At 41.6% G+C, this 137,118-nt stretch overlaps 1 protein-coding gene, 1 long non-coding RNA gene and 1 other non-coding gene across 4 annotated transcripts; 1 reads left to right on the top strand and 2 right to left on the bottom strand.

Moving 5' to 3' along the window:
- Positions 1 to 8,350: 8,350 nt before the first annotated feature.
- Positions 8,351 to 10,103, bottom strand: LOC122453799. Its single transcript, XR_006273177.1, has 3 exons — positions 9,975 to 10,103; positions 9,291 to 9,421; positions 8,351 to 9,184 (listed from the first exon to the last, which is right to left on the bottom strand). It is a non-coding gene; the product is annotated as an uncharacterized LOC122453799 (long non-coding RNA).
- Positions 10,104 to 37,167: 27,064 nt separating this feature from the next.
- On the top strand, positions 37,168 to 121,494 carry ITGA6 (integrin subunit alpha 6). Of its 2 annotated transcripts, XM_043487654.1 has the most exons (26): positions 37,168 to 37,543; positions 76,716 to 76,840; positions 78,191 to 78,270; positions 79,940 to 80,195; positions 81,797 to 81,928; positions 85,063 to 85,273; positions 85,969 to 86,162; positions 86,981 to 87,069; positions 87,774 to 87,892; positions 93,009 to 93,107; positions 93,390 to 93,451; positions 98,475 to 98,635; positions 98,809 to 98,952; positions 101,352 to 101,467; positions 101,590 to 101,779; positions 101,874 to 101,957; positions 102,054 to 102,133; positions 102,288 to 102,365; positions 102,453 to 102,555; positions 103,932 to 104,105; positions 105,759 to 105,857; positions 105,953 to 106,063; positions 106,160 to 106,258; positions 114,511 to 114,636; positions 117,009 to 117,138; positions 119,328 to 119,496. In XM_043487654.1, the coding sequence occupies exons 1-25, from the start codon at positions 37,362 to 37,364 to the stop codon at positions 117,114 to 117,116; spliced, it is 3,222 nt and encodes a 1,073-aa protein (XP_043343589.1). In that variant the 5' UTR covers positions 37,168 to 37,361; the 3' UTR covers positions 117,117 to 117,138; positions 119,328 to 119,496. The 2 variants fall into 2 exon arrangements, with proteins under 2 accessions (XP_043343589.1, XP_043343588.1); XM_043487653.1 differs by lacking the exon at positions 117,009 to 117,138 and having other exon boundaries at positions 119,328 to 121,494.
- A 5,913-nt stretch (positions 121,495 to 127,407) lies between these two features.
- Positions 127,408 to 127,510, bottom strand: LOC122454064. Its single transcript, XR_006273284.1, has one exon. It is a non-coding gene; the product is annotated as a U6 spliceosomal RNA (small nuclear RNA).
- Between the last annotated feature and the right edge of the window lie 9,608 nt (positions 127,511 to 137,118).

Here is a 137,118-nt window from a genome sequence, read left to right on the forward strand (position 1 = left end):
TAAATTTCATAAGTCTCATAAACTTCATAATTTTCATAAATTTCATAAATTTTATAATTTTCATAAATTTCAAATTTTTCATAAATTTCAAAATTTTCATAAATTTCATAATTCAATATTTCATGAATTTTCATTAAATTCAATTTTCATGAAATTACAAAATTCATAATTTTCAGAGAACTAGAAGAAATAATTTCACAATTTGTATGGAAATACATATTCATAATTCATAATTTTGAATTCATAATTTTCATAAACTCCATAAATTTCATAAATTTCAAATTCATAATTTTCATAAATTTCTTAAATTTCATAATTCATAATTTCATGAATTTTCATAAAATTCATAATTTTCATGAAATTACAAAATTCATAATTTTCAGAGAAGTAGAACAAATAATTTCACAATTTGCATGGAAATACAAAAAATCTCAAATAGCCAAAGCAATCTTGAGAAAGAAGAATGGAACTGGAAGAAGCTATTTGCCTGACTTCAGACTATACTACAAAGCTACAGTCATCAAGACAGTATGGTACTGGCACAAAGACAGAAATATAGATCAATGGAACAAAATAGAAAGCCCAGAGAAAAATCCACGTACCTATGGACACCTTATGTTTGACAAAGGAGACAAGAATATACAGTGGAGAAAAGACAATCTCTTTAATAAGTGGTGCTGGGAAAACTGGTCAACCACTTGGAAAAGAATGAAACTAGAACACTTTCTAACACCATTCACAAAAATAAACTCAAAATGGATTAAAGATCTAAATGTAAGACCAGAAACTATAAAACTAGAGGAAAACATAGGCAAAACACTCTCTGACATAAATCACAACAGGATCCTCTATGACCCACCTCCCAGAGTAATGGAAATAAAAGCAAAAATAAACAAATGGGACCTAATTAAACTTAAAAGCTTTTGCACAACAAAGGAAACTATATGCAAGGTGAAAAGACAACCTTCAGAATGGGAGAAAATAATTGCAAACAAAGCAATGGACAAAGGATTAATCTCAAAAATATACAAGCAGCTCATGCAACTCAATTTCAGAAAAATAAGCGACCCAATCAAAAAATGGGCCAAAGAACTAAACAGACATTTCTCCAAAGAAGACACAGAGATGGCTAACAAACACATGAAAAGATGCTAAACATCACTCATGATCAGAGAAATGCAAATCAAAACCACAATGAGGTACCATCTCACGCTGGTCAGAATGGCTGCTATCAAAAAGTCTACAAACAATGAATGCTGGAGAGGGTGCAGAGAAAAGGGAACCCTCTTACACTGTTGGTGGGAATGCAAACTAGTACAGCCACTATGGAGAACAGTGTGGAGATTCCTTACAAAACTGGAAATAGAACTGCCATGCGACCCAGCAATCCCACTGCTGGGCATAAACACCTAGGAAACCAGAATTGAAAGAGACATGTGTACCCCAGTGTTCATCACAGCACTGTTTACAATATCCAGGACATGGAAGTAACCTAGATGTCCATCGGCAGATGAATAGATAAGAAAGCTGTGATACATACACACAATGGAATATTACTCAGGTATTAAAAAGAATGCATTTGAATCAGTTCTAATGAGGTGGATGAAACTGGAGCCTATTGTACAGAGTGAAGTAAGTCAGAAAGAAAAACACCAATACAGTATATTAATGCATATATATGGAATTTAAAAAGATGGTAACAATGACCCTATATGTGAGACAGCAAAAGAGACACAGATGTGAAGAACAGTTTTTTGGACTCTGTGGGAGAAGGCTAGGGTGAGATGATTTGAGAGAATAGCATTGAAACATGTATATTATCATATGTGAAATAGATCACCAGTCCAGGTTTGATGCATGAGACAGGGTGTTCAGGGCTGGTTCACTGGGATGACCCTGAGGAATGCGATGGGGAGGGAGGTGGGAGGGGGGTTCAGGATGGGGAACACATGTACACCCATGGCTGATTCATGTCAATGTATGGCAAAACCCACTACAATGTTGTAAAGTATTTAGCCTCCAATTAAAATAAATAAATAAATTTAAAAAAAATTATGGTGCTCTCTCTCCAGTTTGCTAAGATGTCTTTGGTACCAAACTGTAGTCCAGCCTATGACATTTTAGGTTAAAGTCTAGTCTTTGATTTGTAGGAAATGTTCTATCCTCTTTTCTTCACATCGAACATAGTCAAAGGGGATCTCCAGGTGGTAAGAATTTGCAAATGCCAGCAATTTCTTCCCTTTGTGCAGTGTTGAGCATCGTGATGGGTGCCAGTAAGGGAACTTCGGGCTTGTCAAGATCAAAGAGCTCAGTTCAGAGTCTTTCAGGAGCACTTTCTAATGAAGAAACCATCAGGTCCTACACTGCTTATTATGGTCTCCAAATTGTTGATTGTGACAAAGCAAGTTTTGTGTACAGGAAACAACCGCTTCCCTTCTCCCTTAGGAGAACCTAAAAATATTTGATCTTAGATAAGAAGCCATAAATAATTAGATAAACAATTACTCAGCCTTTGCCTTTTTTCTTTTAATCCTATAATGGTACTTTAGCAAAAACATCAAATACCACTCTTCCTCTTCAGTTTTCACAGTGGATAAAAATAGGAAGAGAATTCAAATATTATAAGTACTTGGTCTTTAAGACTTTCATTAGTTGTGAGAAGACGCTGTTATGGATGCATTGCTGACTCCTGATTTGCTAACCCTGCATGATTAGACAACTGAATGCAAATTTTCCCTAGGCAGAGAATAAGACCATTTTTACAGTATGCCATTGGGAACATAAATTTCCAAATATATGAAGTGCTTAGGTTAAAATGATGCTTTTAGATGTAAACCCTAGCTCTGATATTTAGTTTTAATTATCTAAACTTTAACTTCTTCCAAGCCATGAAGAAGTTAAAAGCCAGGTCACTCTCTAAACAGAGGTTGGGCTTTCTAATATACTGTAATCTTTAATGGGAAGAAAAGTATTGGCAAGGCTCCATACATGTTAAGCTGAATTATCCTATATAGCTTTCTAGGGGAAGTCAGGAATAAAAATATGACCTGTCAATGTGGACAATAAATATTTGCCATGTACTTAGTGATAGATTAGGCATTTACTATTTGGAAATGTTCTTGAAAAGAAAGTAGAAGTCATTTGACCATGGAGAATATGACCAATCCATTAACAAGTGAAAAGAATTTCCAGTATTTGAAGTTACTTGAAACAATTGATTTAATATTTAACATTAGTATTGTATACATTTTAATATTTTATAGCCATGACAATACCTGCTTGTGATTTGAATGGTAAAATATTGGGTAACGTGCCCTGCCTAGTAAAGCCTATTTCATGAAAAGTATCAAGTCGGAAGCTTCGTTTAATGCTCTAAAGTAGTTGTGTAATTGTACCTTTTATTTTATTAAGCCTGCTTGTGGTAGTAGAGTTGATTGCACAAACCCCTCCTCTGTGCCTTCCTGTGATGCTTTTGTCATTCATCTATTCACTCTATTTAAATCATTCATTATTCATTCATTCTACTTAACACTTGTTGAGCACCTACAGCTGCCAAGCTACTCAGTAAGGTGCAAGGACACAAAGTGAGTAGGACTGGGTCTTCACTCTTCAGGAATAAAAAACAATTGGAACCAGAGTGTGAACAGAGTGCAGAGGAACAGTGGGTCTTGGGTCTTGACAGGGGCCTGGTCTACATAGTCCTACTTGATGCAGGATTTACCACGAAACACAGATGAGAGGGTATCATGAAAGAGTCCTGCCCTGGGCATTAGGAAACAGGTCTGCTGGCTCCATGTCCAGCTGCTTAACTAGATTTGTGACCCTGAGCAATTCACTTCAACTCCCGGAGTTTTTAACCTGCAAAACAGAAACAATAATAGTGCTTCATTCATCACACAGAATGGTGGTTTAAAGGTTCAAATAAGCTAATGTATATAATTGTATTATATAATATTATTTGCATTATATATACATATGTAATATTATTTACATTGCATAATTATATATACTTACACACACACACACACACACACACATATATATATCTTTCCTACATGGGGACTACATATTATTATAACCACCTCTCTTCCATAATAAAAAAGGGGGATAAAGAATTTGAAGAGGACTCAGAAGAGGTGGCTAAGAAGGTAAAAAAAGAATAAAATGGGAAACTTGAGACAGTTGTGCAGCAAACACAGGAGGGGTTCCAGGTGTTTCCTATATTTACCAAGGCCAAACAAGAAGAAATGGATTTAAATTGCAGCGTGAGGGGTTTAGGTTAGAAATAAGGATGATTTGATTTTCTCTAAAGAGCTGTTAAAATACTAAAATGACCAGTGAAAGAAGGTTCTGCTGCTTCTCCTCTGGGAGTTTTTAAAAATAGAAAGAAGACAGCCATCTTACATTGGGTCAGTGGTCAGTGCAGAGGATCCAAGCAGAGTTCAGGTACAAGGAATGTCCAGGTGATGCTTGGAACATGTACAACTTTATAGTATTCCTCTGGAGGAGAACCAGAATGTGGAGAAGTACATGAGGGCCCCAGTTAGCTTCTGGACGAAGTGGATTGAAAAGCTGCGTGGAGTGCTGCACAGGCCTCGCGGACACTGGGTTAACCTAAGTCACCAAATTATAGCTCTCACCTTACTGGAGTGTATTTCAGGGACTCCTGGTATGTGGCTGGCAGGAAACCAGGTACATTGGGACCTAAAGACCATACTTAACTTGGCTATTTTCCAGACTCTATAAAGTGACTAAAATGAAACAGAACCTTTAAAATAGCCAGGTACAGACCTAGACCAGGCAGAAAGCAAAAGACAGTGCATATGACCAGCCCCAATGTACTTCAGAGAAGCCAATTGTGCTATTGAAGATCTTCTGAAATGTTCTTGAACCCATATTATGATTAAACTTGGCTTTCATCCCCCAAAGAAATGAGAGCCTGCAAACGAGCTGTGACCTATGCTAGGTTTGCCCCTCTGGCTGTGGGTTTGTCTTGCCATTCCTTCCTTGGCTATGCGAGGACAGGTTCAGCACCAGATGATGACCCAGTGGGTCCTCTATTCTCCAGGTATGTTATTTCTCATTCCTGAAATGGCACTGTTCTTTCTAAAACTTATTTTCACTCAGATTATACCATAGCTTGGTGCTATAGGGATGCTTTTTTCTACCTCTCATGGTTAGAGTCTGCCTCCGTATTTGTGCAGCCACCAGGGAAAATGGCAGAAGTCGGAGGGAGTTTCTGTTGCAACTGTCTATTTTTAGTGGCTCATAAACTTCCCAATATTCCTTTGCCTGAAGCTACACATGCTTGGTGTCAGCCCAAAGGGAAGTTATCTTGGAAAGTTTGAGCAAAATTCTCTCCATTGCTGCTTAGGCTGGGTAAGGGAGAGAGAGAGAGAGAAAAAAAAAAGAGCTTTTGGAACATCAGATCAGTAACTTTGGGGATGATGTGGAACTGGCCACTGGAATTCTGCATGGTCCATCCTCCCCCAGCCCCCATTAGAAGTGGAGCTGCTGGACTGAACACATGGGGTGCCCTTTCACAGGCTGCTTCTTGTCAGAGGAAAGTGGCCACACCATTGCCCCTGACTTAAGGGCAAATACTAGGGCAGTCAATAGGCTGCACTGTGGAATTAAAGAAAAAACTAGATCAGAACTCAGGAGACTCCCAATTTGCCTCTTACTATGAATAGCTGTGGGGTCTTGGACATATCCAGTCCCTCCCTGAAGTTCAGTTGTCTCCTCTATAAGATGAAGTAGTTAGGCCAGCTCTTAGTGCTAAGTGCCCTCTGGAATAAGTGGATAGAAATATATTTCTGTTTGGGATAAAAGTACTCAAATAATTGTGGGGAAATTATCTTCATCCTTTAGGGGCATTGCTCGTAAGAAACCATTGAGACCAAAGGTAGGCTTTTCCTGTAAGGAGAATAAAAATCCAGGGCTCTAGAATACAAATATATAGAGGATTTCTTGTTTGTTGAGGGTGGAGATATAGGAAAGATATTAACAAAAATGAAGTGATGATTTTTTTATATGGTCATTCTATGTAGTTTCCCAGAAGTAAAGCTATTTATCCGTCAACGCAGATGAAAGCCAAGGTCAACTCCCTTTGCTCAAAAAATATGAAAACATTCATTTGTTTATTTATTCATCTATTTATTTCTTCAACTAATATTTACTGAATGCCCACTAATTTTTACCCTTTCCTCTTGGAGCGGGAAAGGAAATGGATAGGGGGAGGGAAAGGTAAGGGGGGAAATCTGGCTGACCTTCAAGTCACAGAAGGTGGGCTTGAGGCCTCTGGAGTGCACTGAACATGAGAATGGTGTCCTCCAGGGGGGCTTAACGCGTCACTGAGCAAACAGAGTGACCAAATGCCTGAACTGTATGTTTGTGCTTCCTACGGGCTTCGGGGTTTCAGAGGCAAACCCCCCTTGCTGACTGGCCGAGATGAAGCCGGGGCTTTGCACTCAGAAGCATGGGCAGGATGCCATCACACCTACATCAACCTTCTCGCTTCCTTGCTCCGTCATCCATTCCCATGGGAAGCTCTGAGTTCCCACATGTCCTTGCCCAGGAAGGTCAGCGTGGACACATCTGTGTGTGTCGTGGGGTGGGACTGATAAGCGCCAGCTGCTGGATCCTATTTGGCCCAGAGTGCCACATCCTCTTCCATATCAGCTACTGCAACAAAACCACAGATCCCAGTCTGCTGATCAGAGCCGGCTTTTAAGGAGAAAGAGACATAGCACAAGGAGCTTGATTGATTTTCTTACCAACCGGGTAAGACCAGGTATTGGTACTGCTGCTGGCAGGAGCGGCAGAGGGGAAATGATGACATCTTTTTTCTGAGGCTTTGACATAAAACCAAGAGAAAGGAATACCTATATTCTCACTAACCTGAGAAACTGATAGCAGGGCATAGAGAAGTCCTTCTCAAGCTTTAACGTGCATACAAGTCACCTGGGGATCTTGCTAGAAGGCAGGTTCCAAGTCAGCAGGTCTGAGATGGGGCCTGAGAATTTGCATGAGTAACGAAGCTCATGGGTGATGGCTACATGGCTGGTCCATGGACCACACTTTGAACAGCAAGGCTTTATTTTAGTCTCCCCAGCACTCCTCCTCAGAGGGAGCCACATGAACATGAACCAAGCTAGACCAATGATAATATCTCAACACAGGTCAAAGGGTAGCACACGAGCCAATCAAGAGTTTTGCCTTTTTTAAAAATTGAAGTTTGGGGATTCAATATAGACCCAAGGAAAGGAAGCCCTATCCTCTCTATTTGCTAAAGCATGAGTCGGAGCTTCTACTGGCGATGAGTCCCACCTCGCAGAGGCAGTGCCCTGAGAAGATGCAGCAGACAGGTGGGAAAGTGAGCAGGGGAGCAGAAATCTGTGTTCAGTGTCCTGGTTCCAGCTGTGCCTATGGGCAGCTCCTCCAGGCCTTTCCTGTGGTTTCCTCGGTGAGCCTGCAAATTACCCTCTGTTGCTTAAACCAGTGGTTCTCCAGCTGGCTGCACGTTGGAATCTGATGTTGGGCACCTCACCTGGGATGGAACTTGGGCAAAGGTCATTTCTAAAGGTCCCCAAGTGATTCTGATGTGCTGCCAGGATGGAGACCCAGTGTTTTGTTTTGTTTTTTAACTTTTTAAAATTATAGTTGATTTACATTATTGTGTTAATTTCTGTTGTACAACACAGTGATTCAGTGATACATATAGATTCTTCATATATATGTACACACATCAGTTCAGTCGCTCAGTCGTGTCTGACTCTTTGCGACCCCATGAACCACAGCACGCCAGGCCTCGCTGTCCATCATCAGCTCCCGGAGTTTACCCAAACTCATGTCCATTGAGTCGGTGATGCCATCTAACCATCTCATCCTCTGTACACACACACACATATGTATATATTCTTTTTCATTATGGTTTATCACATATTGAGTATAGTTCTCTGTATTGTACAATAGGACCTCATTGTTATCCACTCTGTATATAATAGTTTGCATCTGTTAGCCCCAAACTCCCACTCCGTCTTTCTGCTATCCCCACATCCCCCTTGACATCCACAAATATGTTCTCTATGAGACCCACTCTCTTAATAGTCATTCAAGTAGTGTATGTGTCTGTAGCACCTGAGAGAGTCCTAAACTGGGTTCTTAGGAACCACTGAACCCGAAGAGTCAGACTGAGCAAGAGGGTTGGGATAGACTCCTGGGAGGACAGCATCTACAGAGGGCCTGAAGAAAGGGAGACTTAGGACGACTCTCCATCCTCCGGTGATCTCTCTGCTTCCTAAGCATTCTGAGTGCCATGGGATACCATCTCTGAATTATGTGTACTACTGAGTCTTGTTTTGGTCTTTGAATCCAAGGGGTTAGCCCTCATTCCAGATTGTATGCTCCTCTAGGGCAGGGGTTGCATCTCATGCCTCCTTCATTTCTTTCAAAACACCAGTCACTGTACATGTACTTGGTAACATTCCCAAATACAAGGTGATAAATGGATATCCCAGCATGTGCCATAAATGGCTGGCCACATCTTTCAAACCCAAGTCTCCCTGACTTCCTCCTTGATTGTGAAGAATTCCTAAGGCAGTTCACCATGTTCTCAGCCTATGTGTTGGAGGCAGGCAGGAGAAGTGCTTATTTTATAGTCCAGACCCACATCTTAGCCCAGAGTGGCTGGAACGTGCCAGAAGTGGGAGATCAAGGGGTTGGCGAACTCTCTTGCCACTTCAGGTTCAACAACTTGTTCTCTTGAAATAGAAAGAGCTGCTCGGTTTGTGGGTTGTTTTTTTTTCCCCCTAAGTTCAGATCCTTTTCTCAGAAATGCAGTTGCCTGTGGGAAACTGACACTCCCTAATGAGCCCTTAACAGCTGTCAGCCCCACAGCAATAGTAATTATTCTGCGGGCCTCTTGCTAAATTCCAGCGATGGTCTCTGCCAGAACTGGGGTGCACATGCGCACTGGAAGTGGTGGGAGATCCCTGAGCTCTTCGGGTGGGATCCTCTCCCTTCCCTGGGGAGGATTTGGCCTGGGCAGCTTCCAGGCAAACCTTCTGTAATGGAGGTGAGGAGGCCAGGGAGTGTATGCAAGGTTCTCAGGCTGAGCCTTAAGGCTGTTCTCCCAGAAGCAAAAAATCTGAGGCGCAGTCAGAGACTGAGCGATGACCCCAGCCTTGCCAAGAAAAAAAAAAAAAAAGAAGGTACATGAAACTTGTTAACATATAGAAAACCTTTCACAAATTAAACTCTCTCATTCTTTCTCCTTCAGTATTTTGTACCTTTTGACCGAAGCCCTCAGTGAGGAGTCCAGGACTAGGCTGTGGTCTTCTAGGTCTTCTACCACCAACTTCCTGTGGGACAATTCAGCTGATTGGCCTGGGCCTCAGATTTCTTACATCTGGATATCCACCTGTTCTAGCAACAAGATTTTACAATTACGCAGAATGTTCATTGGATAAGGTATGGACGGTCAACAGTTCTCAAATCATGTGTGGGAAAATAATTACAATTATTGGCAAGAATAGGAAGGGGGCTATTTCCAAGTGACTTGAATTGTTTGGGTGTCAGTTATTTATTTCATGGAGCCAAGGCCAAAATAAAGAGCTAACTGGGGAGGACTTGCAGCTCCCTGGTTGTTGCCTTAGTGTTTTAAATGGATGCTCTGTGGCTTAGTGAGCTAGAAAGTTCATTTTTCTAACTCATTTGAGAGTTCCCTCTGTGCTCTATTTCTCTCTCCCTTCTCCTTTCCCCAGTTTTTACCAGAACACCTGGGAAAGGCACGGGGGCGGGGATGTCCTAGATGGGTCAGCTGCTGCCCACAGCACATGCTGTAAGGGCTTTAAGCAAACAGTGCAGGATGCCTATCCAGAGGGCTGCCCCTCCCAGGCCATTCCATAGAGCTGGAGTCCAGCCAGTCCTTCCCAGCTGGCTCCGAAATCCGATGCTTCAGTGATTGATCTCACCATCTGACTCCAAGAGCCTTGCATGCTGGGGTGAGAGGGACATCTCTCAAGAGTGTGTTAATCCACACTTCCTGATGAGGTTTCCGAGCGCCAACTTCAGTTTTTTTCTCACTTGGTTGTAGATCTTTCTCTTGATCATCTGAAAACATCATTTGGTGTTACAAAGTGAGTTTTGTACTCTTTTATTCCCCTAGAATGTGAAGAATACAGAATCTGTGGTTTGGATCCTTCATGCCCATTTTGTATGTTCCTCTCTGTTGCCACATATCAGAAGGAACTATAATTGTTTGTGGTGGTGGTGTTTAGTCGCTAAGATGTGTCCGACTCTTTTGCCACCCCATGGACTGTAGCCCACCAGGCTCCTCTGTCCATGGGATTTCCCAGGCAAGAATACTGGAGTGGGTTGCCATTTCCTTATCCAGGGGATCTTCCTGACTCAGGGATCCAACCTGCATCTCCTGCATTGGCAGACAGATTCTTTACCATTGAGCCACCTGGGAAGCCCAATTGTTGTGTGTGTCTTCATTTAACAATGATCTCTTCATAGATGAAAGCTGGGCTATATTTATTCCCGTTGATTCAGCAGCTAGCAACATGAGGTTCTTAGAACACAGTAGGTGTTAACTAAATGTTTTTGAATGACTGCTTTGCATGAACTACATGAGGGCATTATGATGATTTCCAGGAAGAGTGGAGACCATCCATCAAAAGTCAAAAGTCAAAATGTAAAAAACTGCATGGGGTTTTAGGGTATCAGTAGGGGAAATAACATTTGACTCTTGAGTTCAGAGCCTGAGATAACTTTTCATGTCAGTATAATCCAACTACTGGTTAAATTGTTTTTTTCATAAATGACTCCAAAATCTTTTAAGATAACATGAAATCCCATGAGGCCTTAAACATGTAGATATAAAGAGACTGTATCTTCATTTATCCATTCATAAGTTTTTGTCAAATGAATGAATGAGTCTCTTTTAATAAACAGAAGATACACAAATTCCCTTTAATTTTCTTTGAACTCCATTATTTAAAAAAAAAAAATCTTACCTTTAAATGAGATAATATACACAAACCTACTATGATGTGTGGCACATAAATGTCAGCTATTTTGGTTATTTTATTGTGGATAATCAAGTGTCATGCTTCCCCATTCAGTACAAATCACAGCTAATGCCAAGAACTTCCCCACCCTTATGTTTTATTAAAAGCAAGTTAAAAATAACTTTTGGAAAATTCTGTAGCTAAATATACAGAATAATTTCTTATATCTGAAGCACTTTCTGTTTTGTAGCCCTTTTTTCTTTAGGAACACTTTGATATAGCAAGGCAACAAATATTACCTTCAATTTGTAGATTAAAAAAATGGATGGTTTAGAAGAATTTGGCTAGATCTCAGGTCCCAATCTCTCTCCAGGGGCCTCTGAGTTGGTAGCTTATTGATGTGGTTCAGTTGCTAAGTCACATCTAACTCTTTGTGACCCCATGAACTGTAGCAAGCCAGGCTTCACTATATCCCAAAGTTTGCTCAAATTCATGTTCATTGAGTCAGTGATGCCATCCAACCATCTCATCCTCTGTTCTGCCTCATTCCCTTTGCTTTGCATGGAACCTGGTGAGGACAATTCTGTTCATGGAGTTCTTGGCCCCAGAGGCTCCTAGAAAATGGGGCTGGAGTAAAGGACTGAGAAGAGAGGAGAAATGGAGGGAATTATGGAATTTCATTACTTACTGGTGTCTGCAAAACTCCTGAGAGGTTTTGGCTAATCCCATCAGGGAACTAGAGAGGGTCATCACTGCTCAAGAGGGTCTAGTGTTTTATTGGGTCATGCAGGGATCTTTCATTGTGGCCCCAGGGCTTACTTGTCCCAAGGCATGTGAGAGTCCCTGGTGGCTCAGATGGTAAAGACTCCGCCTGCAATGCAGGAGACCTGGGTTCAGTCCCTGGGTCAGAAAGATCCCCTGCAGAAGGAAACACCAAACCACTCCGGTACTCTTGCCTGGAGAATTCCATGGACAGAAGAGCCTGGCAGGCTACAGTCCATGAGGTTGCAAAGAGTTGGACCTGACTGAGAGACTCTCTCTCTCTCTCTCTTTCACACACACACACACACACACACACACACACACACGGGATCCCAGTTTCCTGACCAGGTATGGAACCCATGTCCCCTGCATTGCAAGGCAGATTCCCAAACACTGGACCACCAGGGAAGTCCCTGGTGTTGTTTTTAATAATCCTGGTGAGCGAGGTCTTCTCACAGGACACACAGTCTCCTCACCCTCCACCCAAGCCTTCTCCGTATCTCAGCAGTGAGACTGGGCTCCACCCTTGGTGCCAGCCCCCATAGGTGCAGAGGGAACCTCCCTCTCTCCATAGGAGGCCCAGTGTGTAGGTGCAGTTTCTGACTTCACATGATCCTGTTGTCCCCAAATATGGGCACATGAGTCACACCCATTTTGAGGACAATTTTGCCATTTGGGACAGGAAGACAGATAGGAGATGACAAAGCTTACAAGATGCACAGAACCCCCATCTCTGGAGCAAGGCTGGAGTTAGAGGGAGGTGAGTGAGGCTGAGTCACTCAAGTGCAGGGTCTGATCTCATCTTTATTTAAAATGTGGATATTTTGTTTATCCTGGATTTTTTTTTTTTTGCATTAAAATTATAATTGCCTTGATTACTGGCTTCTTTGCCCCTGACCCTCCTTACATTTTGACTGAGTCAGTAGTATTTAAATCACCAGGACTGTCAGACTGGTTAGATGTTGAACTGTCTTCTTGAGGCTCTCAGAGCATGTCAAGGCCCTGGTACTTCCATCATATCACAGAGCACCTTGTCACCTGAGTTAACACAGAGGCGTAACCATGCCCGGCGCAGGGTGGGAACTTGACAAGTACAGCTTCCCCTTCTTCCACTTGAGTGTGGAAGCATCTCAAAGCCTGAGCAATAACTAACACGCTTCAAGTGAATGTGGTAGTTGAGCATGTCTGTGATCTATTCTCCACTGAAACGGAAGGGTTGTCTTTACTTCGGAGGGAAGGAAGCTGTCTGCTTCTTCCTTTGAGCCCCCACAGCACTTTGTTTTCCCTAAATGACAGCTCTGACTGCTCGTGTTCACATGTCTGTCTCTCTAGATTGTGCTTCTCTCTATGTGTGGATGCTGTTTCCTCCCAGCACCCAGCACAGTGCTGGCCCTGGACCTGCTCAATAAGTGTTTGTGGAGTGAAGGCATCAATTGGCCGTGTTTCTGTATTTGTATTACTGTTCTCCAGTTTGTAGGTCACCCACCTGACGGGTATGGGATTTGATTTTATCATGATTGTGCCCCTCCTAATGTCTCTCTGAAGCTTCTTTTTCTTTGGATGTGTGGTACCTGTTTTTGGTGGGTTCCAGTGTTCTGTTGATGGTCGTTCAACAGCTAGTTGCAATTTTGGTGCTCTCACAGGAGGAGATGAGTGTACATCCTTCTACTCTGCCATCCTGAACTGGGAAAAAAAAAAAAATTAGGTCATGTTTCTGACTCAGAAATTTTTGAGTAAATTTTGTATAAATTTTTGGTTCCAGAAATTCTATAATAAACCAGAACTGAGGGCTTTCTGTGAATGCTCTCTCTGGCTCTCACTTTCAGTATTGCCATTTGGGAGAGTTCAGTATATGTAGGATCTAGCCATTTAGGGATGTTCTTAGGAACTGTCCAGAATGCCTGTCACTGAAGATTATTATTTTAGCAACTGAAAATTTTTTTGGGTTAATCGGAAACTTTTCAGTTGCAAGCAACAGACTCCCGTTGAAATGAGCTTAAACGGGAATTAGTGCAAATAACAGGGCTGCAGAGTCTGAAATGATGTAATTAAAACCCCATCTCTCATTGGTGAAGATGGTTTTCAGCATCTCAAGGTTCACATGCAACCTGCTTTCAACTTCCAGTGAGGAAGAGCTCCTTCCATTGAACTCCACCAGGAAAGTGCTGGCAGAGACCCAGCCAGGCAGTCTCTGCCATGCTGAGATCATGTGCTCTAGATCACATGCTCACCAAAGAACCTATCCTTGGGGCCCAAGGGATGGGCTACCATGGACAGGCTTGGGTCATATTCCCACACCTGTGGCTAAGGGCAGGCCAGACGATCAGGTCCATGTGAACTGCATGGCCTGGGAGGCGATGGGGATGGGTCTGGGCTGGCAGAAGCAACAGATGCTTGCTATACTTGTTACACTGGGTATACTCATTTTCCATTTATTTTTCCATGTTTGCATTCAGTCTTATTATCTTATCTTGAAGTTGTGAATTCAATTATAATTGGATCCTTTTTAAGGTTTGGTGTTTACCTTTTTCTTTTTCGCTTTGGTAAATGTTTTCAGGCCTTCCCTGAGGTAGCCTGTTTTCTTGTTTCCCACTCTCCATCCTTGGTCTGCCTCCCTTTATTTACCAATATCTCCCCCATTTTAGTCCTCAGCTCAGGGTTGGTCTTCATTATCCAGGGTGTATCTTGGGCTTCTGGTTATAAACAGCAGTACCGTGTGTGTGTTTTGTTTCCAGTCCTGATTATCTTCAAATGTCACTTCTGATGTCTTCTAGATGGTTTCTATCTCATTTCACAGAGCCTGCTTCTGATAAGCCCCCGGGGATGCTCACCGAGACTGTGTGGTGAAGTTACGCCCCTTCGCCTGCATATGCAGCGTGCTCTCACTCCACCAAGCATTCGTGCTGTCATCTCTGTCTGAAATGACCTTGCCTGGCTAATTTCTACTTGTCCTTCAAGTGTCTAAGCAGGCATCACTTCCTTCAGGGAGCCCCCTATCCATCCAGACTGGGCTAGGGACAAAGTTCTCTCCTCATCAGCTGGTATAGCCATTTATGGAGCCAATAGTTTATGACTGGAGTCAGTTCAGATTGGTCAGTTATATATCTTCAATCCCCCTATTATATCATGTATTATGCTGTTCTGTATTCATCTATTTATCTTGCTCTTCTGGTAGATAGTGAGCAACTTGAAAACCAGGACTGTCTTTTAACTCTATTCCTAGTGTTGGGGACAAACCAGGCCCTTTGATAAATTTCTGGAGAATGACCCAACCCCTCCACCAAGGGTCTCTTAAGCTCTGCCTTAGGTCCCCACTATCCTCAGGGCTCACACTTGTTATAGCATCACTGCTATTTGTTGATGCATCTCATTTCCCCTGAGACATTGTAAAGCTCCTGGGCTAACCAACTATGTCTTCATTCAAATTTGTTATCTGCCACTTAGTCTGCCACCTGCCATATATCAGTTCAGTTCAGTCGCTCAGTCATGTCTGACTCTGCAACCTCATGAATTGCAGCACGCCAGGCCTCCCTGTCCATCACCAATAGGTGCTAAATAAGCATAGAAAAAATATTTTAAACTCTAAAAAGTTTCAAAGTGGCAGTTTATTACACATCCTTTTGTTTTTATATCTACTGAAGTTCTTGGCTAGTTTCATATGAAGTGAACCATGTGATTTTTGTCAGCACTTGGTTTGGATGTTCCTTAGATACCTTAGATACTAGATGCTCTCAGATACCAGACTATTGAGTAGCATGACTAGACTTCAGTTCCTTTTGATATTATGATGACAACAAACTCTGAGAGACAGTGAGCACAGTCTGGACATTCTGTGTATCCCATGTCCTGAAATGTGTCTTTATTAGGCATCTTGCAGATGGGACTTAAGTCTTTGAACTGGATTCCAAGACCTCAGGCTGGTACTGGATATAAACGGACTGGAGTTTTTATCCAAAACTGAAGGTGGGGTGGGATCATGTCCACGTAGGTAGGAGAACAAGAACTGGTTTGCAAGTAGAGAATCCAAAGGGAGCAGAAGCTAGAGAGACCCCGGAAAGGAGGTACTGGAAAGACTTCAGAGGCAATGAAATGCAGCAAGGACCTCGTCTCTGCAAATCTACAGTTGGGTCTGTGGGTGGAGAGGGATTGTTTGGGGGCCATGGGTGAGCTCTGAAAGAGCCAGAAGAAGTTGACCTCTTGGTTTTATGCAGCAGCAAGCTTGAAGGCCACCACAAACATACCATGTATGTCAGAGGACATGGTATAGATGGAATGATGAGCTTACCCTGAATTGGTCTTAGCCTGGCAGCCTTTGGGGCACGATGCAGTGGAGGAAAGATGGGTTTGTTGTTCTCTTCTGTGTTCTGAGCAGTCCAGTCTCTGACAGCCAAAAACTCTTCCTTGTCCCAGAATGAGGCTGAACTAGCTTACATAAATATGATAAATAATGTGTCAGAAGGGTCCAGAAAAGGAGCTCAGACCCAGCCCTGGTTAGCCAGCCCGTGATTCACACTGGCTCAATAGCTGTGGGCTCACAGCCTGTGCTGGATAAATGAAGGAAGACTGGGATGAAATTCCAGGGAAGAGAAGATGGGAAAGCTTGATTCTGCATTTTTATAATATCCATCATGGGGAGCAGGATTAGATATGGAGAAAACAGACTCGATCCACTTTCCTCTCGGGAAGGAGACACTTTATTTCTTAGCCAGCTTACGTCAGAGTAATAGAAGAGAATTGATAAAAACAATGTCTTTATTTCCTATGTATATTTCTTTGTTCCAAAAAGAGCTCTAATGTGTTTTCATGTTAGGTTCAAAGAGATTGTCCTGGAAAATCTCAGCTCTTTTGGAAGGGCAACTGGGATGTGAAAGCCCTTCTGCTAAATCTTCACCCTGTTAAGCTGAGCTCTCTGGCTCAGGTGGTTTTTAATTAAAGCAATTTATATTCAAAGAATGTGCACGCATGCAGGCTCACACAAAATCAATGAAGTCAAGAGAGGAAAAACAACTGATGTAACCGAGGAGTACTTACAAAGAAGGGCAAAAGAAATTTTTTTTGGTTTAATTTCTGTTTAAAGTATTTGTACACATTGCTTTATTTCAGCCAAAACCTAAGTGTGTTGCACACTGTTTACTATTCTCCCCCTCCCTCACTGTTCTCCCTTACAATGGAAGGCTGAGTTCATCCTGGATTCTGCATGGCTTCTTGTTTTTCTTACATTTAAGAAAGCACACAGTTTGGGTGCTTAGTAGAGTACATGGAATAATTTGCTGCTGTTCTCTTTCCACCAGCTCAGTGGGACTGAGGTATTAATAAGCCCTTAAACAAGCTGCACAGTTTTGTCATTTCCATGAGGTTTGCTGGCATGTGAATATATCCCCACATTCTTTTCTGAAATACATAAATGTAATCAAATAGTTGCTTTGGTTCTTTTCTGGAGGCAGAAGGAGAAAAATGTCAAACTCTCATTGTTCAGTGTTTCTAACAGACCCCTTTTGTATAGCTGCTGACTTTCCAGCACAAAGTTCCAAACTGCAGATAATGGCTTAAAAGGCTATCTGAGCCCATTCTGTTATGTAGATGAAAGGAAGTCTTTACAATTAATCTATGGCATCTCTGAATAAAAAAGAAGGGCACTCATCCAAGTCATTTCCTTGGGCCAAGGCAGTGAGTGAACAGAACGAAAATGCCAAATTCTGCTGCTTGAAACCAAAGTTTGACATGGCACAGGGGCAGCCAATAGCAACCAGATTTTTGCTTCTGACCTGTCACTGTTTGGAAATCTGAAACAATGTGTTGTTATTCAATGTTATCAGTAAATTTAATATAAGGCATCTGACTAAAGAAAGTGTAGCATAAATATTTAGAACCTGTTACATTGCTGGTTACAATATCTTATGAGACTTACATATTTAAAAGGAGATGAAATAATTCCAATTTAAAAATTAGAAGATTATCTTAGAAGTTCCCTGGTGGGCCAGTGGTTAGGACTCAGCACTTCACTTCTGTGGCTCAGGTTCAGCCCCTGGTCAGGGAACTAAGATCCTGTAAGCTGCATGACATGGCCAAAATAAATAATTCAGAAGACTGTCTAAAAAGCAAGGGAAGCAACTTAAAACCTATGTTTGTCAAATTGGAATGAACATACTTGAAAATATGAAGGACATGTCATCCTAGAAAATAAATCTTATAATAAAATTGTGTCTCCAGATTGTATATTACAACAAATACAATATTAAGGAATCAAATGAAAGTCATGATAGAATAAGAGATTTTTAAAAATTTCAGTTAATAACATCAGTTAAAATGATATCTGCCATTCAGGGCATTTGGGTGAAATGATTTAGGATTACTCAGTATTCAGAACTAATAAGCATTTAGGGGGATCAGCTATAAATAATTATGCAGATCAATACTCTTCTGTATGCAGGCAATTAATGGAAAATGTAATAAAAAAACAGATCCCATTCACAATAAGACATACACAAAATATATAATACATGAGAATCAAAATATTCTAGACCTATATTTAGGAAAAAAACCTATTTCTTTTTGACATATGGAAAGGAGGATTTGAATACAAGGAGAAACATGTTCTAGATTTCTACCACTAAAGACACAATATGATTAATCAGTCAGTCTTCTCAGTTAAGCTTTGATTACTAACACATTCCTAATGAAAAATGCCAATGAAATTTTAGGGAGAACTTGACAAAAATGTTCTTTTTAGTTTTTACGATTGGGATTCCATCCATTGATCCTTATATTTGTTGTCCAATCAGTTTAGTACATTGCCTTGTATACAATGTGTGTACAGTGTTGTATATAGCTCTATTTAGTACTGGGTCTCTTGGAGGCACAAATGCAGATGTTGAACTCTAGACAGTATTTGGTTATAAGGTGGTCATCCCAATGGTGCAGAACATTTTTATATTATTTTTCTTAGATCATAATCTTAGGAAAAACCCCAAATCAAAAAATTCTTTCAGAACTTGTGAGTCTCAGTTTGAGAAATATTGCCCAAATGTATTTCAAGTTGTAATTGATTTTTTTTTTTTAAATCCAGGATAACAGAAGGCATTGGGCAATCTTTTGTGATTGCCGCAATAAGATTCTGTGACCATTGATCCATATTTTCAACACCCATCTTGGGCTTGAATCAGCTGTCCTCCTTTGGAGATGGGCAGTGAGAACCCTGTTCTGCAGATGAACAAAGTCAGGCAACGAACAGCACTGCAAGGCCACAGAGACCATCGTGGTGAAATTTAGATTAGAGGTCAGAGTTGTGTCCAATTGAGAGGAAAAATGAAGGGTAATCACACAGATTGCTCAGCCTTGGCAGGCACTGACAGTCACTTAAGCTGTACCCATCGCCTTCTGCCTAGAAAGGACTCATTGGTATCTTAAACCACAGTGCACAGAGCCTCATCTAGTGCTTCTGCTAAATACACACTCCCTGGGTCTCATGCCCTTGTGTCCTATTCGGTTACAAGGGACTGAATGAAAGCTAATTGCTTGTCTGAGACCTAGTTACAGGTCCCGAGTTTAACAGGAGCTACTAGTCCTTCCCAAGTACAGACGTTCCTTCTTGAGCAGCTGCCAGGAGCTCGGCGGCTTGGGAGCCCTTCAGATAAACAGCACCTGAGGTTATGTTGCCTCAATCACAGCGTGTATGGGCACAACCCTCAGGTATTTGGGCTTGGACTTGCCTTACAGTCAGACTGAAGAGAATGTTTCTTCAAATCAGGCCAAGTTATAACCAACTCTCCAACCAACTCAGGGTAACATCACCCTAGCCATGCGTGCTAAAATTTTGCCCATTTGCTTTATCATTGCTTCTCTCTCTCGAAATCTCTCTCTCCATTTTTGTACACATATTATTTTTTTTTCTGAAGCATTTGAGGGTAAGTTGGTGACGATTTCCATAATGTTTATTGTTGTGTCCTCAGTCACTCAGTCATGTCCGACTCTTTGCAACCCCATGAACTGTAGCCTACCAGGCTCCTCTGTCCATGGGATTCTCCAGGCAAGAATCCTGGAGTGGGTTGCCCTCCTCCAGGGGATCTTCCCGACCCAGGGGTTGAGTCCACGTCTCTTACATCTCCTGCATTGGCAGGTGGGTTCTTCTTTACCATTCTCGCCACTTAGGAAGTCACCCTAGCCATAGATACTCTTTTCACCAAAAGAAATCAGCAGAGGTCATAGAACATCAGAGAGACTGTGCCAAGTAGATTCCCAACGAGTGTTAAAGAAGATACCATTTAGTATAAAATAGAGCTTTCTTCTGTGGAAACCTATCTGCAATTCAGCAGAATAGTATTAGAAAATAATTTCAGTTCCACAGTTCTTATTCTTAATTCTCATAAGAGCTGGAGTCCTATTGTTAAATCACCAGATGTGACTTATTTTCATGTTTGGGGTATCCTTCTGAAGCTTGTCACAGCAAGGCAGGTTGCCCTCTTCCATATTACATTATTTTGTTTGTCTTTAGTATCCCACAGTAGGCTTAATACATTAATTAGAGGGATTTGACCTATGATCTTTAATAAGGAGCTTCTTAAGTTAGTCAAAGTTTGAAAGACAAATATTTATAAACATGTTCCTACATGTTTAAAAGGGAGGATGTAAACCAAACTGTTAACAATGATTGTCTCAGGGGAGTGGTATTGGACAGGGTGGAAAATGTCACTTTCTGTTTCTTACATTTCTATTGTCTAAGTGTCTTTGTTTAATAATGACTCATGTTTTAACTTTTTAAAAACATTGTTTTTATTTAGCATAACTTCATTCAGTTGTGAAAAATTAAACTGGCTTCACACTCATGCCAGGAACAAGTATGATTCAAGGTGTATTGGAGTAAGTTGATTTGAATTGACTGACTTTAGGAGGAACTGATATATCCCAGGGTAGAGTCTCTTCTGTGAACAGGAGGGTTGCTTTCACTCGGTGTTTTTCTAATCTAAACCTCGGGATTAGAAGTAGTATGAAACCAAGAAGACTGCAAGCCCTTGTGTGGATCCTGGGTGGCAGTGACTGGTGGTCACCATGTCCTGTTGAAAGTAGACAGGACCCAGCCCCAGCAGAACATGATATCAGGACAGAGTCACAGAACCTCCTCAGCCTCTACCACTTTAGGATTTCTGGGCAAATAGAACCTCCATGGTTGTGTTCTACTACACGACCTGCTGAATTCTAGTGTGTTGGGTTGTTTTTGAAAGAAGAATATGTCACTGATCTGGTCTGCTGGGAAAAATACTTGGTGAGATTTGGGGGACTCCTGATCCCATCCTGTGCTGCCCCTAATCCTTTATGGGCCTCAGTTTTGCCCCACACACATGAGAAGATTGAATTTTACATGCTGCCCAAGGTATATTTTTGCATAAAAACGTCATGGCCTCCATAGTGGTCCGTACACCAAGAATTCTGAGTAGTAAGTACCACATAGTTCCTCTCTCATCCTTTTCTATTTTAAGCCCAACTTTTTTTTTTTTTTTTTTGGCTGTGTTGGGTCTTTGTTGCTGTGCAGGCTTTTCTCTAGTTGTGGCAAGAAGGGGTTACTCTTCATTGTTGCAGGGATTCTCATCACAGTGGTTTCTGTTGTTGCAGAATACAGGCATTAGGCAAACGGGCTCAGGAGCTGTGGCTCATGGGCTCTAGGGCAGGAGGGCCCAGCAGTTGTACTCCACTGGCTTAGTTGCTCCATAGCATGTGCAACCTTATGGGACTAGGAGTTGAACCCACATCTCCTGCATTGGCAGGTGCATTCCTAAACACTGGACCACCAGGGAAGTCCCTAAACCCAACTTTAACAAACACAGCAACTCGGTCAGATATGTCTGTTATGTATCTTATGGAGGATGTCATATCAGTCAGAGGAAAGCCAGTCGAATCTGCTTTGTAGGAGTGGCAATGGCAGAACTGAGACCAGTGGTGTGCCAAGGTTTCTCATGCAACACACACGGATTTGAGGTTAGGATGTAGCCCTCCGTACTCCAGCCTGGAGACAAGGCTGCCTTCAAGTCTCTCTTCAATGGCACAGTTTCTTAGAAATAGGGACCGTATCTCCCATTTTCTTTCAAGCTCCAAGAATAGGGATATATGTAGCACAGTCAGGGCAAGGTGGCACCATAATTGACATTCTTCTGGCCAAGGCATTCCCACCCTGGTGGGGGCCACTCTCAGATGGGTTCCTGAAGTGAGTTGGTGAATCAGTCTTGGCCTGTCCCTTGTGGTGTTTGAGCTGTCCCCAAGGAGCTCTTATGGAGAGTGGGGGAGGAATACTGCATTCAGAGTGAGTGCCTGAAACTCTTGGCTATTCTATTTGTCATGCTCAACTTGGGTCACTTCTAAACAAGCATGGCATTTGATGATGACAACCCTATTAAACTCTATATTGTACAAAATAACAGAGGCCAGAGTGACCTTCGGAAGTATCTGATAGGTGAATGCTAACTTGACCACTTCCTCAGATGTGCATTCACATTTATTTCTTCTTCTTCCTCTATTTTTCTTCTGTACTCTTTCTATTTCTTCCTTCTTGTCTGACTCACAGCTTCCCATGGTACTCATGGATAGACATTATGTGTTTCTGTTGGCAGCTCAGATTCAAAGATGCTACTGAGCTCTATTTGTCAACCATCCATGACTTCCAGGTATTTTCTAAATTTCTTATTGAACATCTCTAGGACTAGACAGTCTTTGGCCTGCTTCTGTAACTGGCCAACAGACTCTTCTCTTGTGTTCATTAGAAAAGCTCTGACTGAAGGTCATTTCTGTTTCTATAAGACATAACTGACTGAAAACCTTCCACATTCCTTAAAACAATAAAAAGTCACTCTTAGCTTTCTTTTCTCTAAGCCAAACATCCCCAATTTCTTGTTACTTCTCTTGTAAGTCATACTTTAATGATCTTAATTATTCTTGGAACACTTTCTAGGATCTCTGTATCTCTTTCTTTTCTTAAAGGGTGCTAAAATGACCATGTATACTAAGAAAAATTTGATTAAAATAAAGCAAAAAGGTTTTTTTAAACCTACCTCTTTAAAAATCACAATTTATATAATACATTCCTTTTCATTTAGACCTAATCATTGGATTTTTAAACAATGGTTTCACAGAGGTAAATTATACTTAATTATGCATAATTCTTCTTATCAGTACTTCCATAACCTAGTTTAAAGTAGAAGGATTTTCTCTAAAAGCAAACTACTTTTCACCCATATGCTTTTCAGATTAGGTTTTTCTGTTTGCAAGGAACAAAGACTATCTTGAGTTATGTAAGTCCACGGGGTGTGTCCAAGTGCCTGCAGACCCCAGTGGAGCCTGAGAGCCACCAGCAAGTACAGCAGCCCAAAGCACAGCCACTATCTTGTCTGCTTCTCATGTTCATCCATGTATACGTCCTCTCTCCCTTTTATTTCTGCCTCCTCCTCCCCTCTAAACTGACTGCCTTGCCGTGCTCACTGAGTCTGCTTCCATGTGCAAGTAGCTTTGACTTGCTGATGACATGGCCACAGCGGTCCTTTCTTTCCTTACATCACAACTTTTCACTTTGAGATACTGTTGCCACTGGGTCATTCTGTATGCCAAAGCAAATTCCCAGGAGTGGGAATCTGATAAGCCCAGCTCATCTTTTCACTCCAGCCTGTGGACTCACTGTGACCCAAGGGTGACCCGACACCCTGGATCAGGTGCTCACCCACGTCTAGTCATCTGTGCTGAGCATGGGAGCTGGTAATTCAAGGAGCACAGTGGGGAGTAGATGATTTGGCACTGTGATTGATAAACATCTTGGCACATCTGGCACATCTAAACTGAATGGTTCTTATAGAACTACTTCCCCCATTTTCTGAGAGTTACTTTGAATTTCTATTGTTTTCCCTGATATTAATTTCACTAAAATCATTATCATATAAAAATTGAGGGCATATATTCTAACTTTTTTCTACCAAATACTGATATACAATGAAATAGATTCTAAGAATGAACCCCATGAGACTTTCTCTATACCATCACAGGTGGACACTGTTCCACTGAACACTACTACATTCTGAGTTCTATCTGTAAGCACCTACTCTAACTCAGACCAAAATAAAATCAGAAGATAACACTTTTTCTTGATTGATAAATTGTCATGTTACTGGTCGAGTATGTGGGTCATGCATGCTGGCTTTGGAGCCAGCCCACCTGGGATTAAAATCTGGCTCCAACACTTCTGATTTATGTAACCTGGGGGATTTATGTGACCCTGCTGCTCATGACTTTTCTCATGTATTAAATGGGATTACTGAGGATATTAATGATACAGGTTTTTGCAAAGATTAAATGAATGAATCAATGAAAATGTTTGCTGGAAATGGTACCTACTACAGGGCAAACATCCCATGAAGTTTAGTTATTACTGTCACAACTAGTTCCATAAACTTTGTTGAATACTAACTGTGTAGCTTAAGCTAGTTTTAGGTGGGAGTCTGTGAATTTTACAACTCTGGTGGTCTTAAGAAAATGCACATAGACTTCTTATCACTTTTACTAGTTTATGAGCCTGTAATTTTATTATAGAGAGAAATTAGACTGATTGGTTATGCAAAGCTTTTTACAGAATCATCTGTCATCTTCATACATATTATTTCATGAATTTTCTGTTACGAATCTTTTCAAATGCCTGGGATCAAATTGAGAGCAATTGCAGATTTTTTGTTGCCTTCCAGAATAGTAGGTATGTAATTTATTCCAATTTAAATTTCCTTATTTTAATATGAAGTGTTTTACAAAACTAATTCTTTGAATCCTATAGAGACACTGCTCTGTGCATTCCCCACCCCCCTGCCCGCCTTGTATTACCTCTGGGTATAGTAACTTGAAGCTGAGAGTATATTGGTGTGAAAGTCTACACTGAAATAGACACGAGTCACTCTTGAATCCAAGTTCATGAACTGTGAGAAGCCTAATAAGCAAAGAAATGCTGTATTGCTCGTGTTAATCTTGAGCTAAGCTGTACAAGTTCTGCTCCAAGGTTCTGTCACAGTAAATACACTCGTCTTGTTAAATACACATACCAGGCTCACTGCCTCTAAACAGGGAGCCTCTTCTAACCTCATGGTAAACATTTTGATTAGTGAGAAGTGTTTTCACATCTGCTTGTTTCAAGCCTAAGTGTTTTTCTCCTTCTCACAGAAAAATGGGGATAAGGCAATTTCCCCCCATTCATTTCCATTGCAGTTTCAGCTAGTATGTAAATACAAGGCTTGGAGGAGCAGAAAATGTCTTAAATTAACACAGTGCTTAAACTGCATTGCCCAGTGCTGGGGAGTGATGGGAAATTGGCATTCCTGATGGAGCTGTGGTGAATATTCATTTTTCCATCTGGAAACGAAGCATATGCCATTTAGCAGACTGAAAACTGGTGTGACTTTGGCCCTATAACTACATAAACTTTACAATCGTGAGAGTGTAATGCACATTACAAAATGAATGTGTTGCTGTAAAAGTATACAGACAAGAAATAGAACTGAATTGGTTGCTGACACTAATTAAGTCCATTTTTCAGAGGTAACCACCACATTAAGAACACTCATGGATGGGGATTCAGGACTCCACTTTGATCACTATTCTGAGGGGCCAGAGGAACTTGGAGACCTTCTCTGCTCATTTCTCCACAGGATTCCAGTTTCTATAAGAATTGCCAGGATCTTCTTAGAAATATAGAATATTGAGGAAATGGAAAGAAATTGAGTCAGTCAATGACATAGCTTATGCCATAAATAAAATCCTGTAGTTAGACCTTGGATTGAAAACCTCCTGGGGACTGACAGCTCGTTCCTCTGTTAGAACTGCTCTCTGGAAATTAATGGGCTTGGCTTTGCATCTCCAACTGTTCTGCACAAATGAACCAAACTGGGAATCAGTTGGAGTCACTGAAGCTTAACACAACTCCAGCTATTGTTTACATGGCTCCCATGAAACCCCTGATGCCAAACTGATTAGATTTACAGTTCATTCGATAAGCTTGTCTGCTCATGGCACATAAGGCAGTGAACCTTTTCACAAAATGAAACTAGAGCTGGAGAGAGAGAGAAAAAACAAAGCCTTTAATGAAGAGGGAGGCTGAGAGACTTTGGTGGGAGAGCTTTTAAGTTTCTAGGAGGCCTCCTTTGTGCTGAGACTCTTCTGCTTGGTGTTGGAATGACACTCTGCAATTTGCCCTCCTGCTTAACAGAAAGCCTCTGCTGCCATTTGCAAATTCATTGTGATGATGGATATGTATAATGCTGATGAGAACTGTAAAAGACTCTTTAAGATGAAGTGGGTCAGGGAGCATCATGTGGATCAGTGGAAGCCACCTCCAACCACACAATGGCAGACAGAGCTGCTTTTTGTTCTTCCCTTCTCCCCATACTAGAGGCTGTGAGAACCATAGAAAGCCCACTGTATTTGCAAATGCTTTGGACCTATTATTGAGTGATTGGGAATTAGTCATGGAGCCATGAAATCATCACTCCCAAATTCTTTCTAATCACCTTTTCAGCAAGTATAACTGATCTCATTTCTCTAAGCGCATGACTCAGTAGGTTAGTCAACCACATCCTGGCACTGTGGACTTGCTTCCACTGAGAAAGATGGCAGAGGACGGGTCAGCTGTGTGGAAGTTAATTCCCACCTTCAGAGGAATCCCACACAGGAACTTTATACTACATCTGTTTAGATTATCTATTGCTTCATCACAAACCACCCTGAAACATAGTGGCCTGAAATAATCATCACTTTATTAAGATCTATGCGTCTGGAACTCAGGTAGGGCTTGGCTGGGTGATTCTTCTGTTTCATATGGTCTCAGTAGGGATTACTTGGTTTCCAGCTGGTGGCTGGATAGGTTTGTACGGCCAAAGATAGTTGTAGGGCCCACTCCCACACCTGGCACTTTGGCACAGATGGGTAAAAAGCTGAGCTCAATCAGCTACCCCTCCTCTGCCCTGCTCCAGGTTCTTTTCTGGCTGTTCCATCATGGAAGGTGGACTTCTTACATGGTGGCTCAGGGTCCAAGAATGAGTGTTTCAACAGTCCCAGGAATGAATGAGCTATATGGTTCATTATGCTTTAGCCTGGAAAGTCCCAGAATGTCATATCTGCTTTCTTGACCAATTTTTACTGGTCAAAAAAGTAACAGAGGCCAATTCAGATCCAAGGGTAAGTGAAATAGACCCCACCTGTCAATGAGAGGAATGTAAAAAATTTCTATGGTCATCTCAAGTTTGCCTCAAACACTTTCTTGTGATGGTATAGAAAGAATTCAGTATTATAAGTCATTTCTCAAATCCCTTACTCAGTAAGGGGGAAAAAGTAAAGGAAAATTCTTAAGAAACTCTTACACACATACTGAGTATTAGTAAACCCTCATATTCATTGAGTGCTTAATAATATTCAGTAACAATTAAGACATCTGTTCAATGAAATATATGACTGAGAGTAACTGCACAGATTTCAAGTAGATAGCACTTGGCTGACAATTTTACTATCAACCTTGAATATATCACAGAGAACTGATAAAACAATATAGCCTGTATGTATTAAACTGGGACTTACACATTGGATGCCTTTTCCTGTTGTTTGCCTTGTAGTCTTTTATCTTATTGCTATAACCATATTCCCTCACGCACTGCCCATGTCTCCAGAATTCTACACAAACTGTAATTGCGCCTTGAAACCATATCATATCATCTCTACAGATGCAAACAGAATCCATTTCCTTCAGTGTTTTAATTTTCATCACAGTAAATAATATCACATCTGTAGCACTGCTTCAAGTTCAGAAACCTCAGCTGTGTCTGCTAGGATACTCCATGCATGCTTGTCTCAGAAACCTTTTCCTGAGAAGGCCTAGCTGGCATTAAGCATCCTCCCATGTAGGCGTGTCCAGGTGTCATGGGAAGAGGCAGGGGGCAGAGCTGGCCCAGTTATGTACTGTTGTATACTATTGGGTGGATCAGGTGGTGGAGGAGGAGGTTACAGAAAGCTATCACCTGAATCTTTCCTACTTCGTGCCACCATGTCTTTCCTTTGTTTGGTGACTAAAGGACAAGTTAGACTGAAGGTGATAACATTGTTAGCATTTTGGGACAGTAAACCAAAGAGTGAAACAAACGTAGTTTCCAATTATGGGAACCTAGCCTTTTTAGAATGTGGCTGCTTTCTTTGTTCAAAGGAGTTCTGGATTTGCAGCCATCATGTTCTCCTCTCTAGTCCACCCTCCTCCTCTCCCCTCTCCCTCCAGTCTCCCCCAAATCTTTTGCTAAGAATGTCCACTTCAGATTGGGCAACCACTTTCACTTTTTCTAGCTGTCTTAGAATTGTTGGCAGGATTATAGTATTAAAGAGCTTGAGTCTAAAATGGCACCTTGTTAAGTGGCTGACTTGATGCAGGGGTTTTCTATTTCCGTGAGAATTACTGATCTTTAGAGGAATCTGGGTGGGGAGTATATGCCCTTTGAATAATGTGCATTATTGGGTATGCTCCTTTTTAAGTTCCTAATACAAGTATGACACGCTTTCTTGAAAACCCCTCCAACTTCAAAGAAGTCTTCTGGCATAAAAGTTATGATTGGTAAAAACCCTTAGGTACCCTGGTTGTGGCTTAGTTGCTAAGTCATGTCTGATTCTTGCGACCCCATGGACTGTAGCCTGCCTGGCTCCATTGTCCATGGGATTCTCCAGGCAAGAATACTGGAGTGGGTTGCCATTTCCTTCTCCAGGGGATCTTCCCAACCCAGGAATTGAACCCAGGTCTGCATTGTAGGCAGATTCTTTACCAACTGAGTTACAAGTCAGTCATTTTTTAATGACTTCCATGTTACAGGCTTAGTTATTGGTACTGAGGATACAAAGATGAATAAAGCATGGAACCTACTGTGAAGGAACTAACAGTTTAATAGATAGTTGTATAAGCAGATAAATCATAATATTACTCAATATAAAGTAGAAGAGAGGTATATGCCGTGTGTTGATAGAGTCTGAAAAGGGAATGCCTGGGCAGATGGATAGGTTGTCTACTTAATGCTACTGTTCTCTTTGAATATTTATCCTAAGTGGCTGATGACTGGAGTGTATATATATATATATATATACATGTGTGTATATATATATGTATATATATACATATGTGTATATATATATAATTTTCAATTAACATTTGAAAATATTTCAACTTTGGATATATATATAATATTTATATATAATAATATATATTATATATAAAATATATATAATATAAATATATATATATATTTAAAAATATACATAACCCTGAAACTATTTTTCCTGCATTTGAATCATTTAAAAAATACAGATTGAAAACTGTTTATAACCCCTAAAGACATTGCTAGATGACTGCGGTCAACACATAAAGAAAGTCTCAGAGAAATAGATGTACGAATTTTGGTTATTTACAGAGTGTAAATTAGGAAATTCTAATAGGCCTTCAAAATCAAAGAATTGACTGTCTCCCATACTCTCTTACCTCCTTCTCAACCAATGTGGCATTTACCTGAAGGTTTCTGTAACCAACAGCAACTAGGGTTGGGTTGCTACTTGGGGAAAGTAAACTCTTTCTGGAGCAATGGGGTGGAGACTCTATTTCCCACTAGGATCCAAGGCTGAAAAATTCACCGTGGCTCATTGCACTTGGTAGAGCACAAATCCCCCTGGTTAGCCTTTCTGTGCTTCCATCCTCCTGTGAGCAGCAGGAATAAGTAGCATGTGTTCATGTATGGACACCCCAACCTATCTGATAAAGTGTGACTGCTAGTCTTTTCCTGCCAGAGAACAGCTTTGATTGAGATTATGTTTCATGAGCTGCTACAATTCCTTGTTTGAGAGGCAGGAAATTTGGTCTCAGTGGACTATTCGTCAGCCAAGGCTGAAAAAAGGTATGAAGGTGTGGTCTCAGTTATGAAGTCAGAAGTCGGGATATCCTGAGTCTTAATTTGGTGGAGATCCTGACATTCTCTCTTACGAAAAGTCCCTGCTTAGATGTCTCCAGTCATGAAATAGAACAATGCCTTTTGTTTTGTGGAGATGCATTGATCTTCACAGGTTTTGAAAACGAAATGTGGTCTAAGTATCAGTGAGTCCACTTTTCTGTCTTTCACCAGGGAGTATCTGGAAATATATATAATACAGGACTGGTTAGCCTCTTAGTTTGTATAATGCAGGACTGGTTAGCCTTAGTTTGAATCATGTGATCTGGGACAGCAAAGCTATTGTTATAGAAACATTCTTGGCTGTTAGGTGGTCTGAATTTCTGCATACTTTTTCTCATTTCCTTGTTATTTGTTCTGTATAGTGGTTCTTTTCTTTTTTTTGTATTTGTTCTTTATTCTTAGGGCAGAATGTATTGTATTGCCTTCAAGTGTGTTGTTGAATGTAGTAAGTACTAAATTATCTGTGTGCAAATAGCTTGCTTTCCAGATTCAGACATTTTGAAGAAATTGTGAAGTTCAGGATCTGATTTCCCTATGAAGTGTCTGATGATTCTTTTTAAGTGGTAGAAGCTGCTTTAATATTAGCAGCAAGATAGGTTTGATAAGATAAAGCTAAAACAAAATAACAATGATTTTTATGTTGGCTGTAACTTTTGATAATCCTTAGCACTAACTTCCCCTGGTCAATCAGATTGTGGAAATAAGAAGATAAGGATATGTTTGGAAATGTCCAGCTTTCATCTCTTTCTACTACCAGGATTCCCGGCTGGCTAGAGAAAGTCCTCTGAACTTTTTCTCTTTCAAACTTACGATATTAAGTTTAGAACCCACTGTTGCTCCTTCAAAGACTGGAAGGAGATGGAAGTGGTCCAGAGTCAGGGTTAAGCACAAACTTGCTTCCATCCAAACCTCAGGCACTGAGAAACTATGATATGACAGAGATTATTTGCTAAACTATGATAAGAAGGAATGGCTTATCCTGACTACTTACATCAAGTGAATGTGGGGTGCAGGTGACCTCATTCACATGCCTCCTCTTCCTATGTATCTCTGACCTGAAGCCCTCTCTTTTTCTACATTCTAGTATATTTTCTTCTTCATTTTCACAGCTACTATTCTATTCAGCCCCTATTTAATAGCAGACATTGTGCTCTCACAATGTCTCATACATGTAATCTCATTTAATTCTTACAACAATCTGGTGAAGTAAGATTTCTGGCCATTTTACAGATTAGAAAATTGAGTCCTAGTGAAGTAGAGGGACCTGCTTTAGGCCCTCTCCTGGGAAGTGGGTGAGGCTAAGCTGGTTCTCTTGAGTGCTTGCTTTGACCTGAATTAATACACTCCAGAGAACACTGGGTTAAGTTCTAACTCAGAATCAGCTTCTTTTTTTTCTTCCCAGTGAAGATATTTTTATAGAAAGCAAGAAAAAATTTTAAAAATGTCTCCTGTAAGTTCAGCCTGTCAAGACTGCATTTGTGTGGCAGGAGATACACACAGCTTCATGTTTGTTTCTGATGATGGTAGGGATGGAAAGCCAAATTTTCCAGTGGGGGTTTCACCTCAGTGTTGGGAGCTCAATTTTAAATTTAACTTGATTCATTTAAAGTCTGAGTTTATTTCTGGCTGGCTAGCAAAATGTGGCTTCTGGGCTTAGAAAAATTCCCTCAAAACAAATTTGAAAAAAGAATCCCACCTAAAGTGGCAACGTGAAATACTGTACAACATTTAATGAGTTAATAATAAGGGAATGAAAAACATTCAACTTAAATTTACTTTAAAATAGATCTGGTGAACTTAAGGGTCTATTGATGGATGAATGGATAAAGAAAATGTGATATATATTTCATACATATATACATCACAATGGAATATTAACCAGTTGTAAAAAAGAAAGAAATGCTGCTGTTTGAGACAACATGGATGGACTTTGAGGGCACTGTGCTAAGTGAAATAAATCAAAGACAAATACTGTAGGATGTCACTTATATGTGGAACCTGAAAAAAAAAAAAAAAAAAACTCAGAGAAACAAAGAACAGATTGAAGATTACCAGAGGTGGGTGGTGAGGGAAATGGTGAAAGTGGTCAAAAGAAACAAACTTCCAGTTCATAAGATAAATATGTTGTGAGGTTGTAATACACAGCATGGTGACAATAGTTAACTATACTGTATTGGATACTGAAAGTTGCTAAGATAATAAATCTTTAAGCTCTCCTCACAAGGAAAAAAAATTATAACTCTGTAAGGTGATGCATGTTAACTAAACTTACTGTGATCATTTCATATACACATATACTAAATCATTATATTGTATACCTTAAATGTATACAATGTTCTATGCCAACTGTATCTTAATAAAACTGGAAAAATGAATAAAATGGATCTGGGTGTTAAAATAGAGTTGGCAATTTGGATTCTCTTGATCCTAACCAAAGGCAGATTGGCTCCTATAAAATGTGCTGTGACATAGAGCAAAAAAAAAGCCCAAATGAAAAGCATTAAGGTTCAGTGTAGAAGGAAAACCCCTGAACACATATATAGAGACAAAGCAATTGAGGAAAAACTTTTTCTTTTCCTGAAACAAAAAATAATCTAGCACTGAACAGCTTAAATCCAAGTTCAGAACAGTTCACAATATATATATATATATTTATACTTATAAGTATAATTTATATTTTAAATAAATATAAATTATATATTTATATATAACATATTTTCGTGTATAATGTACAATATATATTATATATTTATAAATATATAATAAACATATATTTATTATATTTATATGTAAATAAATATAAATTATATATTAAATATAAACTAGTTTTCAAAACTAAAGATATACCACGGGTCAGTGCCTAACTTGTAAAAGCCAAATTTGTAAAGCTTGTACATGAGTGAAAGTTCTGGTTTGGACACAACACTCTTTTTCTAATATTTATTTTTATTTATTTATTTGGCTGCACTGGATCTTGTGGCATACTAACTTTATTCATCCCCAAGGCAAGGCACTACTTTACCAACAAAAGTCTGTCTAGTCAAAGCTATGGTTTTTCCACTAGTCATGTATGGATGTGAGAGTTGGACTATAAAGAAAGCTGAGCGCTGAAGAATTGATGCTTTTGAACTGTGGTGTTGGAGAAGACTCTTGAGAGTCCCTTGGCCTGCAAGGAGATCCAACCAGTCAATCCTAAAGGAGATCAGTCCCTGAATATTCATTGGAAGGACTGATGCTAAAGCTGAAACTCAAATACTTTGACCACCTGATGCGAAAAGCTGACTCATTGGAAAAGACCTGATGCTGGGAAAGATTGAAGGCAGGAGGAAAAGGGGACGACAGAGGATGAGAGAGTTGGATGGCATCACCAATGTGATGGACATGAGTCTGAGCAAACTCTGGGAGTTGGTGATGGACAGGGAGGCCTGGCGTGCTGCAGTCCACGGGGTCACAAAGAGTCAGACACGACTGAGTGACTGAACTGAACTGAAGGTGAGGTGACTCTGTGTTGGGGGAGGGATGCCATCATCTCTACTTTGTAGCTGGGGAAGCTGAAGTGGAGAGAGATTCAATGATTTGTTTAAGGTCACCTGACTGGTGTGGAGCAGAGATGGGATTTGAAGGACTTGGGTTCCACAGAGCACATGCTAATCACTCTGACAAATGGCCTTCATTAAAGGGCTGCAGGGAATATGTGAAGCTGTTGATATAGAACACAACCACAGAAGAATAAAGAGATATTTTAATAGTTTCCATGTTGTCTAAATGCAGCAAATATGATATCCTTGCTATTGGTGATGATGAAGTCAATAGAACAGAGAACCTGAGAGCAAAACTGATTAAAGTAGGTCCCAGGAAATGTAAAATATATCAGGCATGATGTGAGTTCCTCAGAACCTACAAGGGTAACCCATAGTTTAAAATTATTGCAAGCTCCTCCACCAAAAGTGGGATATAGAACAATACAATTTCTTGTGTAAAGTGTATTGGTAAAATACAAGAATTCAAAAGCTGTCAACTGAGCAAATGCCTCTATTCATTGCTTTCACTGTTTAGTTAAAGTCTTCAGTTTGTAAAATTTCTTCTATGGTATCATCACAAAAGGCCTATGACACAATTTTGTCATAACTGGATTTGTGCCCTCTGGATTTCTTATCCATAAGTGTGTGTGTGTATGTATGTGTGTGCACATACACATACACATACACACATGCCATCTGATGGTCAGCATACCTTTATTATCAAGCTATCTTTCTCCCTTTGGTTCCAGACAAGTTTCTTTTTTCAGATTCTTTCTTTTTCCTTATAACTGTGTACCTCCCTCCTCAGATCTTTCCTTCATAATTTCTAGATTTCTTGATTCTTTCATTCCTTTGGCCCAATAGGCTGACAGTGTCCTCAGCAGATCCTGAAGGACTTCTAAGTTTCCCTTTTCTAAGACACTTCTTATTTCACTCTTACCTCTATTTACCACAGGATTGACAACTAATTCACAAAACACGATTGTTACAGTTAATCAAGAAGAAGGGTCAATCTTCAAAGGGATTATTATTAAGGGCCCAAGTTTGACTCAACTTCAAGTATGTTTGGCATCACAGCCAGAGGTAGGTGGAAGGCAATAGTCATATGTGATGGACATGTGGAACACTCCAGAACAAGACTCTCATCCTTTTTTTCCTTTATCCCTCACTTCTCCTACACAAGAATTATTCATTAGTAGCACAATATTTTTGGCTTCCCAGGTGGCTCAGTAGTAAAGAATTGCCTGCAGTGCAGGAGATGCAGGAGATGTGGGTTCGATCTCTAGGTTGGGAAGATCCTCTGGAGAAGGGAATGGCAACCCACTCCAGTATTCTTGCCTGGAACACTCCATGGACAGAGGAGCCTGGAGGGCTGCAATCCATGGATCACAGAATCAGACATGATTGAGCAACCGGGCACACAGCACTATATTTAAATTTAACATTATATAAAATTTCAATTTGAGCTCAGTTGATATTTGCGATCAACTAGCTAACTCTGGCTATTCAAACATCATCCACTAAATGTATCTTGGGGAGGAAGCAAGATTATTCTTGGAAGCAGGGTGTGATATTTGGTATAGTTAACAGCTGTTATGACATGGGCACACCCAATTAGAAGATGCCCTTGTAGTGCCAGGCAGGGCTTAAGGGCTCAAACCTATTCGTTGCTGAATTGTGGGAAAGTTGGCAGGTCACAGGAAAGTGGCCAGGGTGGGGCCGATTGAATTTGGGGAGCTCAGGGCATAGCTTTTATCTACCAGTTCAGGAGTATTTCAGCAACCATTACAGCCCCATCAGTGGCTCCTGCTGAGTACCAGCCTGCACCAAGGTTGTGCTCTAGCTATAATAGCTGGGACCTCTGGAATAGTATGTGTTTAACATGAAAAAGAAAGGTTAATTTGCATGAAAAATCATATTGCAGGTGTTTCTTAGCTTGCTAGATTATAATCTGCAATAGTTTCTCAATCTTATCACGGTTACCACGTACCGGTTAAGCCAGTACGACCTTCAAGACTGTCTACTGAATTTGACTATATTTGACTGAAGGTATTGATTGGAAGAAGAATTGATGCTTTTGAATTGTGGTGCTGAAGAAGACTCTTGAGAGTCCCTTGGACTGCAAGGAGATCAAACCGGTTGATCCTAAAGGAAATCAACCATGAATATTCATTGGAAGGATTGTTGCTGAAGCTGAAGCTCCAATGCTTTGGCCATCTGATGCAAAGAGCTGACTCACTGGAAAAGACCCTAATGCTGGGAAAGATTGAGGGCAGGAGGAGAAGTGGGCAGAAGGGGATGAGATGGTTAGATAGCATCACTGACTCAATGGACATGAATCTGAGCAAACTCTGGGAGATAGTGGAGGACAGAGGAGCCTGGTGTGCTATAGTCCATGGGGTCCCAAAGAGTTCGACACAACTTAACAACCGAACAACAACTGATTGGGAGAGAAGTGGGACATACCCCACTTGTGGCAGCTGTTACCACCTGTGGACCCTTGTCATATTCAGGTGGCTTTTCTGTGTGGTACAGGCTGCTCCTTTGATACAAATACCCCTTGAGGCCACATGGCACGTGATCCTGCCGCCTTCTCCCCACATGCATATTCAGAGCTCCAACTCTTCCCTGGGACTGACTCAGCTTCTATTTCCAAAGTAGGGATGTAAGATCAAGGCAGGCTCCCCAAGGCATTCCAGGAATCTTTGGGCTAGCACTTTCGGCAGACTGCTGAAGGCCATGGACCCCTGTACAGAACAAGGTTTTTAAATGCATAAAATAAAATACATAGGTATATAAAGGAAACCAATGCTAAATATTAGGAAGGAAATAACTAAATATTAGTTAAAGGATTAGTGAAAATAAAAATGTAAATTTTGTTGTCATCCAAATTCAGAGTAACCTGAATTCTCTCTCCTCCTGTGTTAAGAACCCCGGCAGGATAAAGTCACCCCAGGGGTCAACACCTCACTAGAGGCCCCACCCCTTGTGCTGGAGGCTGGAGCCTTTAGGCCACCCACGCTGATCTCAGAGCAGTCTCTAGGCAGGGAAATTCTCCTCCCAACTAGTTCTGGGAATTTGGGACGGGAAGGAAGGGCTCCTGAGCGCCTGGGTGCCACTTTAAATAACTCTTCCTTCACTGAAGAGGACCTTCTCAGCCTGGGAATACCTGGAAATCAAGTTTTAAGTTGCCTACACCAGTGTGACTTTTCTCACAAACTCTCCTTTCCACCTGGACGCAGATCCCTGGAGGCACTGGGGCAAGGCTGAGCTTCAGTTTTCTCATCTGCAAAAAGAAAATACCCACCTCATAGGATTGGTAGGAGCATGAAATGAGATAATAGCTGTGCGTTGTCAATTGCACAGCCCTCTTAAAATCTGTGCGGTTATCTTTTTTTGACGTTAGGTCTTGAGGACCGAGGACAATTTAAACAGCTCCAGTCCCCAAGTACCGGGCCCGCGTTAAGCGCTTCATAAACACTTGTGGAATGAATGAACGCAGCCTTTGCACGTGGGTCGGCGAGCACCAGGGGCTCCCGGCCATTAAGGCGGGCGCATCACCACCGCTTGTTTTTAGAACAGGTAGTAAACGCCTTTCCGGCTCTGTGCCGAACGGCAACCACAATTCAAGCGCTTTACTCCAGGAGGACCCGCAGGCTGGGACTGCCGGGCCCGCAGCTCGCCTCCGGGTCTCCCCCGCGGCTCCCCGACCAGGTGTGGGGGTGGCGGGGGCGGCGCGGAAGGGCAGCGCCGGGTCGCACCGCAGCCGGGCTGGCAGCAAAGGTGCCGGCGGCGGGCTCGCGAGGAGGGGCCAGGGGGTGGGGAGGGCCGGGGCGGGGCCGGCGTCCTCGTCACTTGATAAAACGCCTGCGAGTCTCCAGAGAACAACGGGCTCATTCAGTGGTCGGGAGCTGCCCGCGAGGGGGAGCGGCCGGGCGGAGAGCGCGACTCGTCCCGGGGGTGGGGCCGGGCGCGGCGGCGAGAGGAGACCGAGGTGGCCGCGGCGGCAGCGGCGCTGTAGCCCCGAACCCGGCCCGAAGCGCAGGGCGGCCGCGCAGTTTCCCGCTCCCCTCCCGGTGCGCCGGCCCATGGCGGCCGCGGGGCGGCTGTGGCTGCTTTACCTGTCGGTGGGGCTCCTGCCGCTGCTCGGCACCGCCTTCAACTTGGACACCCGCGAGGACAATGTGATCGAGAAAACCGGGGACTCCGGGAGCCTCTTCGGCTTCTCGCTGGCGATGCACTGGCAGCTGCAGCCTGAGGACAAGCGGCTGTGAGTTCCCGACTCTGCCCACCCCACCCGGGCCCCGGCCCACGCGCGAACCCGGTCGAAGGCGCTCCGCGTTCCCGCCGGCCGGCCCTGCCGGGTCCGGCACTCCGCAGGCTCCTGGGGGAGCGGGGCCCGGCGCCCCGCGCGCTCCCCTCCGGCCCCGCCTGGCGCGGCGCCTTCCCCAATTCAGCCCCGGAAAGAACCCGGGGGCCGACTCTGCACACCGCGGCCCCGGTGCCAGGCGGGGCTGTCCTCAGACCCGGGAGAGTTTACTTTTTTTTTTTTTTTTAAAAACAAAGTGCTTTCCGGCGATCCTTCCCTCCGGGCATGTTTGCTGGGAACCCGGCAGGTGGCACGCTTTGCTGAGCTTCACGTGTGTGTTGAGCGGGGGGTGACTTGGGGTGGAGGGGGGTCGCTGTTTTGCTGCGGTGAGATGACTGAGAGGGTCGTTAGGGAGATCCAGGCCTTTCCCAAACTCACAGAGAACACCCCGCCCCCCCAGCCCCCGGCAGACTCGCGCGCCTCGCAGAAGTTGGAAAGCCACCTTTCATCACGTCCTGCGAAGCTTTCCCCGAAGGGCGGGTTCCCCGGTAGGGAGACTTTTACACGCCTCCGCCGCTTTTAAAAAGATGGCACCATCCAAGCACCTGTTCGGCAGAGCTAGGTCAGCTGAGAAAACAAGACCCTGTTAGCGGGGTGGCCGACCCCCCGCCCCCACCCCGCACCAGCCACAAAGCGCCCGGCGCCACCCGAGACCCGGGCCCCGGCCCTCGGAGGCCCTGCTGAGGGGTTAAAGCAAAATGTCCGATCTAGGTTGGGGGCTTTGCAAACGAGGTCTGGAAGTGACAACCCCCGACCCCCCCAGCACCGCGGCACAGCGGTGCTCCTCCGGGGAGAAAGTGGAGGCCGGCACTCGTAGCTTCTCCTTTTCTTTCTTAGACAGTGTTTGGTTCTCACATGATCAAACTGTTTAGGCAGGAGAGGGTATTTGGGAGCTTAGTGGCCTTAATCGCTGTGGGGCCGCATTCTTGATCTGGGCTACCGAAAAATAAACTCACAAAAGGTTACCCACCTCCCCCCGCCAGCCTTCGGTTGAGCTGAGGTCCTTCCAGGACCAACAGACCAAAGAATGCAAAGTACACCCACAGAGGAGAGGACTTTAGGAGAGGGGAATGGGGTTTTAGGGCCGCAGGGAAAATCTTGATTTCAGTAATTAAGAACTTCGGAATTGGTGAAGGTTCTAGGTGCCTGAATCTTAAAGTCAGATTTTCCTAATAATACCTACCAGTGAAGCAAAGAAATTAGTAGGGGGTGGGAAGGCCGAGGGGTGGTCTGCAGGCCTGAGCAGCTGCTTATATTCTGTTTTCTCTCAGCAGAAATAATTGTGGTGCTGTAAATTTGAAATGAAAAGTGGTGTCTGTTAACTCAGTTAATGGATGATGTTTGGTGTCTCTTAGTACTTGAATGTGTAGATGAGCATTCACCCATATGGAGAATGAACTTGTTAGTGCAGAAATGACCACGGGCCAGCAGAGGGAATATATTCTCTTTGGCATGCTCTGCACCAGTCCTCTACTGAAGCTGGTGGTTTCCTTGAAATACTGGTTCAAGCAAACATTGTGAAGGGGAAGTACTGGGGCGGAAAGTTATCTGTGGGGGTGGAGATTTGCAAAAGGTAGTTTCAGCCAGGATCTCTGTTGTCACCAAGGTTAGCGGTGTGCTTGCTCAAACTTGTTCTCCTTGGTGGGCTTCTCTGCTGTTAGACCTGCTGCAGGTATATAAGAGGAAGCCTGTGTTTGGGGGCTGATGCCTGCTAGAAATGCTCTTCTTAGGGACTGACAGAAGAGTGGCCCACTTTAAGGAAACTGTCTCTTTGGACCTGAGAGTGTGCCCACTCTAGGGGGCTGTGATTTATGTCAAGTGCCACGCCCCTACCTTCTTTTGGTAAAGTAATCTAGCAGCACTGGCCTCACCCAGGAGAACCAGTACACACAGGCCATACCCACATTAGTTATCACCTTTGTCAGTAAAGGATGTGGGTGTAAAGTAACAGCCAGTGAGGTTGAGACCCCACAGCTTGTGGGCCAGCTTCCTAAACTCTGCACTTATTGGGAGTATTTCAGGGCACTGGTGAGAGAGACCTAAGCTCAAAATTCCTTCTTGGTATTTTGCAGCTGTTACTTTGAGCCTTGGTGTTTTTATCTGTAAAATGGAGCTATTACTGTTCAATAGGCTTGTTGTAAGGATTAAGAGATAACATGCAAAGTGCCTAATTCCTGCCTGGCATGGGTATTTGCTGACTAAATGGTAGTTGTTAATGGTGATGCATTTAGAAACAGTAACTGAATTCCTCCTGTGTGCCTGCGACTCTGCAGATGTTAAACATCCTATGAGTCTCACTCTGCTAAAGAGTGAAGTCAAAGGTTATTGGCATTGGGTATGTTAAACTTAATCACATTTATGAACCCCATTTTCAAAGCATTTTAACTTTAATCAATCTTAGATTTACAACAAAAGTAAATTTCTCAAACAAGGGGCTTCATTGAGGTGGAAGAAGTAAAATATCAAAGATGTGTGAGCGTATCAGATGAATGCAGTGTTGTGGGAACAAACCATAGATTTTTGTGGGTTAAACTTTCTACAGTGCTATTTAAATATTTCATATCTTAAACTCTTAAGATTTTATAACAGAATGATATTGTATCTGAGAGCCTTAAAACATGTTTGTTGTTGTAGTTTAGTTACTAAGTTGTATCTGACTCTTTCTCTGTCCTCAAGATTTTCTAGGCAAGAATACTGGAGTGGGTTGCCATTTCCTTCTCCAGGGTATCTTCCTGACCCAGGGATCAAACCCACGTCTCCTGCTTGGCAGGCAGATTCTTTACGTCTGAGCCACTGGCTATTCCTAAAACTTTGGGGACTGTAAAACTGAAATAGAGATCATAAAATTTCACTGGGCTTTTTAGGCTAGATAGTAAAGAAGTTTGGCTCAGTTACTGAGGTCAGGATCTAAGGTTGAGTCACCCCAACTAGGTAGAAAGTATGGGACGGCATCTGTTGGTATGTCCATCCTGTGAGTCAGCCCTCTTTACTCTTCTGGGAGGAGCTGAGTCTGTGTGTGATTGCAGGACAGAATCCAGAAGGAATAGATCTTTAAGTTATATCTGCGATGCTGGGCTTATCCCAATTGACATTTTCTTTCTGGGAACTTTCTGATCTCCACTGTCTTCCTAAGGCCCACCAGGCCTACTGTCGCTTCTGTTTTGACTCTATAGTGTTTGCTCTTGGTTTTTCTCACACTTGTGATGCTCTTGCTCTTAAAATCATGTTTACTGAACTAGAGATCATCTAGTCCAGCTAGCTCCCTTTATAGATGAAGAAACTAAAGCTGAAAGTTAAAGAAATGTCTATAGTCTCATGAGTGCTTAAGCAGAATGTTAACAGAATCTGGATTTGAACTTGGCATTTCTGACTCATGCTCATTTCACCTCTAAAAGGAAAAGTCAGATGTGTCCTTCAGACCTGGAGAAATTGAGTTTTGGAAATGTACTATGTTAGGTTGATTTATTAAACCGCTCCCCACGTGGGTCAGGGCTGTCTATTTAAATATCTGTGCCTGGACTCTCTTCCTATGGACCCTTATTCCAGCTGGCCTTGGATCAGCTTCTGGGTCCTTCCTTCTTTGCCTGTCATTCCTTCCCCTTCTGAAAAAGCCCAGTGAGTCAGCCGGGGATCAGAACTATGTCCAGGATGTGTACCTAAGCACTCGCTTCCTTGCATTCATTCAGAGTGCCATGTGGCCCAGGGCCATCGTCCAGGGACTGTCTCAGTCACCTTGAGTCCCGAGAGTGGAGAAAGAGCCAAAATGGGCAGGGAGGCTTAGAGGAAATCTTAGGACTCTGCAAGAAAGCAGAAATAGACAAGTTTAATTTTAACACAGGCTGGTCTCATGAGTCCATCCAAGTCATGACTTAGGGTTTACAAAAAAAAAAAAAAAAAGTCAGTATTTGTGTGACATGAATAATAATGTCAGGAAAGTCAGGTGAAATGCTCATGTAAAAAAGCTTTACATTATTTTAAAGAAGCAGTTACTATGTTCTTAGTTGTATAATTCCCTATTTTAGCACAACAATATTGTTATTGTTCAGTGGCTCTAAGTCTTATCAACTCTGTGACTCTACGCACTACAGCACGCCAGGCTCCTCTGTTCTCAGCTATTGGAATTTGCTCAAATTCATGTCCATTGAGTTGGTGGTGCTATCAGTAATATCAGGATTTAAGTCTTGTCACCAAATAGTACTGGAACTGGGATGCATGGATGCACTTAGACCTTGACTCAGCATAGGGACAGAGTGACAGGTGAATGACCTGGCACTTTTAAGATAGATACTGGAGACATAATGGAACATACTATCCTGTGCTTAGATGACACAGTTTTACCTGGAACGCTGGTTAGTTCCAAGTCAGTCCATCCTGAAGAACATCATCATGTAAACCAGTTTACCTTTCTCCATGAAATCCTTTTGGGCCCAACCCATGCTACATCATGCCTTCTTCCTTTGAATGTCTGTAGTCCTTCGTGTCTGGAGAAGGCAATGGCACCCCACTCCAGTACTCTTGCCTGGAAAATCCCATGGACGGAGGAGCCTGGTAGGCTGCAGTCCATGAGGTTGCTAAGAGTCGGATACGACTGAGTGACTTCACTTTCACTTTTCACTTTCATGCACTGGAGAAAGAAATGGCAACCCACTCCAGTGTTCTTGCCTGGAGAATCCCAGGGATGGGGGAGCCTGGTGGGCTGCCGTCTATGGGGTCACACAGAGTCGGACACGACTGAAGTGACTTAGCAGCAGCAGCAGTCCTTCGTGTCACGTGCCTGACAGCTCTGATGGTTTTGTATTATTTAATTCTGTAATATTTAACTGTTGTCTGCCATTTTCAGAGTATGGGCTAATTCCGCCCAGGTGGATAATAGGTTATGTGAGGGCAAGGGTTTTATGTTCATTTCTTTGCCTGATAGCACCTTGATATGCTTTGCAAATAAAATGGAGTCATAACATACACTCAGTTTAACTTGTGCAATCAACTTTTCCAGCTCAGGGTAGAGAGGGAGAAATCCCTTTATTTAATGGCCTTCGCTTCTCTAACTTACCGTAGACATTGATCTCTGCTGCCTCCAGGGAAAGGGGAGCTAAAGTGGTAATGCAAAGAGACATCAAAGAGCTTCAGTTCAGTTCAGTCGCTCAGTCGTATGCAACTCTTTGCTCAAAGAGGTTAACTCTCGGTTTTTTGAGTTCTCAAGGGCCCAACGTCTTGCTAAGGGATTTTTATGAGTGATTTTTAATTACACTTGACTTTTGCCTTAAAGGCACACTTTATAACTTAACCCCAGAAATACAGGCTGACCCATACTGCACTGGGTACTGAGATCTGCTAGTTGTTAAATCAAGACTACATAGAGAAGGGTGGCTGTAGAGTAAGTTCCTGAAGCTACTTGACAAGGGTGTGGGGGTCAAATGGAAGGGCACGTGTGTTTGATGGCTAAGCATTAATTACTCATGGTCAGTAAGGGGGTCTTGGATACATGAAGCTCTTTAAGTGCAGTGGTGGGGTAGCTGCTCACCCCCTCCAGTGAGAGCTGTATGTAGAATGGTGATCCAGGTGGCCCACGGGTCAGAACCAGAGTTCTAACGGCCTTTTGAGAGAGTGGTCAAGTTGAGCCCCTTAGTAATGGGCCCTGGGAGCAGGGCCAGCCCCCACCTGTGTTTGGGTACAAGTTTAGAATCAAATGATTTTATCTACAAGGAACTTTCCGGGTTCTCAAACCTGGCTGGTCATCAAGGTAACTTGGAGAATCTCTTTGTAAAAATATAAATTGAGGCTTGCTAAGTTGTGTCCAACTCTTGTGACCCCATGAACTGTAGCCTTTCAGGCTCCTCTGTCCATGGGATTCTCCAGGCAAGAATACTGGAGTCGGTTGCCATTTCCTTCTCCAAATTTGAGCTCAGGCCAGATCTATTATACCAGTTTCTATAGATGTGATCTAAGAATCTGTTCATAACATTTTCTAAGTTTGAGCTAGATGAGCTTTCCGTTTTTACCCAGAAGGAACACGATATAATGCATCAGAGCAGATTCTAGAGCTGGAGTCTGAATCCCAGTGGATGGGATCAAGTCCTTCTCTGCCATTTCCTGCTGTACATTGTGCAGAATACTTAACATTCTGCTCCCCTTGCCAGTGTGTAGGGGTTTTACCATCAAACCATCCTCAGATACCAGTCAACTCGGTTCTGTCAGTCTGCCTGGAGATAGCATCAGATCTCACAGATTAAGGGCTCAGTATTACATGACTGCCTCCCCCACTTCAGATGCCCATGTCAAGTCCAAGTTGTCCCCTGGGCTTCTGACAGACTGGCTATAGATTGGAATTTCCCATTATCCCTGCCTTGGGTTTGATTAATTTGCTGTAGTGGCTCACAGAACTTGGAGAAGCTGCTTCTTCTTTCTTTCCTTTTTTTTTCTTTTTTTTGCTAGATTACCAGTGTATTATAAAAAGATATAACTCAGGAACAGCCAGGTGGAAGACATGTGTAAGGCAAGGTATGGAGGAAGGGTTTAGAGTTTGCATGCTCTCTTCCAGCATGCCACCCCCACCCCCAAATCTCCATGTGGTTTCCAACCCCAAACTCCATCCTTTTGAGTTTTTATGGAGGCTTTGATACATTAGGCACAGTTGATTAAAACATTAGCCATTGCTGATTGAACTCAACCTCCAGCCCTTCCTCCTCCCTGGAGGTCAGGAGGGTGGGACTGAAAGTTCCAGCCCCCTAATAAAGTGCCTGGTTCTCCTGGCAATCAGCCCCCCTCCTTAGGTGCAGGTGGAGCCACCTCATTAACATAACAATAGACACCTTTGTCGCTCTTCTTACTTGGCAAATTCCAAAGGTTTTAGGAGCTCTGTGCCAGGAACACTAGATGAACACCAAACATATGTTATTATAAATCACAACACCTCATCCCTCTAGGTCTCTTTCCTCAGCTGTAAAATGAGGATAATTGTACCTTAGACTAGTCCTGACTCAGAGTAAGCACTTTGTGCATGTTAAATAAATGTGGAAACCAAGACAGTGAGAGGTGAAGTGCCCATGACATGTTGGGCGAGTTGGTTCTCAGTCCATCGCTTCCACGCTGCCTGGTTTGTGTGGGTGTACTTTCTCTTTGGGGCATCGATTGTGATGATGTTCAAGTGGCCATCCTCCCTCTGCCTCCGTCCTACAGTTACCATGTTTGGAAAGTACATCTCAGAAGAACCATACCTTGTGGTCTTTTGGTAGCCATGGTGCAGCAGATGAACACCAGCAGGGTTTCCACGAGCAGCGGAGATGAATGGGCAGACTGGCGCAGGAATGATGGGCAGGGACGTTGGGCGTAGCGCACCTACAGAGGGTGGCTTGTGCACGGTTCGGGCTGGAGTTATTCATAAGGAATACCAAATGTCTGCTTTCCAGATCTTCTCAGACCTCTGTGACTTGGAAAGTCGCACCCCTCCACTCCCATTCCTGGCAGGCTGAGTGGTGTACACTCCGCCCAGGGCTGGGCTGGCGATGATTTATTTTTCTTAGTCCTTTGTTTGGCATTAATGTATGATAGGAAGGAGCCTGTGCAAAGCTGAATCTCATTTGTCAATGATGAAGCTGCCTAAAGTTGAGAGATGCATGGACAAAGTGTGGAAGTCATGTTTTAGCAAATTTTTGTTTATTAAACTGGTATTTAGAATTGCACACACAGATTTCTTGGAACTAAATTAAGAGGCTAATTGTTAATTAGTGGTGAACTTCACCAGTATTGGTCTCTGTTAGTCTCGTAAGAGGGTGGAATGATCACCATCTAAATGAATGCAGTCTGGCTTTTCCATTTCAATCAACAGGGCAAGACCGTTGGGAATCAGCTCACCTGTTGCATAGTTGGTGTGTTGGCAGAATGACGCCTTCCTTAGGCTGCAAGGTAGCCGCTGCCCTTCCCCACACCACACACCCACATCTACATGTGCTGGATTCTACTGTTGAATGCTGCTGTCACTTCATCTAATCCCAAATTGGCGAAAAGACTGTAGGAAACTTTTAAGTCTTAAAAACCAATTAAGTGGTAAGGACGACTGTTCTGAATTAGCCAGAATGGGGAAAGTACCATAAAAGAAAGTGCAGAAGGCAAAAGCAAGGGGCATGAAGCCATGGTTGTCTGTTCTCGTGTTTGTTTGCCAACCAGCTGGATATGTTTTGCATGTCATACAATCCGAAGATTACTTTTTTTGAAAAGGCTTTCAGATATGAGAAAAATCTTTTAGAGAAACAGGCTTTATAAGCTTGGGTGTATAGAAATAAAAATAAACCTTGGTATAATTTGCAAGGGGCATACTGGTGATACGTAGGATAAACAGAGCACAGGGTAACGCCTCTTTACCCTTGGTCTGTGCTTGCTCTGCTTGCTGATATCAATGTTGCTCCAGTTTCTTTATATTGAAAAGGACATTCATTTGTACTGAGGTTATTTTAATCATATGTGTATGTCTGAGAGAGAGAGATACACATGATAATAAATGTTTCAGACCCAGAGAGTAGAATGTCACTGAACTGTACGTCTCCTGGACCAAATAACCTCTTCTGTTTGCAGAATCAGAGTCCTTGTCTTCAGGGTATACTGCCATCGATCAAGGGATCAGTCTTCTGTGGTCCTGATAAAGCAGCATGATGTAAAGTTACCTGGAGGATCCCATCCACAGGAGCTGTGGTGTATGTGTGGAATGGAAGTTCCTTAGTGTGAATAGCCCACTGGGTAGCACAGGGAATTTGAAGTTTTGTATTCCCTCTCTTTGCTGAGGAAAGTGAAAAGAAATTTTTTTTCCTGGGTTCCCTTCCCACTGATATGACCCCTCCTTCCCACCTCACTTCCTGACAATGTAGTTCCATCTGTCCCTTGAGTACAAAAGGAAATAGAAATGTTTAGAATTCTACAAGGCCCAGAGAGATTGTAGATAGGTAGGAGAAGATATTTAAAATACCTGGAGCAAATGTGTGTTGAAAACCTGTTGTTTGGGCTTCAGGAATCCAGAGGCCTTGTGGTGGCTAGTGAGAGTAGGCCCCAGGCCAACTTAGAACAGTACTCAGGAAAGTTGAGAGCTGGCTTTCAGATCTGGTGATAAAGAGTCTTATGGAAACCTGCAGGTGCAAAAGGAGGTGGATCTGGACTCTGTTGGATCTTCTAGAGGCCAAGGATAGAGTCCTGGGGAGAAGGGAAGGAGAAGCCCCTGAATTAGATGGTCCAAACCTCAAGAGAGGACTTTGGGGGCCAGCTGGAGAAGTGTTTGACTTCCAAGCACATAGTAAAATCTTTTCAGATTGCATATCAGATCAGCCAGTTTAGAAAGAAAAGTATTTTCTAAGCCTTGTATTCAGAAAGGGCCCAAGGCTACAATAGGGCTCAAGGCTGAGAAAGGGTATGGGAGTGTAGAGGGGCATCCTCGGGACCCTTGCTCACAGGATGATCCTAAGAGATGAGCCCTGAGACACGAGGGTCCCCTCAGCTTAGCGGGGGTAGGAAATGGTTGGCTGCTAGGCAGCCAGGAAGACTTCATGGAGCAGGCACAAGCCATGTCAGTATTAGGGGAAAGTATTTCTGGCAGTGAGAACAGCAGGTGCAAAGGCCCTGGGGCAGAAGCATGTTCAGGAGCAGCAAAGAAGCCTGTTGTCTCCTTGGAGCTAGATTGTGGAGAGCCTTATAGGTCATTGGAAGGCTGGTTTTTACTCTTGAATGAGATGGGAAGCCATTGGAGGACGCTGAGAAGAGTATGACATGTTCTGACTTAGATTTTACATGGATCCTCTAGCTACTGTGCTAAGTCACTTCAGTCCTGTCTGACTCTTTGTGACCCCGTGGACTATAGCCCGTGAGGCTCCTCTGTCCGTGGGATTTTCCAGGCAACAATACTGGAGTGTGTTGTCCTGCCCTTCTCTAGCTACTACATCATTGGGAATACTCAAGTACAGATGTAGTGATCTTAATGATCAAAGTCCTTTTAAATAATAGGTAAGAGATGATAGTGGTTTGACCCGAGGTAGTAGTGAAGATAGTGAAAAGTGGATGCATTCTGGATATGTTTTGAAAGTAGAGTGAATAGGATTCCCTATAGACCAGTTAAAGGGAGAAAAGCTAGAAGGATAAAGTTGTCATACAGTGGTTTAGAGTGGACTATAAAAAATAGATTTGAGGAGAAGAGCAGGAGTTTAATTTTGGAGATCATAGTTTTGATATGTCCAGATATCAAGTGGACTTGTTGAGTAGGCAGTTGAATGAAGGTGAAGTTTGGATGGAAAGGTTTGGATTGGAGATACAAATAGCAGAGCCATAGTTGTAGGTTGTATTTGGAGCTGTGGACTGAATGAATGAGATCACCAAAGAGGAGAGGATAGAGACTAAGGACAGACCTGCAGGGTATTCTCTCATAGAGAGGGGAGATGCAGGACCCAGCACCAGGCATGAAGAGGAATGGCCAGTAAAGAGGGAACTAGGCAACGTGCTGTCCTGGAAGCCACATGATGAAGATGGTTTAGAGAGGGAGTGATCAATCAGTTGTGTCAAATAACACTGAGATTTGATCCCTGGCACAGCAATATGGAGGCTATGGGTGACCTTATCAGAACTCTTGTGGAGTGGAGCAGGAGCAGTGCCTGGTTGGTGTGGGTTGGTAAGAGACTCAGTTCAGTTCAGTCGCTTAGTCGTGTCCAACTCTTTGCGACCCCATGGACTGCAGCTCACCAGGCCTCCCTGTCCATCACCAACTCCCAGAGTTTACTCAAACTCATGTCCATCAAGTCGGTGATGCCATCCAACCATCTCATCCTCTGTCCTCCCCTTCTCCTCCCACCTTCAATCTTTCCCAGCATCAGGGTCTTTTCCAGTGAGTCCGTTCTTCACACCAGGTGGCCAAAGTATTGGAGTTTCAGCTTCAGCATCAGTCCTTCCAATGAAGATTCAGTACTGATTTCCTTTAGGATGGACTGGTTTGATCTCCTTGCTGTCCAAGGGACTCTCAAGAGTCCTCTCCAGCACCAGGTGAGAGACTAGAAGAGGAATTGGAGGTCCTGAAGAGGGGAGCCGAGCAAGAGCTGGAGGGAAAATGGGAGTCGAAAGGGAATTTTATTTTAAATGGGAGGAAGTGACAGTGAGGGGGTTTGTTGATAAGGAGAGTTAGCAGAAAGGGAGAAGTGAACACAGGAATAGGGAGACTTGCTGGTGTGATGTCTGTGCGTGGGTGGGAGGGACACATTGTGGGGAAGGTAACCTGGTTACTGGAGAACAGGTAACTCGTCAACCACAGAATAAGGGGAGCATGTGCAGGTCGGTGGGTACTTATCATGGTAGGAGACTGTGAGTGTTTCTTTGGTTGCTTCTAATTTCTCAGAAAATAATAATATATCATTATGGTGGCTCAATGATTAAAGATCCACCTGCAATGTGGGAGACATGAATGCGATTCCTGGGTCGGGAAGATCCCCTGGAGGAGGGCATGGCAACCTACTCCAGTATTCTTGCCTAGAAAATCCCATGGACAGAGGAGCCTGGCAGGCTACAGTCCATGGAGTTGCAGAAGAGTTGGAGATGACTTAGTGACTCAACAACAAACATAAGTTACTCAGTACCTGTAGAGACATTTGCCTTATAGGAGTAAGAACTTTGTTTTACAGGCAAAGGAATGTGGGGTTTGAATCTCAGCTGCTTCACATTCTGTTGATTTGATCTTGGGCGAGTTGCTTGTCCTCATCAGTGAAATTGAGGCACTAATGAAAACTGCCTCGTAGAATTGTGAAGATGAATTGTAGTTAGTAGGAAGCCCTGAGCATCGTGCCCAATGCTTCCAATAAACACCAGCCTTTACTGTCGCAGGTGCCTTCAAGTAAAATAGTCGGGATCCCCTCACATGCGGGAGTTTTATAGCTGTTTCTCCAGTCTGGCAGATGCAAAATTTACCCTTTGGGGGTCAGATCAAGAGTTGGGGGGAAGTTCACAGATGGATGGGAACTATCATATTGCCTTAAAGAGGGGAGCTTGGAAGAAGGAAGAGAACGTGACAACAAAGGTAAACTCTGTAAGGATTTCCAGTTTCTTAGGCCATATTTGAGTTACAGAGAACCACAGCTTCTTACTGGGTTGGCCAAAAAGTTCATTTGGGTTTTTTGGTCAGATGTTACAGGAAAACCTGAGCGAACTTTCTGGCCCACTGGATATTTTGTTAACGTCTTACAAAACTCACTTTTATGCCTTGGACGGAGGTTTCCCATATGGGAGTATCTGCAGCTCCCACATCTAGTTCCGTCTCAGACAGCACGGCGTCCGTGTGTTCTGCAGGCCAGGTGGACGCGCTGGGGGCGGGGCCCGGCTTCCCGTTCCCCGTTCCCCGTTCCCCGCCTGATCGATGGTCTTCCTGATCATCCGTAAGGAGCCCAGCATTTCACCGTGTGCGGTGAACAGGGATGACGTTTGGCCTTGTTCGGTTGTCAGGGATGGAGAAAACGGAATGGCACTGGGGATTCTAAAGTGCTGTCAAATGTATGGCAAAAACCACTACAATATTGTAAAGTAATTAGCTTCCAACTAATAAAAATAATGGGAAAAAAAGAAAAAAATAAAAAGAAAAGGAAAAAAAAAAGTGCTGTCAATTTTCGGTCTTCTTCTTTCAAGATTAGTGGTGTTGGCTAAAGAGGTGAGGAGGTAATTCTGAATCTGAAAGGATAGAAAGTATCTCTGCAGTTATGCAAGAGTATGACTCACAGGACCTTCGAACCCTCGTCCTGGTGTGTGCCAGATTCATTAGGCAACGTCTTCTGGAGGTGGTGTGGTGGTGAGTTAGTTAAAAAAAAAAGTGTCTCAGTGTAGTGCAGATTGAAATATGAGTAAGTTTTTAAATATAAAGCATAAGACTTTAAAGACAGTTCAAGCTTTTGGTGGTCACCTTGGCTGTGCTCCCAAACCCGGTCATCTCCTCTCTCATTCAGGACTTCCGTGAAAATGATTGACAGGCTGACTGGCCCAACCCTTTTTCTGCAGAGGTAGGGCTGATCCCCGGGGAAGTTGAGTGACAGCTGGGTAGTGGCAGTGTGCGTCCTGAAACCTACCTGCTCAATGCCCAGTCCACTCAGTGCTGTGCTGTACCCGTCAAGATCTTGGTAGCCAATTCCTGGAATTAAATCTGTACTGCCTGATCTTGCTGTTAACGGAACAGTTTGAAATGTTCTTACATTTTGAAATGTTCTTCTCCCATAATGGCCTGGGAGATTAGCAATAGCAAATACACAGCCTCTGTTGCCCTTTCACCTGCTAACTGGGGACACTCCACAGGACCACAGCACTTCTTCCAGCTGGGTCTCCTAATTCTCCAGGCCAGCGTTAGTTAGCTGATGTCGGTGTGGGTGTTTGCCCATAAGACAGCATAGCATCTTAGTTGCCCTCATGGCCTGGCCAAATCCTGTACGTGTGGAAGATACTCTCTTCATGTCTGTTGGAGGAACATTATTCCTCCTGGTTTGTGAGCTATGAGCAAGGCTGATGGCTTATCCATTTCTGGTTCCAATCTGATAGACAGAAATGACACCCAAAAGGCGTTTGTTAAGCTCTTTGAAAGTACATGGAAGTACATGGAAGCCTTGTGGAAAATAGGAAGTAAGATGACAGTTTCTTTAGAATGATCCTTTATATCCTGGTACTAGTACTAATACTACTACTACTTAAAAAATCAAAAAACTGTGGTGAAATACCCATGAGTTTTATCATCTTAACCATTTTAAAGTGTCCAGTTCAGTATGTTAATATATCCACATGGTTGCAAAATCCTAGTACCCCATAGACTACTAGAGTGCTCAGAAATCAGGATGGCCCTGTTAGGAGACCATCAAATATTGATAAACCAAACTTACTTAACCATAGAATTGTGCTTATTTATATCATCTGATGGGATATTCTTACATAGGTTAGTGGCAATGGAATTAAAAGTTTAACAAATTTATGGTGTTAAAAATTCCATCTCCTAGCTTAGTATGTGTTTTCCAATCTGGTAAAGGATGGCTCCTGATTGATTTCAACCGTTGTGCCCCTGGCTCCATTTGTGAAGCTCTTGGGTTCCTCATACATGTTCCTTGAGAAACCCAGGTGATTAAAGTCTTTTGCTGAGTTATGAGAGAATTGCAGCAGATTATAAAAGAAAAAAAACCAAAAACCTGGCTGTTCCTTTTGTCTTGCTACTTTTCCTAACTACCTCTTAGTAGCTTTGAAATGAAACCAGTTTTAGTGGCATGCTGAATTCAGATGGAGCAGAGGTCAGTGGCACATTTGTGGTTAATGCTCGGGAAGAAGTGTGTGTTCAGGATGTCAGAGTAGACTGACAAGTGACCCTGTTGGTCAGGCCAGCTTTGGCTTGTCATGCACTTTCCTTAAGGAAATGGCAACCCACTCCAGTACTTTTGCCTGGAAAATTCCATGTACTGAGGAGCCTGGTAGGCTACAGTCCATGGGGTCGCAAAGAGTCTGTCATGACTAAGCCACTTCACTTCACTTCACTTCACCACCCTCCCACCCCCACCCATTTCCTCTAGAGCCCTGTTATCTAATACCTGGGAACAGCTTTATCTTTTTTTTTCTTTTTTTCATTTATTTATATCAGTTGGAGGCTAATTACTTTACAATATTGTCGTGGTTTTTGCCATACCTTGATATGAATCAGCTATCTTTTTTCTCTTTGGTTTTCTAATGACTAATTTCTCTATTGCCAAGAAACCTGTTGAATTTAATAGGCTTTCTTTGTTGTTAATGATATTTTCATTATGAAATTTCTGGTAAGCTCTTTGGGAGCTGTCAAAATAAGAGTTTACCGACTGTTCTGAATTGTGGGCCCTCTGAAGGTGGCTTGGGTCTGATTTATCTGTTTGCTTAGAGCTTTAACGTGGAGCCTGACATGTGTCATTCGTCAAAAATAAGAATGTGCTTTAAAAAGAAATCTGACCTCCGCACGCAAACCCATAGGTGTTTTCAGCTGTACAGAGAGTAGTCACATGACCCAGCAATGCTTTTGCGGATTTCTTTACTGCTGAAATGACTTACCACCTGCAGAAGTTAGAGAGGAACCCAGGGAGTGATCTAGAAAGGTAGCCCATGTCTTTTTCTTATAGATCGAGAAGTGGAGGCCTAGGATTTGTTGTTGGTCATGCAGCCGGCTCTTAACAGAGCTGCCCCCCCCCCCGCCCCTCTTCTGCCTTGTCTCCAGAGGTCTCTCTGACTTGATCCCCTGTCTTCTGCTTCCCGTGCCCAGCCCAGCAGGAATCGATCTAGCCAGTGTGTCTATTTTTATAAAAGTGTCCCTGGAAAGAAGCTTCATCTGTTCAAGTTCTACCAAATTTCTTTGAAAATCTGTACTTATCAAAAAGTTGCCCCCCCTGAGTTCCTGAGATAACCATGAGGAACCTGGCCTGGGCTTGTGGCTGAGCATGCAGAGTGATTGAGTGGATCCCCACCCCCTTACTTTAAATGAAAGGTGAGGTGCTGAGTCAGGCTGTGACTCACTCCTGCTCCTCCCTGAGACAGGTGTCTGCTGCAGACGGGGTCGGGCAGTGTCCACAGCATCTAAGACAAAGCCTTTTACTGAACCCTGCAGCTGTTTATCAAAGGTACTCACGGCACTTAAGCCTTGTGTATCGAGATGCCCCTGAATGGGGCACATTCATTCCCTTCTAACAAAAGATGTGAGGGGTGAGCGTTTTGTATTGTTTCTCCATAGCCGAGATGTCTCCCTGAATGCGTCAGTTTCCTGGACTTTTACAGCCAAGGCGGGAGTTCCCCTCTCTGATGTCATTGCATTTTATTCTGCACCTCACTTGACCGTGGTGGAAAGCTTGCCCACCCTCTCAAGCTGGTTGGATTTCCTTTCTTCAGTATATTTCTTTTTCTTGTTTTGGAAGAGTAGAAAGGGGTAACTTTATGACTTTGCTCGGCAGAAAGGGAGACACTGTGGGCTCCTGCCTTGAAAAACTATGTGTCCCTCCTCAGTATATTTCCGCCTCTGTCCATTACAATAAATTTGCATTGTATTGAAATGCCCAGATGGCCAGCACGGTGCCTGGTACACAGTAGGTCTGGGTCTATATGCTTCTTTATCCATGTGTTGTCATCCCTCTGGAATGGGCTGTGAAAGTCAGTCTCCGACTCTTGCTTGCCTGCAGCTGCCTACAGAAAGATAGCACGTGTGAGCTTGTCTTATGCAATTATGAGGTTTGCCTTTTCGTGATTTCTGGGCACTGATTTTTTACTTCCATGATCATCTGTCTCTGTCATTTTCTCTGCAAGACTTTTAATGACCCAGTGTCCATCAACCAACATCATTTTTAAAATTACATTTTAAATTTATCTTTGAATAGTAATATAGTCACAGAGTACAAAAATATAAAAACTAAAAACAATCACCCTTGCACTTCTGGTTTCTAGTCGTCCTGTTCTTGGAGGCAACCATTGTTTTTCTAGCTTATTGTATATGTTTCTATTTGTTTATAAATTTGCAGACAGCTGTGAAAGGATTTATATTTTTTTTACGTGTGATAGCATGACACATGTATTCTTCTGAATATTTTTTTTTCCCTTGGCGTGTTTTAGAGCTTGTTTGATGTAAGTAAATAATTTCTTCAGTATTTTTAATGTCTACATGGTGTTCATTTTTAAGGATGAGCCATGATTCACTGAACCAATCTGGATATTCCAGTATATTCTAATCTTTTGCTCTTTAACAGCAGTGTGCTGTTAAGAATTTTATACCTTCCTTTTTTCACCTAGGTAGAGGATCAGTTCCTGTTACAGTGGCTTGCCCAGCATTGTTTCAGTGATCATGGCTTATTCTGGAGGCGTGACTGACTGCTCTTCACGACTTTGTTTCACAAACTATATCCTATCATCTGATATTGTAGGCTTCTCAGCTGGTGGGTTTGCTGGAATCTTTTCAACAGCTAGAGCTGACCATCTTAAGCCCAAGCTGTTGGATTCCTGATGGCTTCAGCATTTGTGCCCCACCTGGACCTAGGCTTGTTAAAAAGTGCTTGTTAAAATTAGAATGGCTTGTTGGAATGTGTGTTGACCGGATACTGATAAGAGCACAGGCAGTGCTTCATCACTGCATTAGAGTTTAAAAGGTTATGTGACATTTCATTTGATCCTTACAACACCCTATGAGAAGTCTTAAGAGCATTTAACAGATAACCCGCACGGATGACACCCAGCTAATAGGAGATACATCCAGGACTTGAACCCACTAGGTCTTCTTGGAACTCCCTCACACTTCTGAGTATGGTTTTGACTTAGCAGTCTGTTACCGGGCAGGCAAGGCCTGGGCTAGCTGGAGGTGGTATCTGCTATAAGCATGTACTATATTATCCTGATAATGACAGGTCAAGCAGGACGGATGTTCAGCTGGTGCATGTGGTGCTGGTGGTTTACTTGTTAAGTCGTTTCTGACTCTTGCAACCCCATGGACTGTAACCCACTAGCCTCCTGTGTCCATGGGATTCTCCAGGCAGGGATACTGGAGGGGGTTGCCATTTCCTTCTCCAGGGGATCTTCTTGACCCAGGGATCAAACCCGAATCTGCTGCATTGCAGGCGGATTCTTTACCGACTGAGCTGTCATGAAGTAGGGCTAGTTGTTACACTATTCAAAACACTTCTGGTTGGTTAAAAAAAAAGCTTCCCCCCCATCCCCTGAGTGTCCCTTGGCACTGCCTTGGCCAGTCTTCCCATAGAACACCCTCCTCCCATGTTTCACCACAATTCAGCAACTAATGGGGAAATGTCCTAATATGATGGGGCAATCTGGGATGTTGCTCCAGAGCTACACTACCATCTGTGCTGGTTAATTGGTTTCCAAGCCATACTGAACACTCAATATTTTTAAATGCCATGTTTAAATGCAGGAGTAGGGTGGCAAACAATGTAGATGTTTAGGAATGTAACTTGATTTATATATATATATATATATACACTTTTTTTTTGCTTTTTAAAACTTTATTTCAGCATAACCGTGCTCACAGAAATACACTCGTATGGGTTAACAGAATGCAATTTAACTCGTCTTACACAATTTGTACCAAAAACCTGGTACATGGTTTGCTTAAAAAGAAAAAAGGATTTGCAGTCTGGTTTTCCATCTATTAAAAGTGTATGTAAAAGATCCTCCATCAAATGCTGCTAAAACAAAAGCAAGAACCTTGAGAAATAAACCTTTTGTTTGTCTCTGAAAAATAATGTGTATTGCACTGTAAAAGTTTGTAAAACTGGCACGACAGAACATTGTTGTAATGTTTTAATGCCATTTTACCAAGTTTAATAACTAATGGATGTTGACAAGGGTGGAGAAAGCCTATGTATACATGTGAAAATATAAAAGCTATCTGATCTGGTTAATATTACATGTAGATCCCAAATCTACTCAAACCAAGATTCAGATAATTGCTGAAATCCAAATTAACACTTATTAGTCCAGTTCATCTATTGAAGTCAACAAAGAAAAACTCTGCGCAATCGCTTGTTTTTTGTGCCAAAAAGAAAATGGAGTTTCTTCCTCAGCTTTTTAGTCGAGAACTACGGCGAAGTATTTCTTCCATTATCAGCATTCATGGGGTGAGAAGCAGTGAGGTTACTCAAGCTTAAATCTGAAGTAGCACTCAGACACCAGAGTCCCCAGGGTTAAAGACCCTGTGATTTTAGAAGTGAACTCTGAAAAATAAAATGGCCCTTCTTGGAGACCAGAGCAAAACATCCGGCAATAGTTAAAAGAAACCTTACAAAAAAAAAAAAAGTAGCCCTTCATGAATTACACCTCAGTTTTTTTTTAAAAAGCCTCAAAGCAGCAGCTCTGAAAAGAGGAAAAAAACATAACTTAATATCTTGAAAAGCAATATGAACATAGGTTCAGAAGATAGAGATATATTTTACAAAGTTGCCTAGGGTTAAGCTTATAATGTACTCTAAGTATTTCAACTTTCACTCTAATACTAAACATCAATTTACAAACAATATATTTACTTTTTATTCCTTTATGAAAAGGGAAAAGTCTAGCTTCAGGCCTATCCAGTGGAAGGGAAACAGAGGGGGGGAAATAGTCCCATGCAAATAGCACATTTTTTAAATGGAAGAACTCCCAACTAGACCAGAAGCTCATATTACTAATGCACTTTTCAATGAAATGATTTTTTAATAGGAACAAATACATAGCATTAAGGATCAGAACCTAATAGAAGCGTGACAGTCAAGTCCTTGTTTTCTGGAGGAAAGGCCTCAAGTTCTTTCAATGTCCAGTAACAATGTTTTCATAGATCACTTTAATAAGAAGTTTTAATTTCTTTCGTATTTTTGTTTTTGGCATTCTAGTCTTAAAATCTAGATAAGAAAATTAGTCCAATTTTCCTGAAGTTAGACCTTTTTCTTTTGAAGTGTCAAAGAATCTTGACTGATTCCCAGTCTCCAATTTGTACTTAATATGAATATTTTCATATGTAATATGAAAAGGTAGCATTTTAATATAAGATGTTCTCATGAACATTAAATCTACTTGTTAGAAACGTTTAGGGGTACTCTTTCTACCCCCTTCTGATGTCCATGTCAGAAGCTTTCTCTATCTCCTTTATACTTTAATAAAACTGTATTGCACAAAAAAAAAGAAACGTTTAACTAGCTTTATAATTTAATTTTAAAACATAAATATTTGCAGCTTGATCTGTTTGTCAGATTGTCAGGACTGAGGATTCACTTAGAAGTCAATGTCATTTACAAATACCTGCTATGTATAAAAAATGCACTGCAGTAATATACAACTTATTCATATCTTGAGAAAAATCTACTGCTGCTGCTTTTTTTTTTTTAAATCTTCTGCTTTAATCTTTGGCCTCCTAGTCAATTCCAAGTTCAAACATCTTTTACCTTAAAATTCACTCTTCAGATTAACTAGCTTTCCACCCACACTTTAATACTTTTTCCTAATCTTTCATGTTGCATTGCCAAACCCTGAAACCTGCCTCAGAGATCACCAGAAAAAACAAATAAACGAAATATAAAGTGATTACTTCAGAATAGAACATGGGGCATAAGAATCAAGGTTCCCTATTGGAATCATACTTTATTGTACTGTAATGAATGACTTACCAGCACATATGCACACTTTAAATGGTGTTTTTGTTGTGGTTCCCAGCATCTTGTTTCTAAATCCTTTTTTCACCTGAAAAATGTATTTTGGTTTTGCTTTTGTGTAGTTTTTGTTGTTGCTCCTGGATATGTAAGTCTGGGTGGCTGGTCTGAGGTGTCAGGGACCCCAGGACTCATTCTCCTTGCTGTCCCACCAGGCCTCAAGCCCATAGTCCATGATGGTAGCATCTGCACTCTAGGCAGGATGGACAAAGAAGAGAGCTGAGGCCCATATGTTCACACTTTTAGAGACAGTTCCTGGAAGCAGTGGTTTGACACTTGGTCAGAGTCTGGTCAGCAGTACCGAGTTACATGGCGCGGCCAACAGGGAAGGGAGGCTGGGCTGAATAGTCTTTCTTCAGGGTGGCCTTATGCCCAGCTACAAATTCTTTTACTGTGGAAAAAGGGGAAAACCGGCCCTGGGTACCAGCCAACAGTCTCTGGCACAGCAACTAAGTCTGTTGCTTTAGTTATCTCATTTAAAAAATAAACTATGTGATCATATTAATTTCCTTTTCAAAACATTGGAAAATCTGGATTTCCTAAGCTATTGAAATAGTCAAATGGATATGCTGACCTACCAGGTGTGTACTTTTTAAATGTACCTTTTCTTGGTTTTTATTAAAAGTATTTGACTGAAACTTGGTGGAAATGGAAATGTCGCTTTTTCCTTCGCAAATGAGCTATTTGATAACAGCCTTTAAGAAATGAATCTTCTTTTTTTTTTGGTTTAGCACTGATGATACACTTAGTCTACTGGCATAGAAAAACTGTATAGTAACAACATACTTGCATTTAAAATTATGAAATGCAATGATAATTATAAAGTTTCATTTACCAGAAATTCACTAAATGCCTATGTACCGAGTACTGTGTGAAGGTCAAGGATAGAAGGATGCTCTCACAGTCCAGTTCAGACAGGTCCTTGGACTTGGTTTCTTGAAAGGACAATTCACTAGAAGGACAAACGTGATTTGATTTGGCAACTGGAAAGTCAGGTATCTGATAGTTCAGAAGCACAGAAAGTGAGCCAGTGGCACATTGGACAAGCAGCTGCTTTGTAAAACTGAAAGAACAGGATTGCTTGGAGGTTTTCATTCTTCCTATTCTTACTACAGTAGATAAAAGCATTTTTATCGTAACTCCTTGAGTGATGTCTTACTGATAATGAGTTGCTTGGTCAGCTAAAAAACTCCTTTGCATCCGATGATATAATTTTTTAAAATAGGCTGGTTACATGTTTATACTTTATCATTTTCTGTTGAAGTGGAATTCTTGGCCATTCTCCATATAGGCTAGTATCTATTATGATTTTGTCTTATTGGGTACTAATTATATTCTTTTTCCTTGAGATTATTTAAATCTTTGTTGTTGGGAGATTAGAAGCAAGTGTTGAACCAGGGTTATTCCAAAACTTGATGCCAGGGCTGGAACCAGAATACCTTCCCCACCCCCTCCTCCATGTTGCTGTCTGACCGCTCTTTTGGCATTCCAGTTAAATAGTTGAAATTGGTGCTGGGATTTCACATTTTTCACCCCTGGTTGATGGTGGAGGTTTCTGAGCCAGAAGAGGAGCTGCATATTGTGGGTGATAAAAACATGTTCTACTTTGGGTGTTTCTTTATTGCATGAGTTCTCTTGTTCTTGGTCAGCGACACACCTGTTTAAAACCTACTGAGTCAGGTAAGAACTAGAACCCTCAGGCTCAGGCGTTGCAGGAGTTTCATAGTCCCTGGAGACTGAATTTAGTTCCAGCATGTTTCTCCAAGGAGACAGGAGAAAAGTCTCAAGAAATGTTGGGAAGGCCAGGACAGGATGACTGGTTTCCAAGATCCACATAATAGCTGCAGTATCCTTTGGGCCCCTGTGGCGTGGCTCTCAAAGCACTTTCTAGACCTTAATTATAATTCTTGTAAAATACTTAAAAAAAAAAAAAAAGATGGATTGACCAAAGTACTTTTGTGATGTTATCCAGTGAAGCAGAAAGGAGACTTTCGGTGTAGTGGTGTAGAGCAAGTTCAAGGAGTGCTGGACACAGCCCCAGTTTGATCATGTACCAGCTGTGTGGCATTGGACAAGTTACTTGTCCTCTCTGAACCTGTGTCCACATTTGTAAAATAGGTGGTAGTCAAGTGTCTACTTAAAGAACTCAAAGTGCCTAATGTATTGGAAACAGCATGAGAGATGATAGCTCCAGTGTATAATTGGGTGTGTGTGCATGCTCAGTCATGTCAGAATCTTTGCGGCCCTATGGACTGTAGCCCACCAGGCTTCTCTGTCCATGGGATTTCCCAGGCAAGAATACTGGACTGGATTGCCATTTCCTTCTCCAGGGGATCTTCCTGACCCAGAGATCAAACCCACGTCATCTGCATTGGCAGGTGGATTCTTTACCCACTGAGCCACCAGAGAAGTCCCCAGTGTGTTATTAATAATCACTTATTTGCCCTGATTTGTAGTAGGGTATGTATTTCTCATGTGATTTCTTAGATGGTTATTAGAAATCTAAGTCTTTTGAAAGTGAGATTGTAGATCATACAGAAAAAGGAGCCTCGGAATTTAAATCACCTTTCTATGTAAATGTGAAAACCCAAGACTAGGAGGTGAACAAATTTATTCCACTGTGAATTTTTGCTCATGCTTGCCCTACTGGATCAGCCAGATAGTATAGTTAAATAGGGTTTTGGTGTTTCTTGGCCAAACATCCCTTGAGGTTTATTATTATTATTTTAATGGCACCAGATTCTTGCTCTCAAGGAGTTATAGTCTACTTAAATGACGTTGGGAGAGATCCTTGTCCAGGCAAGTTTACTTTGGAGACGTGAAACTTGAGGCAGAGTCTCTATGCATAAAGCCTGGAGCTGGAATTGGAAGTTGTTGTTGAGGAGGATTTGGTGAACTGGGGGCAGGATGGTGTGAGCCAAGGCACCAAGGCCTTGGTGTGCTGGGCAAGTGAGGGGCATAGGGGCAGCTGGGACAGGTGACTAGTGTGGGGCCACCAGCAGGGGGTGGCTGCCATTGCAGTGAGGAGGTAATTGGGCTTGAAGCCCCACGCATGTCAGGTTGTATCTGAGCCTCAGTTTCTTCACCTCTGCGATGCAGATACCTACCTCCCAATTGCTGAGACATAAATGAATCAAGGGAGCTTCCGTGGTGGTCCAGGGGTTAAGACTCTGTGCTCCCAGTACAGGGGGCACAGATTTGAGCCCTGGTCAGGGAATTAAGATCCCACATGCCACACGATGTGACCTAAAATAAATAAATAAAACTATAGATATTTCATTTAAAAAAGGCTTGTGTTAGAAAGTGAAAGAAAGAAAGTGAAGTTGCTCAGTCATGTCCAACTCTTTGCGACCCCATGGACTGTAGCCTACCAGGCTTCTCCATCCATGGGATTTTCCAGGCAAGAATACTGGAGTGGGTTACCATTTCCTTCTCCAGGAGATCTTCCTGACCCAGGGTTTGAACCTGGGTGTCCCACATTGTAGGCAGACGCTTTACCGTCTGAGCCACCAGGGAAGTCAAGGACTTCCTGTTGAGGACTTCTGTTAAGGACTGTAATTAGAGAGTGCTCTACAAAGGTGAGTCGTTTTCTCCCTACTCAGACGTGCTGTCTGTTTGCTAAGACAAGCCTTGGGATGTGTGAGCAGTATCTACCTGCGAGGTACTGCTCTGGTTTCGAGTTCGGGGAGTGAGAGGAGAGCCCCTGCCTCGTTGGAGCCAGTAGCATTCCAGTGCGAGGAAGACAAGCAGTTGACACAAAGCGTGGAACATCTTTTTTGGTACCACTGAGGGCTGTGACGATCTTTACACAGAGTGAATCTGTAGAGAGTGACTTAGGGGAGAGCTCTTGGTAGTAAGGAGGGTGAGTTGAGAAGGTGACTTTTCAGTTGAGCCCTAAGGGATACAAAGGGTGCAATCCACAAAGGTCTGCGGCAAGAGTGTTCTCAGCTGAAGGAAGCAGCTGCAGGGACCCTGAGATGGACACCGGGTGGGTGTGTTCACGTGACAGGAGCCAGGCCTGTGTGGCAGGAGTGTTCATCTGGGGGTTGAGGCTGAAGCCGCAGGTAAAGGGCAGTTCCCTTAGGGCCTTGTGGAGCATGGCGGGTGATTGAATTCCATGCCAGTGGCCATGGGAACCAAGAGAGGGCTAAGAAGAGGGGTGATGTGACTTAAGAAAGAGCAGAGATTGCTTTGTGGAGATGGGCTTGGGTAGGACAAGAGCGGAAGCAGGTGGACCAGTCAGAAGGGTACTACTCTTGTCCAGGTGCGATCAGATGGAGGCTCATGTCCTGATAGCAAAGTAGCCACTGGGAAGTGGGTCAGGGTAGAATAGTCAGAAAGGAGAGAAGGCCCTGATGCCTTGGATGTGAGAGGTGAGCGAAAGTGAGGAGTCAAGGGTGACACCTGGGTTTCTGGCCAGAGAAGAAACTAGGGTGGATAGTATCTGTTTATCAAGAGAGGAAAGGCTGGTGGGGAGCACAGTTGGGCGGAAGGAAGCTGAGTTCTGTGTTAAACACGGTAAATGTGAGATGCTGAGTGTAGACAGCCGGGTGTTGGGGTGTGGTTCTTAGTGGAGAGGCCTGGACCTAAAAGAGATGTTCTGAGAGTCACCTGTTAATTGAAGGTGTTTCTAGCCCCAGGGCAAGAGTAAAGCCAGAGACATGAAAAGACTCCCAAGATCTGTTGAAAGGGGAGCTCCAGGCAAGGCAGGAAGATAAACCTGGCAAGTATCAGCACGTTCACCCAGGCCTCCTGCGCTTTCCTCCGGCTGCCCCGTCTAGTTCCTCGTTAGACAAGACTAGAGGGTCAACATGAGATTAGACATGGGGTCTCTGAGACTTGTGGGTCCCTCTCCTTCTCCATAAGGGAAGTGAGCCCACAGTTCAAAGCTCTGCATGTGGTGCCCACCGCCCCCCTCCCCCAAGAATTATCATTTAAAGTCTAACAGTGAAGCTCCAATACTTTGGCCACCTGATGCGAAGAGCCACCTCATTAAGACCCTTACGCTCAGAAAGACTGAAGCCAGGAGGAGAAGGGGACGACAGAGGGTGAAATGGTTGGATGGCATCACTGACTCAGTGGCATGAGTTTGAGCAAGCTAAGGGAGACGGTGAAGGACAGGGAAGCCTGGCATGCTGTCCTCCATGGGGTCACAAAGAGCCAGACATGACTGAGCAACTGAACAACAACGAAGTCTTAACAGAGAAGAGGAGCCCCTAGTGCTCAGTCTTAGATTGAGCTAAGATTGTGGAGGAATTTGATATTCTGGGAATTCCTCTCAAACCGTATTTGAATGAAATACGGTTTCAGAATTTGATTAAGAAAGAGGAGGAAGGTAGACTGTTTCCTTGTCCAGTTTCCCTTGATCTTCTAGTTCCTCTTTCCAGGTGATTACTTGTCTTGACTATTAAGGTCTGAAATGTAGGCTGCATAATTGTCCAGGGGACCTGGACAGGTCCTCTTTGACCTTTGATTCCTGTTCCCCTATAATTATGAGCTCAGATGAGATCAAGCTGGGATCTGTGTGCTCCTCCAGGAACCCGGGGCGTGGTGGGGGTTGGTAGGCAGGGGATTTGCCCAAAGGGATACCAGGGCTCAGCTGTGGTCCACATGTGGCCACCAGCACGTGAGGAGACAGAGAGGGCTGGACTTCACCAGTGGAGATGATGCTGGAGTCGAGTGGAGGTGTAGGGAGGAGTTGGGGACGGGGCTGATGTTCTGCAGGGAGTGGACAGCATGTGCGCAGTGTGGAAGCATGAGCAAAGAGCCTGGGGGAAAGGATGATTTCCGATGGTCGGTCTGGTTGGCGTCCCGGTGGGGCATGGAGGGGAAGTGATGTGGTAACACAGTAGCAGTGTCACAGGACTAGAGGCATGCGGTGACTCACTGTGTAAGAACAGGGCAGTTCTGTATTTTCTCATCTGTAAGTAGCCCTGCTGAGAATCCAAAGTGGGTCAAATAAAGGCATTCACAAATGTTAGGGCTATGGATTCTATGTGTTTAAAACCAGGAGCAAAATTCAAGCTTCATTTGATAAGTGATGTTTCTAAGGCTTTCTCTCATAACCCTCCTAATGGGCTCATTTTGGTGTGTGTTGTTGCAGCTGAGTCACGGGCAACAGCACGGATATAAAGCTACCTTTGAAACCCCCCAGCCCCTTTTGGTTCCCAAATGCAGTGGGGGCAGTGGAGGCCAAGTGCTGTCTATGTAAGGTGTTGCTGAGCATTTCATGAGCAGAGACCAGTTTTCTTTGAGTCTCCTGGGAATGTGTTCATCGGTAGGAATCCTGGAAATTGGAACACTGATGCCTCCCAGTAGGTCCAGCTGAGGTGGGGAGGTGCGTAGGCAGAGTGGCCCTGAAGTGGGAGCGTGGAGATACTTCGTGAAAATGAACAGGTAGATGATTGAAAGGTTGTGTGCTCAAACCGGCTGCCTGCGTTTCACTGTCGTTTATTCAGATTTGTTGGCAAAACTGTTTTAAAACAATGGTACATTATGCATTATAATTCTAGCTGTGACATACAGTTTAGACATCACCGTACAAAACAAAATACAGACTCTTTTTGAAAACCAACTTGAGCCCTCTAGGAATGTCTGACTTGCTGGAATTAGGCCACGTGGTGGGGGGTGTGGTGATGGCAGGCAGTGCTGTTTCCCCATTTTCCTCTGCTTTCACAGGGCCACTTATAGAAACAGTGGTGGAGTTCTCAGTTTACTTTATTTTTTTTTTTTTGTTATTTTTATTTATTTATTTATTTATTTTTTTAAATATGTTGCCTAAAAGCAGAATTGACAGGAAATTTTTTTAGACATATCATTGTATTTAGACACCAATAGTACTTCTTTGCTTGATTTACTTTAAATCTGCTGTGTTGAAATTATTAAAAGTGAACTTTGCTTTTGCATATATTAATGTGATGAACTTGGTTCATTAGAAATACTTGTTGAGTGTCCTTTAAGTGCTGTGCCCTAAGTTGGACACGGGGGGCCCAGCAGTGAGCTGAGCAGACGTACCACTGGCCCCATGGGGCTGACTTTCTGGTGAGGCAGGGGGTTGGTACGCCTCTCACGTTTGGATCACTGATGTGGTCGTGCTGTGGAGGGCAAGTAAATGAGGACTTCCAAGAGGTGGGACCTGACCTAGGCTGGAAGGTGCAGTAAGGTTTTAAATCAGAGACCTGAAGAGGTGAGTAGGAGGATTCCAGGGGGGGGAGAGGAGCGTGCTGAGCCAGGAGAGTGTAGTAGTTGAGGGGTTTGTAAGAAGCCTAGTGTAAAAGGGTCAAAAGTGAGGGAGAAGGTAACCCCAGAGTGTGCTCTTCACGTAGACTTAGCCTCAGCAAAAGCATTTTAGGATGCTGTTCCAAATTCAAGTTCTTGGTGTCTGTATACAATTTAGTATGAAAGAGACTGTTAAAATGTCCTGCTCTGATAGGCAGAATAATGCCTACAGAGTCTATGTCCTCAACACGCCCCCCCCCCCCAACCTGTGACTGTGTTAAGTGGCAAAGGGGAATTCAAGTTGCAGATGGATTAAAGTCGCTAATCAGCTGATTTAAGATTAGCAAGATTGTTCTGGATTATCCAGGCGGGCCCAGTGTGATCACAGGGATCCTTACAGATGTGGAAGAGGGAGGCAAGAAAGGGATCTGAAGGTGCTTTGCTGCTGACCTCTCAGATGAAAGAAGGAGCTGTGAGCCAAGGAGTACAGGCTACCTTAGAAGCTGGCGGGGCAAGGAAGCACTCATCCTTAATCCTCAGAAAGGAGCTGTCAACACTTTGATTTTTTTTTTTTTTTAAGTCCGATGAGACCCATTCTAGACTCCTGAACTACGGGAACTGTAAGATAAGAAACCTGTTTCAAGCCACTTAAGTTGGTGGTAACTTGTTATAGCAGCCACAGAAAACTAACATACCTCAACTCAAGGTCTTGTTATAGATGGCTGTTGCCCCGAGGTCACTTAGTGGTAATGACTGACCTCTGATACTTGCTTTGCCGTTCAGGGCAGTGGAGAGTGGCTCCAACCACCTGGAGGGGGTTGGGCTGTGGTCATTCTTCAGTGAAAACTTGTGCATCCCCATGCGTCAGCACCTGCTCCAGGAGCTTGGGACAGGTCCCTGGGTCAAAAACAGCAAGATCTGTGCCCTCATGGAGATGCATTCTAGGTGCCTTATGCCCCTGACCTGTGTGAGGGCAGAGACTTTGTGTCCAGACACTCAGCCAGGCAGAGGGTCACTACTACATGGTTGTGAATGGCAGTGACTTGCCTGGAAAAAGACCAGTTTGTTTCCTATTTGACTACTTCTTGGAAGGCTAGAGTTTTAGCCAACATACTTATACTTAGTTTTCAGGTTGTTTGGAAATGATTCTCTAGGACTAATAGTACATGTTGAATACAATAATATTTGGTAGTGCACAGCTCATTGCTGCTGGCTATCAATTCTTGTGAGTGCAGAGTTCTCGCGTAGATTTTTAGATCTCCAAATAACCAGTCATCAAAAAAAGAATAGTTTGTTTTGTGACTTTAATAACATATGTTTTACACTTTGTTTGGAAAGCCTAACAAGGGGGTTAGTCTGATGATTGACTGATTCTCTAGTTGAGACTGATTGACTGATTCCAAAAGAGAAGCAGGCCCTCTCTCCTCTGAAGGAATTTGTTTCAGAGGCACAGTTGACATTAAAACACGGGTAAGACTCAGCACTTCCTGTTCTCTTCACCTGGTGGAGAAGGAAGGAGGGGAGGAAAGAATAAAACTCTAGCAATCTGGGCAGGTTACCAGGTTTGATGATGGTGGCCAGGCGTGATGAGTGGCGTGTGGACATTCCCTGTTTATCGCTGGTCCTTGGCAGAGGAGGGACAGTGCTTCTTTTGGTGGACACCTGGAGATTGAGCCTGGCCAGAAGAAGGGCTCTCCAAAGGCAGGTGGAGCTTTGGTGACCAGACAAGCTGTTCTCGGGTAGCCTGGTCATGTGGAGATTGAATTGACTGTAGGGCCTCTCAGGCCAAAATAAACTCCCTGGTACCTGTGAGACTGTGGCCAAACCCAACCACACAGTTAGACTGTCAGGGATAGCATTATTCAATTCAGGCTGTTGCATCAGTCAGGTTACATTGCTCTCCTTGTATCTGAGGCTGGGAGGACTGTATAATTTGTCTACCAAACTGGGACATTTTTGAAAATAAAACGGGGCCCAGGTCCCCAGATGTGAGTCAAGCGTGTACTGGGGAAACCTGCACCTTGGTCAGCCCAGCCAAGGACAGGAAGCTTTAACCACTCTGTGGACACTCTGACTAAAAATGACTGACTACAATGTGGCCTGTGTGTGGAAGGGCCTAGACCTTTCAGAGGAGGAGAAGGTGTGACCTGGGGGGCCTTTTGTAAGATGCCTGTCCACCGCAGAGAGCTCTCCCACTTGGGGGTTTTAGAGCTGTTTTCTGTGTATCCTTAAATATCAGGCAAAATCTATTTTTTATCCCCAGATTATGCCACCTTATATTTGAGCGCTCATAAAATCGTTCTCTTATGAGAGCTGCCCTCTTGATTACTTTACTTGAGCAACAAAGTTTTGTTTACTGTAAACACAGTAGCCTAAAGGGACCTCAATCAGTTATAATTATGGATGCTGATAGAGGTTAAATTTTTTTTTAATGTTTAAGTAAAATATGTTGATTTCAAAAGGCAAAGAAATTTAGCTCACATTTAGTAATAATTCTCAGGATTTGACACCATAATTGCAAGTCTTGGATGTGGTTATAAACTTGAAAGTGTCCTAGAAATGCTTTGAAAAACTGGGTTAGACATTGCCTTCAGAAAGTAATGTCAAAGCAGCTTTTGGAGTTTGAATACAATTAATTGCTTCATGAAATAAAACTATTAGATGAATGTTAAATAAAATGTTATTCAAAACCTTTGTATAAATGACCAAATGCCAATGGACTGTTTCATCTACATTCATAAAGGCATAAATATACAAATTGATTAAAAAAGGATTTTTTCCCCCCATGCATGGAGTCTTATCAGGCACCCTTGGTATTCGAGGGGTGGCGGTTGTAATAGAGATGGTGTGGTAACAGCTGGGAGAAGGACATTCATCTTCTAACTGCAAGGAATCTAGGCTGGGTGAAAAATCTGATTCCTTCAGATTCCTTCAAAAATGATTGGATTTTGATTTATGGTTTCAGATGGCTGACTAGGTATACAGGTTCCCCTGCAGGCTCCTCAAGGCGCCGTGATGGCTGAGAGATTATTACTAAAGGCAGAAAGCAGATTGGGATCTGACTTATGACTTCACAAGGGAGGGTGCCACACTCAGGAGTGTGTCCTGCAGGGACTGCCCTGTGTCCACCCTGAGACCCCTCAGGTGCAGCAGGGACTGGGAGTGAGGGGTGGATCTGGGGGTGAAGGTCTGAAGGCTGGACCAGGTAACACCTGGTGCCAGGTAACACCTTCATTTCCCATCTCTCTCTTGAGTATAGAATGCTGGCAGTTAACACTGGCAAAACAAAACGAAACAAAACATAGTACTTTTTTTGAGAAGGAAAGGGTGATGGAAATGTTGACAGGTGCATGTTTTACAAAGCTTAAATGATTACCTCTCAGAGATGATAATGGATTCTTGTAGAGGAGGCAGTTTAGGGTATTTGTAAAACAGCTAGGGAAAGCTAGGTTTCCTTAGTGTGAATGCTGGCACCCTAGGAAATCAGCCTTCTTCCTCTGGCATTGGGGCCACTAGTCCCACGTGGCACTAGTGGTAAAGAACCTGCCTGCCAATGCAGGAGACACGTGTTCCATCCCTGGGTTGGGAAGACCCTCTGGAGGAGGGCATGGCAACCCACTCCAGTACCCTTGCCTGGAGAATCCCATGAACAGAGGAGCCTAGCAGGCTACAGTCCATAGGGCTGCCAAGAGTCGGGCACAACTTAAGCGACTTAGCATACCTGTAGCGTTGAAGACAGGTTTTCAGTCATGACAGCAGTTCCGTACTCACTCAGCCTAAGGTGACTCCTCTGTCAGCAGGCCCCACCCAGAACTCCCTTTTAGAATTCCTGATAGAGGTGAGATGGAGCCAAAAATGGACCTTTTTTAGACAAGAGCAGAGCAAGGGAAACAAGGATTATCAGACATGTGATGAGAGCTGGCAGCATAAAGGGAATGCCTGAAGTAAACCAGAAGGAAAATTGGAAGAAAATCCAGAAGCAGAAAGAACAGAGGGGGAAAAACCCTTCTAGGTACAATGTTTAGAATTTTGAGGATATGTTAATCCACAAAATAAGAATGGGGTGTGTTGTTATGTGAAAGGCACAATCCATCAAAGAGCTTTTGGACACTACAAATTTAATTGCTGAAACTTAAAAATTAGAAATACCAGAAAATTAAATCAAATCTCAGAACTGGAAAGAGGGAACGAAAAGGTAAAGATTAATCCGGGAGGTTCAACACCTGACTAGCTAACAGAGGTTCCAGAAAGAATAGAAAATGGAATGAGTGACATGATGGATGCACCATGAGAGTTCTCTGGAACATGATGTCCTAGGTCTCTAGATTGAAAGAAGCCGCACAACTCACAATAAGTAATGGTCCACACACTGGTACTGTTGTTGTGCTGTTCAGAATGCCTGGGATAAAATGCAGAGCCTAAAAGTTTGCCTTTAAGAAATGAAAATAGGACTTAATGTCAGAATTTGCGTTGACAACACTGGATTCTAGAATAAATTAGAGCAGTGATGTCAATTCTGAAGAACATGTTGTCCAACCTATATCCTACACCCAAGCTTTCAGTCAAGAGCAGAGCAAAATAACGTTTCTGAATATGCAGGGACTCAGTTTACCTATCATGTACTATTCTTAGGATGACATTTAAGAAAATAAGAGGAAAACATGAGATCCTAGGTCAAAGGAGACCAGCTTGAGAGGGCTGTGAAAGGAAGGGCTAGGATGACCCTGTATATCAGCCAGAGATGACTCTGACCTTGCTCCTAGAAGAACACTCAGGAGCTCCAAGGGCCCTGAGGAGGACATCTGAGCAAAGACAAGGTCCTGACTTCACCCAAGGTATGATTGGGAGCTTAGAAACCATAGAGGATGGAATGAAAGCAAACAACGGAAGGGGGAAATAAAGGTAATGAGAATGCCAAGAAAAGCAAAAGTCGTAGTCCAAATATCAGGCACACCAAACAACTGATAGAATGTAAGGAAAGCAAGTCTGCTTGACCCTGATGCTAGGAACAATACCCTTGGAGGTCAAGAGCTTTTCTAAAATTTTATTTATATTTTATTTTGGCTGTGCAGGCACTTTGTTGCAGCAGCACGGGCTTCTCTGGTTGTGTGTGTTCTAGGGCATAGGTCCAGTAGTTGTGGAGTCTTATCCACCGGACCACCAGGGACATCCCCAAGAGCTTCTAATAGTGGTGCCTGATAGAGAATAATTTCAACGCTGTTTGGTTCACCACTGAGTAACATTTACCTGGTTATATAAAAGAACAGGTGACCAAACTGTGGTTACAACACAAAATGTAAATGGTAATAGTTCTGATAATAGTGTAAAAATAGGATTTAGAGAAACCAAGGGGAAAGTTGGGGAAGCAGTGCTGATAACATCATATTCCTAACTGGGGAATGGAAAAATTTTTGTCAAATTTGATAAAGGGAAGAGAGTTAAAGTATATTACTTAAAACATAAAGGGTAGCAAATAGAAGAAATAATGTAGTTAGTAAGCATGGGAGGGAAAGTAGCTCGTAGTTTAAGCTCTCTCTTTTTCCTATTGTGGCATCAACAGTTAATTGCCCAAAGCTGATAAGTTGAGAAGTAAACATATCAGCATAATATCTAGAGTTACAGAGTAGTAAATCCAAAATTTTTAAAAAAGGAGTTTGCTCAGAGAGTGGGGTCTTGGGATGAATATGGAATCTGTTGCTCTCTCCTGTAAATTCTTTCATTTTTATTTCTTGCCATTTGTCTTTATAACTGTTAAAAATTAAGGACTGAACTTGAAGATGGGCTAAATGTAGAGGTGACAGTTGAATTATTAATGTCATCTTCTAATTTAAGACTTAATTTGGACAAACTAAGAAAGCTGTATTTTAAGTTAAGCAATAATAGTGTCCTTGTTCTAATGAAGCAATATTTCACATTTCCTGGGACAAAGTTGCATAGCTAGAGACAGAATCTTTAATCCTTGAGGAAATGAATTAGTGCCAAAAACAATGAAGCAAAGCTGCTATTGTCCTTAGAGTTTTAAAAGTACCCCAGTGTTTAGAACTTTTGGTTGCTGTATTAATAGTTGTGCAAAAGTATACCGACTCTATTTGGGAGAGAACTTGACTATAGGAAACAGTAGTAAGGCTTATTTGAAGTTTGAAATAACTTTGTGATTAAAGAACATGATAGGGTCCCGAATCTCTGTGCCAAGACTTTTGATCTAGACTCCAAAGACCTGAATTTATGTCACTGCCACAGTTGTGTAGTTTGACATCGTATTTCACTATTTCAAATTTTATTTCTCATCTTTAAAGATGATGTGGTTTTGCACATTTTGAATTTTGTATCTTATAGGTAGGTTTCCAATATGTTAGAATCCCAAGGCAGTTTTTATGTCAGTACAGCTTGAAAACAGTGGAGGTGATCGTCCACTGGCCCTGTGGAAAGCAATTTGGGAAGTAATTTTTCTTGTTCATTTCGGTGTCTAAAACAATCTAAGTTCAAACTCAGACTCTTGCCCTTTCTTGATTACGGTTTCTCTTTTGACCTGATAAGGGAATAGGTTTCTTGGACCCTGTTCTGTTAGTTTCCACCATTTCCCTTTGAAGGCCATAACTTAGGTCCCTTGATCCCTGTCACTCTGAATGTGAGTTGCTACTGTACTTCTGAATTCTTCTACTCATCCTGGATGGGTCAGTAAGAAGAGCAGCCACTGCTGCTGCTTCTCAAAGGAAAATGAACTGCCTGGCAGCTGCTGCCTAGGTCCTCGGAGTTGCTGTGGGCATCCAGGCAGTGCCCAAACTGCCTGCTGCACACCAAAACCAGCTTCACGGGGGGCAAAAGAGTAGCATTTGAGCAGAAAGTGGATTTGGATGTGGCCCGAGTCTTCCCCCCAGATTCAGGCTGCCGGTCCTAGAGCTGCACGCGTCTTGTTCCTGGAGCTGGCTGATTCCGATTGGCTTAGGCCAGTGCCCAGGTCCCAAAAGACTTAATTAGGAAGTCGATGGGTTGCACCAGGCCAGTGTCACTGACTGGGTACATACAGCTCTGTTTTCATTTCTTTGTCCTTGCCAGGCATAGCCTTAGCGAGTGGGTTGTGATCTTTTGTGATGAAGGCTGGTTCTAAGCAGAAATCAGAACTTGCTTAGTTCCTGAACAAGTGAGGGCAACTTTACCTTGAGGATTAAGACACCTGTCAGTTGTTGACTTTGATGCGGGGGGTTGGGGGGTGGAAAGGGGAGTACCGGCTTCTTCCATCAAAGTGCTTCCTTTCCTTTTCTGTGACTCTGATATTATCTGACTGAGCTCCACCTGCCCGCGCCATTGTTTTCCTGATTTTCCTGTAAGTGTGGGTTTCATGGAATGGGGTACAGTTAGAGCAGGGACCTGGGAGAAAGGACAAGGCAGGGAACACAGGAGGCGATGTGACAGCTAACAGTGTTTTCCAGAGGTACATTTCTCTTGTTTTGTCAAGTTCTCTTTTCCTTCTGTGTTATCCCCCCACCCCAAAATCTTCTATAGGAGCCTGGCATTTATAGCACAGGGGAAATTTTTGTTGCCACAGCTTATATAACCAGCCAGCAAACTGGAGTTGAAGGGCCGGTCTGTCCTGCATGTTGTGTTAGAGGGTCAGGGAAACTGGAAATCTCCAGGTACCCTAGAGGCAGAAGTCCTCCCAGGTAGCTGGAGGGTGTGGTGGGGGGAGGGCGTGACCGGAAAGAGCTGGAGGGAGCGGCTTGATCTGAAGGATTGTCTGTGTAAATGGAACAATATCAGCAGCATTGTCAACAACAGGAAACCCGGAAGCACCTGTGGGGCTAAAGGGTTGGCGGAAGCCAGCCTGCTCGGCAGGTGCGCCTCTGTGGCCCTTTGCACCGGAACGTGGAGCTCCAGAGGCCGGGTTGCCCATCCCCAAACCCCTTCTTGTTACATCGCCGATTCTTATGCCTCCATTAACTCTGGCTCCTTCCCTGCCAGCCTTGGCACGTGCTGTGCCCCTCACCCCCTCACCGGGCCACCTCCCGCTCCTGACATCTCTAGGTGACACTTCCTCGGGGCAGACTGAGTGCCCTCTGGACCAGGCACAGCACTCTGCCCCACCCTGGCATGGCTTCCATCTCCCTGCCATTTAAAGATAATGGATCTGGCTTCCGCAGGGCCAGGGTTGGGTAGGGAGAGGGGGCAATTCTTACTCATCCTAGGAGGCTCTTAAATGTTTGTGGAATGAATAAATGAATGAATGAGCAAGGACAGTCAACAGGAAATAACAAGCCCAATACCCGCCTTTGGGGTAGCTTGCCAGGCTCCTTGGGTGGGGATGAGGAGAGGAAGTGGTCAGAGAAGATACACTGTAATAACCTTGGAACTCCTGGCCTGCTCTTTACTTACCGCCTTCCCTTTGGAGTCATCATCACCTTTATAGGAAATCTCCTCCTGACCTTCGCCCCACCCAGATGCAAAAATGCTCCGCCTTCCCTCACCCTTTCTGCGCTGGTCTTAAATCTGTCAGTAAAGGAAACCAGTCTTGCTTCAGTGTTTCACTTGTGTAGGTTTTGCCCTTCCAGCTAGACTGTCAACACCCGAAAAATCCTGGGTTTTATTTCCTAGGAAGCAATTTAAAGGAATGGAGAAAACATGGCTCCAAAGGGGTTTTTTTTCCTGACTCTCAGCTACCTATGAGACCTTAGAGGCAGAGTACTTAACCTTCTCCCAAAAGCCTCTGTTTGCTCCTCTGCAGAGTTAGAGGGCCGAACACATTTTCCAGTGCTTCCAGTGCCCACATCCTGTGCTTCTGAGCCTAGCAGTTTGCTTATCCCTCCCAGGACCTGGACAAGGTTCCGTCTTCACCCTTGCTGAGTCATTGAACCTGTTCACTCACAGGGTCTAGGCTAGTTCATCTTGCAGCTCTTGGTTGGAACCCCTGGGATCAAGCAAGGATGATGTTAACGAAATAGGTGTGGGATAGCAGCCCTTGGCCTTGCTCTGCCCAGAAGTCCCGCCCAGTCTCTGTTCCAGTTCTGTACCTTGGAGTGTGCTACTTTGTCCTGTAAATGTTGGATGGATTGGAGGTAGAGGCTGCTGGTGCTGCTGTGCAAGGGTCTGGGGGAAGGATGGTGCTCGGGCTCCGTGTTCACATGTGAGCGAGTCTGCCAGTGTTCTGTAGGGTCTGTGTCACTGGCTCTCCCTGGCAGAGTCTGGTACCCCTCTCTATTTTCCCAGTGCATTTTTATTCCATTGTACCCACTGCACTGCATTGGTTTTAAAGGAAAATAAGTTAAATCCTTTATTGGGATCATAGCAACGACAAAAGCAATAAGGCCTGTCGTTGGGCCGGGAGAGAGTGGTGGTGTTATTTGTCTTCGTTTTTGTTATTTGCATCTGAGAGTTAGGAGTTCCTTGAAGGCCAGGATTGGCTTTTCTGTTTTGGGAGTTGGCTGTTGGTTTACATTTGTGTTCCCAGCCGTTTTCCCAGCTCTAGGCTGGTTTCTCTTCTCTGCTGTTTCTGTCTGTCTGGTGTCCAGTGTGTGTCCTTTTCTCTTTGTTTCTTTTCCTTGTCGTCAGTTAGTTAGCCAGACCCCAAAGACTGTAAAACCGATGGTAATTAAAAGACATTAGCAACCCAAAGGCCTAAACAGACATTTCTACAAAGAAAACTTACAGATGGTTAATAAACACATGAAAAGATGCTCAACATTGGTCATTACCAGAGAAATGCAAATCAAAACCACAATGAGCTATCACCTCACACTGGTCAGAATGGCCATCATCAAAAAGTCCACAAACAATAAATGCTGAGAGGGTGTGGAGAAAAGGAAACCTTTCTTGCACTGTTGGTGGGAATGTAAATTGAGACAGCCATTATGGAAGATAGTATGGAGATTCCTTAAAAAACTAGGAATAAAACCACCACATGACCCAGCAATCCCACTCCTAGGCATATACCCTGAGGAAACCAGGGCTGAAAAAGACACATGTATCCCATTGTTCATTGCAGCACTATTTACAATAGCTAGAACATGGAAGCAACCTAGATGTCCATCGACAGATGAATGGATAAAGAAGTTGTGGTACATATACACAATAGTATATTACTCAGCCATAAAAAGGAACACTTTCGAGTCAGTTCTGATGAGGTGGATGAACCTGGAACCTATCATACAGAGTGAAGTGAGTCAGAAAGAGAAAGATAAATATCATATTCTAATGCACATATATGGAATCTAGAAAAATGATTCTGAAGAATTTATTTATAGGGCAGCAATGGAGAAACAGACATAGAGAATAGACTTATGGACATGGGGAAAGGGGAGGAGAGGGTGAGATGTGTGGAAAGAGTAACATGGAAACTTACATCACCATATGTAAAATAGATAGCCAACAGGAATTTGCTGTGTGGCTCAGAAAACTCAAACAGGGGCTCTGTATCAATATAGAGGGGTGGGATGGGGAGGAAGATGGGAGGGAGGTTCAAAAGGGAGGGGATATATGTATAGCTATGGCTGATTCCTGTTGAGGTTTGACAGAAAACAACAAAATTCTGTAAAGCAATTACCCTTCAATTAAAAAAAGAAAAAAGACATTAGCAAAAGAACATATCTGAAAGATAGTGGGTCTTTAAAGATCCTATTGGCTGAGAAGCAGTGAACTTTTAAGGATTGTGGGTTTAGCTTAGGAGCCTCTCTTACTGGAGATGGCAAGAACTCTGAGGTGGGAGGGGAGAGGGAACATTGTGGTGCCTACTGCATAGAAGGTACGCTCAGACCATCCCTGAGTCCTTGGTGGATAGTGATTGGATGATAGAAGAGGAATTTGTCAAGATGACCAAGCGCCAGAAAGTGAGAATTGATGCAGAAAGAGGCTACAAAACAGTAATTCGGTCGAGTTGTGTCTCGGGCAAAGATTTGGTTCCAAATCTATATTGTTACAAGGTAAACTGAGGCATATTAAAAACTTGATGAGTTTATTTGAGCAGAAATCAGTGCAAACCTGGCAGTGTTGAACCAGCAAGAGCAGGGAAAGACACCAAAAGTAAGGACAGTAAGGAAGCAAAGTGAGGAAATGATTCGATTGGCTTACCGTCTGGGTGCCTGTTTGTGATCGGTTGCCCTTGGGTTTGGTTTTGTAACCTTGAGACATTTACAGGCTGAGATTTCAGTTTGCTTCCCTAGGCTGCCATAGCCTTAGACCCACCTCAGTCCAGTGGCCGCCTGGTTTAATCAATTAAACAGTATATAAACTGAAAATCTGGGGGATATTCAAAAATCACCTTTGAACCCTGCACCCCCACCCTAAGAAGACACAGTGTTAGAAACAGATGTGTTATCATTTCAGTTTAGTGTGACCGTTTCTCTCCCCCAGTGAGGGAGTGTTTGTTTTGTCTGAGTTCCTTGTGATGTCCTTGGCTTAGGTGTAGGGGGCAAGCTCTGTGGAAAGTGTCTTCTTAAAACAGCAGATGCGTGCCCAGCAGAGAGCGGCTGATACTGTGAGAGACGGGCGTTATCGTTCACCTGTTTCAACAACCCCTTTTCTTGTGCTTTCCTTGCATCTTTGTCTGTGTCCCAGGGCTCTGCCCGTGTTCTCCCTCACCACCTAAACTGGCGGAGAATTAGGAGACTTTTTGACAGAGAATAACTCCGGTATCTCTTGGCTCTGACTCTGAATGTTAAATGCACATTCAGCTCAAATCTCCAAATTCTCTGTTTCGCCCACAGATTGCTGGTGGGGGCGCCCCGCGCGGTGGCCCTCCCGCTGCAGAAGGCCAACAGAACCGGAGGCTTGTATAGCTGCGACATCACGTCCCGGGGGCCGTGCACGCGAGTTGAGTTTGATAACGACGGTGTGTTCTTCTGCACTTGCTCAGTCTTCCCTTGGCCAATTCAACCTGTATCCCACTTGCCCTTTCCAAGAGGAAGGAAAGAGGGGAAAAAGCATTTATTCTTGGGGAGAAGGCCTCTCTTAGTTGCATGGGCCTTGACTGTTTCTTGCGTGCCCTGAGAACGTTTACTTTTTAAGTCACTTTGCCTGCCGTGTTTTGCTGTCTCCCCAACCCTGGTTTCCAAACTGGTATGGTGTATCAATGTTGCCACCTAGTGATGTGTTGAGGTTCTACAGGAGATGGTTGAAAAATTGTTCAGAAAATTGAACGTGTATCCTGTACTCAGCAGCCAAAAGTTCTCATTTGCTGTTAAAATATTAGGGAGAAAAAGACTGTTAAATATAAGATCTCTCTAAAATGAGAGCTGGACAATATGGATAAATTTTTCCCAACTATCTCAGATGGAGGCTGGTTTTGTATAGACTGTGTGGTGGGCAGCGCAATTAAGTGTCCTGAGAAGCTGCAACCAAACCTAATTTGACATTCTTGGTTGACGCAGATTTGCAGCTTCATGTTTATGTTCTTCTCTAGTTTTTTTTTTAATCTTTTTAGCACAGCTTTTTTTTAACTGATTGGAAAATAATATATGTTAATTGTTAGAAATCTGTAAATGACATTGAACTATAAAGAAAAAAAACCCAAACCCACTGATAATGTAGAGATAATTCCTATTTATTTAATATTTTGGCATTTTTCCTTCTGCTCACCTAAAATTGTTTAATTTTCATGTTTTTGTAATGATTCAAAATTGAAAATCATGCCTGCCTTCTCATTAAGGAAGGCAAAATTTTGGATGTAGGGTTATACAGTAGGCTCAAATTGATACTGAAGAGCACACGAAGAGGTAAAAATAAATAATACCAATTTACTTTTTTTCATCAATAGAAAGATAGAAAGTGGATCTGAGGCTTTGTTTTCCCATCTCCAGTAAAGAAAAGCAAAGTTCATGCTATTATGTAACAAATTTGAGGGTATATAGAGAAGTAACTCCCTTTTTGTTAGTTTGGATGGTCATTTCTGTACTTGGGATTTTGGGTGTCAGACAAGGTGAAGGGCCACCAGGTAGAATTACATATTTTATATAAAGAATTTGGTGAAACATTCATACCAGTAACCACTCACCTGTTTTCTTAAGATGGAAAGTAATTTTTATGGATTGAGTAACTGCACTTACTAAGTAGTTAGACTTGGAGTCAAGGCAGTTTAGAAGCTGTTTCTTACGTTTTTGCTCACTTATTGGTTCATGGCCTGTTGCAGTAGCTTTGAAGTCCTAGCTGTGTGTGTGTGTGACCTATGCTGCTTTCTCCGCAGCTGACCCTTCATCGGAAAGCAAGGAAGATCAGTGGATGGGAGTCACTGTCCAAAGCCAGGGTCCAGGCGGCAAAGTCGTGGTAAGTATAGAGAGATGTGTCCATTCCACACTGAGTGCCTATTGTGTGCTGGTGCTGGGCTTCTAGCAGTGAACAGAACAGACAGCTTCCGCCTGCCTAGAGAGTACATTCTAGAAAACGGACTGCTATACAGCAGGAATTGATGTCAAGAGGAAATCAAACCATTACTTTTTCTGTGATTCCTGATTTACTTTGAAACAGCTCTACAACCTGCTTTTCCTTAGAACGTTTAGATCCAAAAAACTTACTTAAAAACCTTTACTGAATGTCCCTACAACTTTAGGTGGTCTTGAAAAACCAAAGCAAAACCTTCCATGGTTTTTGTCCTAGGAATTATGCAGCTATTATAGATGAGTTACAAAAATATGGGAATGGTCATGCAAAGTAAGGATCAGATCATTTTAAACTTTTTATTTTCTGGGCTACTTCAGATAGAAGTGGTAGCTGAGAAAAAAGGGTTGTTCGATGGAATGTTTTAGGTGGCCTTGGAGGTGCCAGACTGGATCACGATGATCTTTCTGTCTCTTTTAAAATCTGGTTGCTGTAACAAATTTATGTAGAATTTTGAGAAAAATGAGAATTTTACCAAGTATTGAATTTTTACATCTAAAGAGATGCATTATAGGATATTGATTTGGACATTGTAAAGTATTTTCAGTCTGTGTTATATGGAGGGTGGCCATGAATACCCATATGTGAAAATTAGAGTTTATTTTGTCTCTCTGGCAGTATGATTTTTCTCTGCCTTTTTAAAAGACTGCTCTCTGCCTTTTAAAATAAACTTAATCTCAGAGTTTAAAGGATAAGTTAAGATAGGATTGATTATGAGGAAATAGTATGGGTAAAAGGAAAATTCCTTTGTTTTAGCCCAATCCCTGCGAAAACATGTCCATGTTTGTCTCCTCTGGAACATGTTCCTTCTTTTCATGAACATACTGATATAAAGGTTTAATGTAGCTGCTAAAGGCCAATTAAATTGAGAAGATAAAAGAAGGTGTTTCCCATTGTTTATGTGACAGGTAAATTGACAAATACATTGCCTGTGAATTGCAGATTGTTGTTTAAACACTGAGTCGTGTGTGTGCATGTGTGCTAAGTTGCTTCAGTCGTGTGTGACCCTGTGGACTGTAGCCCGCCAGGCTCCTCTGTCCATGGGATTCTCCGGGCAAGAATACTAGAGTGGGTTGCCATGCCCTCCAGGGAATCCTCCTGACCCAGGGGTCAAACCTGCATCTCTTACGTTTCCTGCATAGCAGGCAGGTTCTTTACCACTGGTGCCATCTGGAAAGTCCCACTAAGTCATATCCAACTCTTCTGCGACTGCATGGGCTGTTGCCTGCTAGGCTCCTCTGTCCATGGCATTTCCCAGGCAAGAATACTGGAGTGGGTTACCATTTCCTTCTCCAGGGGATTATAGATTGGCCTTCAGTATTTAGACTGCAACATTATTCTCTGGGTGACGATAAGACAGAAGTCCTGTGCTAGATAGTGATCTCCTTCTTGCAACTTTGGGGAAGATTTGCTGGTTTTCTGACCAGGTCTCAGGATGAGGACACATTTAACATCCCATTTAGAATTAACCTCTTGATTGTTGATAATTTCATTGGTTTGTAATGAAGAACTTCAGGTTTGCCAACACATGTGGGCTACTTTATTCATTTGCTTGCAGACGTGTGCACATCGATATGAAAAAAGACAACATGTTAATACGAAGCAGGAATCCCGAGACATCTTTGGAAGGTGCTACGTCCTAAGTCAGAATCTCAGGATTGAAGATGATATGGATGGAGGAGACTGGAGTTTTTGTGATGGCAGATTGAGAGGTCATGAAAAATTTGGTTCTTGCCAGCAAGGTGTAGCAGCTACTTTTACTAAAGACTTCCATTACATTGCGTTTGGAGCCCCAGGCACTTATAACTGGAAAGGTATGTTGTGTATTTATAGAAATGGAGATTAGAATGACTACATAATTTCTGCCTATGCACCATGATTTAGTATGTTTTAAATTAAAACAATGTATTATAAGGCATTTTTATATTATAGAAGTAGAGTAGGATTATTAAAATATCTTAATTCTGATTTTTAAAAACAATCATCAAAATGTATGTTCTGTTTTTCCCTCTGCCAGCAATTTACATTCATATAACTATTTAACTTCCTTTTGTAAAAATATAGTTAGCATTAGTTTTTGCTGTTTTGTATTTGCTTGTGTCATGAAACTGAAAGTTTTAATTTTAACATGGGGATCTGAAAACTGAGAATTGAGTGGTGATGTATACAAATAATATTGTATTGATACAGACATTTCTTTAGTCATGTATTACTCGGGCTATGTTTTGCTACTAAAGCAGGGTAGTTAGAAAGACAGATGAGAAATTAGGAAATTTTGAGATGATTGCAGATAACTGGTGGAAAGCTTGTTGAATGGTATTGTTTAAATAATCTCGAGATATAGGTGAAGGGCGACATCACATTTTTGCCTAGAGGAACATGGTCAGTGCCCCTGTAATAAAAGTTCAACTTCTGACAAAATTAAGCAGGTATAGAAAACCACTCTATTATGAAGGACAATTTACCTGATTCTAATTCATAGTGAAGAGAATTACATCTGATTCAGAAATAAGATTTTTTGGGGAGAAATTTATTATGATAAATCCTATGTTCTAATATTTTTTATAGTCAGAAAAATCTTAGGAACATTTTCCATTGTTCATTCAAAAATTTCTGAGTTTTAATTTGTGTTAGGAATGGTCCTTGAATACCTTCCTGGGTGTGTCATTCATAGCAACCTTTGGGAATGATTTTCTTAGACTACCCACCCTTAGCTGAAGCTTCCACATGGCAGTATTTGTTGGGTTATCTTGATCTAATGACACACTGAATTTAGAAAGAGTTTTATTTTAGCAAGAGATGCCATACATAGTAAAACAAAATAAAAACACCCACCAATTACGTATGTTTTAGTTTATGGGAAATACATCTTGCCTGCTTTGTAAATGCTGACTTAAAATGTTACCACTTAAAAAAGTCATATAGTGGACTTACTATGTGAGATCTTCTCTTTTCAATGGTTAGGTCTGAAAATTTTTTGAAGATTTAAAAATCTCTGGTTAAAAATTATTGGAAGAAAATATCAAAATACTAATCTCGCTTTCACGAAATTGATTTAGGATTATAGAAAATGTAAAATATATCAGGTTCATATAATTAAAAAGTTTTCTGTAGGTTTAGTTAATTAAACATTCCATTTTCCATCTATAATTTCATTTTCATGGCATTATAAAGATAATTCATGAAAACACGTGGGCATTTTTTTTATTGCTAAAACAATTTTGTTTGATGTAAAAACCTACACGAACAGGATTTTTTAACTTTAATAACCTCAAAAGTCATCTTCTGCCTTTTGTTCCTCCAAACTTTTCTTTCTGAACTTAATGATAATATCAGGAATGTTTATTAGGACCATCTATTTTATTTTGTTTCATCTTCATTTTTTTTTTTCTTTTTTACCATTTCATTCTTTTAGGGATTGTTCGCGTAGAGCAAAAGAATAACACTTTTTTTGACATGAACATCTTTGAAGATGGGCCTTATGAAGTTGGTGGAGAGACTGACCATGACGAAAGTCTAGTTCCTGTTCCTGCTAACAGTTACTTAGGTAGGAACGAGAGTAGATGACACGCCTACTTCTTCAGATGCCTCTGTGCAACAGTGCTGTCGTGGGACCCTGGACTGTGAGGCTGAGAAAAGGCCAGATTGGAGCTGGGGGCTGTGGCTTCATTTACTGGAATTTAAAGCTTGGTGATCCCTGAGGTAGTCTGACTGATACTTGGGGTATCTGACCTGAGCTGCCTCAAAGCAGGAGGAAACCTACCGTCTCCTAAAATCTTCTGTCCTCCTGCCTGGAGGTCTGTTTCCTGAGCTAATGTCCACTTCTGTAACCCACACCAGGCGGTCCACGCAGCCGTGACACAATGCATGGATGTAAGCAAGAGGCTGAGTTGTCTTCCCTCTCCCTTCAGTGCCTCTTTTTGGAGAGATACTCTTGAAGAGCTGCATTTATGAAGTTACTCTTAAGTGGCAGGTCAAGACCTCCAGATCCATCCCCTGTGACTGCCCTTCTCCAAGGGCTGGCCTTGCTTCTGGATTGTCACAAGGTCCCTGGCGGGTGGCATGGGGCCTTTCCAGCCGAGCCAGAGCCGCACTGCTAAAGCAGCTCCGAGGACACCCAGATTGTGGTCTAAGTGCCAATTCCTTAACTCCTGACGCTTGCTTGCGTTACTAATGGGTGTCCTAAATTATTCATGTGCATTATGGTAATTACACAAAGGCTTTTAAACGCTTTAATTCTTGGTATGAGTTGACATAAAGAATAATTACTGTGTAATTCTCGGAAAAAAATGTAAAAAATCTACTAAATCTAAATAGTATCCTATTCTTTTTAAAAAATAGAGGAGTACCATATGCTGGAGATCTTACTAGAACAATGGAAGGTTAAAAAGGGGAAAAAAATGGGTGTAGATCTAAAAATAATTCTAAACAAGGTATTAGTAAACATATTCTTTAAAAATTATTCTAATTATATAGATATGTATGAACAATACTGTTAATTAAAAAAAACTTTTCAGAAACTCCCCCAACCCTAAATTAAAATCTTGGTGTGAAGACATAGAACGGAGAAAACTTATACTTAGCACTTGTTAAGCACCTACCGTATACTATAAATCACACTATTACTTACTACTTTATAGGTCTTATTTGTTCTTTCCAACTATATTATAAAATAAGTATTATTTTCCTTTTGCTGATGGGGGGAAAAATTCCTGTGACTGAGGGAAATGAATTTCCTAGTCCAAGGTCACACAGTTAATAATCCCCCAGCCAAGGGAAGAAATGCTCATGAAAATGATTGGGACAGGGTGGGAAGCAGCTGGGTATGTGAATGCTGTCAGTGGCTTTGCAGGACAGGAGGGGAACACAGGGCTGAGTGGTTTGCAGTCTCAATTATTAAATAGGATTTTTCCAGGGTAAAATTCTTTTCAAGGTAAATATTAATACTATCAATAAACCAATATTTTATTTGAATAAATTTTAACAGGCAACCTCTTCAAATGAGTTACTTAGGGATTAGTTTAAGCCATTTCAATTTAATGGCTCTGGTCAAGAAGCCAACACTTTGGTTTGTAAGATAGATGCCTATGGATTTTATCTTAGTGTCTACTGGAACATTTGAAACTACTAAACTTTTTTTATTAAACACATTTGCCACTTTCAGAATGGATTTCCTCAAAAGCGGATACTGGGTTGGGGTGGAGAGAATTAGTGTCATGTTTCTACTGTTACATTTTGGCTGTCTGTGCATCTGTCATTTCAAAAAAATCAGCAGGTTTTAGGAGGAAAATGATCTGCATGAGGTTTGGACCTGGCAAAGAGGGTGGCTTGCCGGATGCAGCAGTGGCCTCATCATTGCAAGCACGGCAGTAGCCGGTGTGCCTCTTACCAAGCATAATTGCTTTTTCTTCAATCTCTTCCGTCCCGTGCATGTGTACAGGCCTGCTGTTTTTGACCAGCGTTTCCTATACAGATCCCGATCAGTTTGTTTATAAAACACAGCCTCCCAGGGAGCAGCCTGACACATCCCCTGATGTGATGATGAATAGCTACCTAGGTTTGTGACCTCTGAGATGACAAATAAATGGTCTTGGTCATGGTCATTTAAGAATTTTTTTTTTTTATCCATACAGAGCATAAATCTTTTTATTTTCTATTTCATTTCAAGTGAAGCACACCCAAAAAGCATGCCACGGTTGAGGCTCTGCAGCCAGGGTGGCTTCCAGAGCTGGATTCAACTGTGTCTCCTTTCTAAACTTGTAGCTCATCCTATTTTTCAACTCGCTTCACAATTTGAGAACTGCAACAGTAGTGGTGATGCTTTTCATAAATAAAACCCAATTAAAAGGGTGAGTTTATAGTATTCTGCATCTGCCTCGTCTTTACATAGGAAGATTTGCTTTATTTGGACAATTTTGATGTGTGGACATTTGTGTCTGCTTGCTATTTAACTTCAGTATTGGTAATCTGACATCCTACCTGATGCTTTATAATGAGGTTTCTAATGTTTTTCTGCCCTCTGAACAAGTGTGTAATTGATACAGATGACAACTTGCTCACCTCTATTGTTTACGCCAGGTTCTCAAATCTCATGAGTCATGGTTTTGTTTGCATGTTTGTGTCTGAGAACTAAGTTGGCCCTAAGGAGTAGAATGCTGGCTGTGGTATATTAATGTTGTTAGCATTCTTTTACTGCCTGATGACCAAGGAGATTGATGAATATAGAAGTTACTAATCACTGCATTATAGCAAAACCCATAGGCACTCAATTATGCTAGTCAGGTTGCATCTTGGTGTACAGGATGTAACTTTCCCTTGATAATTTAGTATCTAGCTGGATCTCCTTTTACAGCAGTTTCAGTATTGGAATGGAGTTTGAACTGATTCTTAAGTAGCATGTATGCTTCATGATTGAAGTTACAAAAGTGCTAACTAACTAGCACAGGTACTTTTCTTTAAATGTCTTAATATATTTAATGTACACCTGTAGAAAACAGGGAAATACCTACTATTTTGTGCTTGAGTCAGATCTCCTGGTTCTGTAACTCTTATCAGAGATATGATAGCTGTTGGGGAGGGTCAGAGGGAGAGTGGTGGGAAATGAAAGGTAGTGATGAAGTAACCAGTGTTAGATACCTCCTGAAAAACAGAGTTGATAAGTACCATGTTTTGTTTTTCTAGGCTTTTCTTTGGACTCAGGGAAAGGTATTGTTTCCAAAGATGACATCACTTTTGTATCTGGTGCTCCTAGAGCCAATCACAGTGGAGCTGTGGTTTTGCTTAAAAGAGACCTGAAGTCTGCACACCTCCTCCCTGAGCACATATTTGATGGGGAAGGGCTGGCTTCTTCATTTGGCTATGACGTGGCAGTGGTGGACCTCAACAAAGATGGGTAAGAGCCTCTGAGGTTATTTTACATTTGCAAAGAACTCATTGCTGCTCTGGCTTTTATAGGTCTGGAGAAGAAATACCCTTCCAGGTTAGTTGATGGAAAGAATATTTCTGCTGCCAAATTTTTACCATCCCATCAGTCTTCCTCACTTATATTTTGGTAGCAGACATTGATTACCATCCCTAGGATGTAGGATTACATTTTCAGTCTTCAGTTTTTACTCTGTCCTAGGATCATGGGTCCATGAGAATTAAAATTTAACTAAAAAAAAATGACACCTATGTGGTTCTGTTTTGTGGTTTCTTAAGGGGATATTGGAGCAGCCAGAATGTCCTGTTGAAAGTAGGGATTGGTGACAAAGTTGATACAAAGGTCTCTGGTTGGTGGTCCAATCTGGGTCTTTGGTAGAAGGTTGAAGGTGGAAGTGAGTGGAATCTTTACTGGGACTTTCTCTGCACTATAGATGTAACTTGGAAACTGGCTTCAAGTTCTTACAGTTGATGTTTTCCTTTGGGTGTTATTAGAGACTACCTAGTTTAAAAAAAAAACTAGGGAGATGAGATATAAATTCCAGATTTGAGGTCCTTTTTATCATATCTCTTTGTGTCCTTAGTACCTGTTCATGTGGGATTCTCCCTAAGCTTGCTGATATTTTGGCCAGTGGTTAACAAGTCTTCCCCTCATTATGTTTTCAGGTGGCAAGATATAGTTATTGGAGCCCCACAGTATTTTGATAGAAGTGGAGAAGTTGGAGGTGCAGCGTATGTCTACATTAACCAGCAAGGCAGATGGAATAATGTCAAGCCGATTCGTCTTAATGGAACCAAAGATTCTATGTTTGGCATTGCAGTCAAAAATATTGGTGATATTAATCAAGATGGCTACCCAGGTAGACAATAGATTGTGAAATGGTCATGATTTATGGATTATGTGATTGTCTAAAATAGTGAGTGCTCATGACATATTTTATTTTATTTTTTCCTGGGAGTATTTGCATTTTATTTTTTTTTTAATTTTTATTATTTTTATTTTTTTCCCAATTATTTTTATTAGTTGGAGGCTAATTACTTTACAATATTATAGTGGTTTTTTGCCACACATTGACATGAATCAGCCATGGATTTACATGTGTTCCCCATCCCGATCCCCCCTCCCACCTCCCTCCCCATCCCATCCCTCTGGGTCTTCCTAGTGCACCAGCCTTGAGCACTTGTCTCATGCATCCAGCCTGGGCTGGTGATCTGTTTCACACTTGATGATATACATGTTTCGATGCTGTTCTCTCAGATCATCCCACCCTCGCCTTCTGCCATATAGTCCAAAAGTCTGTTCTATACATCTGTGTCTCTTTCTTTCTTGCATATAGGGTTATCGTTACCATCTTTCTAAATTCCATATATATGCATTAGTATACTGTATTGGTGTTTTTCTTTCTGGCTTACTTCACTCTGTAAAGTTTTATCCATCTCATTAGAACTGATTCAAATATATTCTTTTTAATGACTGAGTAATATTCCATTGTGTATATGTACCACAGCTTTCTTATCCATTCGTCTGCTGATGGGCATCTAGGTTGCTTCCATGTCCTGGCTATTATAAACAGTGCTGCTATGAACATTGGGGTACACTTGTCATGACGTATTTTAAAATATTGTATTGGAATGCTTTTAAAATGTGACGTTTGTTAAAATGTGGTGTTGTTAACAGATATTGCAGTTGGAGCACCCTATGATGGTAAGGGGAAGGTTTTTATCTATCATGGATCTGCGAATGGAATAAATACCAAACCAACACAGGTAACCAGATAACTTGGATTTCTGCAGTTAAGGTCTCAATAATTTTCTTTCCAATGGATTGTTTAGGTTTATGTGAATTTTCACACTAATCATATGTTACTTACAAGTCTACAGTAGTATGAACTTTGGTTTTATAAAAAATTATTAGAAAATAACTTGTAAATAGATTTAAATGCAATAAGCTGCTTGTTTTAAATTGTAAAATTTCTTTGGTAAATTAAGAATCAAACTAAGCTAAAGGAAAAGATTCTTCTACTCTGACAGCATAAAGAAGTGGAATGTCATACATTTCCTTTAGTAGCATATTAAGAAGGGATGAAACTGGACAAACATAAGAGATGATTGTAATTGCATAGAGAATTCAGATACCAAAATCTAAAAATTGCTTTAGAGGAAAATAAGACATTTGGAGGGCAGGAAGAGAAGTTTGGTTTGAAATACACTGATTGACTTAATATAGTACATAGGGTTATCAAAGCTTCTCTTCTGTCTTTTGAGATACAACATAAATCAGGTAACTTTTATGAAAATAAAATGCATGAAATGTTTGATCATGTGTATACTTATTTATAATTCAGTTGTGATTTAATATAATTTGTAAGTAAACTCTTTAACTTCAGTTCAAAAGAGATTTATCTTCAAAGCATAAGTAAAAGCCTTATTTTAGTAGCCGGGTGTCCATTCTGATGCCCTGTTCCTTTCAGGTTCTTGAGGGTAAATCACCTTTTTTTGGATATTCAATTGCTGGAAACATGGACCTTGATAGAAACTCCTACCCTGATGTTGCTGTTGGTTCCCTCTCAGATTCGGTAACTATTTTCAGGTATGTAATCTCTTGCTTTAAGCTTGTTTGGTAAATCTACTTACACTAGAGTTTTGTTTTGTTTTTGTTTTTTTTTACCTTTTGAATTGAAATTTGTAACAACTGTACTTTAAAGGTGAAGTCTTGTATGAGTTTTGAATTTTTTTTTTCTCTTGAGAGTAGTACAACGATGTAATAAAAACCTATTTTGTAAAGTCTTGGTGTAATTTTGAACTAATTTTTTTAAAAAGGTCAGAACTGGTGGAAATTTTTTACCTTTACATTTATAAAAACTGAAACAAAGAATTTGACCGTGTAAAGAATTTAAAGAAGGAAATGAATGTACTGTATTTTACCATCCATTAAGAAACTCCAAAATTTTGGTTTATATCCTTCTAGGTTTTTTTGTGTGAATAAACATGTATGTTTAACAGAATTGAGATTGTAGTGTACATATAGTTTTGTAACCTACTTTTGCTGGTTTGTAATGAATAGTGGCCTTTTTCTGTGAGTGAGTATGATGCATAGTGGGTTATTTCCCTGTCGTTGAGTACTTTTCTGAAATGAAGTTAATGGTTGTCTGAGACATCACATGGGTCATGTGTTTATTTAACAACTTTTGGGTTGTTTATTTGGGGTCATAGTTTATTTAACAACTGCTATACTGTCATTGGACAGTTAGGTTGCTTTCCAGGTTTGGTGGTTTGCTTCCTAGATACACAGAGCTGGTAAGCATCCTTACTTTTCTTCGCGTCCTAGATTATTTCCTTACGATAACGTCCTAAAAGTGAGTTGCGAAGTTGAAGGGCATGTGTGTTTTAGTACTCGTGATTCCTTCAACCACAATGATCTCCAGAAAGGCTGCAGCGGTTTGCCCATCAGCTGTGTCTCAGTGGCCTTATCCCAACAATTCCATCACTGCTGGAAATTGCCAGGAAAAATTGTGCAAAACATTTTTTTTAATTTAAAAAGTAGCACATTCTTTTTTTGTTTTTTTTTTAAAAAGGTTAATACAGAATTGCAGTGAAGTGCAAGTTTTCCAATGTTCTTTCTTTCCATCAAACAACTTTTAATAGTTTTGGGTCTCTCTCCACTTCTAGGGTGTCATCAAACAGCCATACTATAACTGCTGTCCTCTATTCTCATTTGTAAAAATTAGCCTCTTCCATTTTCTCTCCTTGTTAATACAGATATATCAATCTTATTCTTTTTAAAAGCTCAATGTTTTTCCATAATACGCATTTAATGAGTCCTTGGTTGATGGAATTTTTAGATAGTCTGTGACTTTTAGCTATTATAAACTGTGTTAGATAGTGTAATGTATATATATATATATATATATCTCCATGTAATGGATTTTTTTAAAGAAAAATTCCTAGAAATAGAATTGCTGGGATCAAGGTTAGCACATTTTTTTATTCATCATGTGCATGTGTATGTGTACTCAGTCAGTCTCCGGCTCCAACCACATGGACTGCAGCCTGCCAGGCTCCCCTGTCCATGGGATTTCCAAGGCAAGAATACTGGAGTGAGTAGTCATTTCCTTCTCCAGGGGATTTTCCTGACCCAGGGATTGAACCTCCATCTCATGCATTGGCAGCTAGATGGATTCTTTACCACTGAGCCACCTGGGAAACCCTTGTTCATACATATACCCACAGAAAAGTTGTAGCAATTTATGCTCACAGCAGCAACCTACCAGAGGGCCCATTTTCTCACACCTTTACTGACACCCAACAGAATGAATCTATTTAATTTTTGCCACTGTGGTGTGATCTCATCTTTTGATTGAATTTGCAATTCTTTGATCATTGGTGAAAATGAACCATTTGGGTTTTGTTTGTTTTTTAAAAAAACTATTTTGCTTTATAGTCATTTTTATCTAAAGAATCCCGTCAAAGAAATGGGCAGCGAGGTACAGCGAAACCCTAAATGAAAAATAATCTGTATGTCATGTGTACACTTGGTACCGTCATTGCTCTGTATTCTTCTGGAAGGATGCCAAGCACAGATGTAGCCTCTATATCTAAAATAGTATCCTAACCAAAACCCCTGGTGATAATAAAATGACACCAGGATACTTTTGAAGAGAATACTACTTAAAAAAAGACAGAATATACTGTGCATTTATATATGTGCATTTTATGTGAAAGCTAAGAACCAGAAGAGACTTTACAGATGGCAAAAGTGGGAGACGTGAAAGTGTGAAGAAAAATGTATCTGGAATATTAGGCCAAAGGAAGAAGTTTTAAAAAAAGTTTGAATGAATGTCTGTTACTGCCTTTATATGCCTGTTTCTCTCTGTTCATGTGTTAGGTATTAACCTTAAAATAGTCAACATTTTTTTAAAGGTAGAAGAGTATAGTATAACATTCGATTACTTTAGCAGTTTCCATCCAAAAGCAATTTGAACTTCAAGTTCTAGTTTGAGATACATACCTCTGGTGTCAAGAAGACTTGAATTCCTGTAACAAAATTTGGTTCCCAAGACTTTCCCAGGAGATAACTTGTCTTTAGCCAGTTAAATATTTGTATCTGTATGTAATTGATATTTTAATACCCTTAATTTCCTGTCCCCATAAGTAGGTTGACTGTGAATCCTGTATATATGTTCCTTCTTTCCTCATCGATAGTATGAAAATGAATTTCAAAAGCCTTGGCTAATAAGATAACTTTCCTATTTCACAAATAAGAAGAACAGAAGCCCAGGACTTGCTTGTCCTTTTGAGCCTGGATCCTGTGAGAGCAGGGCATGGTACCTAAATCTTCCCAATGTCAGTCTCCACTAAATCATGCTAGTACTATACTTAATGAGTAAATGCCAACTAAACACAAGACAACTGAGCAATAATAATTTGCTTTATGTGTTAAAAGGCATTTTTATGATTCCATATATAATATGCTCTGAAAATTGTGTATATTGTGTGTTTAAAAACAGCATTTAGGCAGAAGTGTGTGTTAAAATATTTATTTTGAAGTGTATACAGCACCAAAGCCTTAATACTATTATATGTAAAGCACTCTAGCGTCTGTAGCAACTGGTATTAAAACATTTATGAACTTTTTGTCTTCTAAATATGCTCTCAAAACTTTAGAAACATACCTACAGGCATACCTCATTTTATTGCACTTTGTTTTACTGTACTTCACAGATACTGTGGGATTTTTTTTTGTTTTGTTTTGTTTTTAAAAATTGAAGGCTTGTGGCAAGGTGTCATTTTCCCAACATGTGTTTACTTCATGTATCTCTGTCACATTTTGGTAGTTCTTGTAACATTTTTCATTTATTATTATTATAAGTTTTTCATTTATTATTACTTAATTATGGTGATCTTGGATATTACTGCTGTGAATTCCTGAAGGCCCAGATGCTGATTAGCATTTTTTTAAGCAATAAAGTATTTTTTAATTAAGGCAGGTACACTGTGTTTTAGACATAATTCCATTGCAACTTAATAGACTACAGTATAGTGTAAACATAACTTTTATGCACTAGGAAACCAAAAAATTCAAGTGACTCCTTTATTGCAATCTTTGCTTTATTGCTGTGGTCTGCACCCAAACCTGCAGTGTCTCCAATGTAAAATAACAATAGAAAGATAAACAATTAAGATAAAGGGAAATGAAAAAAACGTGAGCATCATTTGCCCTTTTATTGGCTCCTGCCTTCCCCATGAAGGTGCTCACTCTCTGTCTGGCCTACAGATAGATTGATCCCAGATGTTCAGACTAGCTCTTTGGAATTTGGAATGCACTTTGCTGTGGAACACTGTTCTCCAGGATGGCTGGGTTTACCACAAACCCACCGAAGTCGGTGTGACTGAATCCCTGTGGGAATGGAACCATAGGAGCCACTCTGAGTTCAGGTGGGGAGAGACAGAGGCGAGAGTGCACCGTCTGCCCAGCCCTTTCGCCCCAACCACCACAGCCGTGCATTTCTGTGCCAGTGGTGCAGGGGTCAAGCCATAGGCCCTTGGTGACCCCTTTGGCTGTGGCGGGTAGGAAGAACATATAAGGGAGAAGGATGATGTTTTTACATGGTGAGAAGGGCTAAAGGTGTAGGATTCCATTTCCTGTGTGTCCGTGAGGTTGGGTTAAGGCAGAGATAGGAAAGGATAAAGGCTTCCAGGCTTTGCTTATAGAGATATTGTGGGGGTAGAAAAGTTGTGGTCAGTCCTGGCAAGCACCTGAGGTTGGAGATAGGAGAGTCCGAGGGAAGGTAGGAAGCTCAGATACTGTAAAATGGGGACTTGCCTAGATTACTAAAATTCACATATGTGTAGAAATCCTGCTAGTGAGCACCCCAGGTGTTAGATGTATGTTGGTATAACCTTTTTGGAGCTTTTTTGGGGGGAGGGTGGGCAAGATTACCCAGAATTAAAAATGCATATATTGTTTGACTCAAAAATTCTGCTTAAGAATTTATCCTACAGATAAACAGATGTATGAACTTAGGACACATACATGTACACAGATGTATAGGCAAGGATGTTTGTCAGCTGAAAGCCTTACAAAATTCTAAATGTCCACTGATTAAGGGACTGGTTGAATAAATGATGTTCCATTGGTAGATGCAATACCACCAGCTGTGAGAAATAACTAGATTTGTGTGTATAGAGATATGAGAAGACCTCTGAAATGTGAATGACAAAGAGCAACATGCAGACCAGTAAGCATGAAACACTCCCACTTTAAAAGAAATGCTTGTTTTAAATTTAATTTTAAATAGTATTTTTAATTGAACCAGACTGATATATCTGGAAGGACATGCAGAGCTCCTTGAGAGTTTGGGTGGGGATGAGACATATTCACCTGGAAACTACGGAACTTTTTACATATTGCCCATATTGGTCTTTCAGTTTAAAAACTCCATTAACATTAAAATTATTAATATAAAACAATTTATAATTTTGAATGTGTCATGTTTAAACATTTTTATAAATATCACGTCATCATGTTTTAAATTATGTCTGTTAACAGCTGTTTTCTTTAGCAACAAGGGAGCAGGAGTAACATTGGGAAACAGAGTTTTTCCTGTGGTTTTTAAGATGCAGCATCCGAGGATGCCTGTGTAGTATGTGAGTTCATCTCACATCCAGATAGCAAAAGGCTGAGCTTGTCTTCTCTTTGTCTTCAGATCCCGGCCTGTGATTAATATTCAGCAAACCATCACAGTAACACCTAACAGAATTGATCTCCGTCAGAAAACGCTCTGTGGGGCGCCTAGTGGGATATGGTGAGCATTTGCACCGTGTCCACTCTTCCCCCACTGTTTGATATCTCTGCTTTATGATGACCCGGTTGCCCTGAGGAGCCACAGGGAAGATTAAGAGAAATGGGGAAAAGGGAAGAGGAATCTTGTCAAGTGGATATATAACATTTTTACTTATCGGTCATCACTGGGGGGATATGAGGATGAGAAACGTGTTGAGATTTTTTTCCAGGGCAGTAAGGCATTTCTTTTTTTTTTTTTTTTAGTAAGGCATTTCTTAATCACCATGTGTTTGATTTTATACAGCCTCAAGGTTAAGGCCTGTTTTGAATATACTGCTAAGCCCACCGGTTACAATCCTTCAATAAGTAAGTACCTAGTACTTTTTGTTTGCTTATCTGAACATCTTTATTTTGCTTAATTTTCTTTAATTAGAGTATAATTGCTTTACACTGTTGCGTTACTGTCTGCTATACAACAAAGTGAATCAACTGAAATTAGATCTTTTCTGTCTGCCAGGTTGAAAAGTTCTGAATAAATTAACTAGAAGAACAAAACTGTAATGGCCAACATGGGTCCATAAATTCTGACCTAAAGAATTAAGTCTGTCTGTCATCTTCTTTTTAATCAAAAGGGTGAAGCCCAAGAGGAAAAAAATGCATTTGGTCCCCATTTGAATTTTCCAGAGCAGATGGTTTAGGGCAGAATGAATGCCTTGGATAAGTACTCATTTGCTGCCACAACCATTTCCTCCATGTCTGTCTTTGAAAAGCAGTGTGGAAAATTGGTTTTGTGGTTGTGAGGTGGCGGGTGGTAGTTGTAGAAGAGTGACCGCGGGAGCCCAAGTCCTACTTGAATAAATTGTCAGTTTCTAGTCTCTTCGCTGCTGGGTCCCCTCCCAGAGGCCTCTGCGGTCCAGAACACCCATGCCGTGTCCCTGAGGGTGGGCCCAGGGGGACCTGAAGACTGGGCTTGAACTCAGAGACTTGGGCTCTGCTCCTGGATCCAGTGCTTCAACACAGAGCTAATCCCATAATGTTTGAATTTTTATTTTCCTATCAGTTAAAAATAAATGCCTCTGATGGGAATTAACTACATAGGATTGTGGCGGAGTTCAGATGAGATAAGCTGGTGAAAGGGCTTCCCTGGTGACTGAGACAGTAAAGAATCTGCCTGCAATGCAGGAGACCCAGGTTTGATCCCTGGGTTGGGAAGATCCCCTGGAGAAGGGAATCACTACCCACTGTAGTATTCTTACCTGGAGAATTCCATGGACATAGGGGCCTGGCAGGCTACAGTCCATGGGGTCGCAAAGAGTTGGACACGCCTGAGTTTCACTTTTTCAGGGTGGTGGAAGCAGGTTGTCATTCATAAGGTCTTATTCTACTTTGCTTTTTTTAATAAGAATAACAGGAGTTTTGCCACAGGGTTTGACAAATTTTTAATGATATTCTCACAATAGTGATGATCACCGAGGCCTTCTCTGGTGTGTTTTAGTAGCAGCTGTACCTCTTCAGGAGTAAGCCAGAGTAAAGTTGGGGGCCTAGGAATCTAAAGACATCTTTTCCCCAAAGAGGAAGTGCAGAGGGAGGGTGATTTCCTTTCTGGGTCAGCCGTGGTCCCAGCGGCTAGGTGTTCCAGTGCAGCAGAGCCACCAAGGAAACCTTTCTGGAAGGACAGGGTGGTTCTCAAGGTTTTCAGTTTTTAGTCCTCTTTGAGATGGAATGAGTTTTCTTAAGGCTTCTCCATGTTACCTTGAGTATTTTCTTTTCTTTATGAAAAAAAGATGTCCCTTTATGACATCTCAGAACTTCACAAATAAATAAGTCTGCCTTCACCCAATCCATGCTGTCATAAACCCACTTGGCCTTCATCTTCCCAGATTTTAAGCTGTCCTCGGGAGGTTTCTTTGTCTCCTTCACTTTTTAAGGCCCTTTCTTCTGGGCCACCTCCCGCCGTATTGGCCCTCCATGGGCTCTGCAGACCTTGAAGTTTGGCGTGCATGTATTAGGACTTTCCACCCCCAGGGGAGCTGTGGCCTTTCGCTTTGCTCTTGAAGTAGCCGGTATTTTATTGAGTAGAGAAAAGACTGTTTTTTGTGTGGCTTTCAGTAAATATTTTATGATTTCTTAGAATCTCTCACCCTCTCAGATTTTGTGTTGTTTTTACCCAACTGTGGTACCTTACACTTGCCAGCTTGGTTCGTGGAGCCGTTTACCATTGTGTCTGGAAACAGCCTAGAGAGACCAGGAAAGGGAGAGGGAAAGGAAACATGTTTTTGTTCTATTGGTTATCTTCTCAAACCACACTGTTTGCCAAAGATGTGAAATCTCATCAAAACATTTCTTGTCTTCCCTCAGATCAATCATTTTATACAAAATAAATTACAAACTTCCTTCTAGCTTAAACGCTATCTTTAATGCCATGTATATTAATTTTATATAACTACTCCTATATTAACCAAGTGTTTATGGATAGCCCACTATAGATTGGGCTTCCCTTGCGGCTCAGCTGGTGAAGAATCCATCCGCAATGCGGGAGACCTGGGTTCAATCCCTGGGTTGGATGATTCCCCTGGAGAAGGGAAAGGCTACCCACTCCAGTATTCTGGCCTGGAGAATTCCATGGACTGTTTAGTCCATGGGGTTGCAAAGAGTTGGACGCAACTGAGCGACTTTCACTTCACTATAGAAAGAACTTTTTTCCTCTGAAGAAATTGAAAGAAAGCCTGTTTTCATTGCCATTGCTTCCACGGTATTGGGAAATTCTAACTCAAATAAAGCGGAACTTGCACAAAGCTGCAAGAGTTAATATATCTAAAATCTGTTCCCCGTGTCCAAGTGTGTGAGCTTATTGTTCGGCTAGGCTGTTTTAACTTGGCAGTCCTCGGGTATAGTGTTCCATACTTACAGATATTTATAATTGAGCCTTAATGACTATTCTACTTGGCTTGCCCCTGCAAAGGTCAGCAAAGGTGGCCGGCAAGGATTTTAAGATGATGTGAACTGTCTGGAGGGTCAGAAGAGGTTGGAGAGGGTTTGGTAGATAAATGGTTTTAATGCCCCCACACACTCCCCTGCTTTTGCCATGAGGGGCACTCAGCATGTGAGCCTTCGTCTGGTTCATTGTGAAGTTAGCAGGTCACTGATAAATGGATGATGTCAAGGCTCACAGAGGGCCTAAAGTGGAGGCGCATTCCATTTGGCAGCCATGACATTTAAGAATTCTTCAGATGGACACAGAAATTACTATTGAAACTGTTGTTTCTAAGTTTTGGTTTTGCATATGGGAACAGCCATTGTTTCAGCGTAAGGATGATGACAGTGTATGTGTGTGCATGCAGATGTGCATTGGGTGTGTGTTGATGCATTTGTTCATCTATTCTACTAATCCTGTTTATGTCAGGTGTTGTGCTGTTGCTGGGGAATACAATGGGGAACAGCTGGAGGTGGTCTCTGGAACGGCTTTTCCTGGGAAAGTGATCAGGCATTCACAGTGCAGCAGACTTAAGTGTAGTGATGAGAGAAATAGAACACTGTCGGACCCCCCAGGAGGGGCCGGGAGAGCTTCCTGGAGGAAGTAACATCCACACCGAAATCTGAAGGAGGAGTAGAGTTAGCCCAGCAATGAAGGAGAGGTAAAATGAAAAAGAGCTGGGAGGTCCAGCCTAGGGGAAGTGGGACCCTGCACGTCTAAGAGGCTTTAAAAGGCAGTCACCTTTTGTGTTTGTGACACAAAAGGAGCTGACTCCGTTTCTTGCTGTAGGACTCTGGGCCAGTCACCTTGTTCTGGGGGTCTCTAGTTCTTCATCTGTAAGTAGAGGGTATTAAACTCTAATGTAACTATTAGAACATGGATTCATTTTCTGGAGCAGATTTTTTTTCCCTGAGGCTGGCTTCTCTGACCCTGTACACACTGGTTTGCTTTCCCTTCTGATGGTTTTGTTTTTTAGTTGCTAAGTCATAACCTTCTCTTTTGCGACCCCATGGACTTTAGCCCGCCAGGCCAGGGTCCTTTTGTCCATGGGATTTCCCAGGCAAGAATACTAGAGTGGATTGCCATTTCCATTTCCAGGGGATCTTCCCAACACAAGGATCGAACCTATGTCACCTACATTGCAGGTGGATTCTTTACCACTGAGCCACCTGGAAAGCCCCTTCTGATGGTTTTTTTGTTGTTGTTCAGTTAACAAGTCAAGTCCGACCCCGTGGACTGTAGCATGCCTGGATCCTCTGTCCTCCACTGTCTCTCAGCGTTTGCTCAAATTCATGTCCATTGATTCAGTGTTGCCATTTAACTATCTCATTATCTGTCGCCCCGTCTCCTACTGCCCTCAGTCTTTCCCAGCATCGGGGTCTTTTGCAGTGAGTTGGCACTTGGCATCAGGTGGCCAAAGTATTGGAGCTTCAGCTTCGGCATCAGTCCTTCCAGTGGATATTCAGGGTTGATTTCCTCTAATGTTGACTGGTTTGATATCCTTGTAGTTCAAGGATGGTTAGTGAGTGATTAATAAATGTAAGTCATTTAAGTACTAAAACATAGCAGCTATATCCAGCAAATTGGCAAAGAATGTATTCTGAAGTTAAGAAATGAGATTTTGATCATCCAAATCCTAGCTTGTCTCTGAGCTCTGTCAGTGTAGGTAATCACAAATAGGATGTGCCCTCTGGGGCTTTGGAAGTGGAAACCTTGCTTCTGGGAGTTTTATTAATGGACAGAGGGGCCCTCTGACCACGGAAAGGAAGTATGTTTTACCTTTAAATTCTTCATCTTTTTAAAGTGAAAAGTCTCATCCTATTGTCAAGACATCTCCATCTCTAATATGTTTTTCCTCTTTTAGACAATTTTCTTTATGAGTACTTTAATGTGTGTAAGAACCACCTGATAAGCTTATTAAAATGCAGCCTTGGGTTCAGTAGTCTGGTTGGGCCTGAGGATCTGCATTCCTGACACCACACAGGAGAAGCTGCTGTTGATCTAGAGGCCTTTTTGGAATTTAAGCACCAGACTGTTGAAGAGGGAGTCAGTTTAGGTCCTTCGGCAGGGTTGGCTGCCCTCCTGTTGTCTGTCACATCTTGTGAATTCTTGAAATGCAGTGAAACTGATTCTTAACGCGTCTTTGAGGTTTTGACTTATTCTTGAGCTCCCCCACGTGGCCCAAAGGAAATGCAGCTTTAAAAATTGTTCACAGTAATGGGCAGGAAAGGACAGCTTGATTTGAAATACCATAAGTCAGAATGTACATTGCTAGGAAATATGAAGGAAAACCATGGCAATGAGAAAAAATGTTCTAAGAGGAATTAAAATATATCAAAAACGAACTCAGTATACTTACAGCTTGTTGTGTATGAGTGCATTTTAAGTTCCTGTGGTTTTGTTGATTTCATCTAGCCATTGTGGGCACTCTGGAGGCTGAAAAGGAAAGGAGAAAATCTGGACTGTCGTCAAGAGTTCAGTTTCGAAACCAAGGTTCTGAGCCCAAGTATATGCAAGAGCTCACTCTGAACAGACAGAAACAGAAGGCATGCATGGAAGAAACCCTCTGGCTCCAGGTGAGGGCCGCAGACAGATCAGTTCTGTCATGCAGGTGCATGGTCACAAGTGTAGATTTGACATTTTATATGAATACTAGCAACACATTATCCAGGACAAAGGAAAGCATTGTTTTGGAGTTCCCTAGTAGTGTTAATAGCATGCTTTAACTGTATCTCTGCATTCTTTTCAGGAAAACATCAGAGATAAACTGCGTCCCATTCCCATAACTGCTTCAGTGGAGATCCAGGAGCCGAGCACTCGGAGGCGAGTGAATTCGCTTCCGGAAGTTCTCCCAATTCTGAATTCAAATGAACCCAAGTCTGTTCATACAGATGTAAGTGTTTCTGATTTTCATTTTACTAATTGTTTACCATTTTATTATGCTAAATCAAACATCTCTGAAGGCAATAGACTAGTGATTGATTTGCCCTAAAGGCCATTCCTTTGTATATTAAATAAGCTTTTTAATATATGTATAGTTTGGAGAAAATTTGCTTCCCAAGTAAACAATGGATATAGAAACCTACAGAATACAGTTTGGAGATGAGAGTTGTTTTTCTTAATAATTTTTGGTCATTGAGACTTATTGAGACTATAATTGACAAAACTTATTATTTTCATGAGCTTCCCTGGTGGCTGAGATGGTAAAGAATCCGCCTGCAATGCGGGAGACCTGGGTTTGATCCCTGGGTTGGGAAGATCCCCTGGAGAAGGGCATGGCAACGCACTGCGGTATTCTTGTCTGGAGAATCCCCATGGACAGAGGAGCCTGGTGGGCTATAGTCCATGGGGTTGCAAAGAGTCAGACACAACTGAAATATATGAGCAATGAAATAGTCAAAATTTAGTGTCTAATGTAGCCTATGTAATCTTAGGAAGTAAAATTTATATGGAGTGGCTTGCTGTATACCTCTTATGTAGTGGTGGGTGTTTGTTTGCTAGGGTTTAGGAGGCCTGCATCTGCAGGATTAGGCTGGGGACTGGTGACATCTTGATTTAATGTTTTGTACTTGTCACAATGTAGTGGAGTGTCCACTCTGAGGCACTGGTTCTGGTGGCCCACTGATGAAACTTTTCATGAATGAGTTAGGCCTAGGGGCTCATGCCTGCACCTGCACATTGCAGTATTTATTGTCATCAAGCATAGTTCCTTATGTACTTTTCAGTACACTTTCAATGTCACTTGTTCAGTCACTAAGTCATGTCCATGGGCTGCAGCCCGTCAGTTTCCTGTGTCTGCCACTGTCTCTCAAGTTTGCTCAAATTCATGTCCATTGAGTTAGTGATGCTATCCAGCCATCTCATCCTCTGTTGCTCCCTTCTCCTGTTGCCTTCAATCTTTCCCAGCATCAGGGTTTTTTCTAATGAGTCAGCTCTTCGCATCTTTGCATCAGGTAGCCAAAGTATTGAAGCTTCAGCTTCAGCATCAGTCCTTCCAGTGAATATTCAGGATTGATTTCCTTTAGGATTGACTGGTTTGATCTCCTTGCTATCCAAGGGACTCTCAAGAGTCTTCTCCAGCACCACAATTTGAAAGCATCAGTTATTCAGTGCTCAGCCTTCTTTATGATCCAACTGTCACATCAGTACATGACTATTGGAAAAACCATAGCTTTGATTATGTGTACCTTTGTTGGTGGAGTGATGTCTTTGCTTTTTAATACACTGACTAGGTTTGTCATAGCTTTTCTACCAAGAGCTAGTGTCTTTTAATTTCATGGCTGCAGTCTTCATCCACAGTGATTTTGGAACCCAAGAAAATAAAATCTGTCAGTGCTTCCACTTTTCCCCCTTCTATTTACCATAAAGCAATGGGACCAGATGCCATGATCTTAGATTTTTTAAAGTTGAGTTTCAAGCCAACTTTTTCACTCTCCTCTTTCACCCTCATCAAGAGGCTCTTTAGTTCCTCTTAACTTGCTATTATTAGAGCAGTATTATCTGCATATCTGAAGATTGTTGATATTTCTCCTGACAATCTTGATTCTAGCTTGTAATTCATCCAGCCCGGCATTTCACATGATGCATTCTGCATATAAGTTAAATAAGCAAATAAGTTAAATAAGGTCAAATAAGTTAAATAAGGTCACAATATACAGCCTTGTTGTAATTGTCAATGTCACTTATTGTACATTAATATTTCTTCTGTATATTCCCATATACACAAGCTCCATAGGCATATTAAACATAAAAAACAAGACCATTTCCCTAATTATTGATTAGTGTGATTATCAAGCATCCCTTAGCATAGTGCAAGATACTCTGCCCTTTGCTTTCCTAACCTTGAACTCTGTTTCCCCATCTGTGCAGTGGGTCTCTGAACAGTATATGCCTCATAGTCCCTTGTGAGGATTGCGTGAGTTTAAATACGTAGTCATGTGTTGGGTAGTACTGTCATTACTGTTGTTAACTCTCACAGTAACCCTGTGTAGCAGGGCGGTGGTATCCCCACGTCACCTGTGTTGAAACCTAGACTATGAAAGATTAACTGACTGGCCCAAAGCCACACAGCTGAGCCAGGTTTATTCTTTACTGCCCTACAACATCTCAGGGCCTTGGTCAAAGTGTTCTGAAAACACAGTTTCATTAAAGGACAGAGTGGGCGTTCGATGCAAAGTATGTTTGTAGTTTGAATTCTGCTATGGTAACTGTCACAATGGGAAATGAACTGTATGGAAACAGTCACTTTTTAGAGTCCTAAGTGGTGTAAATTACAATTTTGTTTTCCTACAGGTGCACTTCTTAAAAGAGGGATGTGGCGACGACAACATATGTAACAGCAACCTTAAGCTAGAGTATAAATTTTGTACCCGAGAAGGAAATCAGGACAAATTTTCTTATTTACCAATGTAAGAATTGTGCTATAGTACTAGCAAAAATGGCTCTGGCTTTGCAGTGACTTTTTGTGAAGGGTGATTGAAAATCTATTGAGAACTTTGTTGTTTTCCTTTTTTTTTTTTTTCTGTAATAGTCAAAAAGGTGTACCAGAACTAGTTCTAAAAGATCAGAAGGACATTGCTTTAGAAATAACAGTGACGAACAGCCCTTCTAACCCAAAGAATCCCACCAAAGATGGTGATGACGCTCACGAAGCTAAACTCATTGCCACTTTTCCAGACACTCTGACTTATTCTGCATATAGAGAACTGAGGGCTTTCCCTGTAAGTATTTTAAGAGACCAGTTTGGAGGGAAAAAAAAAAAAACATTGTGTGGTAAGTGAATGTTTTGTGATCTGGTCTGTTTTTCTGTTACAGGAGAAGCAGTTGAGTTGTGTTGCCAACCAGAATGGCTCGCAAGCAGACTGTGAGCTTGGGAATCCTTTTAAAAGAAATTCTAGTGTAGGTGATGCCTTTACATACTGTATTTTAATTTTTAAAATACCATTGCAGTGTCAATATGTTCAGCCTATGTTAACAGCCATTTCTGTTTCTTAGGTTACTTTTTATTTGATTTTAAGTACAACTGAGGTCACCTTTGACACCACAGATCTGGATATTAATCTGAAGTTGGAAACGTAAGAGATTCTTTCAACCTTCCATTCAGAATTATTTCATGAAAACACAGCCAGTCAATGAATTGGCCTTTATCTAACTCATAAAAGAAGTGTAATTTAATGAGAAAACTGACTGTTACAATAAAACCCTATTGTTTCCCTTTCATTTTTTCAGAACAAGCAATCAAGATAATTTGGCTTCAATTACAGCTACAGCAAAAGTGGTTATTGAACTGCTTTTATCGGTCTCCGGGTAAGTGTTTGTGTTTAGCATAACAAATCAGTGTCTGAAAGAACCATTTACAATCCTCACTAAAACTGGTGTTTTTTAATTTAACAGAGTTGCTAAACCTTCCCAGGTGTATTTTGGAGGTACAGTAGTTGGTGAGCAAGCGATGAAATCTGAAGAGGACGTAGGAAGTTTAATTGAGTACGAGTTCAGGGTAAGTGGTCACAGTTGGCCCTCCCAGTCTGTGTATCAGAAGCTAACCTATGCTGTATATGATCTTGAATATGTAACAATAAATAAGCGTGATAAAGGGAGCTTGCCAGTTTTTAAACATCATACTGGCTTAGTGTAAAAGTTGTCTTTCAGAATGGAGAACCACAACTTCATTTAACATAGGACTCTGTTCAGAATCAAATTCAGTTTGGTCTTTTTCTTCTTAGGGAGTTTTAATGTATTAATAATAAATGTGGTGTTGAGACAAAGGAGTACTTGATTTTTTTCTCCCCAGAGTCTGTCTATAAAACAAAAATCTCAAAATGCTATTTGGCTTTAGAATGTGTGAATGATCCTCTGTTATAAGGTCATCTCTCTTATTGCTTATGGTTAATGTTCACTGACCTTTCCCAAGCGCAGTTTTGTGATGGTAAATGTGGGTTTGACGTATACCCATAAGGAAGACTAATGATTGCTCTGACCCATCCCAAAGTAGGTAGTCACAGTGGCTCTTAAGTCCAGTCAAATGAACATAAGTGCATGGTACAGAGGTGACTCATAACTTTATACGCAGGTTCAGGTCTGTGTGGCTCAAATCATATTCCTGAAAGCACAGTGACCGTTGTTGAGGTGAGAGTCTGAAATAGCAAAAATGGGTCCACCCTTGACTCTAGCAGGATGAAGAGGTGGAATTCTCCTCTGAAATAATCTCTTAGCTTCACAGATACAACTGAGACAGCTAGTGGGTGGTGGTGATTATGACACCTATGCAGATGTGGCTGCAAAGAGGTCTGTGGGTTCTGGAGCGGTCTTTCACACAAACTCTTTTGATGTGTGTTTCACGGAGTTGCTCCCTGCCCTGTCCCCAGCTTGGACTCACGGGCTCATGGTTGCCAGAACGGCCCTACTCGGGTCTCTCAGTTGTTATCCCAAGCCCCCACCCTGTAGTCAGGACAGAGGCAGCTTCAGTTTTGCGGTAGGTGGGGCTTCCCAGAAGCAGCCGATGGCTGCACTGGCGCCACACTGGCTTTGGCACCTGCCAGGCAGAGTGGTTACAGAGCGACACAAGAACACACGTGACTTTTCCCTGGGCATTTTGAGAGCCTGGCAGATTCTGTTGCACACAAAAGTTGTTCCTGAATTGAGGGAACAATTATTTCTCCTTGATCTTTTCTCCCCCCTATTTTTATTGACAAGAATCTTTAAACACAAATCTCTATTTTGAATGCCCTATCCAAAGTCCACTTTTGGAGCCTGCCCTTTTATGGTTGAATTATACCAGATATTTTGGCTTTTTTTTCTTGGCAATAGGAACTGCTTACCTAATTTTATGTTGAGAGAATTACACTGAGATAACACATATTATTTTCTTAACAGGTAATTAACTTGGGCAAACCTCTTAAAAACCTCGGCACAGCAACCTTGAATATTCAGTGGCCAAAAGAAATTAGCAACGGCAAATGGTTGCTTTATTTGGTGAAAGTAGAATCAAAAGGATTGGAAAAAATAACTTGTGAGCCACAAGGTGAAATAAACTTCCTGAAACTGACGGTATGTTAATGCATCTCTCTCATGTCTCCATAGATGTTAATATTAGAGAAGGGGGACATCATTGCTTGCCCTGGGAAACTGACATTCTGGCATGTTGAATTTTTTTTCCTTTGGTGTCAGAGTTTCTGTTTTGTTGTGAGTAACCAAGTCAGGCTGAGGATTTCTGCTGATTAGGCAGAAATCCTAATCACCACTGTGGCATATAAGTCAGGGTCATTTTGTGCATATTGAAGCAAATGACATTTTCTGAAGTTTGAAGGCCCGGTGTGACATATAAGGACATGCCCTGGGGATGGGCCAGCCAATGTCAGTTCCCAGTAGAATCACGCATTACAGAACATACTGGCACCTTAGCAAGTGACCTTGAAGACTTTTCATTCTTTTTAGAATAGAAAATATTTATTGAGTGCTAGTTACATCTCAAGCACCATGCTAAGCATTTGATTTGCATTTTCTCATTTCATTCTCTTGATCGTCTGATGAGGTATTTTTCTCATCCCCACCATTTCATAGATGAGAACATTGAAAATCAGAGAGATTAACTTTCTCAGAGTCACTCAGTAGTTACGAGGGCAGTGCATTCATGCACAACCCTGCTTGTTTTCAAAGCCTGCACTGTTAACCTCTTTCTGTACTGCTCCACACTTAAGTAACTATCTGGTCTATCGTTTATGCTCCAGTTCGATAAAGACTTGCTTTGTTATTGCACATCTGTTTCTTTTAAATTCTAAGGTGACTGGGTATGACCAGTGTTCATAGTTGGTGGTTTATATTCATCAGCTTGGAGAAACAAGATGGTCCATTATTCCTAATCTTTAAGAAAAATGCAGTTTATTTATTTATTTTTGGTTTTGCTGGGTCTTTGTTGCTGCTCATGGGCTTTCTTCTAGTTGTGGTGAGCGGGGGCTACTCTTCCTTGCGGTACATGGGCTTATCTTTGCAGTGGCTTCTCTTATTGTGGAGCATAGGCACATGGGCTTCCATAGTTGCAGCACGTGGGCGCACTGGTTGCAGTTGGCAGGCTCTAGAGCGTGGGCTCAGTGGTTGTGGCACATGTGCTTTAGTTGCTCTGAGGCATGTGACATCTTCCCGGACCAGGGATTGAACCTGTGTCCCCTGCATTGGAAGGTGGATTCTTATCCATTGTACCACTGGGGAAGTCTGAAAAATGAAATTTTAAAGCATCTTCCTTGGCTTAGTTTTCAGTATTCTCCTTTGAATAAATCATGCTCGATCTTTTCTACTTTCCGTTTTCCTCATTCCGTGTCACTCATTCAGGATGTGCTGACTTTTTACAGTTATGTTAGGTACTGATCTGAGTGCTTAGGGGTAGAGGAATGAGATTGGTCCTTGATCTCAGGATGCTCACAGTTTGGTGAGGAGACATCAGAATAAAGAAAGCCTTTGTCTCACTCTTGAGTTTTAAGGTTGGAATGAAAGAAAATTACCTTGAAAAATAAAGTTGAAGTGAGGTTGGTAATTAACACTTTGTGGATCTTACACTTAAATTGTTCCCACACCTTGGTGCTGGGAGAAAGGTGAAGATTATCAGTCGTGAATTTGGCATAATCTGGGAGGGTGTACTCTGGAGATTTGTACAGTGATGCCAAAAGTTACACTTGGTGGAAGTATTTCAGATGTAATTCTTTTCAGGAGGCTCACAACTCAAGAAGGAAACGAGAAATTGCCGAAAGACAAATAGATGATGGCAGAAAATTTTCTTTATTTTCTGAAAGAAAATATCAGACCCTTGTGAGTATTTTTCAAGCGCTGTGAGTTTTCCAGGAGGTGGTGGGAAGGCCTTCCCCAGTCCGGTGTGCTGTAACTCCTGTTCTTTTTCACCCCAGAACTGCAGCGTGAATGTGAACTGTGTGAACATCAAGTGCCCGCTGCGAGGGCTGGACAGCAAGGCCTCCCTGGTTCTGCGCTCGAGGTTGTGGAACAGCACGTTTCTGGAGGTGTGACCCCACCACAGGCTGTGTCCCAAGCCGTCTGCCACCTCCTAGAACATTTCTCTTTTCACTAACGCTTTCACTCACTTTGTCTCCAAACAGGAATACTCCAAGATGAACTACTTGGACATTCTCGTACGGGCTTCCATTGATGTCATTGCCGCCACCGAGAATATCAAGCTGCCCAACGCAGGCACTCAGGTTAGGATTCCATGGGCTTCACTTAGTTGATCTCTCTCCTCCACCCCACGCCCGTGGCCTGAGGACATGCTATTCTGGACTCATGTCTCTCAAGGCACTGGTACTCCCTTTAAAGAGAAGGCAAATCATGTCTTAAGGTGGTACCCACCCCAAGTTGCATTTCAGTAGAATCATGGAAGAAAGAGGTGACTCGGGTCATCTCGTTCTGCTGTGGATGGGACAGATTTGAGAGCTGTTGGCTCAAGGAGAGGAGGGGTGCACCTCCTTAGTCTAAAGATCCCACATCTCGTACCGCCCCTCATGCCAATGGCAATGCCAGTGTTGGCATACTCCCACTGATGATAACCTCACTGCACTAGGGGGGAGCTTTTGCGGGGAGTGTATGGCCAGTGGCGGTTATTAGAAACCATCTCTTATTAAAGGGATTGAGACTTGAATCTTATAAAATCAGTTCCTGATTATGCCCCCTGGAACAAGTCCCAACATAAGTCCTCCTTCTTGGCCATGTAGCAGCCTTTGAAATAATTGAAGGAAACTGTCATACTTTCTTGGACGTATCTCTCTTACTCTCTTCAAAGCTGACCACCCAGCTCTTCAATTATCTGTCCTGCCTGATGCAGCTGAACAGGTTCCAGATCTCATCTCTTCCTGGGCCAGCTCCAGGAAGGAGAGCTGATGTGTGGTCTGCCTAGTTCACCTTAAGTTTCCCTTTAACAGCCTCCCAGCTTCTGTTAGTTCAGCCTAAAATGTGGCCTTTAAATGGTTGCTGAAGATGGTTTGCTTTTCTGGCAGCTACTATTTTTCCGTTTGTGTTCTGCTGAAACTTCCAGGTGTTTTCATCTGAATGTGCTGTCAAACTATATTTCCCACATCGCACCCTTGAGCAGTTTTTGCACACCTTTGAGTTCATCCTCACATCTTGTGTGGCTTACTTTTGGTCTGTTGTTTGGGCCTAGAACGTAATTTTGAATCTTGATCATTTGCTCTCTGATAACTTTCTTTCCTTGCAAGCTTTATCTTTTTTAAAACCAAGAAGCATGTCTTGGGTGTTCTCATCCAGGTAATTAAGAAAACTGTTGACCAGGACTAGCAGCAGAAGCTTGTGTATAGTAAGGGGTTCCTAGTTGGGGGTGGGGAGTCTGGCCCCACAGGGACTTGTATTGGGCTCTCAAAGTAAATGACTGCAGGTCACAGGTGGGAGTGTTTTGCAAGAGAGTGAATGGAGAAGAATGGAGAAGAATTTCTGTCGTAAAGCTGATCTACTGATGTACTTAAGGCAAATGTCTAGGCTTCCATCCTTTGACCAGCTGAAATCCAGTGTGTCTCCCTGATGACCTTGGTTTCTTGAATATAGCGACCCTTAATTAAAATTTATCATCTCAACTAGAATACAAACGTTTGTCTGGGCAAGTGCTAAACTGGGCAGGATGCTGGGGCATGTGGTGTAAACCAGGACTGTCCCAGGATGTACCCTCACCTTGACCTAATGTTGTCTTTGCAGGTTACTCTTACCTTTCTACATCTTTAAAAATTTTTTAAATTAAATTTAGTTTTTTGGCTGCACTAAGTCTTCCCTGTGTGCAGGCTTGTTGTGGCATGCAGGCTCAGTTGCCCCTTGGCATGTGGGATCTTAGTTCCCCAACCAGGGATTGAACCCACGTCCTGTGTGTTGGAAAGCAAATTCTTAACTACTGGACCACCAGGGAATTTCCTCTACCTTTACTAATAAGGCATCATAAAGACTGTCAAATCACACCCTTCCTGAGAATCCTTTCTCTCCCTCTCTGACTAAAGGGAGTTGCTATAACTTTCTATAGCTGTTAATCAGCAATCCTGAGAATCACTGAGCTTCAAAGAGAAGAAAACTTTAGAGGGAAGAAACCAATATTAATAAAGCATTAATTAAATGTCTACCATCTACTAGATGCTTTACCCATATACTATCATTTAAACTGCAGGAGAATGCCAAGGTAGACATTGTACCCACTTTACAAAAAAGGAAGCAGGCATAGACAGGGGATGTCATTTGGGGTCCTGGATTGAAATCTATACCATTCTGGCTTCTGGGCCCCTATTCTTTGACTCTATAATATTTGCTCCCCATGAAGTCCCCAAATCTCAAGTTCAAATGAGAAAACTTGAGTCCAAGGAAGGTTGTCTGTCCCTCAGGGTCACAGGACCAGCATGTGGGGTGGAGGTAAGACCAGACCCTGGGCTCGTGACTTCTCATCAAGTGCTCTTGTTTTCTTGAGGATGATGGAACTGAAGGCCATGGTGTCTAGACTAGTGGCTGGGTCACAAATGCAAACGAGGTTCTCTTGGGCGTTTCATGTTCTCAGGGCTTTGAGAGCCCATGGCTACTAATGGGAATTGGAATCTTTGCTATAATACTACTTGATTATTTAATAATTGGTAGATTTGAAAATGGATTAGTCTCATATCTAGAACCCATTTCTTTTGAAAACAGGGACTTTTTAATCTCTATAGTCTTCTGTTACCTTTTCTATTAACTGATTTCTGAGATATAATAGCTCAGCTGTCAGTCTACATGTTTCTCTAGTATTTTAAAGTGTAGTTTTGGGGGTTTCTAAAGATTCAAGTTTAATTCAAGTGTCAATATGCCCTCATTTTTTATTCCCTCACTTACTGAGGGTTTCAATTTCATTTTTATGTTGATTCTGTGTCTTTTCCAGTGTCTAGATTATTTTTCTTTGGACATGAAGCAAAGGAGGTTGAATAATTCAGCCTTGTCCTTTGGTGTTAATGTTGATATGTTTTCCCATTGCTTTTACTCTAATCCTGGCTTTAAAAAGATAAAAAAATCTTTGTTTCCTTATAACCCAAACAGTCTTTTAAGAGTTTTGTGTCAATTCTTTTTTAAAATATTTATTTTTTTATATGAAGGATAATTGCTTTATGGAATTGTGTTGGTTTCTGCCAAACATTAATACGGATCAGCCATAGGTATACGTATGTTCTCTCCCTCTTGAACCTCCTTCCCACCTGTATTCATTTCTTAATAAAACACATTTAAGATATTGTTATAACAAAAGTCAGGGAGAGCTGGTCACCTAACTGAACCAGATAAGATGGTTACTAAAATTTTAGCATCAATTAAATTGATCCAGTTAACAAGCCAATTAGCCACGGACTCACTGCAGAAATGCCAGAGAAGCCTTCCCCACAAACGTGCTAGAGGAGCAAAATTGAATAAGATAGTGTCAATTGTTAAGAATTTCATGGTCTAGGAGACAGTGAGTGGAGCTTGCCACATGGTGCAGTGGTAAAGAATCCACCTGCCAGTGTAGGAGACACAAAAGATTTCAGGTTCAACCCCTGAGTCAGGAAGATCCCCTGGAGTCACAAATGGCAACCCACTCCAGTATTCTTGCCTGGAAAATTCCATGGACAGAGGAGCCTGTGGGCTATAGTGCATGGGGTCCCAAAGAGTCAGACACGACTGAATGAACACAGGAGAGAGTGAACCAGGAGAGATTTGTTGAATTCAGCCAAGGAAGGAGGAAGTTTCTTATTGGTTGTACTTACATATCCCTACTTCATTCCTTCCCAAAGAAAGGCAGTGCCGAAGAATGCTCAAGCTACTGCACAATTGCACTCATCTCACACACTAGTAATGCTCAAAATTCTCCAAGCTAGGCTTCAGCAATATGTGAACCGTGAACTTCTAGATGTTCAAGCTGGTTTTAGAAACGGCAGAGGAACCAGAGATCAAATTGCCGACATCCGCTGGATCATCGAAAAAGCAAGAGTTCCAGAAAAATATTTATTTCTGCTTTATTGACTATGCCAAAGCCTTTGACTGTGTGGGTCACAGTAAACTGTGGAAAATTCTGAAAGAAAAAGGAATACCAGACCACCTGACCTGCCTCTTGAGAAACCTGTATGCAGGTCAGGAAGCAACCATTAGAACTGGACATGGAACAACAGACTGGTTCCAAATAGGAAAAGGAGTACGTCAAGGCTGTATATTGTCACCCTGCTTAGTTAACTTATATGCAGAGTACATCGTGAGAAACGCTGGGCTGGAGGAAGCACAAGCTGGAATCAAGAATGCTGGGAGAAATATCAATAACCTCAGATATGCAGATGACACCACCCTTATGGCAGAAAGTGAATAACTAAAGAGCCTCTTGATGAAAGTGAAAGAGGAGAGTGAAAAAGTTGGCTTAAAGCTCAGCATTCAGAAAACTAAGATCATGGCATCTGGTCCCATCACTTCATGGCAAGTAGATGGGGAAACAGTGGGAACAGTGGCTGACTATTTTTTGGGGCTCCAAAATCACTGCAGTTGGTGATTGCAGCCATGAAATTAAAAGACGCTTACTCCTTGGAAGGAAAGTTATGACCAACCTAGACAGCATATTAAAAAGCAGAGACATTACTTTGTCAGCAAAGGTCCGTCTAGTCAAGGTTATGGTTTCTCCAGTAGTCATGTATGGATGTGAGCGTTGGACTATAAAGAAACCTGAGTGCCGAAGAATTGATGCTTTTGAACTGTGGTGTTGGAAAAGACTCTTGGACTGCAAGGAGATCCAACCAGTCCATCCTAAAGGAGATCAGTCCTGGGTGTTCATCGGAAGGACTGATGTTGAAGCTGCAACTCCAATACTTTGGCCACCTGATGCAAAGAGCTGACTCATTTGAAAAGACCCTGATGCTAGGAAAGATTGAGGGCAGGAGGAGAAGGGGACGACAGAGGATGAGATGGTTGGGTGGCATCACTGACTCAATGGACATGAGTTTGGGTAGACTCTGGGAGTTGGTGATGGACAGGGAGGCCTGGCGTACTGTGGTTCACGGGGTCGTAAAGAGTTGAACACGACTGAATGAACTGAACTGAACTTCATTCCTAAGGAATAGGAAGAGAGTGGGTAAACTTCCTGCCTGCCAAAGATGAAAAAGAGTGTGATAAGTGGAAGTAGGCATGTTATTCTTCAGGGTGGAGGAGATTTTCATTTTTTGGTTCTAAATTCAGAGAAGAACTTGAGATGTGGATTCTTCTATAAGATGAATTTCTAATATGAAGAACACTCACTAAGGGGATGGTTTCCTTAATAGTTTCATAAAAGATATGAAAATCCCTTCATTGAGTGAATATCTTATACTAAAGTTGAATGAGAGTGGAGGATATTACATTAAAGAGTGATTTAGGGAAACAGTTTTGGCTGGGGGCAAGCTCATGTGGTCTCAGCACTGCTCACTGGTGATGGAATTTAATGCATCAGCAGAATTAAACCCTTTTCCTCTTATGGACACATGATGGATGAGGTTCACATGCACAGGTCATCCCTGTGGAAATGCCTAGATTTTAATGCAACCAAAACAATTTTTTTGTTTGTTTTTGAAGTTGGAGTAGTTTCTACTCGCCTGAACCTGTCATTGTTCATCAGTAACAGTTGCTGTGATGAGATGAGACAAGGTGTCCAGAGCTCTGGGAATCTCAGCTCATAGTTGGCCTGCCCCCACCCGATTCTAAGGCCAGCTCCACTCCCCTCCCCCATTCTCAGCCCCAGCTGGAGAATGACTATCATACGTGCACACACACACACCACACAGAGTTAACAGTTCAAGGAAACAAACAGTAAAATCTTGCTGACCGGCCTCTCTTGCCTTCCTGTGGCGTGGCCTTGCACACACACTGGATTTGCAGAGCACATCTGACCCTTAAAAGTGTGGCCCAGAGCCTAGCATTAGCCCTCAGTCTGAGGCACAGTGACTTGTTTTAGTTTCTAAAAGGCTCCAAGATCTGATTTGAATGGTAGCCAGACCCGGGGCTTAGAGCTCTCAGCTGAGTTCCTGCCTACACTGCACCCGACCCCCAACCCCACAAAATAAAAAACTACCTTGTTGAGCCCTTGTGGCTGTCGGATTGCAGCCATTTTGGGGTGTGGTTTCCCTCTAGGATCATCCATTTGAAAGACTGGTATGGCGGTGATAGGGCTGATTCCTCTGTCTATGGACTAGTGTGCGCTCTCCACTTCAAAAGGCTTCATCAGGGCTTATTGTTAAAAATGAGCATGGCCCTTCCAAGTCATCACCTTGCCCCAGCGATACTGTGTGGCTTGCCTATGCTACATACTAGGGAAGCAAAGTTAAATGAGATAAAGCATGTGTGTGTGCATGCTGCTAAGTCGTGCCCAACTTTGTGCGACCCCATGGACTGTAGCCCGCCAGGCTCCTCTGTCCATGGAATTCTCCAGGCAAGAATACCGGAGTGGGTAGCTGTTCCCTTCACCAGGGGATCTTCTGGACCCAAGGACTGAACCCGCATCTCTTGTGTTTCCTGCACTGGCAGGCGGATTCTCTACCACTGTGCTCCTGGGAAGCCAAGATAAAGCATAGGCTAATTGAAGTAATCTTTTTAGTTTAGGATTGTCTGACTTAGCAGGCACATCAACTGTATTATTTCCTTACTGGTCTCTCACCATTCTCTCTTCCCTACTTCATGGGTACCTCTCTGCTTCAACCAGTAATCTCAAGAAAGAGTTGTTTCAGCTTAAAGCTAGGACACCTGTTGGGGAAAGGGAGGCAAGAGGAAGTGAGTCAGGAGGCCCTCCCCTGGGCTGAGAGCTTGAGTGAAACTTCATTGAGACCATAACAGGAAACATAGTAGCTGATAAAGGTGTTTATGTGGTTAGAGCTTAGAAAACTCTTAATGTGAATTCTGTTCCTATTAAAGATGTTTAAAGAAAAGCAGTTCTTGCTTTTAAGTATCTTCTGTAAGAGGTTGAAAACTTTTTTCTAGTTTAGATAGAAATACTTTAAGAGGTGTGTTTTTTTTTTTTTTCTTTTTAAGTGTTCTAGTATAGTAGTACTGAATCACAGTGTAGACATGGAAGCATTTTAGGCAGCATCCAGAATTCAATACTAATGTAGAATACGTAACTAGAAACACTTCTCAGGAGTTAAATTGTTCCCTCTTAAGTTTTCTTTACCCTTCACTTTATATTCTTTAAATTCTAAAATAGCAGAAACTTCAAACTGATAGATGACTAATCAGTATAGTTTACAAAATCATATTTGTAGCTTTCACCAGGTCTTTTATAAGCTTTGAAGATTAGTTTCCTGAGAAAAAACCTTCTGGCATCACAGAAATCCACTTGAATTCTAAGCTCACATAACCAAGTTGTTGCAAATTACCATAAGCAACTTTTTAGATTTCTGAATAAACACTTCTATTCAATTGGTATTTGCCAGCTATCAAGTGTTTATAGCTTAAACTTTTTATCAGCTGGTGCTTAAAGCTGTAAGCTGCCTCTGAATGAATCCAGAGTCTCGTTTGTCTGTACACATTGTCATAGTAAATGACACCGAGTCATTTCAGGAAATTTTATTCTTTATGAGGGTCTTTAGTTTGCAATCCTGTTGCTGAACTCAGGTTTGGCTTCTCGTAACCCAAGAATCCAATACTGAGAGACAAGTGTTAGGTAAAAGAAAAGAGAGCTTTATTGAGGAAGCTAGCAATCCTGGGGAGAAGGTGAACTCATGTCCCCAAGAACCAACTCCTCAGGTTTTGTTCTGAGATTACTTAGGGAAAAGAGGAGGGAGCTATGTGCTGGGGAAGAGGTAATCTTCTGTTTTCAAAGATGACCATCGCAATCCTGTGGTTCCAAGTAACTCTCAGGTTTGAACCATAAGCTTTGGTCTGCTGAGAGGGCCCCACTGGGTCCTGCTTGGTTTCAACCTTAAGGGAAAATCAGAATGGTGTCAGTAATGCAGCTCTGTCCCTCTTATATTTCATAACATCTTTAAAATATGGGTGAGGAATGTAGGCTAATTGTGCATAAATCGACCCTTTTGTTGCCATTGTTGAATGCTTAATTAAGAGAGGGTGATTGTTCTCACAAAGATACCAGGTTATATTAATGTAGGTATAACAAGATTGGTTGTGTCCCTCTGGGTAATTGTTGAAACTTGATGAATAAATGATGGTTCATTATACAATTTTCTCTACTTTTGTTGATTATAAAAATGTATAAAAGATAGCACAGAAGCAGTTATTTCATCAAAACATAATCCAGCATTTTCCAGGTTCTGGGAAAAGAGCTCCAAGAAATGCCTCTTGAAGCAATATTCCATTACTAAAGGAAAGGAACTCACACCCGAAGACACGTCATCTATCCGTAGGCTACATTGACCAAGTATATCTGGAAGCAGAATTAGTGATACAAACTCAGGGTTTAATTCTCACCCAAGTTTGTAATGGTATTGCTTTCCTTTACGCCCCATAGGTTCGTGTGACTGTGTTTCCCTCAAAGACTGTAGCTCAACATTCAGGAGTACCTTGGTGGATCATCCTAGTGGCCATTCTTGCTGGGATTTTGATGCTTGGTCTATTAGTATTTTTACTGTGGAAGGTAAGTCATATCTGGCACTTGAGTTTTGTGATATAAACTTTATTTCAGGTTTTTTTTTTTTAAAGTAAATTAACACTGATAGTACATTTTGCGTTGTTTCTTTTTCCCAACATTTTTTCTATGAAATTTGTCCAAAATACAGCAAACTCGAGAATTATATAATGAATATCTGAATACCTATCTAATATTTTATATTTAAAGGAATAGTATTTATATATTATAAGCTGTTTCTTTTAAGTGTGTAAATTTCAGTGCTTTCACATATAATATAGCATGTTTGGCAGATAATAATTTTTAAAAATTTGCCACTATGACTGTTTCTTTATTAAAGATCAAATTCTGAATCTAAGCCAAATTGGTTATCATGCTAATCAGAATCTGTATCCCTATTAATTTCAACTTTTGAAAAGAAATGTTCATGGCAGCCATGGGGGCTAATTACAATTGCAGCTAGATTAGGAAATAGGAAAGCATGAAATTAATGAATCTCAAAATGGTCACCATAGCCTATATCAAGCATAAGGAAGATTTGTGTTTAATGATGTACTTCATTAGAGTCTGGTGCTTTAAATATAATGTAGTATCTTCCCTCTGCTTTCCACCAGTAAATAGTCGACATTACAAAAAATGTATGAGATGTCATATACTTTTCTTGGCAAAAATTATCACCTATAGATTTTGGGTTATTCTCAGTTAGTAATGGAGATTCACAGATTTTGATCAACAATCCCAAAACACTCAAAACAAAGTTTGTAATGACTTATTTGGCAACTCAACTTGACATGATGTGAAGAAAGGATATTTTTAGTCTCTATCCTTTACTCAATTCTAAAACATTAGGAATACTAATGTATTAGAAAATTTGGGGTTTCCAAACATGTCTGGTCTAGAGGCAAAGGATGATGAAACTCGACTACTAGTCTCTAAGATCAAACTATCCTTCTTTTCTTTGGACCCAAGTATAATGGACAAGGACTCAAGATATTCTCACCTTCAAATATTGGGCATCTCTTTTTGCTTTATTTTTCCAAGTTACTTCCTTTTGCCAAGATAAATTTGAGGTAGTTTTTGGGCATCCTCCAATTGTGTGATTGAAGTTTGGTATCTGATTATGCCAAGCCCCATCCTCCCATGGGAAGTTAGCCAGTCCTACCTGATGTTTACTTCAGATAGTAGGTTTGTCTGAGCACAGCCAGCCAATATAGGAGATGCTCTGGAAATTATTTTGATATCAAAAGCTGAATGTGAAGTTTTGATATTTGAGGATGGCCTTCTGTTGCTCTCCAGAAGAGGTCCTACAAGGACAGTCTTTTCCTATACCTCTATACTCATTTAGAGTGACCTGATCTGAGGAGCACAGAGTACTACCACATAAATGTTACATTGTGGCTCAGAATTTGGGAAAGTGACAGCAATCGTTATTTCATGATGGTATGTTCAAATTTATATTGTGATTTACCCTACAAAGGCCTCAAGTAGATGGTACTTACCCCATCAAATTCACTGAAAAGGACCGAAAAATATTCAGTGTCTCTTTTATTTGGATTTGTGCGAAGTCTTAGAGAATTTATTCTTTACACTTTGAATTAGTAAACTGCAGATGTCAATCTTTTGCATATTTTTAGACTCCACATCCCCTGCAAGAAGAAACTGTGTGCTCAGTTGTGTCCAACTTTTTGCAACCCCATGGACTATAGCCCATCAGGCTCCTCTGTCTGTGAGATTTCCCAGGCAAGAATGCTAGAGTGGATTACCATTTTCTCCTCCAGGGGATCTTCTGACCCAGGGATCGAACCCATGTCTCTGCATTGGCAGGCAGATTCTTTACCACTGAGCTATCTGGGAAGCCCTGCAAGAAGAAACTACCCAAAACTATGATCAGATGTGTAAATATTTTCCCTTTTAGAATGATTTTGGCCCTTAGGATTTGTTACAAATAGAAAAATCAATTTGCTAGTGTCATCCTTATAAATATTTGACCAGAGACCTATGGTAATAGAGTTGGCTTCCCAGGTGGCACCATGGTAAAGAATCTGCCTGCCAAGCAGATCCCTGGGTCAGGAAGAGTCCCTGGAGAAGGAAATGGCAATCCAGTCCAATGTTCTCGCCTGGAAAATTCCATGGACTGAGGAACCTGGTAGGCTATAGTCCATGCAGTCTTTATAGTCAGCCAGGACTTAGCAACTGAGTATACAGCACACTTGATGTCACTGTGTCATACGGTATGGGGTCTGTTCCCTTTTGGTTGATCCATAGTGGTCTCTTTGTAAGCAAGCTGTAAATAGGAAACAGGTTAAACTCTGAGATTTTTCTTTTGTTTAGCTTTTATACACAGCACTGTAACACTGACTAAATACCTTGCTTCCTTGTAGTGTGGTTTCTTCAAGAGAAATAAGAAAGATCACTATGATGCCACATATCACAAGGCTGAGATCCATGCTCAGCCATCTGATAAAGAGAGGCTTACTTCTGATGCGTAGTATTGATCTACTTCTGTAATTGGTAATTGATCAATGTTTTTTAATTGCTAGCTGTGGAACCTGCTATGGTTGTGGTGGCTAACTTTAAAAGCAACAGCTTGCTGTGTGTGTCCCATTAACAGACGTTTTCCAAATGTCCACACTGGCTTACCTTGCTTGAATTTATTTTATTTCATTTATTTCACTTGAAAGCTTAGTTTTTTTTTTTTTAAAGAGTGCACAAAGAATCTTTCGTTGCAGGTGAGTCACTTTGTGTTGTTGTTAATAGACATCACCCACAGCAATGAAGAAAACTGCAATCTCCGTACACATATGAGGTGTTAGACCTCTACTGTAGACCAGTTTGCCACGTGTTGTTAATCTAGTATGTAGCATACCACTTGGAATTTCAAAGATGCATAAGAAATCATCCCAGATTTCTTGTCCATTTTGGAATTTCCCACAGATAGAAGCTTGTGTTGACTGCCTAATTAACCTGTTGCATGTTGAAAACATGTGTTTCTCTTGAAGAGAAGGCTTTCTCACTGTCATCGTTTTGATTTTCGTGCTATAAAATGATGGGGCAAGGCTTGGAATGCTTTTATTGTTGCTCAGAAATTGTTTTATGCTGGCTAAGCATGCAACTTCCTTTCCCTGCATATCTACTACAAGTCAAAGACCATTACAACAGACTCTTCACTACTCCCATGATGGACATTGTGGTCAACTTCAGAAGATGATTCTTTGCCAACGTGGCCTTCAGTTTACAAAAGTTTAATATAAAAATGCTGTGGACAGTTTATTCAAAACGTTGTAATGGAGTTTGATTTTGTTCCATGTTCCTAGAAATTTTTTTCAGCCCTGGGTCTCAGCTGACTTTAAGTTCATGTTTGGCTTCTCTTATTTGTAACTCCATGGAAACAGGAATTGGCAGCGATTCCTTTTTCCATTTCTCTGGGCACCAGAGGGTAGAATTACCCCTGTAATCCGTTTCCATGGTCCTGTCATGATGAATCCCAGCATTTCCATTTCAGTTTATGTATCACCCCAATTTCTTTGTTTAAATGGGGCAATAGTCACACTGTGTGACAGATAGGTGTTTTGGCTTTTTTGCAGAAAGTAGAAAAGGCCTTAGAACAAAAATTCTTGTCCCATTTTCCTCACTGATTTAAGTGATAAATTTGTACATAATTTTATTTTGCCCCATGCCATTTTTATAGCTTAACATCATTCAAAACAAATGTTGTGTCCCTATTGATGTCACATAGTAAACACATTAATCAACCAGTCTAAGTATCTTCCTCATCCATCTTTTATCTGCATTTAAAAATTAAAGACACATCTTTTTAAAAAGAACATATATATTTTATTCATTAAAAAAATTCAATCTGACTTAAGAATTTCCAGGTATGTTCCCAATAAAAACCTACTTTGGATCAGATTGAATATGTTTTTAAAGATTAATAAAATATATATTCATTAATAATCTAAGTGTAAGTGCTGTATTTTTGCCAAAAAGAAAAGAAATTAGAGGATGCTCTGAAATTCAATCTAGTGGTAGTTTCCTCAAATTCTTTGTGGTACATGAATGATTTTATTGCAGGACACAGTCACTGCATGATTTATTAATGAAACAGCTTAGTTTAGAAGTTTCATTTGGAAATCCAGGCAGTATAAATTACATCTTAGCTATTAAGAAAGATGTACTGGAGCCTCGAAGGAGAGGAGATTCTTAAATCACCCATTTAAAGTAGTAATTTGTGAAATATTTGTGACCTGATTTCCATTTTGTTAGTGGAAGAGGGGCATGGAATAATCTTTGGTTTATGGCCTTGAAAAAAAGTTGTTCTTGAAATTAACATGATGTTCTAGTAATCTGAAAGTTAGGTCTTTTACATATAATGGTGATTATAAAAAAATGGAAGCACTATTTCATAAACTCTTCAACTCTTAGAGGTAACTTACATTGCTATAATAAGATGGACAGACAAGATGGGAAAAGGGACTTTTCTTCCAGTTTTACAGCTGTTCTCTTCTGTTTATCCTCACCGACTATTACTATTTCTTTTTGACCTATTAGTTCCTTCTTAAAAGAAAACCATGTCTTTTATTCTTTGTCCCAGTCCAAATTTAGGCATAGCTGAACAGAAAGCTTAGATATTACCATCCAGTGGACTTGCCTTTCTTGGAATTACTTAATTTGTGTCTGTTTCTTTCTCCCCCCGTCTCCAGTGTGGATTCTTTAAACGCTCTAGGTACGATGATAGCGTTCCCCGATACCATGCTGTAAGGATCCGGAAAGAAGAGCGAGAGATCCAAGATGAAAAATATAATGATAACCCTGAAAAAAAACAGTGGATCACAAAGTGGAATGAAAATGAAAGCTACTCCTAGGGAGGCCAGAAAAGCTTCACAGTACCCAAACTGCTTTATTTTTTCCCCAACCCAGACACTCAGATGGATTGAAAAACCTGTTCAATATCTGAATACTGATTTCAGAAAGACTACACAACAGTACGGGCCTACAGTTTTAACTGTGGATGTTGTTACGTAGCCCGAGGCTCCTGTTTTGCACAGCCAAATTGAAGGCTGTTGGAATGGATTTTTCTTTAACTGCCTTAATTTAACGTTCCGGGTTGCCTTTGTTTTTGACTTACTTGTGCTGGGGAAGGGCCTGCCTGGTTACTCTTATATGACATCCTTCCAAAGGTGTAGCTGGAAGAAGGCACCATGACCCCTGCGCCAACAGAGTGACCGTCCCAACCTCGGCACCACCTCTGCCAGCGTTCTTCTCATAGGATGGGAGAAGATGCCAGTTGACTGTCCTGCATCACAACCCTATACCATCAGGGTAACTTTGTTCAAACTAAAGTGCTCCCATAAATTAAATGTGCAATAGAAGGTGATGTTGCCATCCTGCCATCTTTTTCCATTTCCTAGACGTGTGAATACCTGCTCACGCCAAATACACACAGGTTTCATTTCCCTTTCACTAAAACACAGGCATAACAGATTTGAATGCTAGTTATACTTATTTGTATATGGTATTTATTTTTCTTTTTTACAAACCATTTTGTTGTTGACTAACAGGCCAAAGATTCTCCAGTTTGCCCTTCAGGTTGGATTAAGCAATCAGAATCAGAACATGAGAGGTCACTGGTTGGACCTCAATTACTGACTGCCTAAAGAACATAGTAAGTCTTTATAAATATAGCAGAGAGTTGTTATACTTTACAGATAAGTTTAAGTTATTAACTCCCTTCATGACAGCACTCATCCCCTCCCTCCAAACCCAAAACATTTAAGAAACAGAATTTAACTGTGAGATGTTTAATTCTTAAAGACAGAAGATATTTTTTAGTTTAGAGCCCTGTGTGATATTTCTGATTTTCCTGCTATAACTATCAGGAACTCTTGGAAATAATGGGATTGTTTGTTGGACTTTAGCACAGTTTAGTCACTGCTGAAAATACTGTATATTCAGGACTTGAAAGAAACAGTGAGTGCCGATGGTGGACCCAAACCGATCCAGTGTAAGACTACTGAATACCTGATACCAAAAGTCTGAACATCGTGGCTTTGAAGTTTTAAAATATTATTGGAATCATTTAATCAACGAGTCGATGTTCTGTTTTTTGCTTTGTTTCCTCCCCTGTCTGTATCCCCCAAAATACTTTAACTACTCTGAAAAGAACTTTAAATCGTTTTTTAAAGATGAAGGGGAGGGAGGAGGAAGTTATTATTATATACATTCAATAGAGATTGAATAGCTGGAAAGCTAAATTTTAAAAAATTACTATACTTCAAAATGTTAAGTTACAGGGGGTACAGCAACAAACAGGTGCTAATTTGTTTGGCTGTAGTGTAAGTAGCATATCAAAATCTTTTAAAAGAACAAAATACAGCTATATGTGATATTGATGCTTTGGCATTTTCTTTTTTTTTTTCTTTAGAAATCTTATGCCCTTAGGATATTAGTTGTGCTTTGGAATTTTCAAAACAAAAATAGTTTTACAGATGATAATTTGTTTACAGAAATTTCTCTAAAACAGGTCATAACAATGTTTAAAATCTCAGTTTCTTGCTTAGATAACTTGGAACCCAGTGCACTGGCTTATAGGTTGCTGAGAAGCTGATTTTTTGAACGTGTTTATAGACCTTTGTTATAAAAATGAATGTCCTAAAAGGGGGGGCGGGGTGCAAGTGTGGTTCACCAACAAAAGAAACACGAATGTAGTGGTGTTTATAGTTGTTAAAATGTCATCTCAAGTCAAGTCACTGGTCTGTTTGCATTTGATACATTTTTATACTAACTAGAATTGTAAAATTATTTCATGATTAGAAAATACCTGTGGATATTTGTATAAAAGTGTGAAATAAAAATTTTTTTATGAAAGTGTTTGTGGCTTAGAAACACAGCATTGTTCATGTGGAATTATAAATAACCTGAATTGCCTTTCTTTTTATTTCATCAAGCTGAACTATAAAGGTTTTGGTGTTTTTATTTATGGGACACTAAGAATAATCTCAGATCAGCCAAAGCTATTAGTGCTCCACAAAATGCAATGTAAATGTGATTTTTTTTCCTCTTTTGGCTTTACTGTTGGTTGAGAATATTTTCAAAAGAAAATTATCTTAAAGGTGGTTTGTTCAAGATACCTGCAGATTGGGAGTTGTGTGTAAGCATTGATTCATCTGCTTCAAAGGCTTGTTATGCCTGTGAAGGATAGGGTGTCAGCTAGCAATGACACACAGCACAAAGAAAAAAGTTCTTATGGCTAAGTTGCTTTCTTCTTAGAACACACTTTTGCTGTGACAGCAGTCCAGCTGTGACCTGCCTCCTTATACTGATCACCAAGCACTGACTAGGCAGAATTGACAGGTCAGAAAATATTTTCATCATCAATGGATTTCATTTAAATTTAAGCAGCTTTTTGAAACTTCTCTAGCCGGATTGTCACAATTTAATAAACAGAAGGCATGTATATAGTGTGCAGACAATATAGCATGCCCTGGCCTGAATGAATTTTCCAATATAAAATGTGTTATATGTCCAGTGTATTAGGGAATAGTTTTCCATTGTACTTGGTATTACACATTATGTCTTAGCCTTGTTAGTTCTTTGAAGGTCAGACAGGTGATGTTAACCACCTAAAGAAATGAGTGATAGGTACTTTTTAGACAGGCCAGTGGTTGGAACTATTAACCACAGTCCCATGGGTATACCCAGTGTAAGTCACTGCAATGATGTGTAGTCAGTGGTTAGGAGCATCAGTAACTGGTTTGGCTAGGGCTGTGGCATAAATGCCCTTGGCAGAGGTCATGGTAGTGCTTTATGGGACTCCTGGGACTCTGTTTCCTTTTCTTCTTGCAAAAAAACAGAGATGCCTTGGAGTGTGATAGCGGTATTCATACAGGGGACCCTTGGACCTGTCTGTGAACACTGACATGTAATTGTTGGTTGCAGATTACTTGCTACAACCTCGCAGCATATCATGCAGAGTCATGGCTTATGTCATGCCCCTGTGGTTGAGAATATTCTAGAATGTGAGGTAGATGTTGGTGGGAAATGCTTTACATTGTCCGGACCAGGAAAGTAAGGATTAGCTCCAGCCTTCTACCCTGGATGAAAACATCTTAGTAAGAAACTTAGCCCCCGTACAATAAGGACAGGCTGGGACTGATGGGCTCTTTCGTTTTAAAGGAGGAAAAGGGTGAAATGTTGTAGCTGACTGGCTTCCACATAAGTACATTCCCAGGGCTAAGAAAGCAGGAACGTGGAAGGGTTATTTGATGAGCTTGAAGCCGAAGTAAATGATTAAAGGCAGTAGCTCGAGCTCCAAGGATGAGTGGTCCGTCCTTTGGACTTCCATGGTCCAAGCTCTTGCATTGAGCCTCAGAGAGAAAATGAACTTCAGGATGATTTCAAAAGAGTGGCTACTGCAGTGAAGCCAGTGGGCATCTGTTCCACAACTCGTTCTGATTGTGGTCAAGTGGTAAGTAACTTTTCTTTCTCTTAAAGATAGGTTTTGCCTTCTCTGGCCCAGCTGTCTGAGTCTGAGAGTGCTGTGAGCCAGTGGCTGAGGTCAGGTCTGCAGAGGTGTTACCAATAGACCCATTTAGGAGGGAAATGTTACAAAGGGATTGATTCCTGGTTAAATCCTGGACAGGTGAGTGAACTGTAAAACAAGTAAGGGCAAGAATATAGGTCTAACACAGTTCAAGGTGGACCACAAAGGGAAAAGCTAACCAGGCGATGGTTGATGACTACACTGGAGTGAAGGAAAAGTATGACTTTCATGGTAGTCAGCAAAGCTTAAATGCCCTGACCCTGGAGCATCTCTTTGACAGGCTGCTTGTGCTGGGGTCATGAAAGTGGGCAGAGACACATCCATATTAGCAGGGGTCAGATTAAATTTCTCACACACTATTGACACACTGTCCTTCTCAAACATCCCCAAGAAATCTCAAACTCTAGGAAGAGAGTATGCTGCTTTCCCTGTCTCAAAGCCTGGCAGATAAGTATTCAGTTCAACAGTAACCGGCAGATTTAAGTGAATGTCCTGTCAAGATCTTGTTATATGGAGATGGTTCGACCTGGTTTCATTATTTCCTTCCCAATTGGAAATAAAATTTATAGGGATGTTACCAGGCTCTGGGGACACACATACAAATAAGACACTGGCTCTGCCCTTTTACAGGAAGCTTATCGAAAACAGCAGATGGTCCTGACAAACAGGTAGTTTACTTTACATAAATGTGCTCAGGCAGTCATGTGTGACTCTGCAACCCTGTGGACTGTAGCCCACCAGGCTCCTCTGTCATGGGATTTTCCAGGCAGCAATACTGGAGTGGGTTGCCATTTCCTTCTCCATTACATAATTAGCAGAATTAAAAATCTTGTGTCAGGGTATCAGTGGTTGACACATCAGGTCAGTACCTGGTCCTATGTGGGCAGAACTTGCCTCCAGAACCAACCCCATTCCTATAAAGTTGGGAGTAGTCCATTCTCACTTTGGGCTGCCTATATGAATTCCTAAAGAACATTTTTTTAAAAAAACCCCAGTGCCGAGAATTCATGTCAGATTGACTCCATCAGAAACTCTTTAGTGTGGAATCCAGGCATCTGCTATTTGAGGCTTCCCTGGTGACTGTTAATGGGTAGCTAAGGCTGAGAGCTGCTTCTAAAGCACTGGACAGCTTCAATATTTATGGCAAGGGCTCTGCCCTCTGTGTGGAAATGCCTCATTGCTGTGTGTGAGGTTTCCACTGCACCAGTAACAAGAGCTTGGAAGTTAGAGACATATTTGCCATACGTATTGCCATAGGGTGTGTAAGAGTGAGGCTGCAGTCAGACTGCCAGGGTGTGACTCAGTTTCCCCTCTTAGAATATAACCCCTACCAGTGACTGACATGTCTGTGCCCCAGTTTCTCTATTTGTAAAGTAAGATTGATATTAGTACCAATCTCTTGGGTTCTTAAAAGGAATAAATGAGAGGATCAGAAAATGTTCACTAAATGTTATTTTTATAATTACACTTTATATAGAACCATAAAATGTTAAAATAGGAAGGAAACATGGAAATCTAGTTCTTCTTTCTCATTTCACAGATGGAGAAATATAGTTTAACTGTTTCTGTCTCCTCATCTAGGTTTTTCATACCCCTGGGTTTACCTGCTATAGCTACAGTCTGCAAGTGCAAGTAACCTTCACTAAAAGATACTGTGAGCCTAACTCTTACATTTAAACTGCTCATCAACATAGGTCATTTTGTACAAGACTGACTTATAATCAAACTGTTTCAAGCCCTTAATACAATGACCATAAGCGGGCTTAGAGCATGCACCCAAAGTCCATATGTAGGTAACTTGAAACTGCTATGTACTGACTCATTGATTTTTTTTTTTCCAGAAATGGAAGAGTATAAAAATAAAGGATTCTTTTTTGAATGATTCCTCAGTTCTTTACCCACACGATAGATTCTTTGGTTTCCTGCAGTGGGAAGGCACGTTGTAGTTTTGTTGCTTACATACCTTTACTAATGCTGTGCAGAAGAGGAAGTGCTCATAGGCCCATTCATACTTGAGTTACATCATGTATATTAGACTAGATTTGTCCGTGCAAGAAAAAACTGAAAAACTCCCTTTTCTTCTTTCCACATGTCACAGTGCATTGACTGAAAGACTCTAAAGTCCATAAAAGGGGAACCTTTCCCTAGAAAGACGGGGTCTGTTTGATTCCAAGGTGTCATCAAATTGCTGATGGAACTCAAGTTCTAGGGCGCTTACAGCCATAGCCACTTTGTTAAGAAGTCTTAAATCAACAAAGTGGTTAAAAGCCATCCTCCTCACACTTTAACATGCCTGAGAATCACCTGCAGACATTAAGCTGCAGGTGCTGCTTCAGAGAGCTTGGAAAAGAGCCTGAGAGTCAACTTTTCTAATGAGCTCCAGACGGTGCAGTCCACAGATTACACATTGGGTAGCAAGGGTCTGTGGAGTCGATCTTCATTCAAGGTTCAGGTCACTCCTCTGCCACTTTGTTTACCCCTACTGGTTTAATTTCTGCATCTGTAAAGCAGTATATGGAAGGATTATAACCTAGGCTTCTAGAAAGGAGACACCAGTCTACTTACCTTTAACAACTTCCAATCCCTAACATCCTCAAACTTGCATATAAAGAAGAGTCAGGGCACATTTTAGTCTTTGTTATATGTGAGGATGACAGGATAGATAACATTCCTTTTAGGCTACTCTATGGGTCATGCCTTTAAGACACCTGCCCTGCTAGAAGCAAAATCCCATTTACAACTGATTGGGGAACAATCTGCCAGTTCTAGTAGCTGACCCACAGAAGCAAGAAGATGTTGGTCTGGTTACAGTGACTTCTCTAAATCAGTAACAAAACAAAAAGACTGCAGTAAGTCAGCCAAACTCTTTAAGAGTTAAACTTCTGCAATCTGACAATTTCTTTCTTAAGCAGCAACAATTCTTCATTTTCCCTTTGCCTGTTGCCACTGCAAACAACCTGGCCACTCCTGCTGCAAAACAGATGAATAATGCCTACGCCCATTGAGATAGATATCTGTGGATTGGCTTGCCAACTTCTATTCCACCTTTTAATTAGAAGGGCTGGAAGGCTAGAAATTCTCTTCCAGATTCCCCTGCAGCTAGGGGTTTTGCACATGAACTGGATTCTGTGAATTATGTGCCTTCATTTGAGATCTGCAAGGTGGACTCACTGAGTGTTTCTACTAGCAAGCATGGTTGTGGAGACCTAAGGTTCAGTGTTGAGGGTCTTCTAGCTTTCTGAGTATTAGAAAGGGTTAACTGGTGGTGGCCTCGTTTCCTGTTTTTGACTATGGATTGTAGCCACAAGTATTTTTCTTCACCTAAATTTCCAGAAACCCCTAGATGAGTCATTGTTCTAGATACTATCCCCAGAGGCCCTGTCTAGAACCTACTTTAGTCTGTGTTGTATACATGTAATTTCCTGAATTAAATCCCTTCATGCCAGTAATACCTGGAGTGGTTTTTACTTTATGCCCTGAACCCCAACTGATATGGCCACTCACCCAAAGAAAATGGTAAAAGATCTAGGAAATTAAAAGAGAAAAGGCATGGGCTGTAGCTGCCTTCTAGCTAATGCTGGATTTAGAATATTTTATTGCTTTTAAGATCAACTTGATATCCAAGATATTAAACAAATGTCATGTTAGGGTGAATCTTGTTTCTTTTTTCTTTTAAAATTTATTTATTTATTTTAATTGGAGGTTAATTACTTTACAATATTGTAGTGGTTTTTGCCATACACTGACATTAATCAGCCATGGGTGTACATGTGTCCCCCATCCTGAACCCCCCTCCTACCTCCCTCCTCCCCATCCCATCCCTCAGGGTCATCCCAGTGCACCGGTCCTGAGTGCCCTGTCTCATGCATTGAATCTGGACTGGCAATCTGTTTCACATATGGTAATATACATGTTTCAATGCTATTCTCTCAAATCATCCTACCCTTGCCTTCTCCCACAGAGTTCAAAAGTCTGTTACTTACATCTGTGTCTCTTTTGATGTCTTGCATATAGGGTCATTGTTTCCATCTCTGTAAATTCCATATATATGCATTAATATACTGTATTGGTGTTTTTCTTTCTGATTTACTTCGCTCTGCATAATAGGCTCCAGTTTCATCCACCTCATTAGAACTGATTCAAATGTATTATTTTTAATAGCTGAGTAACATTTCACTGTGTATATGTACCATGGCTTTCTTATCCATTCGTCTGCTGATGAACATCTAGGTTGCTTCCATAAAAATATGGAACGCTTTATGAATTTGCATGTCATTCTTGTGCAGGCGCCATGCTAATCTTTTATCGTTACAATTTTAGTATATGTGCTGCCGAAGTGAGCACTTGTTTCTTTTTTCTAAATCTCTAAAAGAGAGTGGAAATGGGTATGTACATTATCTGACTTAATCAGGAAATGAAGGGAATAAAAACATAAAAATGTGAAGAATCATTATTCTGTGAGAGAATGTCATATTTCATGGACTGTCTTCATTAAATCGTTGTGATTAATAGGAAAACATGCTACCAGTCTATAGAACATGGAAATAATGTGTTGTTTTTACCTCCCAGTATCCCTTTTTTAGGTGAAAGAAACTGCTGTTTCCTTGGGGATCCTTTCTTCTAATTCAGTCCCTGATATTAGGTGTGTGTATGTACCACCTCTCCACACCTACTCCCATTTTCCCAGACTGGAATCATGGCCCCTGCCTGGCAAATCAGGGTCAATCCCCTGGTGTTTTTCTGAAGCAATGAGAGGTGCTTATTACAGAGATTTTCCCCACTGGAAACTAAAGCCTGCTGCTACTCTGTCCATTTCTGAAATAGGAAAGGAGTCAGCTTTGTGAAGTTTATAAAGTGTCACAAGAAGCCCCAACACCAAGAAAAGCAGAGCTGAAACATGGCGAGGAAGAAAGAGGAAGAGGAGAGCAGGACACACTGATGTTTTGGGTATACCACTTGAAAAGTTTTTCAGTGACTTCAGAAAATAATGGTCTTCTACTTAAGGAAGTTTGAACTGGGTTTTCTGTACTTGAGTTGGCAAGAGTCCTGCTTTGAGGCATAGAAGGAACATACCTCAACATAATAAAAGCCATGTATGATAAACCCACAGCAAACATTATCCTCAATGGTGAAAAACTAAAAGCATTTTCCCTAAAGTCAGGAACAAGACAAGGGTGCCCACTCTCACCACTACTATTCAACATAGTTTTGGAAGTTTTAGCCACAGAAATCAGAGAAGAAAGAGAAATAAAAGGAATCCAGACTGGAAGAAGTAAAACTCTCACCGTTTGCAGATGACATGATCCTCTACACAGAAAACCATAAAGACATCACCAGAAAATTACTAGAGCCAATCAATGAATATGTAAAGTTGCAGGATATAAAATTAATACACAGAAATCCCTTGCATTCCTATACACTAACAATGAGAAAACAGAGAAATTAAGGAAACAATCCCATTTACCATTGTGATGAATAAAATACGTAGGAATAAATCTCCCTAAAGAAACAAAAGACCTATATATAGAAAACTATAAAACACTGATGAAAGAAATCAAAGATGACACAAATAGATGGAGAAACATACCATGTTCATGGATCGGAAGAATCAATATAATGAAAATGAGTATACCATGCAAAGCAATCTATAGATTCAATGCAATCTCTATCAAGCTACCAATGGTATTTTTTGGAGAACTAGAACAAATAATTTCACAATTTGTATGGAAATACAAAAAACCTCAAATAGCCAAAGCAATCTTGAGAAAGAAGAATGGAACTGGAAGAATCAACCTGCCTGACTTCAGACTATACTACAAAGCTACAGTCATCCAGACAGTATGGTACTGGCACAAAGACAGAAATATAGACCAATGGAACAAAATAGAAAGCCCAGAGATAAATCCATGCACCTATGGACACCTTGTCTTTCACAAAGTAGGCAAGAATATTCAATGGAGAAAAGACAATCTCTTTAACAAGTGGTGCGGGGAAAATTGGTCAATCACTTGTAAAAGAATGAAACTAGAACACTTTCTAACACCATACACAAAAATAAACTCAAATTGGATTAAAGATCTAAATATAAGACCAGAAACTATAATACTCCTAGAGGCAAACATAGGCAAAACACTCTCTGACATAAATTACAGCAGGATCCTCTATGACCCATGTCCTAGAGTAATGGAAATAAAAGCAAAAATAAACAAATGGGACCTAATTAAACTTAAAAGCTTTTGCACAACAAAGGAAACTATAAGTAAGGTGAAAAGACAGCCTTCAGAATGGGAGAAAATAAGAGCAAACGAAGCAACTGACAAAGGATTAATCTCAAAAATATACAAGCAGCTCATGCAGCTCAATTCCAGAAAAATAAACGACCCAATTAAAAAATGGGCCAAAGAACTAAACAGACATTTCTCCAAAGAAGACATACAGATGGCTAACAAATACATGAAAAGATGCTCAACATCACTCATGATCAGAGAAATGCAAATCAAAACCACAATGAGGTACCATCTCACACTGGTCAGAATGGCTGCTATCAAAATGTCTAGAAACAATAAATGCTGGAGAGGGTGCAGAGAAAAGGGAACCCTCTTACACTGTTGGTGGGAATGCAAACTAGTACAGCCACTATGGAGAACAGTGTGGAGATTCCTTAAAAAACTGGAAATAGAACTGCAATGCGACCCAGCAGTCCCACTGCTGGGCATACACACCGAGGAAACCAGAATTGAAAGAGACTCATGTACCCCAATGTTCATTGTGGCACTGTTTACAATAGCTAGGAAATGGAAGTAACCTAGAGGTCCATCAGTAGATGAATGGATAAGAAAGCTGTGGTACATATACACAATGGAATATTACTCAGCTATTAAAAAGAATGCATTTGAATCAGTTCTAAGGAGGTGGATGAAACTGCAGCCTATTATACAGAGTGAAGTAACTCAGAAAGAAAGACACCAATACAGTATATTAATGCATATATATGGAATTTAGAAAGATGGAAACAATGACCCTATATGCAAGCCAGCAAAAGAGACACAGATGTAAAGAACAGACTTTTGGACTTTGGGAGAAGGCGAGGGTGGGATGATTTGAGAGAATAGCATTGAAACATGTATATTACCATATGTGAAACAGATCGTCAGTCTAGGTTCAATGCATGAGACAGGGCGCTCAGGGCCAGTGCATTGGGCCAACCCAGAGGGATGGGATGGGGGAGGGGAGTGGGGGAGGGTTCATGATGGGGGACACGTACCCCCATGGCTGATTCATGTCAATGTATGGCAAAAGCCAGCACAATATTGTAAAGTAATTAGTATCCAAGTTAAATAAATTGATTAGACAAACAGAAAACAGCCTTAGCCAACTTACCAAAAAAAAAAAAAAAAATAGTCCTGCTTTGTCGTTGTTCTTCAGTCGCTTAGTCATGTCCAACTCCTTGTGACCCGAAGGACTTCAGTGAGCCAGGCTTCCCTGTCCTTCACCATCTCCTGGAGCTTGCTCAAACTCACGTCCATTGAATCAGTGATGCTATCTAACCATCTCATCCTCTGCCGATCCCTTATCCTTTTGCCTTCAATCTTTACCAGCATCACGGTCTTTTTCAAAGAGTTGGCTCTTTGCATCAGGTGGTCAAAGTATTGGAGCTTGAGCTTCAGCATTGATCCTTCCAATGAATATTCACAGTTGATTTCCTTTAGGAGTGACTAGTTTGATCTCCTTGCTGTCCAAGAGACTCTCAAGAGTCTTCTCCAGCACTACACCTTGAAAGCATCAATTCTTTGGCACTCAGTCTTCTTTACAGTCCAGCTCTCAAATCTGTACATAACTACTGGAAAAACCATCACTTTAACTATATGGACCTTTGTTGGCAAAGTGATCACTCTGCTTTTTAATACACTGTCTAGGTTTGTATAGCTTTTCTTCCAAGGAACAAGCATCTCCTAATTTCATGGCTGCAGTCACCATCTGCAGTGATTTTTTAGAGCCCAAGAAGATAAAGTCTGTCACTGTTTGAATCCATCAACCTAAGTAAATAAGTATAATTATATAAATATATAATATATTTTATATAATATATATTATATAAATATATAAATAAGTAATAAGTATAATGGAATAGGTAAAATCCATCAACCCTAACACATCTCTAGAAGGATTATCAAAAGACATGTGGTTATTCAGATTTCCTTTCCTTAGATGGCTTATCCAATGAATTTCTCCCACCTTTCCCTTTAATTTCAAGCATACTTTACCTCCTACTTCACACACACAAATATGAAAATTATTACAGAAGGATTTTCTCAATTTCCTGCCTAGATTTGTGCCCTAGTCTAATTTAACACATGTTCTCTTAACTAGGCTAACAGCTTCAGCATTGTCTAAAAAAATAACCATTTCGTTGGTTAGTGCCTATGCCATAGAAAGTGCTCAGTAAGATCATCACTAAGAGTGAGCAACTTAGCCAAGGTGACGCATCTAGAAAGTAACGGAGCCTTGACTCCCGCCCAGGTCTGCCCACATCAATTTCACACATTTCTTTTACACACTGATAACACATCCCGATCAGAGAAGTGTCCTTCCTCCCATCTATGGGAGGAGAACTCTTCCAGTCCTCCAGGACCCATTCCGGCACTTAACCTCTCCCTCTTCTTTATATCCAGCTTGTCTCATAAGTTCCTCACCCCCAGCATTTAGACATACTCAAGACTTTCCCATTGTAAAACCTATAAATAAACCAACTCCACAGTGGTCCTTTCCAATGACTGTATTTATTCAGTTATCATCTCTACTTCCTCATCACTGTTCTCATGAAGTCCCTTGTTCCAAAGCCACGACCCACCTTTTGGCTATTAAGTCTAAAGCATACTTCTCAGTTCTCATTTTACTTGACTGCTGGAGAATATTTAATGATAGCCAACGCCCCCTCAATTTTGAAAGTGCTTTTTTCTTGGCTTCTACTATTGTCATCTCAAATATTTCTGCTGTGAGGGATTCTCTCTGGCCTCCAACACTGTTCCCAGGTGATCTCAACAATCCCAATTACCAGTAGAATTAGAGACAGTGGATTATCTCCCAACAGTCCTAGTAAGAATTTTAAAAGATTGCCAATGACAGTGTTTTCTTAGTCTTTGAAAATTTTATCTTAAGAGCTTGTAGATACCTTTAGACAGATTTTAATCATCTTATTCCTTGTGCATATAATAGGAAAATGTAAGTGAAATAAATTGGTTATTTATTTCACTTTTTCACTTTTTTAAGAACTTTTTCTTTATATTTTGAATCTTTCAAATTAACATTAATTCAGAATAATATGCCTGCCAAAAAGTATTGTGATGCAGCATTTCTGAAGAGAGCGCTCCACTGTTCAGGATTCTCTTCCAGACAGCGGATACCCAGTCTTCAAGTTCGGATGATCAAACATGAGCAGGGTCAATATCCATACTGATAGGAATTGAGGACCCTGTTGATTTATGAAGTGTTAAAACGTGAAAGAAACAAAAAAGTATCAATGAAATATGGCAACTCACGTTTTGAAGAGGACATGAGCTTTTTACGCAATCTTCAGTTACAGGTTCCTGACAGACAGTGGGGGCGCCCCCTCAGGCAGAACAAATGGAGAAGAACCTTTTCATGAAGCCTTTCAGTTGGTCTCCTGAGGGTGGGGGAGGCGTCTGGATGGACTGGAAAGCAGTCAGGAAGCCAAACACTAGCACTTCAGGCTTAACGCTGTGCGTGGCCTGTGGTTATTCGCAAACTGAGGTGATGACTGCAGTCAGCTCTGTGCTTTAAGAGAATCTTTAACAATCATAATCCAAAGTCCCACCTAAAGACTTTTTTGGTGAGTTATGAATGAATGAAGGCCAACAAGCTTAGGGGCTTTGTGTCTTGCAGTAGGGAGGATTGGGTTTTTTGAGGCTCATGGTGGGAGGAGTCACATCGTTTTTCATTTTAGGGCCTCTGAAGGTCCTAATCTCAGAGTGACCTTTGCTGACCTCTGTGAAGTAGCCTCCATGCAACACACACACACACACACACACACACACACACACACAGTGGTCTGTTCTATTATTGCTAGAGCCTGTAGCACTCTCTGAAATAATCGTATACATTTATTCTCTGTCTTTAGCCCTCAGAATGGAAGTCCTGTAAGAGCTGGGACCTGGATGCCTTGTTCAGTGCTGTACGCCCAGAACCTAAAATCATGCCTGCTCAGCACACAGCATGTCTAAGGAAACATTTACAGAATGAGTGAACCCCAGAAGTAGGTACTTAGAAAACTTAGAAGAAATGAAATGAAATAAATAAAGGGAAATTGATGGTGAAACTAGAAATTTGGAGCTTCCCACTCCAACAAAATTTTAAAGAGAAGAACTTGAACTATGCTGATGGCATCCATAATCCAGACATCTGCAGACTTCTTGTCCCCAGAATTGGCTGAAATGGCAAATTCCAGCGTGTCCAGATCCAGACAGTGGACAGTGGACAATTCTCACTGTCCAGGTCTGTAAATTCTTAGGGGTTTTTGACCTCAGAGTCCCCTTCAACCCAACCACTGCTTTAGGCTCCTCAAGTGCAAATGCTGCTCCAATTCTTATGCAAAATTCACCCTTTTTACCAATTTGCACAAAGGCACAAAAGATCCAGTCTCAACAATCTTTTTTTTTTTTTTTTTTTGGTGAACTTTACTGAGGGTTCAAGAAGCTCCGTCTTTTTGAAACAGCCTTTGCAATCACCACCTCCCCTCTCCCTGAGCTCTGCAAAGTGGATTCCTCTTCTTGATTCCTGCAAGGCTGTTCTGAGAGCAGTTCCTGGGAATCTCCCTCTCAACTCCAGCAGCTTATCAAATACCTCCTCCAGATAAATACAGGGTTTTCCTTGAAACAAGTCCTGGTGAGCAGGATGGCTCCATGTCGCAGCACAGGTAATTACTTGAATGATGGTCTTCCTTAAACACAGAAGGCAAATGTAGGTGGAATACAATGGACTGTTCAGAGCACAAGTTTCTAGGGTGTCTGATTCTGATTCACTGCCTTTGAGCTATTTATAATGGTAAATTGTAGGTAATACAATGTAATTCTTGCCTTATTCAGTTGCTAAGCTGTGTCTGACTCTTTGTGACCTCATGGACTGTAGCATGCCAGGCTCCTCTGTCCTCCCCTATCTCCCAGAGTTTGCTCAATCTCATGTCCATTGAGTCATTGATTGCATTTAACCATCTCATCCTCTGTCACCCTCTCCTCCTCCTGCCCTCAATCTTTTCCAGCATCAGGGTCTTTTCCAATGAGTTGATTCTTCACATCAGGTGGCCAAAGTATTGGAGCTTAAGCTTCAGCATCAATCCTTCCAATGAATATTCAGGGTTGATTTCCTTTAGGATCTACTGGTTTGATTTCCCTGCTGTCCAAGAGATTCTTAAGAGTCTTCTCCAGCACCACAATTCAAAAGCAATAATATTTTGACACTCAGCCTTCTTTATGGTCCAACTCTCACATCTGTACATGACTACAGGAAAAACCTATATTCTTGCCTATGTCCATGCAAATATGTTCTATCATTAGAGGTGGAGGGTTCCTGACTCCTAAGGGGAAAAGCCAGTTTTATAGCCCTTTACAAATTCATTTCTGTAATCCTATTTTTTTTTGCCTTCCCCTTGAACTGGTTGTAGTATCTTCTCTGAGTCTCTCATTTAATGAAAGTGTTAATTAAAATTTCAGTGTGTTCATTTTATTTTTTCAGCTTCATTGAGATATAATTGATAAAATCATAGGATATTAAAAGTAGTACACACCGCAATAGAGATGTGTTCATTTCATAGCTGCATGAAAGTCATGATTTTCTCTCTTTTGTAAGTTACCTTTGTAAAGCAGTAGTCAGGGTTCTGGGGCAGGAAATGGTAGCGCACTCAAAGGGGAAACTGAAGAGTGTTTTCAGGAACTCTTTATAGAGGTGTGGGCAGAGTAGCGATGGAGGTAGTGAAGCAGCCCAATCAACAGGAGAGGGAAACTGGTACCACATCTAGGGCTCCCTGGGCACAGGAAGGGAGCTGTGGCCATACTTAAAAGGGACACAAGTCATGGCCCAGCAGGAAGGAGCAGGAGAATGAATGATCACTTTTCTCTCCTCTTGTCCTCTGAGCCCCATGAAGCCACAGGATAAAGGACACAGGGTGGCATAGTTCAGCTTGTTTCCTATTGCTTTCTCCATGATTTTCAGTCAGATCAATCCAGCAATAATCACAAAATCTCTGTGAATTTAGAGAATCCAGCCCAAGTCTGCTATAAAGAATTTTTTTAGAGAGCCTTAAATTACAATTATACTTTATATGTACATGCTGCTGCTGCTAAGTCGCTTCAGTTGTGTCCGACTCTGTGCGACCCCATAGACGGCAGCCTACCAGGCTCCTCCATCCCTGGGATTCTCCAGGCAAGAACACTGGAGTGGGTTGCCATTTCCTTCTCCATTACCTTGTCCATTATGTACATAGTTAAATAATATAGCCCTTTGGTAAAAATTCATGAAAGACATACCACCCTTTGATCACTTTCTACCTTTGAATACGTATCTTATGTATTCATATCGCTTCATTCATATCTTATTCATTCATATCACTCATATTGCTTCCTCTAAAATATTTTTACCATAGTCTTAATAACTGTCAAGTTAACAGATACCTGAAAAAATCTAACATTCTCTCCAGTTTCTAGATCCTCAGCCTTTGACCAAGAAGTGAAAAGCTGATGCAATTTTGCATCTGTTTTTATATACTCATTCTCTATAAGTTGGGTGGAAGCTTGGTGAATATACTTTGGAGAAAAGAAAACTTGGATTGGTTTCTGGGTGAACGAACCTTGACATAATAAATCCCAAGCTTTCTGACTGGTTTTTGTGCTTTCACACAAGTTAATATTCAGTTGAGCACCTCAACATGCTTGAGTGGAAAGCAGCAGAGTTGCAAATTGATGCTGAGGAAGCCGATTATACTGTGTATGATGGTGTGGGGAGAATTCAGAGCTCAGGGAGTAATCTGGAAGGAAGGGGAGAAGGAGGAAGGCCACATGACTGGAGGCTGCCCCAGAGCTGCGGAACAGTTGAGGACTATTTTAAGGATGGCTAATGTTCAGTTGTAAACTGTCTTTTACCAAACTTTTGGTAAAGTTGGCTTCATGAAAAATGTGTGTGAGTGCTTCTGATTAAACCCTAATAAAGAAATATTTTTTTAAAAAAACAGCAGTAATGGTTAAAAAAAAAAAGAAAAGATGGAATCTGAGTGTTTCGTATATCCTGGGCATTGTGCTAACACAGATGGCTACACTATCTATTCACAGTCACCCCCGATGAGACAGCCAGTATCCCCCCTTTTTGGGGAAGGAGGCTGATGCTCAGAGAGGTAGTTCACTCGAGGTCACATAACCAGTACATGAAAGAGGATCTGACACCAGAATCCAGGCTGTGTTCATAGCACCACACTGCTTTGCAATCATCCTCCCCACAGCCTCCTTAAAAAGCTGTCCTTTAGTCTCTGTCATTGACAAGAACCCCCTCCTCCTCTAAGGTCACCCATTTCACAGTCAAAGGGCTGTAACCAAAGTTTTTCCACATATGGGTGAGATCTGTCTCCCTACAGTTTCTATCCCCAAGTCTTCCATCTGCTGTTTGGGTCACTCAGAGCAAATATAATCCTTATTTTATGGAGCAGGCTGTCTAATATTTGAAGATATATGTGAAACTTCGACGATGGTGGACTTTACATAATGTGCTTTCAACAAATATTCGTAGAATAGATGCAGGAAGGCCACATTTGGAGGGTACAGAGTATGGCTGCTAGGACAGCAAATATATAAACAAGATTTGATTACTTTCTCTGCTGCTGCTAAGTCGCTTCAGTCGTGTCCGACTCTGTGCGACCCCATAGACAGCAGCCCACCAGGCTCCCCTGTCCC

This window comes from Cervus canadensis, chromosome 15 (genome assembly GCF_019320065.1).
Source record: "Cervus canadensis isolate Bull #8, Minnesota chromosome 15, ASM1932006v1, whole genome shotgun sequence".
Taxonomy (NCBI): Eukaryota; Metazoa; Chordata; class Mammalia; order Artiodactyla; family Cervidae; genus Cervus; species Cervus canadensis.

Coding starts and splice junctions, on each gene's coding strand:
- ITGA6 (XM_043487653.1), top strand. CDS start 37,362: ATGGCGGCCGCGGGGCGGCTGTGGCTGCTTTACCTGTCGGTGGGGCTC. Junction 87,070..87,773: donor TAAATACCAAACCAACACAG/GTAACCAGATAA, acceptor TGTTCCTTTCAG/GTTCTTGAGGGTAAATCACC. Junction 98,636..98,808: donor AAGAAACCCTCTGGCTCCAG/GTGAGGGCCGCA, acceptor CATTCTTTTCAG/GAAAACATCAGAGATAAACT.